Below are 144179 nucleotides of genomic sequence, written 5' to 3' on the forward strand. Positions count from 1 at the left end.
TGGTTCAGTACCTTATCTATCCATCTTTCCATGACCATGCCTGGGACCTCCAACAACAGATTTTAGGGAGATTTTCTGTCATGAGGAACAAAATGACAGCAGCACCAGCAAAAGCCAACCAACTCACTCATTCAAACTCTCTCACTGGGCATTTTGATAAAATTACAAAATCTGTCCCAGGAATTAAGAAGAGTTTGGCTTGGCTTTGCTTAAAGAAAACTGCATTCATCTTTTGCTTTAGCTTTTATGAGACTGTCTGCAAAACACCAAAGAACCAAGTGACAACCCTGCCTTGCCAACCAACAGCAGCAGACCAAGCCACCTTCACTTACTCCCTAAAAGATGGATTTTGCTTTGGCATCTTGAAGAAACCTGTCAAACTCCAAACACCTCTCACTCATTCTCCAAAACCTCATCCTTGCCATTTTACAAAGCCTGTCCCAAAACTCAATGAGCTTGAGCTTAGCCATGGCTGTTTTCACGTTCCACTCGTCATTTTGAACCAACAGCTAGCCAACATAACCAGCTGCATATAGCATTCTAAAACCTTACCTTGCTAATCCTTTTGCATTTCAAACTTCCTGTCAAACACCACAGACCAAACCCTTGCCCCTATTTCTCTCATCTGTCCAAACTTCCAAAAGAGACCTGAGCCTAGCCTTGCTTTGCTTTTTCCTCCATCATTCATCATTTTGAACTCTGTTGGCAGCCACTTGATAGCAAAAAACCAGAAATCCTTCATCCTAAAAAACTTTCATTTTTGTGCAAAAGTCTGTCCCAAAACCAAAAGAACTTAAGCATGGCATTTTGTTGTTTCCACATCCATCCATCATTGTTAAGCAAGTAGCAGCCAACACACAGTAGAAAAGCCTTGATTCTCTCATTTCTCTCAAGCCTCACTTTTGGCCATTTTTCCAAAAAAAGGCTGTCTAAGACTTCCAATGAGTTTGGCCATGGATTTGTTTCACCAACACAGCAGATATCATGATCATTTTCTGTCATGATTAAACATTAATAGCAGACACAAACCACCCTCATTCATCTTCTAAAAACTCATGCTTGGCATTTACAAAAACCTGTTCAGAAAACTCCAAGGAGACTAAACCTGGCTTTGCTTGAAACTACACCCAAACATCATGTTGAAACACAACTAGCAGCAAAAAACACATAGCAACACAGAAATCCCTCATTCTAAAAAAACTGCATCTTTCACATTTTTTCAAAAAAACCTGTCCAACACTTCCTAAAAGAACAAAACTTGGCCTTGCATAAAACATCATCAAAACAACCTTGTGAACACATTACAACCATTTCCCTCCAACTGGAAGGAGTTTTTCACGACTGTTTTCACCAAGCACTCATCATGACAGTTCATGGTCTGAGCCTTGCCAAGCTTCCTTGAGCTAAGTCCTTTGCCTCAGTCATCATTGGGGAGGTTCTAAAGCATCTGTTTCAGCCATTGGACACCAACGAACCACTGTACCACGACTGTCTTCAAAACTAGGTGAGTTTTCAACTTCAACCTTTTCCAAAACCCTGATATGCATCTTGTAGACCTCCTTGCCATGAGCAGTTTAGACTTTGAATCAAAGAAAATGATTTGTTATTTTGCAAGTTATGTTGAGTTGAATTTTCACATCTAAACTTGTTTTTGCTTATGCCTTTTTGTTTAATTTGATTTGATGAAAATGGTTGTTGGTTTGTTGTTGTATATGATGAGATGATCATGTTGATAGGTTGTTTGTCTATTTTGGTTAACAAATGCTCTTGCTGTTTTTTTGAAATGATGAAGGAATGTTGTTGCTACAGTAAAACCCTAGAATTTGCAATGCCCAGAACTTCATTCTCTCATGCGCATGGCTTTACTATTCCAAACCCCTCACAGCCAATCAGCTCATTTCATTTCCTGGACCAAAACACGGTCGTTTTGATTAGTGGACGGCTTATTTACAAAAATGCCATTCGTGGCATGTGACACATTGAAACAAGTTATTTCTTTTCCAATTATTTCACTTTGATTCATCCATCTTACAAAAATCACAAATGCTGCAATTTTAATCCAATTTGAATGGGATTTTTTGTGTTGTGTTCATCATGACCTCTACTTTTTTATCATTATTTTTTCAGAATTTTTGGATGAGTGGTTTTTAAATGTTGCTAGGGTTTGTGACATGTGACCAAATTTTGTACACTTTGCCAAATCAATTGTGAAATGATGATACTTTATCCAATGGCTCTCAAATTTATTGTGCTTAAAATAGACACACTCATGGTGATTTTGGTGTAGATTTTGTGAATTTATCATTTGTGGTTTGTGAGATATGATTTTTTGAATTAGGGTGTGACAATTTGTGTCACACCATTGATGTCCAACTTCATGATTTTCATTGCTATGCTTCTTGACCTCCAAATGGATTGAAATTTTGCATGAGCCTACTCTTGTATGTCTATTTGACTTGTGAATTTTCTTGGATTTATTTGAACTATTTTCCATTTGTTTGAGATTTTTCCTCCCTGCCTAGTCAAATGTTGACTTTGTGTGACACATGTTCCCATTTCATTTGTGAAATTCTCATACTTTATTGGATGGACATGAAATTTTGCATGAGATAACTAGACATCCTCATCTTTGCCATGGTTTTGATCCCATTCATTTATCATACACCATTCTTGACTTATGATTTTTCTAAGTTGATGCATGATTGGTTGACTTCATTGAGCATGTGCAAATTTGCTTTGACTTTCTGATTTTTATTGACTGCCTTCCACTTGTCCAAATGGGATGAAATTTGACATGCTTACCATGCCATGAGTTAGGTTTGATCATGATTTATTTGATGATTTTTGGAAAATGTTTAGATTGTTTTTGATGCAAGTCTTGCTGTTGACTTCTATGAGTTTCTGTTTGCCATGTTTTGACCTAAATGGTTCATGAAATGATGATGATGATTGATATGAATGTGAACCCAATTGGTTTTGTTTCCTAATTGTTTGAACATGATTTTGGATACTTACCCCTTGCTGTTTTGACTTTCTTAATCTCTTTTGACCCTAGGCTTGCCCTAGTGGTCCTGTTACTCACCTTTGAGCTTGTGTTTTCAGGTTGACCATCAAATGGCCATTAAGACCAATTCATTTGACTGAGCTTGCTTAAATATCATGACTAACTTGTGTATTTTGTAGGTGGCTTGGCTCACATGCCTTAAGCCTTGTGCCTTGCACATCCATATGCCTCTAATGGACTGTTGGTGTCTGTTTCTGTTTATTTTGTTTGAAGTTGCATACTAACATCTGCTTGACTGTTTCAGGTGCTTTAGTTGCTTTTAGTTCCTTGTGAACTTTTGCTTTGCTTCGCTTGTATAAGCAATTTGCATTGAGGTATGTCTCTTTGTCTTCATGTAGTCTGGAAGACCTGGCCTGTTACTTGGCCAGGCAACTGTCTGAAGTCCTCCTTAAGAGGCAATGTTTGTGACTGTTTACTTTTGTCCTTGCATAGAGTCAAAGACCTCCTAAGTGAAGAGGCAATTGGTGGAAGGTAGGGATATGCAATCTATCCCCCACTATTCAGTGTGTCATTTGCTTTGCTCACACCACTGTGTTGATGCATTGCAGATACAAACCCAAGATCTTGTACAATTGTACAGTTGAGTCAGTTCTAGATGTGTAGAAGGGTTCCCACTTTCTGAACCCACACATTCTTGTCTTGAGCTCTCCCAGGCCAGGGATAAGAGCTGTGAGGTCTCATCCTCACTTCATCCTTTCATCTGCTTCACCTTAGCCCCTCAATGGCAAGGTTAAGAGCACATTCACCCCATTCTAGAGGTTTGTTTGTCGAGGTTGATACGACCCCTTGACTAAAACCTAACCCTTGTTTGAGCCACTTGTTTGTGTATAGCGTGTGCTATCTGTGCTTGTAGGATTGTTTGACTTGCTTCCTGTGCAAGTTAGGATAGTTTGACTTGCTTCCTGTGCAAGTTAGGATTTGTTTGACTTGCTTCCTGTGCAAGTTAGGATTAGTTTAGACTTGCTTCCTGTGCAAGTTGGGTTTTGCTTGGTTTGCTTCCTGTGCAAGTTAAGTGTGTGTGGCTTGCTTCCTGTGTGAGCCATACTTAGGATGGGTTGGCCCTTGTGCCATTTAGCTAGAAACCTTAACTTAGGGATGATTTGCATGATAACATCTAGGCTCGAGTCGTAGTCTCCCTAGTTGTGTCTCCCTCTGTTATCTGGTTAGGCTAAGTCCTTTATCCCTGCGTAGGGGAACTACATCGCCCTGATCTTCACACCAGATGAAGTATGTAGGCAGGAGATTGAGCTGATCTCTCCGGGCGCCCTTTTTCTTTTTTGTGTGTGTTGTTTGACAGTTGCTAGGCTCGAGTGCCTGACTCCTTAGCAATTTGTTGTCTGTCTGTTTGAGTGTGTGCTTGACAGTTATAGGCTGAGTCCCCGACTCCCTATTAACTTATTGTGTTGTTGTGTGCTTGGAAGCTGATGTAAGTCCATTGAGTGGCATTTGGGTTCCAGTGTGCGTGTGTTTAGGTTCGGATGCTGATGTAAGTCCAGTGATTGGCATTCGGGCTCCACGTTTGCCTTTGCCTGTGTTTGTTTGCGTGCGTGTCAGCCGAGCTACGAATGCTCTGATTCTTCTCTCGTCCGAGAAGATACGTATGCATAGGATGCGACATCCTAGCGAGCATGTGTCGTTTCCCCAGTCCGAACTACTTCGACTCTGATGTCTATGCCTGATAGACTAAGTAGGCCCAGGATGCGACATCCTGCCGAGTTCAGTTTCCGTCAGTTTCTTTTGTCTCTTTCAGCCAGTGTGTGTGTGTGTTTGAGCAGTGTTTTAGCAACCATTTTTCCTTCCTATTGTGCGTGGATCCCGTAGAGTACTACGGATGCGTAGGGGTGCTAATACCTTCCCTTCGCATAACCGACTCCCGAACCCATCCTCTTTGGTCGCGAGACCATGTCTTTTTCCAGGTTTACTTCGAGCGTTTCCTTTCCCTCTTTTGGGATAAATAACGCACGGTGGCGGCTCTGTTGTTCTTCTTTTCCCGCCGGTTTTTCGCGCGATGCGACAGCTGGCGACTCTGCTGGGGAATATAGAGAAGTTGACCTGTGCTGGTCCATCTTCCCTAAGCGATTCTCTCCTAGCGCTCTCTAGGTTAGGGTTTGGTTGCTTTACGCTGTGTTTATTTATTGCATTCATTATTTACTGTTTGCATTCATTGTCTATTGTTTGCATTTATGTTTGTAATTATGTTTGCATTCATATTCATCTGTTCACCTGGCTGTCTGTTGTTTCTCTGTTTGGGGGTGGGAGTTACTCGAGGTAAAAGGCCCAATACCCAGGCTATGAGTGAAATCTAGGAAACCTAGGAATAGAGTGATTCATGGGAAGCGGGTGGTATGGCGCCACTTAGCGGAACATTGATATCACGAGCAGTTCAGACCCTGGTGGGATACTGTCGTTACATACTTCAGGTGTGTATATGATGGTATTCTGCGAAAGGTTATTTATGCTGCGTTTCTCTTCGGCTTTACCCTGGCCTAGACTACACCCGTGAGTGGGGAAGGGTTCATCATTACAGGTACAGTTGCTGATTGGTTGGTGTTTTGTTGGCGACTCTTGGTACTGATGGTGACTGTGAATTATGGGGCATTTATTTCTGGGACGCCAGGGTTCTGTCCGTGGTTTATCAGCGGGTTCCGTTTATTTCGGATCCCCGGGCTGAGCTGAGAGTACTTGTTCAGAGGACCCGTTTGTCACCCGTTCAGTGGTTGTTCCTGTAAAGATAAGTGATATAATCTCCGGTTCCGTTTATTTCGGAACCCCCCCAAGTTGGATTTATGGTGACTTGATCCCACAGATATAACTGGTTCAGAGAAGCAGAGGGTCTACAGTTGACTTGGTGGCACAAAGGCCTGCATTCATGCATTTGCATCATATCATCTCGCATTCATCTGCATTCAACTCATGTCTGTCCGTACTCAGGGTCCATTATTTTTAAATTAAAAACCCCGGTTGAGAGACATCCAGATGTCAAAATGTTGTTGATGAAATTTTATCTGTCTCGATGAAACCAGAAAAAAAGAGGACTGAATATTCCTGGTACGGACAAACATTGCATGTGTGAGTCATACTAACCCATTTGCTGTTTTGTAGGTTTCAGTATTCAACCGGTACGCATAGCTCGTCTGTTCAGATAACCTGCTGGGGGTCAACAAATCCAAGCTGATGGATCTTCCCAACGCCAACATCCTTGAGCTGAAAGAGATGATGAGGGAGTTGTTCAGTGTTGTGCAAGGGCTTGCCCTGGGACAGAAAGCCATGTCTGAAAGATTGGAAAGGATCGAGAAATGGCTGATAGTGGAGAAAGTTCAGGAGAAGGCTCCGTCCTCCGAAGTGAACAAACCTTCCGGTACTGTAGCAGAGAAACCCTCCGATAGTGGTCCATTCAAGAAGAAGGTTGAGCCAGTTGGTGTGCCCGCAAAGAAAGAACGTGGTAAAGATCGTTATCACCCTTACGCTGCCACTGTAACCACTTCTGTCAGTAATCCACCTGCTCAACAGCAACAACTGCCACCTCAACAGAAGACACCAGGAGCTAAGAGCCAGGTGAAGAAGAAGAATGAGGATCGTCAGTTTGAGGAACCACCCGTGACTTACGCCCATCTTTTCCAAAGGTTGATGGATCTTGCTTTAGTTCGGCCGAGGATTTTGATTCCTATAGAACAGCAGCGGAGGCCTGCCAACTATGATGAGAGTGCCAAGTGCGAGTTTCACTCTGGGGCACCCGGACACAGCATTGAAGGTTGCAGAGCTTTTAAGCATATCGTCCAAGATCTGGTGGACTCCAAGGCTATTAGCTTGGCCCAGATAATGAATGAGGATGTCGACCCCGCACTCAGGCAGAGACCAGCAAAAGTCAAGATGGTGAAGAAGGCCAAGAAAGGAGTAGAAATGATTGAAGAGGGTCAGCTAAAAGGTCCAAAGGCTATGTTTCCAAAACTTCTGCTACAGGATGGAGCCTTACCTGCTGCTGATAATACTTGTGCAACTGTCACTACAGAGGAGTGTATGTTGATAAAGGACCCGACCCAGAGGATGAAGAAGGTAGAAGTGGATAATGTAAGACGCAAAGCACCCAGTCTGACAGTTGAAACCATCCAGGTAGAGAATGCCCTTGCTGCTGAGAAAAAGAAGAAGCTGTCCATTTCTTCTTATAAACAAGCTCTGGAGGTGGTAAAGAACCAAGAGGCCCAAGGCTGGGGAAGGATCATTGACATCGTGGCAAAAGCAGACATGTTTGGAGTCGGTTATCATCCGGATTTAGAGTCGTCTAGACCAGACAGAGGATGTTGTCCACTGTACGCCTTCGTCAGTGCAGGAATGTTGGATCCCGGTCATGCCCGTTCAGTGGTTGAAGATGTTGACAGCGACCGCGAACTCGAGTTGTGGATAGAGTCGTGCGTGCCAGGCGATTGGAAGGCCTCCAAAAGCATCACTGTCACTCATTCTGAAGAATAGTATTTCTGTTTTTCAATTTTTGTTTGCATGAAAGCCATACGTTTTGCCCGAAACGTAATGGTCCATTGTAAGGGCCATCTCATGTGTTTCATTATGCAACATTTTGCATCAGTAATGAATGGATGTTTTTGTAGTTAAAAACGGTGTTCCCTGTTTTTCATTTAATTTTGCAATTTAAAAAAGAAAAAAAAAACAAATAAAAATGGCAACGTTTTTTCATTCTCTCTCCTTTTAATTTTGTCTCATTCCAAAGTGATTACTCTCCTGATCTCACCGATAACGATTTGGTTACGCCTCTGTATGACTTCGACAATTCGACCTATCATGCCAGAGAAAAAAGGCGAAGAAGATGGTGTTTTGTTGGAATTAGCCAGGTCATTGAAACAAGAGGAGAAGGTGATTCAACCACACGAGGAGCGATTCAAGATTGTTACTCCAAGCTCCGCCGAGGTTAGAAAGCAAAAGCTGAGGCCGACAAAGGATGAGAAAGAGAGAAGGTGTGAATAGACTATCAAGATGCGAGCAGAGCTAATCAGAAAGATGCATTCCCGGTACATCACGATGAGGTATTGGTTGATTATATGGCTCAGGTCTCAGTGTTTATCTTCATGGATGGCTTCTTGGCCAAGACCAGATTGAATTGTTTCCAGATGATATGAAGTAAACCAGATCCATCACACAAGGGGCACCTTCTTGTTCTAAGTTGATGTCGTTCCGTCACATGAGGCCGGTGCCACGTATCAGAGGTCTACGGTGATTTTGTTTCATGATATGATTCATCGTGAAAGCAAATGCCATGTTGATGACATGATGGCAAAGTCCCAAGCAGAACAGGGGCATCCGGTAGACTTGGGGCAAGTTGTTTAACCGTTTGAGATAACTCATACTTTCGAGTCTGAATCAGTGCACTTATGGAGTGTCATTCATCAAGCTACCAAGGATTGTTGTGAGCAAATCAGAGGAATCGAGGTCGATCCTGCTAAACAAAAAAAAAAAAAAAAAAAAAAAAAAAAAAAAGGGGTAAGTTGTAGGAACCTCTGATTCTGATACCTCAGTAAAAGAAATAACTGTTAATCCGGTACTTGATAATCCTCGAGGGGTCTGCGAGGTGCGTATTGAGTCAGCATGACTAGTCTTGTCGAAAAGAGTATGCAATTTACCTAAGCAAAAAGTTTATCGACTGTGAAACAATACACTCACTGTTCGAAAAAACTTGATGTACTTTGGCATAGGCTGCTCGCCGACTGAGACAGTATATGCTGATTCATACCACTTTGTGAATGTCCATAATGGATCTGATCAGATGTGTGTTTGAGAAGCTAGTAACAATCCATGGAAGGTTATCAACCAAGGAGGTTTGAGGTCCCTGATGAAGACATCTCAAGGTACTCAAATCGAAAGATTGAGAGTGACCGATCCCGGAGGAGGGGCCTGACCCTGAATCCGAACGGATTCCGATGTCTGAGGGGGAAGAGATGAGGTGAATAAGTTAGTACTTCCCGGATCCCAGTTGGTTGCACCAACAATGGTGGCTGAACATAAAGTCTGTATCCTGGATATTGAACCTAGGGATGTGCATCTACCTGGGACAGTGTCTTCCTCACGGATGTATGAGAAACCAGAGAAGGCTAAATGGATAAAGACTCAGAATGACACGTTGAGTCCAACCGAGGGAAGGGCTGACAGTTACTTGTCCTGGGACAGTTGTACCCAGTGAACGAAGCATGTTGTTAACCAAGAAGTGTGACCTCGCGCGTACCACGTGGAAGAATTGGTTGAAAAGGATCCTTCCTCCTCAAGACGATTGTGGGGCAGATGGATAAAGCAGTTATGAGTGTCTCATTCGTGGTCAAGACGATTTTCCTCTGACAGAACCTTGTTAATGACGACCACGGACGACGACGATTTTCCATTCCCTGTGAATGCGGACGCAGTTAGAAAATACTTCGTGAAAGAAACCCGCTGGACAAAAAAAAAAGAGAATAAAGAGTCCAGGCAAAAAATGGACATCCCGGCGAACCAAGAAAAAGAGAAAGGTTCGGGCAAAAGTTAGGGATAAAAATAAAAGAAAAGAACTGTACACCCGGCAAGTTGAAAACCCGCAAGGGCGACTTGGGCAAAAAAGGGTATCCCGATGGACTGAAACCCGAAAGGGCGGTCCAGGCAAAAGAGGGAATGAAACGAACAACTGCGTCCAGCATGATCATTTGTGCTCATGTTGACTTGGATAATCTCCGACAGAGACCGATTGGAAGCGTCTTGTTCAGAAGACAGAAGGTCCGGAAAGTCTTAAGGACATATGGGGTGTAACTGAGTTGGAACCCGATGAGATCGCAGTTTCACGTTGCCATTAGGATAGATTTTTCGTTTATGTGCAATCACCTCTTTCCAGGGTTTGCTTCCTGTGTGTTGCTCAATTGTGAGCCATCTTTTATTCCAGTCAAATAAAGCGTGTGTTCGATCAAGTAAATTTTGTTTTCGTGTCATTACTGTTTTGATTACGAAAACATCTATTCGTTTTGATAAGAATATTTGCCTTTTGAAACATAGAGGTCCCTTCTGATGCATGCTTGTGAGATTGAAATCTGGAAATCTTACTTGGAAGTCTGAGTGACCTAAGTGTTGAAATATCAGAACACCTGGGGCATACCTGGGGCACGTTTTTATCTGACGATCTCTTGTGCAGGTGCTGTTAGACATCTTCATTCACTTGCCAGTGGTAATATGAACCTTTTTGACAAAGAGATCCCCTCAGAGTCCAACCAGGGGCAAGGGATAGATGAATCGTGAAAAGACGGTGAAGGATTACGACCACGATCCTGGAAGGTTAATCAAGAAGACTCTTCAAAGTCTGATGATTGGAAAGTATGTATGAATCCCAAGAGTTCAACCTCCGTGAAGTACGGACGGGTTGGGAATACAAGATGATGGAGCAGAAAAGTCCAGAAGAGTCTGGGAGTTCTTAAAAGTGGAAAGTCAACACTATGGGTGGATGATGGATACCAGTGTCCGACGAGTTGACCGACATCCGTGTCAAACAGGCTGTATCTCCCCAGAGGATTAAGAGTGTGATCTCCCTGGCAGATTCGAGATCTTTGTCTCCTCAGCAAGCCTAAAGGTTATCACGTCCCCAGCAGGGGCAGGGGCAGATTGTTTCTCAGGGTGGAGGACGTCTCCCCAGCCCAAGCCAGTATTGAAGCTATCAGAGTTATTTCCCCTGCAGAGATACCTATGGACAGCACCTTCTTTCCCCAGCAGATCTGAGGATTGTTTATCCCCAGCAGGGATATGCTTGCAAATTTCCCCAGTTGAGAATCCCCGCTGAGCGCCTGGCAGTTATTTTCCCCGGGAGCACCCCAGTGGAGTTTATCAGTAGACTGTTGGTGTGTTCCCCAACAATTGGTTTCGTGATGCTATTATCTCCAGTATGGCCGTAAGTGCTTATCCCAAGCAGGTTTGTGGGAATTCATCTCCAGTATGACATGACGTGTCATCATCCTCAACAGAGTTGTTACTCTCACCACTATGGTTTTTCTCTCCAGCAGAATGGTGTGGTTTTTTCCTCAGCAAGTTCCCCGAGTGGAGCGGGTCTCATGAAATACTTCTCCAGCAGCGATTCTCCTACATATGGATTGGTTGGGTCGTCCCTAGTGGAGTAGTACTTATTTCTCCAGCAGAGTTCATCCTACCAGTGGATTGGACGGGTTTCTGTAGTAGACTGATATCTGCATCCCCAGCTGAGTTGATTCTACCTATGGATCGCGTAGGTTATCCCTAGCGGAGTAACAGACATTCTCCCAAGCAGGGTTTATCCTATCTGAAGGTTGGTTGAGTCTTTCTCCCAGTGAAGCCGTTGTACCATTCCCCAAGCAGAGTTCTCCGCAGAATATTTCCCCAAGAGGAGTCTCCCCACGGAGTCAGAGTATCTGGTCATTTTGGCTCCCTAGCCAGGGTTCATTTGCATTTTGCATGTAGTAATCATTGCATCTTCAAAAATCGCGTAGCATTTCCATTCCTAAATGGAGCATTACGCCATAGAAAAATTCAAACATATGCATTCATGTGTTCGAAACCCCATCAAACCGTATTCCCTGCAGAGACGGATTTTTGTTCAACCTGTACAAACGCATCGGCTACAGTTACTCCAGTCAACATTTGGTGTTTATAATCCCCACAGAGGTTTATTTCCTCACCTGTTGGTGACAGAAAGTTTGTTTCTCCCCAGTGAGACCCCCTGCAAGTGTTCAGCCTGGCCCTGTCATCTTGAGAATGTCAGTATACCCTGTCAGCACCCGTGTCTGGTATTCTTTGGTGTCGGTAAACACCATCTTTCGGTGATTCCCAGTCAAGCGTAAGTGTCTGGTTTTTCTTTGATGTCTGTAAACATCATCTTTCGATGTTCGTAACATCGTTATTCCTTCCCTAGTGGAGATTACTCCTCTCCGTTGGTGTCGATAAACGTTGAGTTTTTCCCGATCATCCGTTGATGATTTGGTTGTGTTCATTATCTCCATTACTCCTCTCCGTTGGTGTCGATAAACGTCGAGTTTTTCCTAGTTATCCGGTGATGTCTAGTTGTACCCTCCCCATGTGGACTTACCTCTCCGTTGGTTTCGATAAACGACGAGTTTTTCCCAGTCGTCCGTCGACGTCTGGTTGTGTTTCTCTTATTCCCATTCATCTGTAAATGTCTGGTCGATCTTTTTGGTGTCTGTAAACATCATCTTTCGATGTCTGTAAACGTCGAGTATTCCCATTCATTTGTAAATGTCTGGTCGATCTTTTTGGTGTCTGTAAACATCATCTTTCGATGTCTGTAAACGTCGAGTATTCCCATTCATCTGTAAATGTCTGGTCGATCTTTTTGGTGTCTGTAAACATCATCTTTCGATGTCTGTAAACGTCGAGTATTCCCATTCATCTGTAAATGTCTGGTCGATCCTTTTGGTGTCTGTAAACATCATCTTTCGATGTCTGTAAACGTCGAGTTTTCTCCCATTCATCCGTTGATGTCTGGTCGAGTCCCCCCAGTCATTCATTAATGTCTGGTTACCTCTCCGTTGGTTTCGATAAACGTCGAGTTTTTCCTGGTCGTCCCCAGTTGGTTACCTCTCCGTTGGTTTCGATAAACGTCGAGTTTTTCCTGGTCGTCCCCAGTTGGTTACCTCTCCGTTGGTCTTGGTAAACGTTGAGTTTTTCCCATTTCGTCCGTTGGCGTATGGTTGTATCTCTTCCAGTCATTCATTAATGTTTGGTTACCTCTCCGTTGGTCCCGATAAACGTCGAGTTTTTCCTAGTTGTCCGTTGGCATCTAGTTGTGATTTCTTTTCCCATTCACCGTCGTTGTGATGTCTGGATGTAGCCGTACCCTTTGAAAACAAAACCAAAAACAAAATACCCAGTAATAAATATCAAATCCCAGTGGACGTTTCCATTGGTGGATCCCTGTATTGTGCAAATTCTACGGTTCTTGGTATTCAATCCCTGTTTACCCTGAAAGTCTGACAGCCGTAGCTCTCATCCATTCGGGTTCCCAGCTGATTGAATAGGGGCAGCTGTAGCACCTCAAATTTGCACCTATCATTATACATACATTTTCATGTTAGGTCATGGCATATCATGGTCCATTGCATAGCATTGCATTGTCCCTCAGTTGCCTCAAGAGCAAGCAATCAAGAATTAGGTCAAACTAATCTCCTGATCAGTCAACCAAGCAAGCAAAGGAATTTCTCATTGAACCAAGGCCTTGGGGTTTGTCCAACAAGTTCACATGACTTGGAGGTCTATTTGAAGTGTTCAAGGCAAGGGTTGAGGGCTCAGAGGTCAGCAGTTCATATATAGACAGTCAAAAACCCTAGAAAAGTCAACTGTCAGTCAAAGCAGTGGATGGTGGTCATTCTTGTGGAATTTGGGCACCATGGTCAATAATCAAGAGTTCATACAACTTGGGACATCATTTGAAGTCAAGTTCTCAAGGAATTAGGGTTTGGAAGTCGTCAGTCAATGCACAATCAGGCAGAAACCCTAAAAGTCAACTGTTGGTCAACTGTCCATTTAATCAGTGATTGGATGATTGGAATTGGTTTGTGAGAGTTCATTCATGTCCAAATAGTCGTCATATATCATGCCAAACACCATCATGGAAGAATTTGAAGCCAGATCAGAAATTTCCCAAAACGGAAACTGGGCCTGTAACTGAAACCTGCCATAAATGGAAAGTTTTGATCCTCAAACTTACATCATGATACAAGCCTCAAATGAATTTTTGCCCAACATGAAAGTTGAAGATCTTGTTCTCCCATTTCCAAAAAGTCCTAGAACTCTCAATTCCCATGTATGGTTGGCGAGTTATGATCGAATCGATTTCAGAAAATCTTGAACTTCAAAGGGCCATATCTCCCAAACCGTTTGGCCAATTTTGGTGGGGTTTTTTCCTACAAGTCACATTTGATCCCCTCTTTCCAAAAATATAAATTTCATGAGCCAAAACTTCACCAATCAAAATGGCATATTTTGACCTTTTTCATTTAAATGAAAGTTTGACCAAGAGTTGACTTTTTGATTTAAACATTTTTTCAACATTTGGCCAATTGTAACAGCTCATAAATGTCATTTAGAATGTGTTCGCAAAGTCAAAATATGCAGTACATGAAGCCATTGCTTGGTTGCTTGAATTGTAAGAAAGGTACAAATTCACCATACTAGTCCTTGCATCCACCATGCCTTGCCTTGTACTTCAAAAGGACAGCATTATGCAGCATTTTTTTCTGTCACTATGAACACATTTTGCAGCCATAACCAACAGAAAAGTCATTGCCTTATTTGCTTGGATTTTGCAAGGAAAGGACATTGTCACCATGCTACCACATCTTGCAACCTTGCTTTGTACTGTCCAAGAGCAGACTTTTATCCACCATTTTTTCTGTCAAGGACAAGGGCAGCAGCCACAAGCCCACATATTGCTGACAGAACTTGATGCATTTTCAAAAAGATGATCTCACTTGCCTTGCCACAGAAGCAACTCCTAAAACAGCAGGTTGGTGGTGGATTTTTCTGTCATGAGAGGACAGTAGCAGCAGACCAACCAATTCCAACTGTTGCGAAAACTGATTTGCTTGGCATTTTGTCAAGTTGGCAAGTGTTGTTTAAAAAACCACCAGCAACACAAAACAAGAGGACTTTTTTGGATCATTTTGTTCGGTCACTTTTTGAAACAATAATCAACATCCATTCTCTCTCTTGGCATTGGAAAATTCTGTCCAAAAGGCAACTTCTAACAGCAGCCAAGTTCATCAAACCTTTCATCATTTGCCAAACCTTACCAAAAAAAACCTTGCCAAACAAAAAGGAAATGTCCAATAGTATGGCCTAGTTTGGGAATACCTTAATATCATTTTCCTGTGATCACAAAACCAGCAAAAGCCAAAAGACTTCACTCAACCAAACTGCTCATCCTTGGCCATTTTGACCAAAAGCTGTCAAAAAAAAACTTCAAAAAAAAGAAACAGACCCTGCTATTGGCATTGCACTTTTCTGTCAAACTCAAAAGAGCTGGCTTGGTTCAGTACCTTATCTATCCATCTTTCCATGACCATGCCTGGGACCTCCAACAACAGATTTTAGGGAGATTTTCTGTCATGAGGAACAAAATGACAGCAGCACCAGCAAAAGCCAACCAACTCACTCATTCAAACTCTCTCACTGGGCATTTTGATAAAATTACAAAATCTGTCCCAGGAATTAAGAAGAGTTTGGCTTGGCTTTGCTTAAAGAAAACTGCATTCATCTTTTGCTTTAGCTTTTATGAGACTGTCTGCAAAACACCAAAGAACCAAGTGACAACCCTGCCTTGCCAACCAACAGCAGCAGACCAAGCCACCTTCACTTACTCCCTAAAAGATGGATTTTGCTTTGGCATCTTGAAGAAACCTGTCAAACTCCAAACACCTCTCACTCATTCTCCAAAACCTCATCCTTGCCATTTTACAAAGCCTGTCCCAAAACTCAATGAGCTTGAGCTTAGCCATGGCTGTTTTCACGTTCCACTCGTCATTTTGAACCAACAGCTAGCCAACATAACCAGCTGCATATAGCATTCTAAAACCTTACCTTGCTAATCCTTTTGCATTTCAAACTTCCTGTCAAACACCACAGACCAAACCCTTGCCCCTATTTCTCTCATCTGTCCAAACTTCCAAAAGAGACCTGAGCCTAGCCTTGCTTTGCTTTTTCCTCCATCATTCATCATTTTGAACTCTGTTGGCAGCCACTTGATAGCAAAAAACCAGAAATCCTTCATCCTAAAAAACTTTCATTTTTGTGCAAAAGTCTGTCCCAAAACCAAAAGAACTTAAGCATGGCATTTTGTTGTTTCCACATCCATCCATCATTGTTAAGCAAGTAGCAGCCAACACACAGTAGAAAAGCCTTGATTCTCTCATTTCTCTCAAGCCTCACTTTTGGCCATTTTTCCAAAAAAGGCTGTCTAAGACTTCCAATGAGTTTGGCCATGGATTTGTTTCACCAACACAGCAGATATCATGATCATTTTCTGTCATGATTAAACATTAATAGCAGACACAAACCACCCTCATTCATCTTCTAAAAACTCATGCTTGGCATTTACAAAAACCTGTTCAGAAAACTCCAAGGAGACTAAACCTGGCTTTGCTTGAAACTACACCCAAACATCATGTTGAAACACAACTAGCAGCAAAAAACACATAGCAACACAGAAATCCCTCATTCTAAAAAAACTGCATCTTTCACATTTTTTCAAAAAACCTGTCCAACACTTCCTAAAAGAACAAAACTTGGCCTTGCATAAAACATCATCAAAACAACCTTGTGAACACATTACAACCATTTCCCTCCAACTGGAAGGAGTTTTTCACGACTGTTTTCACCAAGCACTCATCATGACAGTTCATGGTCTGAGCCTTGCCAAGCTTCCTTGAGCTAAGTCCTTTGCCTCAGTCATCATTGGGGAGGTTCTAAAGCATCTGTTTCAGCCATTGGACACCAACGAACCACTGTACCACGACTGTCTTCAAAACTAGGTGAGTTTTCAACTTCAACCTTTTCCAAAACCCTGATATGCATCTTGTAGACCTCCTTGCCATGAGCAGTTTAGACTTTGAATCAAAGAAAATGATTTGTTATTTTGCAAGTTATGTTGAGTTGAATTTTCACATCTAAACTTGTTTTTGCTTATGCCTTTTTGTTTAATTTGATTTGATGAAAATGGTTGTTGGTTTGTTGTTGTATATGATGAGATGATCATGTTGATAGGTTGTTTGTCTATTTTGGTTAACAAATGCTCTTGCTGTTTTTTTGAAATGATGAAGGAATGTTGTTGCTACAGTAAAACCCTAGAATTTGCAATGCCCAGAACTTCATTCTCTCATGCGCATGGCTTTACTATTCCAAACCCCTCACAGCCAATCAGCTCATTTCATTTCCTGGACCAAAACACGGTCGTTTTGATTAGTGGACGGCTTATTTACAAAATGCCATTCGTGGCATGTGACACATTGAAACAAGTTATTTCTTTTCCAATTATTTCACTTTGATTCATCCATCTTACAAAAATCACAAATGCTGCAATTTTAATCCAATTTGAATGGGATTTTTTGTGTTGTGTTCATCATGACCTCTACTTTTTTATCATTATTTTTTCAGAATTTTTGGATGAGTGGTTTTTAAATGTTGCTAGGGTTTGTGACATGTGACCAAATTTTGTACACTTTGCCAAATCAATTGTGAAATGATGATACTTTATCCAATGGCTCTCAAATTTATTGTGCTTAAAATAGACACACTCATGGTGATTTTGGTGTAGATTTTGTGAATTTATCATTTGTGGTTTGTGAGATATGATTTTTTGAATTAGGGTGTGACAATTTGTGTCACACCATTGATGTCCAACTTCATGATTTTCATTGCTATGCTTCTTGACCTCCAAATGGATTGAAATTTTGCATGAGCCTACTCTTGTATGTCTATTTGACTTGTGAATTTTCTTGGATTTATTTGAACTATTTTCCATTTGTTTGAGATTTTTCCTCCCTGCCTAGTCAAATGTTGACTTTGTGTGACACATGTTCCCATTTCATTTGTGAAATTCTCATACTTTATTGGATGGACATGAAATTTTGCATGAGATAACTAGACATCCTCATCTTTGCCATGGTTTTGATCCCATTCATTTATCATACACCATTCTTGACTTATGATTTTTCTAAGTTGATGCATGATTGGTTGACTTCATTGAGCATGTGCAAATTTGCTTTGACTTTCTGATTTTTATTGACTGCCTTCCACTTGTCCAAATGGGATGAAATTTGACATGCTTACCATGCCATGAGTTAGGTTTGATCATGATTTATTTGATGATTTTGGAAAATGTTTAGATTGTTTTTGATGCAAGTCTTGCTGTTGACTTCTATGAGTTTCTGTTTGCCATGTTTTGACCTAAATGGTTCATGAAATGATGATGATGATTGATATGAATGTGAACCCAATTGGTTTTGTTTCCTAATTGTTTGAACATGATTTTGGATACTTACCCCTTGCTGTTTTGACTTTCTTAATCTCTTTTGACCCTAGGCTTGCCCTAGTGGTCCTGTTACTCACCTTTGAGCTTGTGTTTTCAGGTTGACCATCAAATGGCCATTAAGACCAATTCATTTGACTGAGCTTGCTTAAATATCATGACTAACTTGTGTATTTTGTAGGTGGCTTGGCTCACATGCCTTAAGCCTTGTGCCTTGCACATCCATATGCCTCTAATGGACTGTTGGTGTCTGTTTCTGTTTATTTTGTTTGAAGTTGCATACTAACATCTGCTTGACTGTTTCAGGTGCTTTAGTTGCTTTTAGTTCCTTGTGAACTTTTGCTTTGCTTCGCTTGTATAAGCAATTTGCATTGAGGTATGTCTCTTTGTCTTCATGTAGTCTGGAAGACCTGGCCTGTTACTTGGCCAGGCAACTGTCTGAAGTCCTCCTTAAGAGGCAATGTTTGTGACTGTTTACTTTTGTCCTTGCATAGAGTCAAAGACCTCCTAAGTGAAGAGGCAATTGGTGGAAGGTAGGGATATGCAATCTATCCCCCACTATTCAGTGTGTCATTTGCTTTGCTCACACCACTGTGTTGATGCATTGCAGATACAAACCCAAGATCTTGTACAATTGTACAGTTGAGTCAGTTCTAGATGTGTAGAAGGGTTCCCACTTTCTGAACCCACACATTCTTGTCTTGAGCTCTCCCAGGCCAGGGATAAGAGCTGTGAGGTCTCATCCTCACTTCATCCTTTCATCTGCTTCACCTTAGCCCCTCAATGGCAAGGTTAAGAGCACATTCACCCCATTCCAGAGGTTTGTTTGTCGAGGTTGATACGACCCTTGACTAAAACCTAACCCTTGTTTGAGCCACTTGTTTGTGTATAGCGTGTGCTATCTGTGCTTGTAGGATTGTTTGACTTGCTTCCTGTGCAAGTTAGGATAGTTTGACTTGCTTCCTGTGCAAGTTAGGATTTGTTTGACTTGCTTCCTGTGCAAGTTAGGATTAGTTTAGACTTGCTTCCTGTGCAAGTTGGGTTTTGCTTGGTTTGCTTCCTGTGCAAGTTAAGTGTGTGTGGCTTGCTTCCTGTGTGAGCCATACTTAGGATGGGTTGGCCCTTGTGCCATTTAGCTAGAAACCTTAACTTAGGGATGATTTGCATGATAACATCTAGGCTCGAGTCGTAGTCTCCCTAGTTGTGTCTCCCTCTGTTATCTGGTTAGGCTAAGTCCTTTATCCCTGCGTAGGGGAACTACATCGCCCTGATCTTCACACCAGATGAAGTATGTAGGCAGGAGATTGAGCTGATCTCTCCGGGCGCCCTTTTTCTTTTTTGTGTGTGTGTGTTTGACAGTTGCTAGGCTCGAGTGCCTGACTCCTTAGCAATTTGTTGTCTGTCTGTTTGAGTGTGTGCTTGACAGTTATAGGCTGAGTCCCCGACTCCCTATTAACTTATTGTGTTGTTGTGTGCTTGGAAGCTGATGTAAGTCCATCGAGTGGCATTTGGGTTCCAGTGTGCGTGTGTTTAGGTTCGGATGCTGATGTAAGTCCAGTGATTGGCATTCGGGCTCCACGTTTGCCTTTGCCTGTGTTTGTTTGCGTGCGTGTCAGCCGAGCTACGAATGCTCTGATTCTTCTCTCGTCCGAGAAGATACGTATGCATAGGATGCGACATCCTAGCGAGCATGTGTCGTTTCCCCAGTCCGAACTACTTCGACTCTGATGTCTATGCCTGATAGACTAAGTAGGCCCAGGATGCGACATCCTGCCGAGTTCAGTTTCCGTCAGTTTCTTTTGTCTCTTTCAGCCAGTGTGTGTGTGTGTTTGAGCAGTGTTTTAGCAACCATTTTTCCTTCCTATTGTGCGTGGATCCCGTAGAGTACTACGGATGCGTAGGGGTGCTAATACCTTCCCTTCGCATAACCGACTCCCGAACCCATCCTCTTTGGTCGCGAGACCATGTCTTTTTCCAGGTTTACTTCGAGCGTTTCCTTTCCCTCTTTTGGGATAAATAACGCACGGTGGCGGCTCTGTTGTTCTTCTTTTCCCGCCGGTTTTTCGCGCGATGCGACATGTAACATCGAAGATGAGACGTACTATTCGTTTGAGTTGATGTTTGGAGTTTATTTTCTTTCAGTATGAGTCGTGCACATAATTTAGACTGTTTTAAGTCTTGGAGAGATAGAAGAACAACATCACAATCGACTTACCCCCTTATACTCACAAATATTGAAAAGTCTTGACAAACACCTAACTCACCTGATACAACTATGAAAAGGGTGATCATCAAGTCGTTATAGCACTGATTTTGAATTCATCAAGTCGAATTATTACATAAAAAGTTATATTATTTTATTTATGACGATTATAACCTATTAAAGGTTTGTAAAACTAAAACCTCGAATATTCCATGGCAACCCGTGACTCATATAGGTTTCTTACTAACATACCAAAAACAAAATTTTCGATAGTACAATTGAAATGTCTGATACATTTTTTTTTGTGTATTTTTGAAAATTCTCGTATTTATACCGGAAATTTAAAATTTTCTGGTGAAAAATATCATAAGTTTGAAAATTTCTAGTAAAAAATAACGGAAATTTCAAAAAATCTGATAAGAAACTAGAAATTTCAAAAAAAATGGCATTTCCTGAAAAATCTTAAACCCATACGAAAACTGTCAAAATTTTCACAAAATTAAAAATTTTCGATAATTTTGTAAAAAAAAAATTTAATTTTCAAAATTTCCATTATAGATTGAAAAAATTCCGATAAAAATCTGTAAATTTTTAAAATTTTCAAAATTCATCTAAAAGATTATAATTATAAAATTGCTCTAATTTGGGATTTAGGGTTTAGGATGACAAGTTAAATTCTTCTATTTTTAACCTTTTATCATGCTAAGTAAATGTCTTAAAAAGTAAGTTACTCTTTCACCCTTATATGTTCTTCCAAACCATTATGAAAAGTTTTAAATATTCTTTGTATTTTACATCAATATTAAATTAAAACCACTGAAAGATACAATATCCATGGCTTCGGCGTCTACCAATAAGTTCATACTTCAGATATTTCAAGTATTAAAGCCTTTGAAGAATCAAACGGAGCCTAACCCTTCCAATTACCACTCCTTCATCGATGTTGCAGACAACCTTGCAGAATCAAACAGAGCCTCCCATTTTCCTTCCAACTGAGATGTGCATTTTCGGACAATTTTTGGAAAAAATATATCGGGTGTCTCACTTGCACCATCATTATTAGTATGATTTTAAGTGCATTCAGAGATACATAAACATTTTTATGTTGAGTTGTGAGAGGCACTATAATGGTGGAAAGGGTAACCTTCTAAAAGAATTATAGTTCAAATAGGTTCATCACTTATATTCTATGTAGCACGACACCTCTAAAAAAAAGTTGTGTATGTGTTCGTGTCGGTATTAGACGCTTGTACCAACATTTAAGATTACATACAATTTATTTATTTTTCCAAATTATTAACGATGTGAACATGTTAATGTCAGAGTTAAATTTAGAATCTTTATGCTTCATAACTTATATTTTATAAGGCTTAAGGCTTTGAGAGGTCGACTCATATGGAATAGCTCATAAGATTGGGTTTTCTTGTTGTACAAAGGAATTCACATTTAGGCATTTGAAATATTATTGATAGTCCAATCAAGACTAAATGGTTTAAATTAAAATTTAATATTTTAAATTATAAAACAAAAATTAAAATTTGTATTTTGTGAAATAGTTGGATCTTTGATCAACTCTCACCATTGCTCCCTCAGACAACATGGAATCCAATTTCTATTATGACAATTCTTTAGTTATGATGCTAGTATGCTACATCAACAAAATTGGTTGGAGAAGAAATTTTAAAAATTGTAAAAAGAATAATCAAAAACATAGTTTTAGTTTTAGAAATAGAAGGATGGACCGTTAAAGAATAGAATAAACGGCAACGTCAGATTGTAGTGTTTTATGCATCAGACTCCTCTGTTTGAGTGGCATAAACAGTTCTGAACCACCGTGACAAATTAATTAAGAACAGTGTGTACACAAAGTAGCAAGTGAGAGTCCAAGTAACTAGCCCCTACACATAGAAATAGAATAGAATTCATTACAATTTGTTTTACAACCTTGCAAGTTTTACACTTAAGATTATGTTGTGTTCAGCATGTTGTAGTACGTAATTGTGTAGGACGTAATTCATTTTCTCAACTTATTATCTGCGTCGATGTGTCAGTGTCATGTCTATGTTATATGTTAGTGTCGTGGTTCACAAGTCATAACTCTTGAACACTTATTACTGGTGAAAGTGTTTGTAACATGAATTACCTGGCCAAAGATTTCAATATTGGCTTGAGGATAGTACCAAAGGTGAAGGAACCTGAAAGAAGAAGACATCAATAGGTATACAAATTTAACAGGGAGAGGAAAGAATAATGCTTTACTTCATTAAGGGTATCTCAGCTAGTGGACAAGCAACTCCAACAAGGCATGCTAGGGTGAAGCCTGGCTGTGTTCTATCCAACAAAAACCATAGAAACTCTGCAGCAGCAAACAATATGTAGGCCTCAGTGTTGTCTGCTATTCCCGCTTTGTATAGTTCAGCACTTGATTCTATGAACAGCGCCACTAATCTAAGACGAGAAAATCATATGATTATCATGATAAGTGTTTATGTATAAGTTATATCTATATTGCAGTGAGTACTTACATCAGGGAGGCAATTGTTTTTGTTAAACTTCCCTCTTGAACCTTGTTTAGGACCTTCTCGTCTAGGTAGAGTTGAAGCAAACCAATCGAGCAGTAAAACAACCCCAACAATGGAGGAACCTATCAATATCAGGATAAGACAGATAAAACTGCATAAATTATCCAGAAGAACACATCCAAACGCTTAAATTTAGATGGTTTTTGCGGATCATATTTCCAGAAATAATTTCTGTATAATATGAACAAGGGTGCATTGTAATTGGACAAGAAACTGAAGTTGAAACCTACCCAGATATTGGTATGAAGTGGACCAATGTCAATAGACCCGGACTTGTACACGACAAGATCGACTCTTGAATGGAGTCCATCGAGCAGTGGACCAAATAAGAAGCCAGAACCAAAAAGCGAAAGTGATACGCTAGGCCATGAAGTTCTTACGCTAGGTTGGCTCTGCTGTTTGACAGCACGGTGAGGCTTAAGCAGATCATGTTTGCGTAATCTGTGGTGAAGAAGATAAGTGTGAGTTTGAGTATGGAGAGAATAAGCCTGAAGAGGTGAAGGGGAAACAGATGAAAGAAGGTTTTGCATATTACTCCTTCTGTATGAGCATTGAATTAAACGAAGAAGAAAATGATTGGTTTTTGAGACATGAGCGCGTTTGTATGATTAATTCAATTTTATCAAAAACCTGTTCAACTTCGTCCACAGAGTGTGTTGGATGAGTTGGACTCTACAGTATAAGAAGGGATGATAGGCACAACTAGTGGTCCAACACAGCTGAGGCTTTCTAATACACCACAGCTCTTGAATTTTAATCTTGGGTTAATACTAACTTATTGATTAAAAGATTGTCTCTTTACACCACCTCTTTTCATTCAAACTATGTTGTTGATTAATAATTTTGAAAATTCTATAAAAATTTGTATTTGTCAAGGAACTTTATTAAATTAACAACTCAATATTATTAACCTCAATCCACTTTTACATATGTTCAGCTAATCTTGCTTTGTCTATTTTTCACAATTTTGATTCAACATTTCTTCAAAAAACTGCGTTGTGCATAAATAATTTCGCATAACCATTGTGCTAAAATTATGTGACAGGAAAAGATATGAGCTTTATCAACTAAGTTCATCAATTAGTTATTCCAAACTTCATTTATTGTAATCCCCATTAATCTATTACAACTTCCACGATTCAAAATGAACACCTTCGTTAATCTTGGATGGTTAAGAAGAAAAAAATCCAACTTGAATTTCTCAATTTACCCATATACGCTTGAATTTACTGATAAATCCTCATGTTTTAGGGACGTATTGCGAAATTCTCTTATATTTCTATTGATCATGCATGATATGAGGAACAAAATGAATGTTGTGTTTTTTTTTGCAAGTTTAATTTTTCATTCCCATATAATATTCCCCTAGGCTTGTCAATTGTTCCGTCAACTTCTCCATACAAACCAATTTCTACATCCTTATATAATCGCTTTGAGATTTGAGGTATTTTGACAGATAACGTAAACATCCACAAACTTCTGGAATATTCACAACTCCTAAACCCAATTACATTCAAATCCTAATAAGCTTGGTTAGTCACTAGCACCTGGCGACCGGTATTTGTTGAAGATATGAACCTCATTGCTCCATTTAGCACTAAACATTTAAAAAAAACTAGCAATAATTTTCTAAACTAAAGGAACCACAATCATAATTGCTAGGAGTTTTTTGAGTTAACTGCTGCTTACCACAAGATGCATTATTCCTATCAAAAGAGCACTAGAAATCTTAAAATTCATTCCGGTTGCCACCTAAAGGAAAGCATGCAAAACTCATTCAGTGACTACAGTGGACTAACAAAGCAACACAATAACGTTGAACAAAAGATCTGCGGTGAATTCTAACTCTTACTAGGGATCTACAGATCTGAGGCCTTTATTTTCTCTTTCTTTTTGATTGGGCTGTTGATGAAGCTTTTTTACGTTGTCCTGACGCCTTTACAAGTACCATTTCCAAGATTATAAAAAACAACTTATGTGCTCTGGCATTGGTCTAAATTCTATAAGCATGTAGGAATAAAGAGAGGATACTTAAAAATAAAATTAACTAACAGATATGTGTACCTTGCTCTTTTGATCCCTTTTACCAGTTCTTGCCCCTGAAACCAGTTAATTACACGCATGCATTTAATGATACGTAGATGACATTTCAAAAATGAGAAAATCACATAGCAGGTGAAAGCAAAACTAATCTGTTATTACCCCCAGAGTCTGTTTTACCAGGAATCCAATCCAGATCTTCTTCACGATGCAAATGCTGTCAGTAGTTTAAGAATCACAAACTTAGGTTTTGAGAAAAATAATAGAATATGCTTAGACAATCACTAGCCTAAAACATTGAAAACAGTTAAAGCATCAAAGTAAAAAATAATATCCAAAATATTCTAACCGTCAATGTTCCGTGTGAACCATCACGAAAAGATGAACCGTTGGCCGCCTCATTCTGCAGCTGAAGGCGACGGATCTACAGCATAGGTATGGGGTCACACGCCCCCACTAAAATTTCAGCCAACATATGTATTGTTTTATAAATTTCAAAAGCTTAGGAATTTGAACTAAATTCCTTTAAAAAAGCATAGGTGGAAATTTCAACATACCTGACCTATTAGATTCGTGAAAGTTACTATGTCATTTCTTAGTTTAAGATACTCAAAACAAACAGTTATTGATGGAACCCTTGGTGTCGGATTGACCTGCAACCATAGTCCAAAGAAATTAAAATTATTATCTGGTGGCGCGTGTAGTTTGCTAGGATGATTGGATTACATTCATTGACGGAAAAAGCAGCTCAACTTGGTCAGTAAAATATATTCTTCTATTTCATTATAAGTGTCTTATTTGGTCATGCATAATCTCTTTCAAAACAAATAATAGTACACAAATAGTTTCTTTATTATATCTCTAACACTGGCTTCCACAATAATAGGATAATTTGACTATATGCCTAAATATTATTCTTAATCAACCTATTAAGCGACACTACTTGAGCTAAGGCAAACCAAGTCAAGCTCTAAGAGAGGAACCATAAGAGCTTTTTGAAAGTTTAGGTTAATCATAACCTCACTCTCAACAAAAGAACAAATTAACCAAGTGGTTGGCATGTGAGGTTTATGAGGCTAAGGACAAATTGTTAAGAGAACCCGAGTTTAATTCCTGACTAAAACAATCTTTGGTCAGGCTTTACATATCTTCTAGCTAAACTTCGGATAACTAGGGTCTATTTCCCCTAAGAACTGGAAGGTTATTAAAAACAAATACAAAACATAAATAAAAAAACTCCAAATTAATAGTTGAACAAAAACATTGAAAAGTCTCAGACATCTTGAAATGAAGAATGCAAGGGCAATATGTCATTAATATTGATCAAGGGCTACTACATGACAACACTAGGGAGAAATGAAATATATGAATTGCATTAAAGAGGAGAAAAGACAAACCCCAAGTCTCCGAAAAGCTTGTTGGAGGCTAGTCTGATACTCAACTGATAAGTGTTTGCTCATCATGTAAGCAAGTGCGTCGGTTCTTAAATAGACATGAGTCTGAAATATATCGCACTATCAGATTATGTTTTGACCAATAGACAATTAGGTATTAACATATTCTTGAAAATTGTGGTTCACAATGGAAAAGAAAAAGTTATTTCAGATATTCAATGTAAGCCTCTAGCCCTCTACAACCAAATTTTCATAAACTTGATCAAGAAAATCCTTGTTATTCTACACTTCTTGATTCTGTTCTTTGTTTTTTGGTTCTGGGGAACAGGTGGATTGGAGGTGGGGAAGGTGTTAACAAGTGTCAACAGAAAAGAGACATGATAAATAATTGGTAACCTTATTTTTAACTTACCGAGCCAAGATTATCTCTCGTTATTGTGGAAGGCAATACTGCCGATCGGCGTTGCATATTTGATAGAGATACAGTTTCATTGGGGCTGGCCCTCTCTGTAACATCTGCACTAGAATTTGAAGCAGCAACCGACTTAGACTCTCCGGCAACCTAAAAAAAGAAACAAAATCAAATATCAGATATCACTAATCACTTGCACAAGTTCATCCAAAGTTTGGGTGTAAACATTTTATATATTCAACAAACTTTGTTGCCCCAATTGATCCAATGAAACTATCATAAAACCCATTCTTAGTGAATATATAGGCATTAATTTACATGAGTAAACAGTTCTAACTAAAAGTAGGAAGAAGAACAAAATGATTGTTTGTGAGCAAATTCATAACAGAATGATGAACAAAACATTGTCCTTAAAAGAGTTTGAATTGATATTTATATCAATGGTTTGAAAAAAGGATTTTGAAGAATTTTGCCCCAAAACTCTAATAGCAGACACAATAGCGTTTGAGGCTGTAATTAGCGGACTCAACAACCGCTATTACTGACAGTGGCTTGCAGGCCTAAAGCATCGCACTGAACCCTATCCACACTATGCTAGAGCAGCGGCGCTATTGACAGCATAATATTATCACTATTTTCATTAAAAAAAAATTCTCCTCTTCCTCTCCACCTGTAATTGTAAGTTTCATACAAAAACAACAGTTAAAATTACCTTTATGCGTAATCCAGAAATTCTTTTTGCTTCAGCAAGTACCTGCATATAAAACAGTAGTGAATACCTATAATTATCTCATTTCCTCTGAATGTATATTTATAACAGACATAAATATTACTGGTTTGAAGGGGGAAAAAAACCTCTTCATCTCTACGCTCTTGTCGTTTTGTTTGAGAGAGGATTAGAGACAGAGCTCGTTTCCGCTTGATCTCCTGTGAAACGTTATATGGTTCCTACACTAAGGAGGAAGAATAAGCAACTAAACCCACATTACAACATCCTAATGCTGGAAAGAATTAATTTTACGAAACAGTGTGCTCAAAAAAACAAATGAGAGTTTGCTTGAGAACAGTGCCTTGTTCAAAAAGTTACCACACCTTAACAAGTGGATCCACAGCACCATCCCTAGAAGATGGATTCCTAGCAATTAGTATAGCCCGAGATACTACATGGTGAGGAAAATATGTCATTTTCTCATGTAGTCTCTAATTAGTCAAACTAGGAATGAAAGGAAATGAAAACTGAATGCAGCATATATGGTTTGGTGAAAATAATATCCATACCACTATAATATCGATCCTTTAATTCTTCAACAGTTCGAGATGAAGGAAACCTATCAGCTATAACAATAAATTTGAGATTAAACCTATCACACAAGTCAAACAGTTGATCTGTTTCCTCCTTGGTCCAGTTCTACATAAATATAATTCATGGAAGAGAGAAACACATTAAACAATCCATAACGGAGAGATGTAAGAACGGTCAAATGTCTAGCAAATTCCAACTCTTAAAATAACACAGAATTACACAGCTATGCTTTCAAACAGGAAGTACAATTAAGTGTACAAAAGATGCAGATGCTACGTGACGGTTAGGTTCAGATATACAGATCCTTTCAAATAGATCATAAAATCTATCATTTATTTACAGCTAACTTAGTCACTAGAAAAATATAAAAGATTTACCAACCAGCAATTGAACAACTTTTAGGTTATATACACAAAAAAGGCCTTTCAATATACATACTAACAATGAAGGTCGTTGAAGACACAGCAACAACAGCAACCTTAACATGATACATCACACAGAATTCAGTTCTTTGTAGCATTTAAAATTGCAAAAACTGTTGTTTGAGCAAACTCAAATGTGAAGGTCAACACAATTTTAGACATGAAATCTAGACATGATACCTACAGGATTTGCCAAATATTTCTCATACTCCTCATCTGTGTATCTTGTTATGTCAACAGACTGCATCATAGCATGCAAACAAACATTAAGTCCTGAAGTATAAGATATTTACTAGAGTCAATAGAGAAAAATACAGAGCAGACATCATGAAGCTAAAGACTGAACCAGCATTTACCATGTTATACTTGGCAAAAGAATAGTCCCCTGATGGTGGAACACCATTTACAACTTTAACCTGTTGCAACAAAAGCGGCTGTCATTATCAAATTGGGAATCAAATCATGAATTGGAAAGCCTATTTTCCAATTAATGAATCAAATCATGAATAGGAAAGCATATTTCTTCATTTCCTTTTTTACACAACTAGTTATTTTATGTTTCTCAATAATAATCACTAGTCACTAGAAACCAAACTAAATATTTGAGGTGTGGTTCACCTCCAATTAAACAGGCCACCCTGACTAGTGGGGCCTGAGTGTCCTTACCAAATGGAGGGTTGCCATTTTAGGATCATTGACATGCCCCGGCAATACTATCATTATGCTGCCATACAAGTCCATCCTCTCAAAGGCACGTGATGACACATCTAATCGTTTTTGTTCAAAACATGTTTTCATTAGGATTTTGGCAAAAACCCACTTATCAACATTCTGATTCCCATGCCACGTTGATTCTTTAGCTCTCTCCCATTCCCTCAATATCCGCATCATCGAAAATGCAGCAGAGTTGAGGTTCTCATGAATCTGGCATATAATTCTGGCAACAAAGGGAACACTTCATGCAATCTGTTTGGCTGCAGTGTAAGGATGTGTATTGGAACGAGTTCTTTACTATCATGGAAAGACACGACAATATTTCGATAAGATAACATAAATTTGGCTGAAACTGACAGATGGACTTACCCAATGGCTAAGCTGAAGATCATCTTTACGAGCAGAATGTTTGAAAGGAAGCCATTGCCAAGTGACCTGAATGAGAAAAAACTAAAATGTGTGATGATACTGTTATGAAACAAATATCATAAAAACTTAAGGTGTTGCGCAAAAACACAGAACTGTTTTATATCTAACACACCTCATACAAGAGCCATTTGATCATGAGCCTAGACAATGTCCAGACCCACCCAACATATTGCTGAAATTCAGCTTTTCTTGTTTGGAATAATGGGATCAATAAGGATCAAACTCTAGAAAACTTGGTTAGATAAAATTCAATGTCATATCAATGATTAACTGTCTTAAATTCTTAGGCAAGGGTAGTTAAAATCAAGATATTATGCAAAATCGGGAATGGGAAGTAAATATAAAATAGCATTAGAAAGACAAAGAAAACCTTAAATCACTTGAAACACTTGTGTAAGTTTAAATTCATAAGCAAAGCTCCCAACTAAACGAATTAAAACCTTAAATCACACTTCAAAATACTTATATAAAGAACTGGGAAATAGTAGATAATACAATTCAACACGCATGAATGGGGATCGCTATAAAGCACTCGACATCGACACTGACAAGTTGATACCAACAATAATCTGAAAAAATAAATAAATTAAACAAAATCACAAGTACAAAGTTACGGACACACATTTTTTCAGAGGTGTCATGCTACACCATGCATAAACTCCTCAATCTAAAAGAAATGAACCAAACTCGTAAACTTTTCAACCCTAATTTCGATCAAAACCAATAACACCATCATGCTGCATAACTATTCACACTAATCACAGCACTAACAAACAACTTAAAGAAATTTACAAAGAAAAAAAAACAGAACCTTTTTATCTGATGGAGGCTTTATTTTCCAATCAACCGCAGGCATAAGAGGTGCCAATCCACCCTTAATATCATTATCCTAATAAATTCAAGAACGCAAGAAAATTGAAAAACGTTACATTGGTTAAACCCTAAGGTGCAGAAAAACAAATGGAAAATGCTTTTTTGAAAAACAAAACAGTGCCTTCTGAGGAATGCTATTCGGTTTTCTCGGAGACTCGTTATGAGGAAGAGAGTTCTGCTCCATAGGGTTTCTTTATTCAACTCAAATCAAAGATTTCGCAAGCACTCGATGCTTTGTTCTTGAAATCGAGCGCCAAAATTTTGAACCGGGAAAAAACAACGAACTACAGTTAATACAGCTCTTGCGTGCCTTTAAGTATAATAATATATATATATATATATATATATATATATATATATATATATATATATTATATATATATATATATATATATATATATATATATATATATATATAAAATAAATTGTTGTTTAAATTCTATATTAATTGTTATATAAAATTAAAACTAAAATTTGAAATTTATATTAATTGTGATATCGGTATAACAATAACTAGAATTTAAACTCTATAAAAACACAATTTAAAATATAAAATTTCTAAAAATAAAATATATCAATTCAAAAGATTCACCTTACATCGTAAGGTAACAAGAAAAAGTTCCCTAATTTACTGTGATAACTTAAGATTTATCAACAATATTTATTTTGTGTAATTTAAGTTTTCAATTGTGACCTCAATATAGCTTTAAAAAGACCAATACGAACTAAATTGATACATGCATAACAAGAGCATCTAGTTCAATAAGAATTTAAATATCTTTCACAAATAATCCACCTAACATATCTTATCGGTTAAGTTGACAATTTTTTCAATATACATGGACTTCATAATCAAATGCACAGGAAAGACTTTACAAGTGAAATCTGGCAAATGGCAAGTGAATTTCCTGAGTTATGCAGGCAACCACTTGATATTTATAGTTAATAGAATTGATGATTGAAAACTTGTACCTCCTGTGTTGTTTCATATGGAAAACTCTTTTCTGCACTATTTGGTGCTTTCATGGTTGGTATTATTATGCCAAAAGACGGTCCTTGACATGCTTAGTTCTTGTAGCTCATGAAGCGAAGACAAGACAGAGCATTGCTCTATTTTTACATTTTTTTTAACCAGGATTTTTGCAATGTATTTGCCATAGATTAGCTGCAATTTTAGTCAACTATTAACTACATTTTTTTTTGGATTTATGAACAATATTGACTTTAGCTATGTGGTATGTCATGTCAATATCTTGTCACGCTGGCACAGTCATGTGTATGTCCAATTACAAAAAAAACTTTCATATGACAATGTCACGTCAGCTTCTGTTAATGACCGGTTAGTAGGAGAGACCAAAAGAGTGGATGAAAAATATTACGAGAACCATTTTTTGCAGAAAAAAAATAGAGGGACTAAATGTGAAATTGACCATATTTAGAGGGACCAAAAATTTATTTAACCCTTTAAAATATATATGTGTTTTGATTGAGAATACATATAGTTAATTGATTATCAATGTAAAATTAGTTTAAACTTATAGTGCATATCATATTTCTTCTTAAATTAACAAATTAATATGTATTTGAACATTTTTTCCTTAATTGTAACTTTGGTGTTTCTATTTTTAATTTTTTTAAAGTTTCGGTCTCTTCATTTTAAGTGCATGATCTGCCCTAGTTTGCTTCCCCTCTAATATCTTCTGACGAGTTAGTTTACTTGGACCCTCCTCAACATCAGATGTCATGTAAGGATGTGACACTCTGAAATATCACTGGAAATGGTCGTATGCACAACTCCATTTGTTATGAGCTACGCTACCTCGTGCTTCGGCCAATACCAAATTATTAAGGAAATCATCATACATGGCATGTACATCTCTATGGGACATGGCAGGAGGTGCAAACACAAAGGGTTCTCTTATAAGAACCTGCATATACCCTCACTAGCGCGTGACTCTCTCATGCTTATGTGGATACATCAGACATGACCCACAAGTCAATCATCCAAATTAGAAGCCTATGTCATCCAAGGGACGCGTCTGACGATGAAGGTTGTATGGATGGAATCGTATATCATCTTGTACATTGCGGTCAAGATACACTCTAAAGGACTCAGTTAACTGATTCCATCTGAGTGGGATGAATGCATAAGCATGTTGCATATCCTCAATATAGTCATCAATATATGACCAGTCGAAGATGCATGGGAAGTGTTGGAGGATCCATGTTTGAAAATGATACATACGAATTATTAGTAATGGTGTAGCACAAATGTTAAATAGTTGATAAACTAGAAAGGATACAAATATATTATCATCAATAATGTGCAGCTAGCTGTCATATGTCTGGTCTTCCAAAGACAACCTTTAGCTAACTTGGAGTACAGGTAAACCAAACAAGCAACCCCGCAGTTTTACTCATGAATATGCTTAAGTCATTGAAGTATTTGAGGTAAATCAAATCCACGTAATAGACATTCTTGTCCATAAATATGGACGTGCCAACCAAGTACAATAGGTATGTCCTCAATGCATATGCTCTATGTTGCATAATCAGATAATCGTCATTATCAGCATGATCTTCCGTAGTCAGATGGTGTGCATACAACCTCTATATGAATCCAAATCTAGAAATGACACCATCCAATGTCTTATATCTCCTTCAGGATATCATCTAGAACAACTCCTAAATACTCAACCATCGTGTCCAATGCATCATCTCTGGTAATCCTAGAGTGGTATAATAATCTTCCTCTGATCGGAAGAAGCACTAGGCATGACACATGGTCGTGCCGCGAAAAATACAGAGTCGCCACCGAACTTTGTTTATTCTAAAGGAAGAGGAAAATATCGATAAAATCCTTAAAATAAAATAAAAATGGTCGTCACAACCGAGAGCAGATTCGAGAGACGATTATGCATCCATCACATCCGGTATACTCAATGGGAACCGTTTTGATTGTTCTTTGCATGGATGAATGTTACTACCTAAAGGTTACTTGCAAATGGTAAAAGGGAAAAATAAGTTTATAAATTAATATGCTCAACAAGAATTCGAACCCTCGTGCCTACGTATTCTCATAGTGCAATGAGAAAATCAGAGCTCCACAGTTCATGGTAGAGAATACGGATTTGTTGGTTGTTTTGAATGAACAATGTTAATGTTCGTATTCTAGCATTAAAGTTACTTGTATGCTCGCGCATGAGAGAATTAAGCATTTGTTTTTTTGCAATAGAATGAATGCGCTTGGATCGTATTCTAGCAGTTAAACATTGCTTGTATGCTCGCACATGGGAGGCTTAAGCATTGTTTGTATTGCGGTAGAACGGAAATAACATGTCCTTTATGAAAAGGTTGAATGTCCTAAGGTGGAAAATTGAATTTGATTGGTTGTGATTGATTTTAAAGTGGGAGATAAGTATTAGACCACAAGCTAAGTACATATGACAATCCAAGTACTCAGGAGCTGAAAGGACAAGTGCATCCTTACCTCTCTCTTTCATCCTAAAAAGTTTTTGTTTATGAAATTTGTAAGGCGAGTTTAATCGTTGGTACTTAGAGGGAGACAAGAATCTAACCATAAGCTAAGTACGACCGACAATCAGAATACTCGGGAGTCGAAAGAACAAGTGCATCATGACCTGTCTTTTTCATCCTAAGAGAACTGAATTAAACTCGTTTATTGTTAAGTATTTTTCAATGGAGGACAAGTATCAGATCATAAGTTAGGCACGACCGACAACCCAAGTACTTGAGAAATGGTGTGGACAAGTACGTAAACCTCATCCTTTTTCATCCGGTTTATTGTACAAATGTTTTGAAAATGACTTGACGTTGGATCAAGTGTTTGAGGTTGAATAAAACAAAATGTGTGAATTAAATGAAATAGGTACTTGACGCTGGATCAAGCATTCACGTTGTATTCAATTAAGTTTTATTTGGAAAACACTTGATGTTGAATTAAATTTATTGTTGTTCTTTTGAAAAGGGTTATTTTTAGATCGCTTTTGGTTATTTCCAAGTTAATAGATGAGCGAGGAAAGCGATAAAATGGGAAGCAATAAAATTGTTACATGTTCATGGGAGTAGGTTATATTTTTTCTAAATGGGGAATAATCATACACCATATAAAATTAATCCATAGTGGCAAAATCACAACCATAATTCTTGCATGCAATCAAGAGTAAATAGTTTAATTTCTAATGAGTTCTAATTGAAAAATTAAAGATTTAAACTCTAAACTAAATTCAATTAAAATCTAAAGTAGAAAATTATCCTAATTAAACTAATCCTTGTTTAATACGTATTTTTTGTGAATTAACATGACATTGAAATTAAGCATGTTGGAACCTAACTTCTAATGAATTTTGATGAATAATTAAAGAAACTCCTACAATTAAATTCAAATAAATTTTAAAAGAGAATATTCTAATTAACCATGATACATGGATTTACTATGAATTTACATGAATTAAAATGTGCATGTTCATGAATTAAAAACATGGCAAAAATTGACAAAAGAATGATAATAAACAAGAGTTAAAAGATTAGCAATTAAATCTGCAGGGGTGCATAAACCAGCGGATGTGCAGCCTGGAAACAGAGGCTTCAGGCCTAACAAATAAGGCTTAAACACAAGGTGTTGTTGTTGGGTTCAACAAAGGGTGGCCTAAGAAAACATGGGTGCAAACTTCAAAATAGTGGGCTTAATGGAACTAAGCCCAACCGAATTTGGCAAGGAAGAGAAGAAAAATCCATTATCAATAATTCATCTCTTCTACACATCATGTTTATGTTAATGTCAAAAGCACCACCATCGGAGCTTTACTCCACCGCGCTGGAGTCGACAGAGTTGGCCGAAATCATAAAATATCGCCACTAATCTACTCCTCTCAAACTCCTTTATCCTAATCTCTCATCAATTTTTTCTAAAGATTAACCAATTATTTAAATTTAAGCAAGAAAACTATGAAACCTAACCATGAAAACTGAAATTAAATGGAGGATGAGAAGAATCAAGCCACCAAACCTTGGGGCTTTGATTCTCCAATGCATGAGCTACATTGTGGTATCAAAAATTCAGCAAACAAAAAGAAATAAAAAATTACCAACCTGCAAAACGGAGGATTGTCTTGGAATTTGTTAAAATCATAAGATGAAGAAGATGAAGAAAACCAGAGGTATGCTACTGTGAACCTTTAATCTTCTATTTCTGATGTGAACTTCTCCTCTTTAAGAATTAGCTCTGAAAAACTATGAACTAAATTGTTGTTGTTGGTGTTGATTATATGAGTGTGAGAGTTGTGTAAAATGTAGGAGGTTCAACTTAAATGGTAACTAACTTCAAGGTGAAACTTGCTCCAATGGTGATAGAGCTTTAATGTGGGGAGAGGAATTGGAGAAGATGAATTGAGAGATTCAAAACTGAAATTGTAATTAGTGATTTTCTGCAGAAAATGATTAGCTAGTGATTGTTGATGAATGAACCTCTCTAGATTGATGAGAGTGATGAGTTTATATAGATGAATTTCCAAACTGTTTTGGTCAGATTTTTCGGGCAGCGGCAGTTAGAAGTTTGGACATTTGTTAGTGTTAAATGATTCAATGAAGAAGTTAGTTATGAGAATTAACAGAGTTAGATTTTCTGTTAGATTATTAGTTGGAGTTATTATTGAAGTGTTTAGGGGTTGTTATGGAATTTTAGCTTGGCTTTATGTTAGGATTGGAATGAATTTGTGTAGTTCAAGTTTTGATGAATGTTAGTGTGTTCAAAATGTTTGGTTTAAAGCATAAATGTTGTTGTTAGTTGATGCATAATGTCATTGTTATTATGTGTTATTTGAATTAGAACTGGTTTGGCATGTTTGAATGACACTGCAATGCTGGAAATTGACTGACTTTTTACTATTGGTGCAGATGTAAATGGTTCCAAATATGGTGTAACCGGTTACCAATGCGAAATCATGTGTTATGGGTTGTTTTTTTTGCTGATCAAAGTAGGTGTAATCAGTTACCTGATTTTGTGTAACCAGTTACACACTTAAAAATATGTGTAAAATAGGGTTGCAATATACATGTAACTGGTTACCCTGTTGGGACAAGAGTTAGTTGGTTTTTACCTTCCCAACCATTTGGTTTTTCTCCTTAGCATCAAACAAGTGCAACAAAGTGCTTTGATCTGACCTGCTATGGCTTTTTGTTTTATCCATTTTGGGAGATTTTTGAATTTATCATATGGCTCGGTGTAAGACCCTAATTTTTATCCCTAAAATCCCTCATGCCATCTCATTAACTTGGCATTAGCATTGGGATCACACCTTGGTACTCTCCTCACCCATCATTCATTGGGTTTGCATTGGGAGAGATTACCAAGCATATTTGATTGTATCATACTTTTTTTTTCTTTGTTTACTAACTAAAATACCAAAAATATGTCTACTATAGTTTTGTTTTATTTGTAGGTAGTGTGTGTGTCCACCTGTGCCTCATCAATCTCATAACTAAGGTTTGAGACCCTCAAGACAAGGGATCAAGTTAGAAAAGGTCCACATTGATTCTAAGCATCATATATGGATCCCCATGTTCTTCATTTGTTATTTTGATCAAGAATTCACCAAGAGTTTGAAGTTTGTTTGTCAAGGAAGCCCTAATTCATCTGGGTATCTTGTGTGCCTTCCTGTAGCGAGAAATTCATGATCATCAAGCTATTGACAAGCTAGAGATCAATTAACAAGAGTCGCCATCGTGCTTTTATTTTTTTCAAGGGAAAAGGGAAAAAGTACGAACAAAACCCAAATGGTAAGAAGTTTTCAAATAAAAACTAATAAAAGTCAGAGATCACAGGTAAGGGGGTTGGTTACACAAAGGGAAGGTGTTAGCACCCAAAGTGTCCTAGGTACTCCTAGGGAACCCTTTTTGTGTGCATATGTATTTTGTACAAAGTTATGTTTATAAAGAAATAGAATGGGGGGATGAGAAAAGAATTCATTAATTATATTTTTGTGTTTGACAAGACCTTCGGTCTTGTGCCTACGTACCAACATAAGAATGAGGGATTAAAAACTCGTAGTTCATGCTACAAATTTCAAAATGAGTGTGTTGATTTTAACAAAATTTTAGTTTGAAAGGCACAAAGGCCTAAAATGATTTGAATGAGTTAGTTCTTTTTGGTTTTTTTGAAAGTTTAAGTTAAGTATAGTTAATTTTATTTACAAGTTTGATTTAAGAAAAGAAGTTTGAAAATGCAATCGCATAAGGCCAAAGTTTCTATCCTTTTTTTGCAAAAGTGGTCAAAATTTAGAACAAAAATAGTTCACACAAAGAAGTTTTTGAAAATGGAGGGAGAGATTTTGAAATTAAAGAAATGGGGAGAAGATGAAGAGACTACCCTATGTACAAAAATTAAAAGTTTAGAGTTGAAAAGATCTTATCAAATTGGTAGCAATCCAATAGACAAGTATGTCAATAGAAACCCAGAATCCCCTTGGACTTTTTAGGATCAAACAACACACAAATGCATAATTATATTATCTTGAAGAGCAAAAGGCATCTATAGAATGTGGTTGTTCAATAGATGGTATGTTTGGGGCAACCGGAATGTCAAGAGCTTTAGCTACATAAACAAATCCATTTACACTGTCACCCTGCAAGGCAGCATCAATCTCAGCACAAACAGAACAAAAGTTAGTGTTAGTACAATTGTCACATGAATAAATATCATCAAAATCAGATAAAGTTGGAAAATCAGTTGAAAACAAATCAGAATAAGCTTCATCAACAACTTCAGAAACCAACTCTATTTAAAAAACAGAATGCTTTTCCTCGTCAATCTTCTTATTTTTCAGTACTCCTTGTGCGAAAGGGATTGGTGATACATACTTTTTTTCAACCTCAACAATAATAGAATGTTCAGGTTTATTTTCAGGTGTTACACTAACAATGTTTTTATTTTTTTTCTGGGGTTGGTTCTGTAACTTTTTCGATCTCAAGGAAATTGCACTCACATTAGAGCCTTTTAGATTAACTACTGTTTGTGCATGCAGTTGGTTTGATCCTTGAGCTTGTTGCATGACACTCATTGAAGTGGCAAGTTGTCCAATTTGTGTTTGCAAAGTCTGAATACTATAATCTGTTTGCTGTTGAAATTGGAGACTGTTTACAACTATTTGCTTGACAAGTTCCTCTAGTGAAGGTTCAGAAAGTGAAATTGTGGTTACTTGTGGAGGGTTATATGGTGGTGGTGGTGGAAGGGGTAACATCAATTGTTTCACTAAAGAGGTAAGTTCATTAATTCTGGTTTCTAGAGCTTTGTTGGAAGAAGAAACCTTAATCTCATTCACGCCTTTTGCTTGGACCACAAAATTATCCCTTGTTATATACTATTGGGAGTTAAGTGACATCTTCTCAATCAAGGATTTGGCAGCAACTGGAGTCTTATCAACAAGTGCTCCACCACTAGCAGCATCTAAAATGTTTCTTTCTATTGGTAGCAATCGCTAATAAAAGTATTGTATTAGTAATTGTTCAGAAATCTGGTGGTGAGGACAACTCGACACTAACTGCTTGAATCTCTCCCAATATTCATCCAATGATTCCATGTCAACCTATCTAATACCACATATTTCTTTTCTGATTGAAGAAACTCTTGAAGTAGGGAAAATCTTTCTAAGAAGATTTTCTTCATATTATTCCAACTTGTAATAGAATTTGCCTCAAGATAATATAACCAATCTTTTGCAACACCTTGTAGTGAGAATGGAAATGCTCTAAGATTAACATGATCTTCAGTAATTCCTTGAGGCCTCAATGATGTAGAACACATAGTCTAAAATTATTTTAGATGCCTATGCGGATCCTCACCTGCAAAATCATTAAATCTTGGCAACAAGTGTATTAAACCATATTTCAATTCGAAAGGTACAACAACAACAGGAAATTCAATATATAAAGCATTATAATTAACATCAGGGGCAACAGGTTCTCTGAGGATTCTTTGGTCAACCATGTTAAACTCAATAGAAAAGAAAAAAAAATCAACAAACAATGAGAAAACACAACTAGTTCAGCAATACAACAACAAATAGAAAAATATTGACAATGTCCCAATTAAGTAAAAACAATTGAAATACGAAAAAAACGATTATAATAAAATATAAAAAATAAAAAAACACGAAAATTAATCTAATAACGTCAACTAAAAATTTTGAGAATTTTTGCGGAATTTTCGGAAACTATCAAAACAGAAAATAAATCATAAAAAATAGAAAAATAGGGATTTCGATTTTTTAGGGTGGCGTCCAGTATTTAGTTTCTAAATAGAGGCTTTTGATCCTTGATTTTTTCCTAATAAATCGACAAATAATCAGAATAATCTGAGACGATTTTCTTAAAAATAGATTTTTTTCCTAAACCGCAAAAAGACTTGTACGCAAAAAAGTTAGGGCAAAAAAAATGCTAAAACATAACACATAAACCTATAATAATGATTAGACTATAATAATGGTTAAGATCTACAAGAGTCTCCGGCAACGACGCCAATTTGATCCGCTGTCGCACACGGGTCAAAAACGAGTTTAAAAGTGTAGTAAAATGGAAGCGACACTCGAATATCGTATCACAAGGACTCTTGAATGTTATAACCAAACGAATAGAAAGAAGAGGTTTTTAAGGTTCAAAACTTAAATTGAAGATGATTAAAGGTAAAGGCAAAATTGATAAATAAGCTAATCTATTGTATCGATTTCCGACTTATCATTGATTCTTATAATTTCAATTCCCTAGCGGATTCAATCCCATTCGATTACAATACCCACTGACAAGCACAAATTGGTATTGTATGATGTATGTTCCTAATTTCCGAATTAAGCAAACGGATTTAAGAAGACGTGAATTAAGCAAACATGACTTAATCAAATACGATAACGAAAAAGCTACGCTAACGTGATTATAGTTAAGGATCATACAAATAATCAAATTTAATCAACTTTATCCTATAAGAAACAATCGAATTAAGCAAACGAAAGTAATCGAATTAAGCAAACGAGTTTATAGGAAGAATTGAAAAGAGATTGAAATTAAACTGAAATTAATAAAAACCTCAAAGTGGCATTCGAATACAACAAATTAGCTCTTTGGGAATTAGCTCTCCATGGAATCTTCTAAGCAATATTGTATCATCAAAATTCAGAATTAGATTCATGTAGCAGTGAAATATCTAATATAATAAAAGGGAAATACGGGCCCTTATGGGATCCGACCTGAAAATTATAAAAACCGGCCCAAGCTAACAATTTTAATTAAGTCTGGGACTTTAACGAATTACTCGACCATTCTTCATTACGAATATGCTTTTGACTTCAACATGAAACTTGTAGTTCTTTCTCTTAGATTTCCGACTTATATTATAACGTGTCAATCCGAGTCATATAGCCCAAGTTATGGTCTGAATAGTGACAAGGTATCAAATAATTTTTATGCTGAAAATAAAGTACGAAAATAAAATAAAGTCAAAAATAAACTTAAATATAAAAACACATTAAAATAGTAAAAATAATAGAATAAATTATAGAAATGCTTAAGTATAATTATAGAAGAATGTGCATCAAAATGCACTGATCAAGGGGATTCTGTTTTTGATAAAGTAAAGAATCGGGGACTCGTGACAGGTGAGGCGATGGTGGGTCTGGGCATTTATGACAATTTTCGAGTTCGGGATTTATTGTGTGGCTTTTGAGCAATTTTTGACGTCAGTGACCTTTTGGTAACCTTAGGGTCACTTTTGAGTAATTTGAGTTAAATTATCAGCCCCTAGAGTCCAATAGAGTCACCTTCTATGAAGAGCTTCTCTCTGCACTTTTGAGCAGTTTTGATTACTCTAGGGTAAACTTGAGAGTTGAGAGACGTTGTTGAGCTGTTTTTGAAATTTTTGAGAACTCTATTGAGTTATAAATAATATAATAAAATGTTGAGACTTTCTGAGTAAATTTGATGAGTTTAAAGTTGTTGTGTAATAACATGATTTTACTCCTTTGAGGTGAATAATAATTATTTTAAAATTATATTTTGGAAATTAGTAATTCGGTGAGATTACAGTGAGGCATGTGATTGACAATATTTTGGTTCAAGAGTGGAATCATATTTTGATGATGATGTTTTGATGATGATATTTTGATGACGACTTGTGATGGTCGTTTGAGTTGCATGTTTGCTTTTATACATTATCATGCATGCATATATTTTGGAGTTAGGTAGGACTTCGGTCCAGTGATGTCTAGGTTTCTTAGAGGAACCATGACGGTCTCATGTCCAGAGAAGGACACAGTTCAAGAGGAACCAGAGACATGTGCAATATGTAACATACCTCTGACCCCAAAAACCCAATAACACGTGCATATTGATGAAGGAGTTAGTGGCATTAGTATTTGCTTAATAAATTAAAATGTGATTGTGATTTGTATGAATAGAATACTCGTGATTGTTGTTGTTTACCATCATGCTGTTGATTTTCACCATTAACATTTGTAAGGTGTATTCTCACTCCTTTCTTGTTTGTTTTGTTTGTTTTGTGCAATTGTTGTACAAATACTCAGCAGAAGTATTTACTTGGAAGTTGGAAGATAGCATTGGAGCTTATATTCGTTTATTTTTATATTTGTCACTTTTTAATTGTTTATATGCTCTGATATGTAACATCGGAGATGAGGCGTACTATTCGTTTGAGTTGATGTTTGGAGTTTATTTTCTTTCAGTAAGAGTCGTGCACATAATTTAGACTGTTTTGAGTCTTGGAGAGATAGAAGAACAACATCACGATCGACTTACCCCCATATACTCACAAATATTGAAAAGCCTTGACAAACATCTAATTCACCAGATACAACTACGAAAAGGGTGATCATCAAGTCGTTATAGCACTAATTTTGAATTCATCAAGTCGAATTATTACATAAAAAATTATATTATTTTATTTATGACTATTATAACCTATTAAAGGTTTGTAAAACTAAAACCTCGAATATTCCATGGCAACCACTGACTCATATAAGTTTCTTACTAACATACCTGATAACACGAAATTATATCACATTTTAAGACTTAATTTAATTAGATTATATTATCATTTACTTTAATTTATCCCATTTTATCAGATATTATGCAGTATTTCTTTTCTATTTTACATCAGGTACCCATTTTGAAGCAAAAGTGAAAAAGGGGAGAAAAGAGGTGTAAAAAGCAATAAAAAGGAAACAAATGACCAAATGCCAAAGCCCAGCCCAAAGCGCACAAGTCATCAACGCTGTGCCTGTGACGGACGTCACAGGGTGCGTGACGAGCGTCACGCAAAACAGACTTGTGACGGACGTCACACATAGCGTGACGAGCGTCACACAACTCCACTACCTTTTTGGCGCAAGTATCGCCCTCAGAAAGACTTGAAGAATAACGTTAAGGAGTTGGTCTCCTATATGCACGCCGTGGATATAGCCACGCTGAAGAATGGGAGAAACGGAATGCAGTTACCAAGGCTATTATAAATAGCCATCTCACAAACCAAAAGAAGACACAGTTTTTGCACGCTCAGTTTTGCGGAAGCTCTGCCAAATTTACTTTTCACGCCTTTGCCTATTTTTCTTCCTTTCCAGCATCGTTCACTTTATTTTATTTTATTTTTGCAAGCTTTATTTTCTTTTTTTTCCCTTGCAATTTATTTTCCCCCGTTCTTAGCTTTTAGATATTTTTCGCGTAGTAGTTTCTACACCGGAAACTACTGTGCAACTTTATACCGGATTTAACCTTACGTTATATTCGAGTTTTTATTTCCTTGATTTAATTTACTGTTTAATTGAAGAATCGAAGAACAAATCCTACCGGCTTGTGGTGGAGTGTTCAAGACCATTGTATTACGCATTCAGGTTCTTTAACTGTTATTTAAATTTTTATGTTTTATCCTATTGTTTATTCATATTGCCTGCCTGGAATGAGTCTGTTTATGCATGATATAAATTCTTATTTATTTAGCATGTCTGGCTAATTTGCCTAGGTATCGGTATGTAAAGTAAGCAGAATAAGGGGTCAAGACTAAGTCGGTCTATTCAAACTTAAAATTAGAATCAATCTTTTTATGGTCTTAACCTACAGGTTTAACAACAAGATTTTTTACAAAAGTAAAAGACATAAAGAAGTTGAAACCAACAGAGCGAGAGTTTGAGGTTTTAACTGGACAGTGTAAGTTAGTCATTAAGTCTATCTCAGGGCGAGAGCAAGTTTTAGAATTAATTAAATTCTGACCTTTTTCCAAAAAGTATTTTTAAAGATTGAATGTGAGGACGAGAGTTAAGCATTTAGATTTAATTGTATAACCTAAGTCAACAGAGCGAGAGTTTGAGATAAGGGTGTTTAAAACGGTCAGTATTTTCTTAAAAGGAGTTTCTGCAACTTTATTGTTTTCAAAATATGATTTTTGACTTAATTATAAGTGACAGCTACATTAATATAAGATCATGGTTTCTTCAACAGAGCGAGAGTTTGAGATAAAACCTTTAACCAATAGAGTTAATCGAAACGATTTATTTTAAAACCGAGTGACCGACAAGGAATTGATTCCCTAGTTTTGACGAACTACATACCGATATCCGTTTTATTGATATTTAATCTAGATATTAGTTTAGTTTTTAGTTTTTCCCCAAACAATCAAACATTTTCACCTTAGATTTACGTAGTAACTTTAGATAACGGTACATCGATTCATAAGTCCCTGTGGGATCGATATCTTTTAAAACTACGCGATAGAACTGTGCACTTGCAGTTTGTATCCCATTCTCGACTCACCCAGTCGAGCGATCATGTTTTTGGCGCCGTTGCCGGGGATTTTATTTAATCGATATCGTAACTCTTCCGTTACGCTGTAGAGACTAAGGTTTTTTTTTTCCTTCTATTCTTTCTTTCGCCGATTTGTATGCCACGCACTCGCTCTCAAGGCGAACCGCTCTATTTACGAATCAACGATATCGAACTATATCTCCGAGTCTTACGACGAATTCGGGAATATCGTGCTGAAAACAATCTCCCTCCTATAAACCTTCCTGATATCAAAAACATTTTTCCTTCTTTAACCGAGATGGCAGAACCAGCTCGTGCTCTTAGAGATTACGCCGCTCCATCGCAAGATGAACCGCATTCAAGTATTGCTCCGCCCGCAATCGAAGCAAACAACTTTGAACTTAAACCTTCGCTGTTGCAGGCTGTGCAACAGAACCAATTCTCTGGAAATCTTACCGAAGATCCAAACCTTCATTTATCCGTATTTGTTCAATATGCTGATACTGTTAAAGCTAATGGTGTCACTTCAGAGGCAATTCGACTTCGTCTTTTTCCTTTCTCATTAAGAGATAGCGCTAGAAGATGGCTTCAATCTCTCCCTTCCAACTCAGTCACCACATGGAACGAGTTGAAGAAAGTTTTTCTTGCCCGATATTTTCCGCCAAGCAAAACAGCTATGTTAAGAGCCCAGATAAACGGATTTAAACAGAAAGACAACGAGTCTCTTTTCGAAGCATGGGAAAGATACAAAGACATGATGAGACTTTGCCCACACCATGGTTTGGAAGACTGGTTAGTAATTCACACATTTTATAATGGTCTCTTATACAATACAAGGTTAACAATAGACGCCGCTGCAGGTGGTGCACTAATGAACAAACCTTATGCTGATGCTTACCAGCTTATCGAGAGCATGGCCCAAAACCACTATCAGTGGGGAACCGAACGAACAACAGTGGAAAAACCTCAACCGAAAACTGGCATGTACGAGATAAGTAACCTTGATCACGTTAATGCAAAAGTGGATGCTTTGGTCCAGAAAATTGAAAGTTTAAACGTATCACCACCAACCGCCGTGGTTGCTATAACTCAGAATTGCGAGGTCTGTGGAATCCAAGGCCACACTCCTGCGGAATGTCAACTCTTGACTGGAATCCAAACAGAGCAGGTAAACTATGCTCAAGGAAGCCCCTATTCGAATACCTATAACCCAAATTGGAAGAACCATCCAAACTTTTCATATAAGAGTAATAATGCTTTATACGCACCCGGACAGTCTCCGAATCAAACCCCATCTATACCTCCGGGATATCAGAAACCAAATCCTAACAATAATACCCCTAGAAAATCCAACTTGGAAATCATGATGGAAAACTTTATAGCTTCCCAACAACAAACCAATAAAGATTTCTTAAACCAGAACATACACACTGGCGAACAACTTAAACAACTCGCAAGCAAAGTAGATGCCTTGGCTACCCATAACAAAATGCTGGAAACACAAATATCTCAAGTAGCTCAACAACAAGCACCTACTGCTGCACCAACTGGTACATTCCCTGGACAGCCCCAACCTAATCCGAGAAGCCAAGCTCATGCAATTATATTAAGAAGTGGAACGGAAGTGGAAGGACCGTCTGATCCAAGGATAGAAAACCAAAACCCTAAGAAATCTAATGAGGAAAGTGAACCTAAGGAAAAGGAAGAGAGTAATAAGGATACCCTAGAAAAGAAGGAACCTTATGTACCTCCACCACCTTACAAACCACCTATACCTTACCCTCAAAGGCTTGTTAAAACCAAAGATGTAGGCCAATTTAGAAAATTTGTCGATCTCCTTAAACAATTAAACGTTACAATTCCATTTACCGAAGCTATTACGCAGATGCCCTCATATGCTAAATTCTTAAAAGAAATTCTTTCTAATAAAAGGAAACTTGAGGATAGCGAAACTGTTACACTCCCTGCCGAATGTAGCGCTATAATCCAAAACATGCCTCCTAAACTCAAGGATCCAGGTAGCTTCTCTATACCCTGTCACATAGGAAAATTTGTCATCGACAAAGCCTTATGCGATTTAGGAGCCGGAATTAGCGTTATGCCTTTATCCATATGTAAGAGACTGGAAATGGGAGAATTAAGACCGACCAAGATGTCTGTACAACTAGCGGATCGTTCCATCAAATATCCTGTAGGAATCCTTGAAAACGTTCCCGTACGCATAGGTCAGTTTTACATTCCCACTGACTTCACAATTATGGACATTAGAGAAGATGATACTACACCTATTATACTAGGAAGACCATTCTTAGCAATTGCCGGTGCAATCATAGACGTAAAACGAGGAAGACTCACCTTCGAAGTAGGTGAAGAGAAAATTGAATTCATTCTTTCCCAATTCTTGAAAGCACCTGCAATAGAAGATACATGTTACTTCATGGATATCATCGATGAATGCATAAAAGAAGCAGAGTCAGGAGAAGACAAATCATCAGACTATCTTTTAGAAGACAAATCATCAGACTATCTTTTAGAAGACAAATCTAAACAATGCTTAGCAATAACACCAGATCCTACGCAGTGTCTTAACAAACCAACCCCTGATTTGAAAACACTTCCCAAAAATCTGAGATATGAATTCCTAGACTTAGAACTTGAACGACCTGTGATAGTCAATGCAGATCTAGGAAGACTCGAAACAGAAAAACTCCTACATATCTTAAGAAAATATCCAACCGCACTAGGATACCACATAACCGATCTTAAAGGAATAAGCCCTTCTATTTGTATGCACCGCATCATGTTAGAAGAAGACGGTAAAACCTCTAGGGAACACCAGAGAAGACTAAATCCGATCCTAAGTGAGGTAGTAAAGAAAGAAATAACCAAGTTATTAGAAGCAGGTATTATATATCCTATATCTGATAGCAAATGGGTTAGTCCTGTACACGTTGTACCAAAGAAAGGAGGCATAACCGTTATTGAAAACGAAAAAGGAGAAACTATAACTAAACGAATCGAATCGGGATGGAGAATGTGCATTGATTATAGGAAACTAAACAAAGCAACCCGAAAAGATCATTTCCCTTTACCATTCATTGACCAAATGTTAGAACGATTAGCTAAACATTCACATTTCTGTTATTTAGACGGTTATTCAGGCTTCTTTCAAATACCAATTCACCCTGATGACCAAGAAAAGACAACATTCACATGCCCTTTTGGTACCTTCGCGTATAGACGAATGCCGTTTGGTCTGTGCAATGCCCCTGCAACTTTTCAAAGATGCATGATGGCGATTTTCGCCGACTTTCTCGAAAACATCATGGAAGTATTCATGGATGACTTTTCTGTATACGGACAAAGTTTCGAAGAATGCCTTGAAAACCTGGAAAGAGTTCTTGAACGATGTGTAAAAGTAAACTTAGTACTTAATTGGGAAAAGTGCCATTTTATGGTACAAGAAGGCATTGTTTTAGGACACATCATCTCGAACAGAGGAATTGAAGTAGACAAAGCCAAAATAGAGGTAATCGAAAATCTTCAACCCCCAAGAACCGTGAGAGAAGTACGAAGCTTTTTAGGACACGCCGGTTTTTACCGACGATTCATCAAAGACTTCTCTAAGATAACTAAACCCTTAACCGGACTATTAATGAAAGATGCTGAATTCATATTCGACGACAACTGTTTAAAAGCATTTCAAACTCTCAAACAAGCATTGATCTCCGCACCCATAATGCAGACACCAGACTGGAATGAACCATTCGAAATAATGTGCGATGCCAGTGATTATGCTGTAGGTGCTGTTTTAGGACAAAGAAAGGATAAAAAGCTCCATGTTATATATTACGCAAGCAGAACCCTGGATGAAGCACAGATGAATTATGCCACAACCGAGAAAGAACTCCTAGCAGTGGTATTTGCGCTAGATAAATTTCGTTCTTACTTGGTAGGAGCCAAAATAATAGTTTACACTGATCACGCTGCTATCAGGTACCTTCTAACAAAAAAAGATGCTAAACCTAGACTCCTAAGATGGATCTTGTTACTACAAGAATTCGACTTAGAAATCAAGGACAAGAAAGGAACTGAGAACGTAGTAGCAGACCACCTCTCTAGACTTGAGAACCTTGAACCAGAAAGAACATCCATTAATGATGATTTCTCGTATGACAAACTCATAGCTACTTTGGAAGAGAACAACTCCGACATGCAAGTAGAAACCACCTTAGCTATATCTGTCATACCATGGTACGCTGATCTAGTCAATTATTTAGCTGCCGGAATAGTTCCATCTACTTTATCTTACCAGCAGAAGAAAAGATTCTTCCACGACATAAAACACTATTACTGGGATGATCCCTTACTTTTCAAAAGAGGTCCCGATGGTATTTTCCGTCGATGTGTACCCGAAGAAGAGGTAGAAAATATAATCCAACACTGTCACTCTGCGCCTTATGGTGGACACACAAGTACATCCAAGACCTGCGCTAAAATCCTACAAGCTGGCTTTTATTGGCCAACTATATGGAAGGACGTACATGCGGCTATTAAGGAGTGTGACAGATGTCAACGCACGGGAAACATATCTAGACGTGACGAGATGCCACAAAAAGGTATTTTGGAAGTAGAGATTTTTGACGTATGGGGAATAGACTTCATGGGACCATTTCCATCCTCCTTCGGAAACAAATACATACTCGTGGCGGTTGACTACGTATCAAAGTGGATCGAAGCTATAGCTTCCCCAACTAATGACACCCGAGTAGTAACTAGACTCTTTAAAAATATAATATTTCCGAGATTTGGCATCCCAAGGATAGTAGTCAGTGATGGTGGATCGCACTTTATATCCAAGGTACTCGAAAAACTACTACTTAAATATGGAGTGAGACATAGGATAGCAACACCTTACCACCCTCAAACCAGTGGACAAGTGGAAGTATCTAACAGAGAAATCAAGCAAATACTAGAAAAAACGGTCGCCACTTCAAGGAAAGATTGGTCATTGAAATTACCAGAAGCTTTATGGGCATACCGAACTGCTTATAAAACTCCCATAGGGACGACCCCATTTAAGCTCATTTATGGAAAATCCTGTCACCTCCCGGTAGAATTAGAACACAAAGCCTATTGGGCTATTAGAAATTTAAATTTGAATTATAAAGCCGCCGGTGAAAAGAGAATCCTTGACATAAACGAATTAGAGGAACTCAGAAGAGACGCCTATGAAAATGCCAAAATCTATAAAGAAAGAACAAAACAATGGCATGATAAGCGTATATCAAGGAAAATCTTCAAGCAAGGCGACGCAGTACTCTTATTTAACTCCAGACTAAAATTATTCCCGGGAAAACTACGATCCAGATGGTCAGGACCTTTCCATATCACTAAAATCTTTCCCAGTGGAGCGGTAGAAATAAAAGGACAATCTACAGAACCGTTCACCGTAAACGGGCAACGTCTGAAACATTATCACTATGCGGAAACCAACGAGGATTCGCAAATTCTACACTTAGACGAAACGCCCCCAGGACTCATAGACAATATTTAACAATTTCTTTGTCGAGCTTGCGACATTTAAACAAAGCGCTTAGTGGGAGACAACCCACAAATTAATCTGCTATTTTATTATTCTATTATTATTATCATTTCTCTATTTTTCTCTTAATTATTCTTTTAATTTCTATTTAGTATTCATTATTGATTTATTCAAAAAGAAAAAAAATATATCTATATATAATAATAATAATTCTTTTCTTCTTTCGGCATTTGGCCAAATCCTGACTTAAACTCATGTTTTCTTTTCTCTAGTTAACACTAACCAGATGGGACATTTTGACCGTATGGGTATCAAGTTCAGAGGAATGGCTCAGAAACGAAGGTTTGAAGAACTAGCCACTAGAGAGATGCTACCTAGTTTATATGCTGATGATTGGGCTATGACTGCCCTTGGACTGAGACAGAGTGTCCTGTTTTTGCTGAATCAGATAGGATGGGAGACCTCCCCTATCCTGAGACCTTTCACCACCTACCGGAGGCTCACACTAGAATTCCTTAGTTCATTAATCTATCTACCTAGCCATGGAAAAGGAATTACCAGAGGTTTTATCCAGTTCAGAATGTTCAATATGGAGTACCAATTTAATATTAGAGACTTCACCAACCTGTTGGGTTTTCCTACCTCCTTTGATACATTCACTATAAGCCAGGAAGAACTTTTTGAATATAGAGAGCTTGAACACTTTTGGGGTAAGCTGACTGGAAATGATGAGCCCGAAGAACATGAGTTTCTCTCTGGAAACATACATAACCCGGCTTTTCGCTATTTCCATAAGATCCTGACCCACACTTTATTTGGGAAGAAGCCAAATAGTACTTCAGTTTCACGTGATGAACTCTTCATCATATTTTGTGCTTCCCAGAACCGTCCAGTAAACGGTGCTACTTTTATGTTAGCTAATTTGGACCACCTTATCCAGGATGAGAGAGCACCCATTAGAATAGGCGGCCTGATAACTATGATAGGTAATGCTATTGGATTACGTCAGCCTATGCTTGACCTGAACCCTTTTTGTGGCATTACCACTATGAGTATACCTTTCCTCTTCAACACTATGTTTATAGCAAACATAGGGTCTGATGAGTTTGAGCTTGTTATTGATAACCAGGTTCTCTGCCTATTCACCCTGCCCGATCCTAGGACTAGTGTTCATAACCAAAGGAACTGGCTCTATAACCTGAATGAAACCCCAACTCCTGATGGATCCACTGAATCCATCCAGGATTATGAGATTTGTGATGACTATGAGCACTATGTTGACCATATCTCTCTTGCTGAATCTGACCCTCAGACTCCATCCGGCTACCATGATATTGATCCTCCTCCTCAGCCTGTCCTGACCGAAGAATCAGCCATGCCTGATCTCCGACATCATATGCCAGGAACAGATATTAAAACCGTCATTGAAGCTTTGATGTCAGAACAAAACGCCCTCAGGGAAGATTTCCACAGCTTGAGACTTGCAGTCCTAGAACACATGAGCAGCACGGCAAGTCAGTTACGTATGTTACGGCATCATGTTAACTCTTTTACTCCTCCGGCCAGAGATCCGAAGATAGATGGAATTTAAGTATTTTTTCCTTTCTAAGTTATTTAGTTTTAGGCTAGATTTTTTTCATTAATGTTGTTTGAATTCATGATTATTTCTATTTCATTTCATTATTTTCCCTTCCTGTAATACATTATGATCTCCTTTTTATTGAAGCTGTTTAGTTAATTTTATTATGCAAATGCCTGTTACGTTCTACTGTTGTTACTTATTATTATTATACAAAGCAAGTAACATGCCCAGTGCATTAAAATTGCAGACTAAAAATAACCATAAGCTAAATAAAACATTAAAATACGCTACCAAAGTGATTCTGTGAAGCGCTACTAAGCCTTTCCAAAAAGGAAGTGTGACGAGCGTCACACCACCCATAACGGACGGCACACTTAGTGCCTGTTACGAGCGTCACAGCCTTGTGACGAGCGTAACGCCTCTCAGACATGTGAACGTTAGGGAGCCGTTGGAGACGAACGTTACACCCCTACCTTTTTACATTCCCCATTCATTTTTCATTTACCACACTTAATTACTTTTCAACCACTTTTTCTTTCTACCTTCCAATCCTTCTCCTATAAATACCCTCCAAAACTTCCTTCATTCACCACAAAACAACTCTCTCATATCAAATACATTTCTTTTTTCTTTCCAAATCACTCATTCAAAAATTCATCACAATGGCGGGAAATCAAAATTTCGGAGATATCATCTTCCGATCCGGAGATGACAACTATCAGCAGGAGCAATTCGAGCGCTTCCAACAGCGAGGCGTCGCTTCCACCAGGTACCCCGATTTAACTTGTTTACAACAATTGGGCTTACTCCAAGGTATCGAGTGGATGCTCCGTAGAGCCGATTTAACCTTCCTTTGCACCCATAACCAACCCACCTATCCTTCCCTAACCTTAGAATTCCTAAGTTCTTACGACTACACCACTCCCGCCGGTGAAGGTGAATTTCTAACCGGTACAGCAACCTTCCGTATGTTTAACACCGAGTACTCTCTAACCCAACGCCAATTGAGTGCCATGCTACAATTTCCCACAGAAGGTCTGCTGCATGCCAGAATCCCTCCAACCTCAAACTGGAACACAGTTCTAGTTTTCGACCTTTTTAAGAAAATTTCCGGTATAAATACCTACAACTGGGAAGAACTCCTTCTCTCCCACATCCATAACCCCACCATCCGTTATTTTCTCCGTATCCTGCAAAACACACTCTTTGGAAGACCAAACAACAGTAAGGTCAACTCAAAAGAACTCTTTTTCCTCCAGTGCGTTTTCGAATCGGATACTAAGGTAAACGCCGCCTCTTTTCTCTTTCATCATATCCGCACCTTATGTGCTAGAGGCCGGCAACCATTCATAATTGGTGGATTAATAACCTCCATAGCACTTGGCCTGAACCTAGGGGATAAACTCCAAACTTTAGAATCCCTACCACCCCTGTCTATGGATATCAGCTATTGTCGCTCCAGCCGCCTGATTAAAAACAGAGTAGGCGGAGGATACTATCTTATGGTGAACAACCAAGCAGTCCCAAGTGTTGTGCTACCCAATACCACCCTAACCGATGTCACAAACCCGAACCGCCACCTCTACGATCTTAGCGCTCCTGAAACCACCGAGCCTTCACAAACAAACCAGCAAACAGATGAGTTTGCAGAAATGGAACAAGGTGATCATCCGCCAACACAACAATCAGTCCCGCTAAACCCTTCCAGTAATGCAGCCGACCCATCCTCCCAACGTCGTCGACGACGAAGGCCTGCGACCAACGATGACATTATGGATGCTATCGATGGAATGCAGGCACAGAATACAGAGATGATGCAGATGATGCGTCAAATGCAACAGCAACATGATGCTCGGAATGCCATAACCGACCAGCGGTTTACTGAGTTGTTTAGCAGATTCGACAGCTTAGACATACGTCAAAGATCACCAGGACCAAGAACCAGAGGTGGAAGGCAGCCTTAGTTGTTATTTTCTTTTTCCTTTCCATCTTGTATTTCTTTCCCTTAAAACATTGAGGACAATGTTTAGTTTAAGTATGGGGGGGAAACATTATTCTTTCCATTCTCATCTTTGTTTCAAGTATGTACTCCCCCTTTTCATTGTTATTTCCCTATAAAAAAAAAAATATATATATATTTTTTAAGTTAAGTCCTGAATGTGAAAAATTTTCTATTATCTATTTCCCTCAATTTTCTTGAGCCATAACAAAAAATTTTAACACACCCAATAAGTATAAAGGTTGCTTACTTTATAAAATTTGAGTGAAATCAAAACAAAATCATTACCATAACAACGCTCTGAGAACCTCAATATGTTAGATCAGGATAAGTACCTATTATACCGAACTCCTTGAACTTTTAGTTCTATGGTAACCCCAAGTAGTTTATACAGAAGTCAGCACCATCTTAATAGCAAACTACGTGGAGAGCCGATGAATATAAGTGAATGATACCCAAAGTAACCTGAGATACATAAATATATCAAGAAATGCACTAATCAAATTAGGTGATCCTTACCGGATCATTTAATCTAAAGGTTGCAGATCATGTAAAAGCACAATACGAAAGATCCATTATGAATTGGTTCAGTAGGAATCTGGTACTGAACTTGGTAGGGCGGACTACTGTTCGATCCCCCGCAATTTGCAATGGACTGAATAATGAAGTTATCCGACTTATGTACCAGAACTTCTAGCTAAATGCGGATCATAATCACTAACCGGTTACTCCACTATGTGCGCGAAAAGATAAAGGGCTTAATGTGATTTCGCTAGAATGAAAACGGGTAAAATAAGACTAAAGGAACCAGGATAGCTATCATAGGGCACTTGAACTGATTGGCATAAGGTAGGGTTATCTAAGTTGTAAAGGTAGTTGTTGATGTCAAGATTAAACTCAAGTCCTCCTAAACAAAAATCCATTGGCAACCTAGTACGAATTGATGTGCGCTTTAAAATTCCATCAGGCTAAAACTTTTAACAAGTTCTATACTGAATTTTGCTTGAGGACAAGCAAAGATTTAAGTATGGGGGAGTTTGATAACACGAAATTATATCACATTTTAAGACTTAATTTAATTAGATTATATTATCATTTACTTTAATTTATCCCATTTTATCAGATATTATGCAGTATTTCTTTTCTATTTTACATCAGGTACCCATTTTGAAGCAAAAGTGAAAAAGGGGAGAAAAGAGGTGTAAAAAGCAATAAAAAGGAAACAAATGACCAAATGCCAAAGCCCAGCCCAAAGCGCACAAGTCATCAACGCTGTGCCTGTGACGGACGTCACAGGGTGCGTGACGAGCGTCACGCAAAACAGACTTGTGACGGACGTCACACATAGCGTGACGAGCGTCACACAACTCCACTACCTTTTTGGCGCAAGTATCGCCCTCAGAAAGACTTGAAGAATAACGTTAAGGAGTTGGTCTCCTATATGCACGCCGTGGATATAGCCACGCTGAAGAATGGGAGAAACGGAATGCAGTTACCAAGGCTATTATAAATAGCCATCTCACAAACCAAAAGAAGACACAGTTTTTGCACGCTCAGTTTTGCGGAAGCTCTGCCAAATTTACTTTTCACGCCTTTGCCTATTTTTCTTCCTTTCCAGCATCGTTCACTTTATTTTATTTTATTTTTGCAAGCTTTATTTTCTTTTTTTTTCCCTTGCAATTTATTTTCCCCCGTTCTTAGCTTTTAGATATTTTTCGCGTAGTAGTTTCTACACCGGAAACTACTGTGCAACTTTATACCGGATTTAACCTTACGTTATATTCGAGTTTTTATTTCCTTGATTTAATTTACTGTTTAATTGAAGAATCGAAGAACAAATCCTACCGGCTTGTGGTGGAGTGTTCAAGACCATTGTATTACGCATTCAGGTTCTTTAACTGTTATTTAAATTTTTATGTTTTATCCTATTGTTTATTCATATTGCCTGCCTGGAATGAGTCTGTTTATGCATGATATAAATTCTTATTTATTTAGCATGTCTGGCTAATTTGCCTAGGTATCGGTATGTAAAGTAAGCAGAATAAGGGGTCAAGACTAAGTCGGTCTATTCAAACTTAAAATTAGAATCAATCTTTTTATGGTCTTAACCTACAGGTTTAACAACAAGATTTTTTACAAAAGTAAAAGACATAAAGAAGTTGAAACCAACAGAGCGAGAGTTTGAGGTTTTAACTGGACAGTGTAAGTTAGTCATTAAGTCTATCTCAGGGCGAGAGCAAGTTTTAGAATTAATTAAATTCTGACCTTTTTCCAAAAAGTATTTTTAAAGATTGAATGTGAGGACGAGAGTTAAGCATTTAGATTTAATTGTATAACCTAAGTCAACAGAGCGAGAGTTTGAGATAAGGGTGTTTAAAACGGTCAGTATTTTCTTAAAAGGAGTTTCTGCAACTTTATTGTTTTCAAAATATGATTTTTGACTTAATTATAAGTGACAGCTACATTAATATAAGATCATGGTTTCTTCAACAGAGCGAGAGTTTGAGATAAAACCTTTAACCAATAGAGTTAATCGAAACGATTTATTTTAAAACCGAGTGACCGACAAGGAATTGATTCCCTAGTTTTGACGAACTACATACCGATATCCGTTTTATTGATATTTAATCTAGATATTAGTTTAGTTTTTAGTTTTTCCCCAAACAATCAAACATTTTCACCTTAGATTTACGTAGTAACTTTAGATAACGGTACATCGATTCATAAGTCCCTGTGGGATCGATATCTTTTAAAACTACGCGATAGAACTGTGCACTTGCAGTTTGTATCCCATTCTCGACTCACCCAGTCGAGCGATCAATACCAAAAACAAAATTTTCGATAATACAATTGAAATGTCCGATACATTTCTTTTTTGTGTATTTTTGAAAATTCTCGTACTTATACCGGAAATTTAAAATTTTCTGGTGAAAAATATCATAAATTTGAAAAATTCTAGTAAAAAATAACGGAAATTTCAAAAAATCCGATAAAAAACTGGAAATTTCAAAAAAATTGGCATTTCCCGGAAAAATCTTAAACCCATACGAAAATTGTCAAAATTTTCGAGAAAAAACAAAAACTTTCACAAATTTAAAAAATTTCGATAATTTTGCAAAAAAAAAAATTAATTTTCAAAATTTCCATTATAGATTGAAAATTTCCGATTAAAAACTGTAAATTTTTAAAATTTTTGAAATTCATCCAAAAATATAACTATAAAATTGCTCTAATTTGGGATTTCAAGTATAAGTAGGGTGACAAGTTAAATTCTTCTATTTTTAAGGCAGCGTGCTTCATATATGATATTTTTAACTACCTTTTATCATGCTAAGTAAATGTCTTCCAAACCATTATGAAAAGTTTTAAATATTCTTTGTATTTTACATCAATATTAAATTAAAACCACTGAAAGATACAATATCCATGTGGCTTCGGCGTCTACCAATAAGTTCATACATCAAATATTTCAAGTATTAAAGCCTTTGCAGAATCAAACGGAGCCTAACCCTTCCAATTACCACTCCTTCATCGAAGTTGCAGACAACCTTGCAGAATCAAACAGAGCCTCCCCTTTTCCTTCCAACTGAGATGTGCATTTTCGGACAATTTTTGGAAAAAATATATCTGGTGTCTCACTTGCACCATCATTATTAATATGATTTTAAATGCATTCAGAGATACATAAACATTTTTATGTTGAGTTGTGAGAGACACTATAACGGTGGAAAGGGTAACCTTCTAAAAGAATTATAGTTCAAATAGGTTCATGACTTACATTCTATGTAGCACCGATACCTCTAAAATAAGTTGTGTATGTGTTCGTGTCGGTATCAGACACTTATACCGACATTTAAGATTCCATACAATTTATTTATTTTTCTAAATTATTAACGATGTCAACGTGCTAATGTCAGAGTCAAATTTACAGTGTCTGTGCTTCATAACTTATATTTTATAAGGCTTAAGGGCTTTGAGAGGTCGACTCATATGGAATAGCTCATAAGATTGAGTTTTCTTGTTGTACAAAGGAATTCACATTTAGGCATTTGAAATATTATTGATCGTCCAATCAAGACTAAATGGTTTAAATTAAAATTTAATATTTAAAATTATAAAACAAAAATTAAAATTTGTATTTTGTGAAATAGTTGGATCTTTGATCAACTCTCACCATTGCTCCCTCAGACAACCTGGAATCCAATTCCTATTATGACAATTCTTTAGTTATGATGCTAGTATGCTACATCAACAAAATTGGTTGGAGAAGAAATTTTAAAAATTGTAAAAAGAATAATCAAAAACATAGTTTTAGTTTTAGAAATAGAAGGATGGACCGTTAAAGAATAGAATAAACGGCAACGTCAGATTGTAGTGTTTTATGCATCAGACTCCTCTGTTTGAGTGGCATAAACAGTTCTGAACCACCGTGACAAATTAATTAAGAACAGTGTGTACACAAAGTAGCAAGTGAGAGTCCAAGTAACTAGCCCCTACACATAGAAATAGAATAGAATTCATTACAATTTGTTTTACAACCTTGCAAGTTTTACACTTAAGATTATGTTGTGTTCAGCATGTTGTAGTACGTAATTGTGTAGGACGTAATTCATTTTCTCAACTTATTATCTGCGTCGATGTGTCAGTGTCATGTCTATGTTATATGTTAGTGTCGTGGTTCACAAGTCATAACTCTTGAACACTTATTACTGGTGAAAGTGTTTGTAACATGAATTACCTGGCCAAAGATTTCAATATTGGCTTGAGGATAGTACCAAAGGTGAAGGAACCTGAAAGAAGAAGACATCAATAGGTATACAAATTTAACAGGGAGAGGAAAGAATAATGCTTTACTTCATTAAGGGTATCTCAGCTAGTGGACAAGCAACTCCAACAAGGCATGCTAGGGTGAAGCCTGGCTGTGTTCTATCCAACAAAAACCATAGAAACTCTGCAGCAGCAAACAATATGTAGGCCTCAGTGTTGTCTGCTATTCCCGCTTTGTATAGTTCAGCACTTGATTCTATGAACAGCGCCACTAATCTAAGACGAGAAAATCATATGATTATCATGATAAGTGTTTATGTATAAGTTATATCTATATTGCAGTGAGTACTTACATCAGGGAGGCAATTGTTTTTGTTAAACTTCCCTCTTGAACCTTGTTTAGGACCTTCTCGTCTAGGTAGAGTTGAAGCAAACCAATCGAGCAGTAAAACAACCCCAACAATGGAGGAACCTATCAATATCAGGATAAGACAGATAAAACTGCATAAATTATCCAGAAGAACACATCCAAACGCTTAAATTTAGATGGTTTTTGCGGATCATATTTCCAGAAATAATTTCTGTATAATATGAACAAGGGTGCATTGTAATTGGACAAGAAACTGAAGTTGAAACCTACCCAGATATTGGTATGAAGTGGACCAATGTCAATAGACCCGGACTTGTACACGACAAGATCGACTCTTGAATGGAGTCCATCGAGCAGTGGACCAAATAAGAAGCCAGAACCAAAAAGCGAAAGTGATACGCTAGGCCATGAAGTTCTTACGCTAGGTTGGCTCTGCTGTTTGACAGCACGGTGAGGCTTAAGCAGATCATGTTTGCGTAATCTGTGGTGAAGAAGATAAGTGTGAGTTTGAGTATGGAGAGAATAAGCCTGAAGAGGTGAAGGGGAAACAGATGAAAGAAGGTTTTGCATATTACTCCTTCTGTATGAGCATTGAATTAAACGAAGAAGAAAATGATTGGTTTTTGAGACATGAGCGCGTTTGTATGATTAATTCAATTTTATCAAAAACCTGTTCAACTTCGTCCACAGAGTGTGTTGGATGAGTTGGACTCTACAGTATAAGAAGGGATGATAGGCACAACTAGTGGTCCAACACAGCTGAGGCTTTCTAATACACCACAGCTCTTGAATTTTAATCTTGGGTTAATACTAACTTATTGATTAAAAGATTGTCTCTTTACACCACCTCTTTTCATTCAAACTATGTTGTTGATTAATAATTTTGAAAATTCTATAAAAAATTTGTATTTGTCAAGGAACTTTATTAAATTAACAACTCAATATTATTAACCTCAATCCACTTTTACATATGTTCAGCTAATCTTGCTTTGTCTATTTTTCACAATTTTGATTCAACATTTCTTCAAAAAACTGCGTTGTGCATAAATAATTTCGCATAACCATTGTGCTAAAATTATGTGACAGGAAAAGATATGAGCTTTATCAACTAAGTTCATCAATTAGTTATTCCAAACTTCATTTATTGTAATCCCCATTAATCTATTACAACTTCCACGATTCAAAATGAACACCTTCGTTAATCTTGGATGGTTAAGAAGAAAAAAAATCCAACTTGAATTTCTCAATTTACCCATATACGCTTGAATTTACTGATAAATCCTCATGTTTTAGGGACGTATTGCGAAATTCTCTTATATTTCTATTGATCATGCATGATATGAGGAACAAAATGAATGTTGTTTTTTTTTTGCAAGTTTAATTTTTCATTCCCATATAATATTCCCCTAGGCTTGTCAATTGTTCCGTCAACTTCTCCATACAAACCAATTTCTACATCCTTATATAATCGCTTTGAGATTTGAGGTATTTTGACAGATAACGTAAACATCCACAAACTTCTGGAATATTCACAACTCCTAAACCCAATTACATTCAAATCCTAATAAGCTTGGTTAGTCACTAGCACCTGGCGACCGGTATTTGTTGAAGATATGAACCTCATTGCTCCATTTAGCACTAAACATTTAAAAAAAACTAGCAATAATTTTCTAAACTAAAGGAACCACAATCATAATTGCTAGGAGTTTTTTGAGTTAACTGCTGCTTACCACAAGATGCATTATTCCTATCAAAAGAGCACTAGAAATCTTAAAATTCATTCCGGTTGCCACCTAAAGGAAAGCATGCAAAACTCATTCAGTGACTACAGTGGACTAACAAAGCAACACAATAACGTTGAACAAAAGATCTGCGGTGAATTCTAACTCTTACTAGGGATCTACAGATCTGAGGCCTTTATTTTCTCTTTCTTTTTGATTGGGCTGTTGATGAAACTTTTTTAAAACTTTTTTCTTAGTTTTAGGTTTGAAACAGCTTTTAAATATAGATCAATAAAAAATAGGTGAAACACACTTTACTTTAAAAAGTAAATAAATATTTCACTCTTTTGACATAAAATAAGAAAACGAATAATGCACTTGGTCCCAAAAAATAACATAGGCCCAAAAAACCCAAGCCCTAGCAGTTATCAGCTATATATTGTGAAGTTTCATCTCAGACTCATTCGTTGCAGAGAACAAATCGCGCCGTCGCAATGGGAAGAAGTAAGTTCTAATCTCCTTTCAATTTTTCCTTTCAATTAGGCTATGTTCATTCAATTCTCTGTTCCTATTTGATGTTTTTAGCTTGAACTCTTTTTTCAATTGTTTCTGATAATTGATGATTAGGTTTATGTCAAAATTTTCTAATATGATTCACTTGTGAAAATTAGGTCATGCCGAAATTTGATTTTATTTTCTTTACTGGTTTGATTTTTATTGTAATTGTTCGTTTTTGATGAATTGAGATTCATTAGGAATCGATGATTATATAAGAACGAATGGTTTGTTTTGGATCTGGTTAACCCCTATCAAGTTAATTTTTAGCCAAATGTTTTTTTATTTTATGAATCATGTAATTTAATGCGGATTTCAGGTATTTTCCTATGATTTAGGGTTTATCATTTGGTTTTATTTAGGGTTGTGAGGTTGGTTATTGGTTTGATTTTTGTAGTGATTTAAGTTTGATTATTTGCGTGATGTGATTTTAATTTTGTTTGGTGTTGAGTATAGGACCTGCAAGGTGTTACCGTCAAATTAAAAACAAGCCATACCCTAAGTCACGATTCTGTCGTGGTGTTCCTGATCCCAAGATCAGGATCTACGATGTTGGCATGAAGAAGAAGGGTGTCGACGAGTTTCCTTTCTGTGTCCATCTTGTCAGCTGGGAGAAGGAGAATGTTTCAAGTGAGGCTCTTGAAGCTGCTCGTATTGCTTGCAACAAGTACATGACAAAGTTTGCTGGAAAGGATGCTTTCCACTTGAGAGTCAGGGTTCACCCATTCCATGTTCTTAGGATTAACAAGATGCTTTCCTGTGCTGGAGCTGATAGGCTTCAGACTGGTATGCGAGGTGCTTTTGGAAAGCCACAGGGTGTTTGTGCTAGGGTGGCTATTGGACAGGTGCTTCTCTCTGTTCGCTGCAAGGATAGCAACGGCCAAAATGCTCAGGAGGCTCTTCGTCGTGCTAAGTTTAAGTTCCCTGGTCGTCAAAAGATCATTGTCAGTAGGAAGTGGTAAGTATTTGTTCTATTGGTAGCTGCATAGTTACTCATCCTTATTATCTCATATTTGAATACTAATTTATAAATTCTTTGTTCAGGGGATTCACCAAGATTGATCGAAATGATTATTTGAAGTTGAAGTCAGAGAACAGGATTCTGAATGATGGTGTCAATGCTAAGGTAATATGAAGCCCCGTGTGAATTCAGTGTGCCCATATATTTTGGTCTTGCTTAGAACATATTTTTCTATTGATTTATTTATATAGGAATGTAATGTTTGTAGCTTTTGAATATTAACTGTTATGACCAAGTTATAGTGGCCTTTCGACTTATAATTTATCTGTTTGGCTTTGCAGCTTCTTGGGTGCCATGGACCTTTGGCTAACCGTCAACCTGGAAGAGCCTTTATTAATGCTAGCTGCAACGCTTAGATGCTTTTCTCTAATTTGTAAATATTAGAGTTTGGATAATTTTGGTTTTGCAAGAACAAGTTTGAATTTTGTTGTTTTGTCTGCATTTTATTATATTGTTGAACTTAGATATATTTATATCTGTTTTGAAGACAATCTGAATTGGTGTTAAATGTTTCTTCATTTCCTTTTTTACACAACTAGTAATTTTATGTTTATCAATAATAATCACTAGTCACTAGAAACCAAACTAAATATTTGAGGTGTGGTTCACCTCCAACTAAACAGGCCACCCTGACTAGTGGGGCCTGAGTGTCCTTATCAAATGGAGGGTTGCCATTTTAGGATCATTGACATGCCCCGGAAATACTATCATTATGCTGCCATGCAAGTCCATCCTCTCAAAGGCATGTGATGACACATCTAATCGTTTTTGTTCATAACATGTTTTCATTAGGATTTTGGCAAAAACCCACTTATCAACATTTTGATTCCCATGCCACGTTGACTCTTTAGCTCTCTCCCATTCCCTCAATATTTGCATCATCGAAAATGCAGCAGAGTTGAGGTTCTCATGAATCTGGCATATAATTCTGGCAACAAAGGGAACACTTCATGCAATCTGTTTGGCTGCAGTAAGGATGTGTATTGGAACGAGTTCTTTACTATCATGGAAAGACACAACAATATTTCGATGCTCTAAGATAACATAAATTTCGCTGAAACTGACAGATGGACTTACCCAATGGCTAAGCTGAAGATCATCTTTACGAGCAGAATGTTTGAAAGGAAGCCATTGCCAAGTGACCTGAATGAGAAAAAACTAAAATGTGTGAAGATACTGTTATGAAACAAATATCATAAAAACTTAAGGTGTTGCGCAAAAACACAGAACTGTTTTATATCTAACACACCTCATACAAGAGCCATTTGATCATGAGCCTAGACAATGTCCAGACCCACCCAACATATTGCTGAAATTCAGCTTTTCTTGTTTGGAATAATGGGATCAATAAGGATCAAACTCTAGAAAACTTGGTTAGATAAAATCCAATGTCATATCAATGATTAACCGTCTTAAAATCTTAGGCAAGGGTAGTTAAAATCAAGATATTATGCAAAATCGGGAATGGGAAGTAAATATAAAATAGCATACAAAAGACAAAGAAAACCTTAAATCACTTGAAACACTTGTGTAAGTTTAAATTCATAAGCAAAGCTCCCAACTAAACGAATTAAAACCTTAAATCACACTTCAAAATACTTATATAAAGAACTGGAAAATAGTAGATAATACAATTCAACACGCATGAATGGGGATCGCTATAAAGCACTCGACATCGACACTGACAAGTTGATACCAACAATAATCTGAAAAAATAAATAAATTAAACAAAATCACAAGTACAAAGTTACGGACACACATTTTTTCAGAGGTGTCATGCTACACCATGCATAAACTCCTCAATCTAAAAGAAATGAACCAAACTCGTAAACTTTTCAACCCTAATTTCGATCAAAACCAATAACACCATCATGCTGCATAACTATTCACACTAATCACAGCACTAACAAACAACTTAAAGAAATTTACAAAGAAAAAAAAACAGAACCTTTTTATCTGATGGAGGCTTTATTTTCCAATCAACCGCAGGCATAAGAGGTGCCAATCCACCCTTAATATCATTATCCTAATAAATTCAAGAACGCAAGAAAATTGAAAAACGTTACATTGGTTAAACCCTAAGGTGCAGAAAAACAAATGGAAAATGCTTTTTTGAAAAACAAAACAGTGCCTTCTGAGGAATGCTATTCGGTTTTCTCGGAGACTCGTTATGAGGAAGAGAGTTCTGCTCCATAGGGTTTCTTTATTCAACTCAAATCAAAGATTTCGCAAGCACTCGATGCTTTGTTCTTGAAATCGAGCGCCAAAATTTTGCTTGAGAACAGTGTGCTCAATAAAACAAAAGAGAGTTTGCTTGAGAACAGTGCCTTGTTCAAAAAGTTACCACACCTTAACAAGTGGATCCACAGCACCATCCCTAGAAGATGGATTCCTAGCAATTAGTATAGCCCGAGATACTACATGGTGAGGAAAATATGTCATTTTCTCATGTAGTCTCTAATTAGTCAAACTAGGAATGAAAGGAAATGAAAACTGAATGCAGCATATATGGTTTGGTGAAAATAATATCCATACCACTATAATATCAATCCTTTAATTCTTCAACAGTTCGAGATGAAGGAAACCTATCAGCTATAACAATGAATTTGAGATTAAACCTATCACACAAGTCAAACAGTTGATCTGTTTCCTCCTTGGTCCAGTTCTACATAAATATAATTCATGGAACAGAGAAACACATTAAACAATCCATAACAGAAAGATGTAAGAACGGTTAAATGTGTAGCAAATTCCAACTCTTAAAATAACACAGAGTTACACAGCTATGCTTTCAAATAGGAAGTACAATTAAGTGTACAAAAGATGCAGATGCTACGTGACGGTTAGGTTCAGATATACAGATCCTTTCAAATAGATCATAAAATCTATCATTTATTTACAGCTAACATAGTCACTAGAAAAATATAAAAGATTTACCAACCAGCAATTGAACAACTTTTAGGTTATATACACAAAAAAGGCCTTTCAATATACATACTAACAATAAAGGTCGTTGAAGACACAGCAACAACAGCAACCTTAACATGATACATCACGCAGAATTCAGTTCTTTGTAGCATTTAAAATTGCAAAAACTGTTGTTTGAGCAAACTCAAATGTGAAGGTCAACACAATTTTAGACATGCAATCTAGACATGATACCTACAGGATTTGCCAAATATTTCTCATACTCCTCATCTGTGTATCTTGTTATGTCAACAGACTGCATCATAGCATGCAAACAAACATTAAGTTATGAAGTATAAGATATTTACTAGAGTCAATAGAGAAAAATACAGAGCAGACATCATGAAGCTAAAGACTGAACCAGCATTTACCATGTTATACTTGGCAAAAGAATAGTCCCCTGATGGTGGAACACCATTTACAACTTTAACCTGTTGCAACAAAAGCGGCTGTCATTATCAAATTGGGAATCAAATCATGAATTGGAAAGCCTATTTTCCAATTAATGAATCAAATCATGAATAGGAAATCCTATTTCTTCATTTCCTTTTTTACACAGATAACATAAATTTCGCTGAAACTGACAGATGGACTTACCCAATGGCTAAGCTGAAGATCATCTTTACGAGCAGAATGTTTGAAAGGAAGCCATTGCCAAGTAACCTGAATGAGAAAAAACTAAAATGTGTGATGATCGCTATAAAGCACTCGACATCACACATTTTTTCAGAGTTGTTGTGCTACACCATGCATAAACTCCTCAATCTAAAAGAAATGAACCAAACTTGTAAACTTTTCAACCCTAATTTCGATCAAAACCAATAACACCATCATGCTGCATAACTATTCACACTAATCACAGCACTAACAAACAACTTAAAGAAATTTACAAAGAAAAAGAAACAGAACCTTTTTATCTGATGGAGGCTTTATTTTCCAATCAACCGCAGGCATAAGAGGTGCCAATCCACCATTAACTTCATTAACCTAATAAATTCAAGAACGCAAGAAAATTAAAAAACGTTACATTGGTTAAACCCTAAGGTGCAGAAAAACAAATGGAAAATGCTTTTTTGAAAAACTAAACAGTACCTTCTGAGGAATGCTATTCGGTTTTCTCAGAGACTCGTTATGAGGAAGAGAGTTCTGCTCCATAGGGTTTCTTTATTCAACTCAAATCAAAGAATTCGCAATCACTCGATGCTTTGTTCTTGAAATCGAGCGCCAAAATTTTGAACCGGGAAAAAACAACGAATTACAGTTAATACAGCTCTTGCGTGCCTCTAAGTATAATAATATATATATATATAATAAATTGTTGTTTAAATTCTATATTAATTGTGATATAAAATTAAAACTAAAATTTGAAATTTATATTAATTGTGATATTGGTATAACAATAACTAGAATTTAAACTCTATAAAAACACAATTTAAAATATAAAATTTTTAAAAATAAAATATATCAATTCAAAAGATCCACCTTACGATGATAACTTAAGATTTATCAACAATATTTATTTTGTGTAATTTAAGTTTTCAATTGTGACCTCAATATAGCTTTAAAAAGACCAATACGAACTAAGTTGATACATGCATAACAAGAGCATCTAGTTCAATAAGAATTTAAATATTTTTCACAAATAATCCACCCAACATATCTTATCGGTTAAGTTGACAATTTTTTCAATATACATGGACTTCATAATCAAATGCACAGGAAAGACTCTACAAGTGAAATCTGGCAAATGGCAAGTGAATTTCCTGAGTTATGCAAGCAACCACTTGATATTTATAGTTAATTGATGATTGAAAACTTGTACCTCCTGTGTTGTTTCAAATGGAAAACTCTTTTCTGCACTATTTGGTGCTTTTATGGTTGGTATTATTATGCCAAAAGACATTCCTTTTGCTTTATGACATGCTTAGTTCTTGTAGGTCATGAAGCGAAGACAGAGCATTGCTCTATTTTTACATTTTTTTAACCAGGATTTTTGCAATGTATTTGCCATAGATTAGCTGCGATTTTAGTCAACGATTAACTACAATTTTTTCTAGATTTATGAACAATGATGACTTTAGCCATGTGGTATGTCATGTCAATATCTTGTCACACAGTCATGTGTATGTCCATTCACAAAAATTTTTTTTATATAATAATGTTACGTCAGCTTCTGTTAATGACCGTTAGTAGGAGAGACCAAAAGAGTTGATGAAAAATATTACGAGAAACAATTTTTGGAGAAAAAAAATAGAGGGACTAAATGTGAAATTGACCATATTTAGAGGGACGAAAAATTTATTTAACCCTTTAAAATATATGCATGTTTTGATTGAGAATACATATAATTAATTGATTATCAATGTAAAATTATTTTAAACTTATAGTGCATATCATATTTCTTCTTAAATTAACAAATTAATATGTATTTGAACATTTTTTCCTCAATTGTAACTTTGGTGTTTCTATTTTTATTTTATTTTTAAGTTTTGGTCTCTTCGTTTTAAGTGCATGATCTGCCCTAGTTTGCTTCCCCTCTAATATCTTCTGACGAGTTGGTTTAGTTGGATCCTCCTCAGCATCAGATGTCATGTAAGGACGTGACACTCTAAAATATCACTGGAAGTGGTCGTATGCACAACTCCATTTGTTATGAGCTACGCTACCTCGTGCTTCGGCCAATACCAAATTATTAAGGAAATCATCATACATGGCATGTACATCTCTATGGGACATGGCAGGAGGTGCAAACACAAAGGGTTCTCTTATAAGAACCTGCATATACCCTCACTAGCGCATGACTCTCTCATGCTTATGTGGATACATCAGACATGACCCACAAGTCAATCATCCAAAGTAGAAGCCTATGTCATCCAAGGGACGCGTCTGACGATGAAGGTTGTATGGATGGAATCGTATATCATCTTGTACAATGCGGTCAAGATACACTCTAAAGGGCTCGATTAACTGATTCCATCTGAGTGGGACGAATGCATAAGCATGTTTCATATCCTCAATATAGTCATCAATATATGACCAGTCGAAGATGCATGGGAAGTGTTGGAGGATCCATGTTTGAAAATGATACATATGAATTATTAGTAATGGTGTAGCACAAATGTTAAATAGTTGATAAACTAGAAAGGATACAAATATATTATCATCAATAATGTGCAGCTAGCTGTCATATGTCTGGTCTTCCAAAGACAACCTTTAGCTAACTTGGAGTACAGGTAAACCAAACAAGCAACCCCGCAGTTTTACTCATGAATATGCTCAAGTCATTGAAGTATTTGAGGTAAATCAAATCCACGTAATAGACATTCTTGTCCATAAATATGGACGTGCCAACCAAGTACAATAGGTATGTCCTCAATGCATATGCTCTATGTTGCATAATCTGATAATCGTCATTATCAACATGATCTTCCGTAGTCAGATGGTGTGCATACAACCTCTATATGAATCCAAATCTAGAAATGACACCATCAAATGTCTTATATCTCCTTCAGGATATCATCTAGCACAACTCCTAAATACTCAACCATCGTGTCTAATGCATCATCTCTGGTAATCATAGAGTGGTATAATAATCTTCCTCTGATCGGAAGAAGCACTAGGCATGACACATGGTCGTGCCGCGAAAAATACCGAGTCGCCACCGAACTTTGTTTATTCTAAAGGAAGGAGAAAATATCGATAAAATCCTTAAAATAAAATAAAAATGGTCGTCGCAACCGAGAGCGGATTCGAGAGACGATTATGCAGGGGGGGGTATTAACATCAATCACATCCGTTGTACTCAATGAGAACCATTTTGATTGTTCTTTGCATGGATGAGTGTTACTACCTAAAGGTTACTTGCAAATGGTAAAAGGGAAAAATAAGCTTATAAATTAGTGTGCTTGACAAGAATTCGAACCCTCGTACCTACTTATTCTCATAGTGCAATGAGAAAATCAGAGCTCCGCAGTTCATGGTAGAGAATACGGATTTGTTGGTTGTTTTGAATGAACAATGTTAATGTTTGTATTCTAGCATTAAAGTTGCTTGTATGCTCGCGCATGAGAGACTTAAGCATTTGTTTGTTTGCGATAGAATGAATGCGCTTGGATCGTATTCTAGCAGTTAAACATTGCTTGTATGCTCGTACATGGGAGGCTTAAGCATTGTTTGTATTGCGGTAGAACGGAAATAACATGTCATTTATGAAAAGGTTGAATGCCCTAAGGCGGAAAATTGAATTTGATTGGTTGTGATTGATTTTAGAGTGGGAGATAAGTATTAGACCACACCTAAGTACGGATGGCAATCCAAGTACTCGAGAGCTGAAAGGACAAGTGCATCCTTACCTCTCTCTTTCATCCCAAAAAGTTTTTGTTTATGAAATTTGTGAGGCGAGTTTAATCGTTGGTACTTAGAGGGAGACAAGCATCTAACCATAAGCTAAGTACGACCGACAATCAGAATACTCGGGAGCCAAAAGGACAAGTGCATCATGACCTGTCTTTTTCACCCTAAGAGAACTGAATTAAACTCGTTTATTTTCAAGTGTTTTTCAATGGAGGACAAGTATCAAACCATAAGCTAGGCACGACCGACAACCCAAGTACTTGAGAAATGGTGTGGACAAGTACGTAAACCTCATCCTTTTTCATCCGGTTTATTGTACAGATGTTTTGAAAATGACTTGACGTTGGATCAAGTGTTTGAGGTTGAATAAAACAAAATGTGTGAATTAAATGAAATAGGTACTTGACGCTAGATCAATCACTCACGTTGTATTCAATTAAGTTTTATTTGGAAAACACTTGACGTTGAATTAAGTTTATTGTTGTTCTTTTGAAAAGGGTTATTTTTAGATCGTTTTTGGTTATTTCCAAGTTAACAGATGAGCGAGGAAAGCGATAAAATGGGAAGCAATAAAATTGTTACATGTTCATGGGAGTAGGATAAATTTTTTCTAAATGGAGGATAATCATACACCATATAAAATTAAATTAATGAGCACATAAGAATCATCCATAGTGGCAAAATCACAACCATAATTCTTGCATGCAATTAAGAGTAAATAATTTAATTTCTAATGAGTTCTAATTGAAAAATTAAAGATTTAAACTCTAAACTAAATTCAATTAAAATCTAAAGTAGAAATTTATCCTAATTAAATTAATACTTGTTTAATATGTATTTTTTGTGAATTAACATGACATTGAAATTAAGCATGTTGGAACCTAACTTCTAATGAATTTTGATGAATAATTAAAGAAACTCCTACAATTAAATTCAAATAAATTTTAAAAGAGAAATATTCTAATTAACCATGATACATGGATTTACTATGAATTTACATGAATTAAAATGTGCATGTTCATGAATTAAAAACATAGCAAAAATTGACAAAAGAATGATAATAAACAAGAATTAAAAGATTAGCAATTAAATCTGTAGGGGTGCATAAAACAGCGGATGTGCAGCCTGGAAACAGAGGCTTCGGGCCTAACAAATAAGGCTTAAATGCAAGGTATTATTGTTGGGTTCAACAAAGGGTGGCCTAAGCAAAACATGGGTGCAAACTTCAAAATAGTGGGCTTAATGGAACTAAGCCCAACCGAATTTGGGAAGGAAGAGAAGAAAAATTCAGCATCAATAATTCATCTCTTCTACACATCATGTTTATGTTAATGTCAAAAGCACCACCATCGGAGCTTTACTCCACCGCGCCGGAGTTGACGGAGTTGGCCGAAATCAAGAAATATCGACACTAATCTACTCCTCTCAAACTCCTTTATCCTAATCTCTCATCAATTTTTTTTCCAAAGATTAACCAATTATTTAAATTTAAGCAAGAAAACTATGAAACCTAACCATGAAAACTGAAATTAAATGGAGGGCGAGAAGAATCAAGCCATCAAACCTTGGGGCTTTGATTCTCCAATGCATGAGCTACATTGTGGTATCAAAAATTCAGCAAACAAAAAGAAATAAAAACTTACCAACCTGCAAAACGGAGGATTGTCTTGGAATTTGTTAAAATCATAAGATGAAGAAGATGAAGAAAACCAGAGGTATGCTACTGTGGACCTTTAATCTTCTATTTCTGATGTGAACTTCTCCTCTTTAAGAATTAGCTCTGAAAAACTATGAACTAAATTTTTGTTGTTGATGTTGATTATATGAGTGTGAGAGTTGTGTAAAATGTAGGAGGTTCAACTCAAATGTAATTCGGTGAGATAAGAGTGAGGCATGTGATTGACAATATTTTGGTTCAAGAGTGGAATCATATTTTGATGATGATGTTTTGATGACGATTTGTGATGGTCGTTTGAGTTGCATGTTTGCTTTTATACATTATCATGCATGCATATATTTTGGAGTTAGGTAGAACTTCGGTCTAGTGATGTCTAGGTTTCTTAGAGGAACCGTGACGGTCTCATGTCCAGAGAAGGACACGGTTCAAGAGGAACCAGAGACATGTGCAATATGTAACATACCTTTGACCCAAAAAACCCGGTAACATGTGCATATTGATGAAGGAGCTAGTGGCATTAGCATTTGCTTAATAAATTAAAATGTGATTGTGTTTTGTATGAATAAAATAATCGTGATTGTTGTTGTTTACCATCATGCTCTTGATTTTCACCATTAACATTTGTAAGGTGTATTCTCACTCCTTTCTTGTTTGTTTTATTTGTTTTGTCCAATTGTTGTACAGATACTCAGCAGGAGTATTTGCTTGGAAGTTGGAAGATAGCATTGGAGCTTATATTCGTTTATTTTTATATTTATCGCTTTTTAATTGTTTATATGCTCTGATATGTAACATCGAAGATGAGGCGTACTATTCGTTTGAGTTGATGTTTGGAGTTTATTTTCTTTCAGTATGAGTCATGCACATAATTTAGACTGTTTTGAGTCTTGGAGAGATAGAAGAACAACATCACAATCGACTTACCCCCTTATACTCACAAATATTGAAAAGTCTTGACAAACACCTAACTCGCCTGATACAACTACGAAAAGGGTGATCATCAAGTCGTTATAGCACTGATTTTGAATTCATCAAGTCGAATTATTACATAAAAAGTTATATTATTTTATTTATGACTATTATAACCTATTAAAGGTTTGTAAAACTAAATCCTCGAATATTCCATGGCAACCCGTGACTCATATAGGTTTCTTACTAACATACCAAAAACAAATTTTTCGATAGTACAATTGAAATGTCCGATACATTTTTTTTGTGTGTATTTTTGAAAATTCTCGTATTTATACCGGAAATTTAAATTTTTTGGTGAAAAATATCACAAATTTGAAAATTTCTAGTAAAAAATAACGGAAATTTCAAAAAATCTGACAAAAAAATTGGCATTTCCCTGAAAAATCTTAAACCCATACAAAAATTGTCAAAATTTTCGAGAAAAAACAAAAACTTTCATAAAATTAAAAATTTTCGATAATTTTGAGAAAATAAATTTCATTTTCAAAATTTCCATTATAGATTGAAAATTTCCGATAAAAATTTGTAAATTTTTAAAATTTTCAAAATTCATCTAAAGATTATAATTATAAAATTGCTCTAATTTGGGATTTAGGGTTTAGGGTGATGACAAGTTAAATTCTTTTATTTTTAACCTTTTATCATGCTAAGTAAATGTCTTAAAAAGTAAGTTACTCTTTCACCCTTATATGTTCTTCCAAACCATTAAAGCCTTTGAAGAATTAAACGAAGCCTAATGTTAGAAAACTACGCCGAATTTCCTCTTAGTCAGATTCGTAAAAACAATAATATGCGGAAGCATAAAAACACACACACAATTGATAACGGAGTTCGGCCAAGTATGCCTACGTCTCCGGGCTGCTGCAGACCTTTTACTGAAAAGAGAAAAATACACTGTGTTTACAAACACTCAAAAGTTTCTCTCACCCACAACCCAATTACACCCAAGAGTTTCTCTCACAGAAATTTTTCTCACACTAGAAAATTTCTCTAACTCTCAAATTACAATTTTTCTGTCAAATGCAAATGCATTCATTGTCTTGAGAAAAAATTAAATTTTCCTACAACTTCAATGGGTATTTATAGGATTCATGTGGTCAAATTCAAAGTTACTATTCTTTTGGTCAAATTCAAAGTTACTATTCTCTTGGTCAAACTTCAAAGTTACTATTCTCTTGGTCAAAATTCAAAGTTACTATTCTTTTGTTGACTACCATTGAAAAATAGAGGGTGGAATAGTATGGCTAGAAATGTAGGCCTGTGGATCTAACAATCTCCCACTTGAAGACTGACTTCAGTCGGTCTTCACCTCTCGATCATGCAGCAGCCTCTCTTGCATATTATTCTAGCAGGCCAACTGAAGTTGAGCACAACTTCAGTTTGTCAATGGTCACCACCTTTGTCAACATGTCTGCTGGATTCTTGCTTCCTAAGATCTTCCTCAATGTTAGTACCTCATCCTCAATCAGAGATCTGATGAAGTGATAACGGAGATCAATGTGCTTCGTTCGAGAGTGAAATGCTGAATTCTTTGCCAGATGTATTGCACTCTGACTATCACTGTGCAAGACATTATCCTCTTGGATGAAACCCAACTCTGTTAACAATCCCTGAAGCCATATCAATTCTTTGCTAGCTTCTGTTACTACGACATATTCAGCCTCTGTAGTGGATAGAGCAACAATCTTTTGTATCCGCGACATCCAACTAACAGCACTAGTACCAACAGTAAATATGTAACCAGTCGTGCTTCTTCGGTGATCAACTTCACCTGCAAAGTCTGCATCTACGTACCCTTGTACTTTTAACTTACCTTTACTAAAGCACAAACACTTCTCCTTAGTGCCTCGTAGATATCTCAAAATCCATTTCACAGCTTCCCAATGAGCTTTACCTGGATTTGACATAAACCTGCTTACAACTCCCACTGCATGGCCAATGTCTGGCCTCGTGCAGACCATCGCGTACATCAAACTTCCTATGGTTGAAGCATATGGAATCTTAGCCATTAATTCCTTATCTTCCTCTGTCTTAGGGGACTGATCCTTTGATAGACGAAAATGACTAGCCAAAGGTGTGCTAACCGGTTTGGCGTTGTCCATGTTGAATCTCTGCAAAACACGGTTGATGTACTCTGTCTGAGATAACTGCAAGGTTCCCTTTTGCTTATCTCTCGTGATTTGCATTCCAAGGATCTTCTTCGCTGGACCTAAATCTTTCATGTCAAATTCTTTTGACAATTGTTTCTTCAAATTTCTGATCTCGGTCATATCTGGACCTGCTACTAACATATCATCGACATAAAGTAGCAAAATGATATAACTGGAGTTATATCTCTTGAAGAAACAACAGTGGTCAGCATTGCATTTCTTGAAACCTTCCTTGTGCATGAAGCTCTCAAACTTCATATACCACTGCCTTGGAGCTTGCTTTAGGCCATACAAGCTCTTCTTTAATTTGCACACCATATTCTTTTTCTCTGAAAAACCTTCTGGTTGGTGCATATAGATCTCCTCATCTAGGTCTCCGTGAAGAAATGCAGTCTTCACGTCCAACTGCTCCAAGTAGAGCTCTTCATTGGCAACAATACTTAACACAGACCTGATAGTATTGAGCTTCACAACTGGTGCGAAAATCTCGGTGTAATCGACTCCTTCCTTTTGCTGGAATCCTTTTACAACAAGTCGAGCTTTATATCTTTTAGAGCCATCATGCTCCTGCTTCACTCGATACACCCATTTATTGTGAAGTGCCTTCTTTCCCATAGGTAACTCTTCTAGTTCCCATGTTTGATTTGAGATCAAAGACTTCATCTCGTCTTTCATGGCAAGCTCCCACTTGTTCGCATCTACTGTCTGACATGCTTCTTCATAGTCTTCAGGTTCTCCTCCATCTGTCAACAACATGTAGCTCATGTATTTCCTGTTAGGTACAGGAACTCGAGAAGACCTCCTTAACTCCGGAGTTGGAGTAGAATGCTCTGTTCTGTCAGACTGCTGCACATTGCCTGGTTCAGTTGATTCTTCTGGCTGAGGACTATCAACTGTGGGTCTTTCAAGGACATCGTCCACATCTGCATAAACTGGCCCACTTGGTTCTGAGTTGATGGCACCTGTATCATGTTTGTCCTTGTACATTACCCTCTCATTGAAGATCACATCTCTACTGCGGATCATCTTTCTGTTCTCGTCATCCCAAAGACGGTAACCAAACTCATCTTCACCGTAACCAATGAAAGTACACTTCTTTGATTTGGGATCAAGCTTGTTCCGGCCTTGATCGCTGATGTGTACATATGCTGTACAACCGAAAATTCTAAGATGTGAGAGTTTTACCTCTTTTCCGCTCCATACCTCTTCTGGTAGTCTATGTTCCAATGGCACTGATGGACCTCGGTTGATCAAGTAAGCTGCTGTGTTGACTGTTTCTGCCCAGAAATGCTTTGGAAGACCTGATTGCACACGCATGCTTCTGGCTCTTTCAGTCAATGTTCGGTTCATGCGCTCAGCTATACCATTGTGTTGAGGCGTACCTGGCACGGTCCTCTCTATTCTGATCCCATGCCCATAGCAAAACTTCTTGAATCTGGTGTCTTCATATTCACCAGCATTGTCGGTTCTGAGCTTTTTGATCTTCAACCCTGTCTCATTCTCCACCATGGCTTTCCATATCTTGAAAGCTTCAAATACTTCAGATTTATGTTTCAGAAAGTATACCCATACCTTTCTGGAGTGGTCGTCAATAAAAGTCACAAAGTATCGTTTTCCACCAATGGATGAGACTGTCGTTGGACCCCAAACATCAGAGTGAACGAGCTCGAGTCTCTCCTTCTTTGGCTTCCTTCCGTTTGTCTGAAAGCTAACTCTCTTCTGCTTTCCAAATATACAGTCTTCACACATGTCAATTTCTACTGACTGAAGACCTGGAAGTTTGCCCTTCGAGTGCATTACCTTCATCCCTTTCTCACTCATATGGCCAAGTCTCTGGTGCCATAGGTTGGGATTTCCACTTGCTGCCACCGAAATAAGATGACATTCTCCTGCCGTCTTGTAAAGAGTACCACTCTTTTTACCGCGAGCTATCGTCATTGCACCCTTTGAAATTTTCCACTGATCTCCGTGGAAGATTGTTGTGTAGCCGTCACTGGCCAACTGGCCTACTGAGATTAAGTTCTTTGTCAGGTCGGGGATATGTCTGACATTCTTCAGCTCCCAAACAGACCCGTTCAACATGATCTTCACTACACCTTTTCCTACAATCTCGCAAGATTGTTCATTACCAAGGTAAACTTTACCAAGGTTTCCAGGGACATAATTCTCGAAGAGTTCTTTCTGCGAAGTTGCGTGAAAGGATGCTCCAGAGTCTAACACCCACGACTCTTCCTTGTTCTCCAAAGAGCATATTAATGCATCACCTCCTCTTGAGGTTGAAGCAACGTTTGCCTCATCTTTCGCCTCATGTCTCTCTGGTGCACTCCTGCACTGGTTTTTATAGTGTCCCGTCTTCCCACAATTCCAACACTCAATAGTCTTTGAGTTGTTAGAACTATGATGATTTCTGGACTTGGATCGCCTTTCTTTTGATTTTCCGCGTCCACTTCCTTTGGTTGAACTCCTTCCTCTTGACTCTGTATGCAATACTGAAGAGGTTGATGATTCACCCGACTCTCTCCGTCGGATCTCCTCACTGAGAACCAAATCACGAACATCATCAAATTTTAACTTGTTGCTTCCCGATGAGCTACTCACAGCTGTGACAGTAGCATTCCAACTTTCTGGTAGGGAAGACAAGAGTATCAAAGCCCGTACTTCATCATCAAAGTCGATTCCAACTGAACTCAACTGGGTTGTGACTGTGCTGAGTTCATTTAGATGTTGCGCCGTTGATGCACCTTCTGCCATCCGTAAGTTGAACAACCGCCTCATCAAATGAACTTTGTTTGAGGCCGATGGCTTTTCGTACATGTTAGAAAGGGCCTTCATAAGACCAGCCGTAGTCTTTTCTTTGGCAATGTTGAAGGCAACATTACGAGATAACGTCAATCGAATGACTCCAAGAGCCTTTCTATCAAGAAGTTTCCAGTCATCTTCTTTCATATCTGCTGGTTTACTCGTGAGAGGTTGATGCATGCTTTTCTGATACAAATAATCCTCTATTTGCATCTTCCAAAAGCTGAAGTCCGCACCGTCGAACTTTTCGATTTTCACTTTTCCTTCGTCTGCCGCCATAGTTCCTACTCGAACCTGACTCCTCTAGATCGCCTATGATAATTTATGCAAACCACCGAAAAAATTGGTAATGCTGACCAATTTTCACTATTCACGAAAAACACTAATCACAAAGTTACTACTCACATGAATAGTACTTTCCCCCAAAACAACTATTCGGCCGAACCAACCAGCTCTGATGCCAGTTGTTAGAAAACTACGCCGAATTTCCTCTTAGTCAGATTCGTAAAAACAATAATATGCGGAAGCATAAAAACACACACACAATTGATAACGGAGTTCGGCCAAGTATGCCTACGTCTCCGGGCTGCTGCAGACCTTTTACTGAAAAGAGAAAAATACACTGTGTTTACAAACAATCAAAAGTTTATCTCACCCACAACCCAATTACACCCAAGAGTTTCTCTCACAGAAATTTTTCTCACACTAGAAAATTTCTCTAACTCTCAAATTACAATTTTTCTGTCAAATGCAAATGCATTCATTGTCTTGAGAAAAAATTAAATTTTCCTACAACTTCAATGAGTATTTATAGGATTCATGTGGTCAAATTCAAAGTTACTATTCTTTTGGTCAAATTCAAAGTTACTATTCTCTTGGTCAAACTTCAAAGTTACTATTCTCTTGGTCAAAATTCAAAGTTACTATTCTTTTGTTGACTACCATTGAAAAATAGAGGGTGGAATAGTATGGCTAGAAATGTAGGCCTGTGGATCTAACACCTAACCCTTCCAATTACCACTCCAACTGAGATGTGCATTTTCATCGAAGTTGCAGACAACCTTGCAGAGTCAAACAGAGCCTCCCCTTTTCCTTCCAACTGAGATGTGCATTTTCGGACAATTTTTGGAAAAAATATATCGGGTGTCTCACTTGCACCATCATTATTAATATGATTTTAAATGCATTCAGAGATACATAAACATTTTTATGTTGAGTTGTGAGAGATACTATAACGGTGGAAAGGGTAACCTTCTAAAAGAATTATAGTTCAAATAGGTTCATGACTTATATTCTATGTAGCACCGATACCTCTAAAAAAAGTTGTGTATGTGTTCGTGTCGGTATCAGACACTTGTACCGACATTTAAGATTCCATACAATTTATTTATTTTTCTAAATTATTAACGATGTCAACATGCTAATGTCAGAGTCATATTTACAGTGTCTCTGTGCTTCATAACTTATATTTTGGAGTTCACATTTAGGCATTTGAAATATTATTGATCGTCCAATCAAGATTAAATAGTTTAAATTCAAATTTAATATTTTAAATTATAAAACAAAAATTAAAATTTGTATTTTGTGAAATAGTTGGATCTTTGATCAACTCTCACCATTGCTCCCTCAGACAACCTGGAATCCAATTCCTATTATGACAATTCTTTAGTTATGATGCTAGTATGCTACATCAACAAAATTGGTTGGAGAAGAAATTTTAAAAATCGTAAAAAGGATAATCAAAAACATAGTTTTAGTTTTAGAAATAGAAGGATGGACCGTTAAAGAATAGAATAAACGGCAACGTCAGATTGTAGTGTTTTATGCATCAGACTCCTCTGTTTGAGTGGCATAAACAGTTCTGAACCACCGTGACAAATTAATTAAGAACAGTGTGTACACAAAGTAGCAAGTGAGAGTCCAAGTAACTAGCCCCTACACATAGAAATAGAATAGAATTCATTACAATTTGTTTTACAACCTTGCAAGTTTTACACTTAAGATTATGTTGTGTTCAGCATGTTGTAGTACGTAATTGTGTAGGACGTAATTCATTTTCTCAACTTATTATCTGCGTCGATGTGTCAGTGTCATGTCTATGTTATATGTTAGTGTCGTGGTTCACAAGTCATAACTCTTGAACACTTATTACTGGTGAAAGTGTTTGTAACATGAATTACCTGGCCAAAGATTTCAATATTGGCTTGAGGATAGTACCAAAGGTGAAGGAACCTGAAAGAAGAAGACATCAATAGGTATACAAATTTAACAGGGAGAGGAAAGAATAATGCTTTACTTCATTAAGGGTATCTCAGCTAGTGGACAAGCAACTCCAACAAGGCATGCTAGGGTGAAGCCTGGCTGTGTTCTATCCAACAAAAACCATAGAAACTCTGCAGCAGCAAACAATATGTAGGCCTCAGTGTTGTCTGCTATTCCCGCTTTGTATAGTTCAGCACTTGATTCTATGAACAGCGCCACTAATCTAAGACGAGAAAATCATATGATTATCATGATAAGTGTTTATGTATAAGTTATATCTATATTGCAGTGAGTACTTACATCAGGGAGGCAATTGTTTTTGTTAAACTTCCCTCTTGAACCTTGTTTAGGACCTTCTCGTCTAGGTAGAGTTGAAGCAAACCAATCGAGCAGTAAAACAACCCCAACAATGGAGGAACCTATCAATATCAGGATAAGACAGATAAAACTGCATAAATTATCCAGAAGAACACATCCAAACGCTCAAATTTAGATGGTTTTTGCGGATCATATTTCCAGAAATAATTTCTGTATAATATGAACAAGGGTGCATTGTAATTGTACAAGAAACTGAAGTTGAAACCTACCCAGATATTGGTATGAAGTGGACCAATGTCAATAGACCCGGACTTGTACACGACAAGATCGACTCTTGAATGGAGTCCATCGAACAGTGGACCAAATAAGAAGCCAGAACAAAAAAGCGAAAGTGATACACTAGGCCATGAAGTTCGTACGCTAGGTTGGCTCTGCTGTTTGACAGCACGGTGAGGCTTAAGCAGATCATGTTTGCGTAATCTGTGGTGAAGAAGATAAGTGTGAGTTTTAATCTTGGGTTAATACTAACTTATTGATTAAAAGATTGTCTCTTTACACCACCTCTTTTCATTCAAACTATGTTGTTGATTAATAATTTTGAAAATTCTATAATAAATTTGGAGATGTCAAGGAACTTTATTAAATTAACAACTCAATATTATTAACCTCAATCCACTTTTACATATGTTCAGCTAATCTTGCTTTGTCTATTTTTCACAATTTTGATTCAATATTTCTTCAAAAAACTGCGTTGTGCATAAATAATTTCGCATAACCATTGTGCTAAAATTATGTGACAGGAAAAGATATGAGCTTTATCAACTAAGTTCATCAGTTAGTTATTCCAAACTTCATTTATTGTAATCCCCCATTAATCTATTACAGCTTCCACGATTCAAAATGAACAGCTTCGTTAATCTTGGATGGTTAAGAAAAAATCCATCCTTTTAATGATTAATTGAATTTCTCAATTTACCCATATACGCTTGAATTTACTGATAAATCCTCGTGTTTTAGGGGCGTATTGCGAAATTCTCTTATATCTTTCTATTGATCATGCATGATATGAGGAACAAAATGAATGTTGTTTTTCTTTTGCAAGTTAAATTTTTCATTCCCATATAATATTCCCCTAGGCTTGTCAATTGTTCCGTCAACTTCTCCATACAAACCAATTTCTACATCCTTATATAATCGCTTTGAGATTTGAGGTATTTTGACAGATAACGTAAACATCCACAAACTTCTGGAATATTCACAACTCCTAAACCCAATTACATTCAAATCCTAATAAGCTTGGTTAGTCACTAGCACCTGGCGACCGGTATTTGTTGAAGATATGAACCTCATTGCTCCATTTAGCACTAAACATTTAAAAAAAACTAGCAATAATTTTCTAAACTAAAGGAACCACAATCATAATTGCTAGGAGTTTTTTGAGTTAACTGCTGCTTACCACAAGATGCATTATTCCTATCAAAAGAGCACTAGAAATCTTAAAATTCATTCCGGTTGCCACCTAAAGGAAAGCATGCAAAACTCATTCAGTGACTACAGTGGACTAACAAAGCAACACAATAACGTTGAACAAAAGATCTGCGGTGAATTTAAACTCTTACTAGGGATCTACAGATCTGAGGCCTTTATTTTCTCTTTCTTTTTGATTGGGCTGTTGATGAAGCTTTTTTACGTTGTCCTGACGCCTTTACAAGTACCATTTCCAAGATTATAAAAAACAACTTATGTGCTCTGGCATTGGTCTAAATTCTATAAGCATGTAGGAATAAAGAGAGGATACTTAAAAATAAAATTAACTAACAGATATGTGTACCTTGCTCTTTTGATCCTTTTTACCAGTTGTTGCCCCTGAAACCAGTTAATTACACGCATGCATTTAATGATATGTAGATGACATTTCAAAAATGAGAAAATCACATAGCAGGTGAAAGCAAAACTAATCTGTTATTACCCCCAGAGTCTGTTTTACCAGGAATCCAATCCAGATCTTCTTCACGATGCAAATGCTGTCAGTAGTTTAAGAATCACAAACTCAGGTTTTGAGAAAAATAATAGAATATGCTTAGACAATCACTAGCCTAAAACATTGAAAACAGTTAAAGCATCAAAGTAAAAAATAATATCCAAAATATTCTAACCGTCAATGTTCCGTGTGAACCATCACGAAAAGATGAACCGTTGGCCGCCTCATTCTGCAGCTGAAGGCGACGGATCTACAGCATAGGTATGGGGTCACACGCCCCCACTAAAATTTCAGCCAACATATGTATTGCTTTATAAATTTCAAAAGCTTAGGAATTTGAACTAAATTCCTTTAGAAAAGCATAGGTGGAAATTTCAACATACCTGACCTATTAGATTCGTGAAAGTTACTATGTCATTTCTTAGTTTAAGATACTCAAAACAAACAGTTATTGATGGAACCCTTGGTGTCGGATTGACCTGCAACCATAGTCCAAAGAAATTAAAATTATTATCTGGTGGCGCGTGTAGTTTGCTAGGATGATTGGACTACATTCATTGACGGAAAAAGCAGCTCAACTTGGTCAGTAAAATATATTCTTCTATCTCATTATAAGTGTCTTATTTGGTCATGCATAATCTCTTTCAAAACAAATAATAGTACACAAATAGTTTCTTTATTATATCTCTAACACTGGCTTCCACAATAATAGGATAATTTGACTATATGCCTAAATATTATTCTTAATCAACCTATTAAGCGACACTACTTGAGCTAAGGCAAACCAAGTCAAGCTCTACGAGAGGAACCATAAGAGCTTTTTGAAAGTTTAGGTTAATCATAACCTCACTCTCAACAAAAGAACAAATTAACCAAGTGGTTGGCATGTGAGGTTTATGAGTTTAATTCCTGACTAAAACAATCTTTGGTCAGGCTTTACATATCTTCTAGCTAAACTTCGGATAACTAGGGTCTATTTCCCCTAAGAACCGGAAGGTTATTAAAAACAAATACAAAACATAAATAAAAAAACTCCAAATTAATAGTTGAACAAAAACTTTGAAAAGTCTCAGACATCTTGAAATGAAGAATGCAAGGGCAATATGTCATTAATATTGATCAAGGGCTACTACATGACAACACTAGGGAGAAATGAAATATATGAATTGCATTAAAGAGGAGAAAAGACAAACCCCAAGTCTCCGAAAAGCTTGTTGGAGGCTAGTCTGATACTCAACTGATAAGTGTTTGTTCATCATGTAAGCAAGTGCGTCGGTTCTTAAATAGACATGAATCTGAAATATATCGCACTATCAGATTATGTTTTGACCAATAGACAATTAGGTATTAACATATTCTTGAAAATTGTGGTTCACAATGGAAAAGAAAAAGTTATTTCAGATATTCAATGTAAGCCTCTAGCCCTCTACAACCAAATTTTCATAAACTTGATCAAGAAAATCCTTGTTATTCTACATTTCTTGATTCTGTTCTTTGTTTTTTGGTTCTGGGGAACAGGTGGATTGGAGGTGGGGAAGGTGTTATCAAGTGTCAACAGAAAAGAGACATGATAAATAATTGGTAACCTTATTTTTAACTTACCGAGCCAAGATTATCTCCCGTTATTGTGGAAGGCAATACTGCCGATCCGCGTTGCATATTTGATGGGGATACAGTTTCATTGGGGCTGGCCCTCTCTGTAACATCTGCACTAGAAATTGAAGCAGCAACCGACTTAGACTCTCCGGCAACCTAAAAAAAGAAACAAAATCAAATATCAGATATCACTAATCACTAGCACAAGTTCATCCAAAGTTTGGGTGTAAACATTTTATATATTCAACAAACTTTGTTGCCCCAATTGATCCAATGAAACTATCATAAAACCCATTCTTAGTGAATATATAGGCATTAATTTACATGAGTAAACAGTTCTAACTAAAAGTAGGAAGAAGAACAAAATGATTGTTTGTGAGCAAATTCATAACAGAATGATGAACAAAACATTGTCCTTAAAAGAGTTTGAATTGATATTTATATCAATGGTTTGAAAAAAGGATTTTGAAGAATTTTGCCCCAAAACTCTAATAGCAGACACAATAGCGTTTGAGGCTGTAATTAGCGGACTCAACAACCGCTATTACTGACAGTGGCTTGCAGGCCTAAAGCATCGCACTGAACCCTATCCACACTATGCTAGAGCAGCGGCGCTATTGACAGCATAAACATTATCACTATTTTCATTAAAAAAAATTCTCCTCTTCCTCTCCACCTGTAATTGTAAGTTTCATACAAAAACAACAGTTAAAATTACCTTTATGCGTAATTCAGAAATTCTTTTTGCTTCAGCAAGTACCTGCATATAAAACAGTAGTGAATACCTATAATTATCTCATTTCCTCTGAATGTACATTTATAACAGACATAAATATTACTGGTTTAAAGGGAAAAAAAAACCTCTTCATCTATACGCTCTTGTCGTTTTGTTTGCGAGAGGATTAGAGACAGAGCTCGTTTCCGCTTGATCTCCTGTGAAACGTTATAAGGTTCCTACACTAAGGAGGAAGAATAAGCAACTAAACCCACATTACAACATCCTAATGCTGGAAAGAATTAATTTTACGAAACAGTGTGCTCAAAAAAACAAAAGAGAGTCTGCTTGAGAATAGTGCCTTGTTCAAAAAGTTACCACACCTTAACAAGTGGATCCACAGCACCATCCCTAGAAGATGGATTCCTAGCAATTAGTATAGCCCGAGATACTACATGGCAAGGAAAATATGTCATTTTCTCATGTAGTCTCTAATTAGTCAAACTAGGAATAAAAGGAAATGAAAACTGAATGCAGCATATATGGTTTGGGGAAAATAATATCCATACCACTATAATATCGATCCTTTAATTCTTCAACAGTTCGAGATGAAGGAAACCTATCAGCTATAACAATGAATTTGAGATTAAACCTATCACACAAGTCAAACAGTTGATCTGTTTCCTCCTTGGTCCAGTTCTACATAAATATAATTCATGGAACAGAGAAACACATTAAACAATCCATAACGGAGAGATGTAAGAACGGTCAAATGTGTAGCAAATTCCAACTCTTAAAATAACACAGAATTACACAGCTATGCTTTCAAATAGGAAGTACACTTAAGTGTACAAAAGATGCAGATGCTACGTGACGGTTAGGTTCAGATATACAAATCCTTTCAAATAGATCATAAAATCTATCATTTATTTACAGCTAACTTAGTCACTAGAAAAATATAAAAGATTTACCAACCAGCAACTGAACAACTTTTAGGTTATATACACAAAAAAGGCCTTTCAATATACATACTAACAATAAAGGTCGTTGAAGACACAGCAACAGCAGCAACCTTAACATGATACATCACGCAGAATTCAGTTCTTTGTAGCATTTAAAATTGCAAAAACTGTTGTTTGAGCAAACTCAAATGTGAAGGTCAACACAATTTTAGACATGCAATCTAGACATGATACCTACAGGATTTGCCAAATATTTCTCATACTCCTCATCTGTGTATCTTGTTATGTCAACAGACTGCATCATAGCATGCAAACAAACATTAAGTCATGAAGTATAAGATATTTACTAGAGTCAATAGAGAAAAATACAGAGCAGACATCATGAAGCTAAAGACTGAACCAGCATTTACCATGTTATACTTGGCAAAAGAATAGTCCCCTGATGGTGGAACACCATTTACAACTTTAACCTGTTGCAACAAAAGCGGCTGTCATTATCAAATTGGGAAACAAATCATGAATTGGAAAGCCTATTTTCCAATTAATGAATCAAATCATGAATAGGAAATCCTATTTCTTCATTTCCTTTTTTACACAACTAGTTATTTTATGTTTCTCAATAATAATCACTAGTCACTAGAAACCAAACTAAATATTTGAGGTGTGGTTCACCTCCAATTAAACAGGCCACCCTGACTAGTGGGGCCTGAGTGTCCTTACCAAATGGAGGGTTGCCATTTTAGGATCATTGACATGCCCCGGAAATACTATCATTATGCTGCCATGCAAGTCCATCCTCTCAAAGGCATGTGATGACACATCTAATCGTTTTTGTTCATAACATGTTTTCATTAGGATTTTGGCAAAAACCCACTTATCAACATTTTGATTCCCATGCCACGTTGACTCTTTAGCTCTCTCCCATTCCCTCAATATTTGCATCATCGAAAATGCAGCAGAGTTGAGGTTCTCATGAATCTGGCATATAATTCTGGCAACAAAGGGAACACTTCATGCAATCTGTTTGGCTGCAGTAAGGATGTGTATTGGAACGAGTTCTTTACTATCATGGAAAGACACAACAATATTTCGATGCTCTAAGATAACATAAATTTCGCTGAAACTGACAGATGGACTTACCCAATGGCTAAGCTGAAGATCATCTTTACGAGCAGAATGTTTGAAAGGAAGCCATTGCCAAGTGACCTGAATGAGAAAAAACTAAAATGTGTGAAGATACTGTTATGAAACAAATATCATAAAAACTTAAGGTGTTGCGCAAAAACACAGAACTGTTTTATATCTAACACACCTCATACAAGAGCCATTTGATCATGAGCCTAGACAATGTCCAGACCCACCCAACATATTGCTGAAATTCAGCTTTTCTTGTTTGGAATAATGGGATCAATAAGGATCAAACTCTAGAAAACTTGGTTAGATAAAATCCAATGTCATATCAATGATTAACGGTCTTAAAATCTTAGACAAGGGTAGTTAAAATCAAGATATTATGCAAAATCGGGAATGGGAAGTAAATATAAAATAGCATTAGAAAGACAAAGAAAACCTTAAATCACTTGAAACACTTGTGTAAGTTTAAATTCATAAGCAAAGCTCCCAACTAAACGAATTAAAACCTTAAATCACACTTCAAAATACTTATATAAAGAACTGGAAAATAGTAGATAATACAATTCAACACGCATGAATACACTGACAAGTTGATACCAACAATAATTTGAAAAAATAAATAAATTAAACAAAATCATAAGTATGAAGTTATGGACACACATTTTTTCAGAGGTGTCAGTGCTACACCGTGCATAAACTCCTCAATCTAAAAGAAATGAACCAAACTCGTACACTTTTCAACCCTAATTTCGATCAAAACGAATAACACCATCATGCTGCATAACTATTCACACTAATCACAGCACTAACAAACAACTTAAAGAAATTTACAAAGAAAAAAATAACAGAACCTTTTTATCTGATGGAGGCTTTATTTTCCAATCAACCGCAGGCATAAGAGGTGCCAATCCACCCTTAATTTCATTAACCTAATAAATTCAAGAACGCAAGAAAATTAAAAAAAGTTACATTGGTTAAACCCTAAGGTGCAGAAAAACAAATGGAAAATGCTTTTTTGAAAAACTAAACAGTACCTTCTGAGGAATGCTATTCGGTTTTCTCAGAGACTCGTTATGAGGAAGAGAGTTCTGCTCCATAGGGTTTCTTTATTCAACTCAAATCAAAGAATTCGCAATCACTCGATGCTTTGTTCTTGAAATCGAGCGCCAAAATTTTGAACCGGGAAAAAACAACGAATTACAGTTAATACAGCTCTTGCGTGCCTTTAAGTATAATAATATATATATAATAAATTGTTGTTTAAATTCTATATTAATTGTGATATAAAATTAAAACTAAAATTTGAAATTTGTATTAATTGTGATATCGGTATAACAATAACTAGAATTTAAACTCTATAAAAACACAATTTAAAATATAAAATTTCTAAAAATAAAATATATCAATTTTCAATAAGAATTTAAATATCTTTCACAAATAATCCACCCAACATATCTTATCGGTTAAGTTGACAATTTTTTCAATATACATGGACTTCATAATCAAATGCACAGGAAAGACTTTACAAGTGAAATCTGGCAAATGGCAAGTGAATTTCCTGAGTTATGCAGGCAACCACTTGATATTTATAGTTAATAGAATTGATGATTGAAAACTTGTACCTCCTGTGTTGTTTCAAATGGAAAACTCTTTTCTGCACTATTTGGTGCTTTTATGGTTGGTATTATTATGACAAAAGACGGTCCTTTTGCTTTATGACATGCTTAGTTCTTGTAGGTCATGAAGCCAAGACAGAGCATTGCTTTATTTTTACATTTTTTTAACCAGGAGTTTTTGCAATGTATTTGCCATAGATTAGCTGCGATTTTAGTCAACGATTAACTACAATTTTTTCTAGATTTATGAACAATGATGACTTTAGCCATGTGGTATGTCATGTCAATATCTTGTCACACAGTCATGTGTATGTCCATTCACAAAAAAAAAAATTATATGATAATGTTACGTCAGCTTCTGTTAATGACCGTTAGTAGGAGAGACCAAAAGAGTTGATGAAAAATATTACGAGAAACAATTTTTGGAGAAAAAAAATAGAGGGACTAAATGTGAAATTGACCATATTTAGAGGGACGAAAAATTTATTTAACCCTTTAAAATATATGCATGTTTTGATTGAGAATACATATAATTAATTGATTATCAATGTAAAATTATTTTAAACTTATAGTGCATATCATATTTCTTCTTAAATTAACAAATTAATATGTATTTGAACATTTTTTCCTCAATTGTAACTTTGGTGTTTCTATTTTTATTTTATTTTTAAGTTTTGGTCTCTTCGTTTTAAGTGCATGATCTGCCCTAGTTTGCTTCCCCTCTAATATCTTCTGACGAGTTGGTTTAGTTGGATCCTCCTCAGCATCAGATGTCATGTAAGGACGTGACACTCTGAAATATCACTAGAAGTGGTCGTATGCACAACTCCATTTGTTATGAGTTACGCTACCTCGTGCTTCGGCCAATACCAAATTATTAAGGAAATCATCATACATGGCATGTACATCTCTATGGGACATGGCAGGAGGTGCAAACACAAAGGGTTCTCTTATAAGAACCTGCATATACCCTCACTAGCGCATGACTCTCTCATGCTTATGTGGATACATCAGACATGACCCACAAGTCAATCATCCAAAATAGAAGCCTATGTCATCCAAGGGACGCGTCTGACGATGAAGGTTGTATGGATGGAATCGTATATCATCTTGTACAATGCGGTCAAGATACACTCTAAAGGGCTCGGTTAACTGATTTCATCTGAGTGGGACGAATGCATAAGCATGTTGCATATCCTCAATATAGTCATCAATATATGACCAGTCGAAGATGCATGGGAAGTGTTGGAGGATCCATGTTTGAAAATGATACATATGAATTATTAGTAATGGTGTAGCACAAATGTTAAATAGTTGATAAACTAGAAAGGATACAAATATATTATCATCAACAATGTGCAACTAGCTGTCATATGTCTGGTCTTCCAAAGACAACCTTTAGCTAACTTGGAGTACAGGTAAACCAAACAAGCAACCCCCGCAGTTGTACTCATGAATATGCTCAAGTCATTGAAGTATTTGAGGTAAATCAAATCCACGTAATAGACATTCTTGTCCACAAATATGGACGTGCCAACCAAGTACAATAAGTATGTCCTCAATGCATATGCTCTATGTTGCATAATCTGATAATCGTCATTATCAGCATGATCTTCCGTAGTCAGATGGTGTGCATACAACCTCTATATGAATCCAAATCTAGAAATGACACCATCCAATGTCTTATATCTCCTTCAGGATATCATCTAGCACAACTCCTAAATACTCAACCATTGTGTCCAATGCATCATCTCTAGTAATCCTAGAGTGGTATAATAATCTTCCTCTGATCGGAAGAAGCACTAGGCATGACACATGGTCGTGCCGCGAAAAATACAGAGTCGCCACCGAACTTTGTTTATTCTAAAGAAATGGGAAAATATCGATAAAATCCTTAAAATAAAATAAAAATGGTCGTCGCAATCGAGAGACGATTATGCAATGGGGGGTGTGTATCAACCCAATTTTAGTATTTATTTCGTATATTATTATTATTATTATTATTATTATATTTTATTTTATTTATTTAGAGTGTTAATTAATTAATTGGTTGTTAGGTAGTATAATAATTGATTATATTAATTAATTTGGTGTGTTAATTAATTATTTAGTTGATATGAGATATAATGAATAATTGAATTAATTAACTTGGTGTGCATATTGAGTTGGTTTAATTTATTTGAATTAAATAGAGATATTATAATACTAGGTCTTATTGGGCCTAATAATGAAATTAGAGGTATCATTCTTTAAGCTCAAATATAATACTAGGATATAAGAGGTGAGGAGAGTGAGAAGTAGGATTCATTTGATCATTTGACGGCAACAGAGAAAGAAAAGAGGAAAAGTAAGGAGAAGTGGGGAAGAACAAGAGAGAAGCTAAGGTTTCCAGAAAATTGAAGAGGTAAGGGGGAGAATCCTTATTATTATGGGTTAGTATGATTAGACCAATGGGTAGAAATATGTTTACGATGAAATCCCTGAATTTCATGGTTTTGGCATTGTTAGGTTTTGATGAGTATTCTTGATTTGTGGTGATTTAGTTGTGTTAAAACTGAAAATTAACTTTATATACTTAGAGTATTGTATGAGTTATAATTTTCTGAGCGTTTTGCTTTTTACGGAATCGAAATCGGAGGTCCGAAAGTCCTCCAACGATGAAAAATGCAGAAAATTTTGCATTCTGTTTTGTGTTAACCGGTTACCCTCCGAGCGTTAACCGGTTACTTGCTTAAAAATCTGCATAGGAAATTGATTCTGTTTTGTGTTAACCGGTTACCCTCCGAGCGTTAACCGGTTACTTGCTAAAAAACCGCCCAGAAGTTGATTCTGTTTTTGTGTTAACTGGTTACCCACCAGGCGTTAACCGGTTACTTGCTGTTGAAAAATGAAAATTTGAGATTTTAAAAGTTGTATTCATTTGAAATGAAATCTAGTGTGCGTATTGGATAATTAACCTATATTTGTGAATGATATATTGTTATGAATGTGTATATGTACCATTGGTGGATAATTCATAGAGTTGAATTATGGTGATATGTGGAATGTTAAGATGGTAGAGATGATCTTAATTGCATATGTGTTGGTATTTGTACATTCATTCATGGCATGGCCGGCTTCATGGTGGAAGCGGTGAAACTATGGATTCACATGGTAATAGACGTTGATCCTTGAATGGAAATAGGCGTAGCAGACGTTGATCCTTAATTGGAGATAGACGTAGTGGCTTTGATCTTGTCCGGATCGGAAGTGTGGCTTAGATTCTAGATATTGAATCGGAAAGCGGTGAAACATTGGGTTCACATTGCGGTACCACATGCATAGAGTCACATGTCTTGCATTGAGTCACATTAGAGTTATGTGATAATTGAATGTTTGCATTGATGTGATTGTGAGGTGTGTATGAGATATAGTAATTGAATTTGGTGATGTTTGGATACATAATTTGGCAAAATATGTGATTATGTGATAATTGTAGTTATGTGTATAATTGGGAATACAATATTGGATTGTAATATTATACTCCCTGAGTTTTATGTGTGCTTGAAACATGTGGAATAAATGTTGGTTAATATTATTGAAATGGTTATACAAGGTGTGATGAATTCCGTTCATTGTTGATTTAATCATTGTGCCTTATTATACTTCTTCATAATGATTTGAATTCTCACCCTTTTGTTTGAATGTTGTTTTACATGGCATCGTGCAGATACTCCAGAGTAGTATTGCGGAAGTAAGTGGACGGTAACTCACTCGAGATTAGCTGGAGAGTTCCGGTGCTTTGTTTTAGAGACTAAGTAGTGAGTCAATGCTCTGGTCATGTAACACGGGGTAGATTGGTAGTATTGAACTCATATCTGATTTGGATACGTATTATGTTATTACTTGTGAACATGTTTATTTGAAAATTGTGAGAGATGATCATGGTATGGGACATGGATCATTCTATGAAATACATGAGTATTCATTATTTTCTGCTGCGAACGCATATTCTTGAATATTCATGATAAGTGAAATGTGTTATTTTAAATGACCAGGGGTATTGTATATTGATGATGGATGATGTTGGTTTTTGAAAGCTCTTAGTTTTTGAAAACGTCGATGTGACGCCCTTTTGTTTATATGCGTGCTTATTTACTCTGATTATATGTTAAGTATTTTGGGGTAGAAAAAGGGGTGTTACAGGGGGTATTAACATCCATCACATCCGTTGTACTCAATATGAACCATTTTGATTGTTCTTTGCATGGATGAGTGTTACTACCTAAAGGTTACTTGCAAATGGTAAAAGGGAAAAATAAGTTTATAAATTAGTGTGCTCGACAAGAATTCGAACCATCGTGCCTACGTATTCTCATAGTGCAATGAGAAAATCAGAGCTCCGTAGTTCATGGTAGAGAATACGGATTTGTTGATTGTTTTGAATGAACAATGTTAATGTTCGTATTCTAGCTTAAAGTTGCTTGTATGCTCGCGCATGAGAGACTTAAGCATTTGTTTGTTTGCGATAGAATGAATGCGCTTGGATCGTATTCTAGCAGTTAAACATTGCTTGTATGCTCGTACATGGGAGGCTTAAGCATTGTTTGTATTGCGGTAGAACGGAAATAACATGTCATTTATGAAAAGGTTGAATGCCCTAAGACGGAAAATTGAATTTGATTGGTTGTGATTGATTTTAGAGTGGGAGATAAGTATTAGACCACAAGCTAAGTACGGATGGCAATCCAAGTACTCGGGAGCTGAAAGGACAAGTGCATCCTTACCTTTCTCTTTCATCCCAAAAAGTTTTTGTTTATGAAATTTATGAGGCGAGTTTAATCGTTGGTACTTAGAGGGAGACAAGCATCTAACCATAAGCTAAGTACGACCGACAATCAGAATACTCGGGAGCCGAAAGGACAAGTGCATCATGACCTGTCTTTTTCACCCTAAGAGAACTGAATTAAACTCGTTTATTGTTAAGTGTTTTTCAATGGAGGACAAATATCAGACCATAAGATAGGCATGACCGACAACCCAAGTACTTGAGAAATGGTGTGGACAAGTACGTAAACCTCATCCTTTTTCATCCGGTTTATTGTACAAATGTTTTGAAAATGACTTGACGTTGGATCAAGTGTTTGAGGTTGAATAAAACAAAATCTGTGAATTAAATGAAATAGGTACTTGACGCTGGATCAAGCACTCACATTGTATTCAATTATGTTTTATTTGGAAAACACTTGATGTTGAATTAAGTTTATTGTTGTTCTTTTGAAAAGGGTTATTTTTAGATCGCTTTTGGTTATTTTCAAGTTAACAGATGAGCGAGGAAAGCGATAAAATGGGAAGCAACAAAATTGTTACATGTTCATGGGAGTAGGGTACATTTTTTCTAAATGGGGGATAATCATACACCATATAAAATTAAATTAATGAGCACATAAGAATCATCCATTGTGGCAAAATCACAACCATAATTCTTGCATGCAATCAAGAGTAAATAATTTAATTTCTAATGAGTTCTAATTGAAAAATTAAAGATTTAAACTCTAAACTAAATTCAATTAAAATCTAAAGTAGGAATTTATCCTAATTAAACTAATCCTTGTTTAATATGTATTTTTTTTTGTGAATTAACATGACATTGAAATTAAACATGTTGGAACCTAACTTCTAATGAATTTTGATGAATAATTAAAGAAACTCCTACAATTAAATTTAAATAAATTTTAAAAGAGAAATATTCTAATTAACCATGATACATGGATTTACTATGAATTTACATGAATTAAAATGTGCATGTTCATGAATTAAAAACATAGCAAAAATTGACAAAAGAATGATAATAAACAAGAATTAAAAGATTAGCAATTAAATCTGCAGGGGTGCATAAACCAGCGGATGTGCAGCATGGAAACAAAGGCTTCGGGCCTAACAAATAAGGCTTAAACACAAGGTGTTGTTGTTGGGTTCAACAAAGGGTGGCCTAAGCAAAACATGGGTGCAAACTTCAAAATAGTGGGCTTCATGGAACTAAGCCCAACCGAATTTGGCAAGGAAGAGAAGAAAAATTCAGCATCAATAATTCATCTCTTTTCACATCATGTTTATGTTAATGTCAAAAGCACCACCATCGGAGCTTTACTCCACCGCGCCGGAGTTGGCCGAAATCAAGAAATATCGCCACCTATCTACTCCTCTCAAACTCCTTATCCTAATCTCTCATCAATTTTTTCCAAAGATTAACCAATTATTTAAATTTAAGCAAGAAAACTATGAAACCTAACCATGAAAACTGAAATTAAATGGAGGATGAGAAGAATCAAGCCACCAAACCTTGGGGCTTTGATTCTCCAATGCATGAGCTACATTGTGGTATAAAAAATTCAGCAAACAAAAAGAAATAAAAACTTACCAACCTGCAAAACGGAGGATTGTCTTGGAATTTTTTAAAATCATAAGATGAAGAAGATGAAGAAAACCAGAGGTATGTTACTGTGAACCTTTAATCTTCTATTTCTGATGTGAACTTCTCCTCTTCAAGAATTAGCTTTGAAAAACTATGAACTAAATTGTTGTTGTTGATGTTGATTATATGAGTGTGAGAGTTGTGTAAAATGTAGGAGGTTCAACTCAAATGGTAACTAACTTCAAGGTGAAACTTGCTCCAATGGTGATGGAGCTTTAATGTGGGGAGAGGAATTGGAGAAGATGAATTGAGAGAATCAAAACTGAATTTGTAATTAGTGATTTTCTGCAGAAAATGATTAGCTAGGGATTGTTTATGAATGAACCTCTCTAGATTGATGAGAGTGGTGAGTTTATATAGATGAATTTCCAAACTGTTTTGGTCAGATTTTTTGGGCAGCGACAGTTAAAAGTTTGGACATCTGTTAGTGTTAAATGATTCAATGAAGAAGTTAGTTATGAGAATTAACAGAGTTAGATTTTCTGTTAGATTATTAGTTGGAGTTATTATTGAAGTGTTTAGGGGTTGTTATGGAATTTTAGCTTGGCTTTATGTTAGGATTGGAATGAATTTGTGTAGTTCAAGTTTTGATGAATGTTAGTGTGTTCAAAATGTTTGGTTCAAAGCATAAATGTTGTTGTTAGTTGATGCATAATGTCATTGTTCTTATTTGTTATTTGAATTGAAACTGGTTTGGCATGTTTGAATGACACTGCAATGCTGGAAATTGACTGATTTTTTACTATTGGTGCAGATGTAAATGGTTCCAGATATGGTGTAACTAGTGCGAAATCATGTGTTATGGGTTTTTTTTTTGCTGATCAAAGCAGGTGTAACCAGTTACCTGATTTTGTGTAACCGGTTAGACACTTAAAAATATGTGTAAAATGGGGTTGCAATATACATGTAACCGGTTACCCTGTTGGGACAAGAGTTAGTTGGTTTTGACCTTCCCAGCCATCTGGTTTTTCTCCTTAGCATCAAACAAGTGCAACAAAGTGCTTTGATCTGACCTGCTATGGCTTTTTGTTTTATCCATTTTGGGAAATTTTTGAATTTTTCACATGGCTCGGTGTAAGACCCTAATTTTTACCCCTAAGATCCCTCATGCCATCTCATTAACATGACATTAGCATTGGGATCACACCTTGGTACTCTCCTCACCCATCATTCATTGGGTTTGCATTGGGAGAGATTACCAAGTATATTTGATTGTATCATACTTTATTTTTTTCTTTGTTTACTAACTAAAATACCAAAAATATGTCTACTATAGTTTTGTTTTATTTGTAGGTAGTGTGTGTGTCCACTTGTGTCTCATCAATATCACAACTAAGGTTTGAGACCCTCAAAGCAAGGGATCAAGTTAGAAAAGGTCCACATTGGTTATAAGCATCATATATGGATCCCCATGTTCTTCATTTGTTATTTTGATCAAGAATTCACCAAGAGTTTGAAGCTTGTTTGTCAAGGAAGCCCTAATTCATCTGGGTATCTTGTGTGCCTTCCTCAATAAGTTTCTTTAATAATTGGTCAAAAATATCAAGGGATACTCCATTGTACATCATCTTAAGCATATATGATTCTCCATGATCCCCAAAGAGCAAAAGAACTTCAAGTTTGCAAGTTGGTTCAAGGAGGTTGACCAGAAAAGTCAACTAGTCAAATCTAGGGTTCCCTAGACTCTATCTCCTACAATATTCATCATATGAAAATGATTACAAGAGAAACGTTACTCTTTATTACATTACAAACAACTTTCATGTTGGCATCAAGAGCTAATTTTTCTTGGAAAGTCATTTTTTATGGTGAAATATTATAGGTTATTTTGATTGTGCCCTAGATAGAAGGTCAACTTCCAAGAACCATAACTTACTCAATTTTTATGATATGAATATCATACAAGTTTAATTATTAATTTCAAGATGTCCTCTCCAACTTTTCCTCTTTGATAAAGGTCAAATTCCACTTGAAAGGGAATGTACTAAGAGGAAACATTATAGGTCTATTTGGGTCCTTACCATTGAACAAGCAATTTTCCTCAACTTCTAAAATCCATAACTACATCATCCTAGCTCCAAATGGTGTCAAATTTCTGACCAAATTGAAGATTATTGAAAGTGATACAGCTTTTAAGAAGGAAACAAAGTCATTTGAAGCTCATATCAAAAGTTATTCAAGGTGGAAAAATGGGTCATTTGACTTTTAACTTCGAAAATTTTCAAGTATGTTTGATTCCTCCAACTTAAACACCAAAATTGATCATGATCCAAACTTCAAATGGAAAAAGTTAGAACATCAAAGTTATTCCCCTTGATGATAGATTTCCAAAGAGTCCAATATCATTGCATTTGGATCAAAATTGAGGGACTTTCGTATGGTTACTTTGGATGGCCCTATTTGGAAACATTTGAACTCATTTGCTACACACCTTTGCATGCTTCCATGTAATGACTTCAACAACATTTATACATGAATTGGAAGTGGATTGCATCATTGTTTAGGCCTAATTACATGCCCATTCACCCATGCATAACATTGTTATTTTTGGCCAAATTTTGAATTGGTGTAGAAATGAATTCAAGAGCCTATATATACATGTCCATTGCCTCAGCATTGGAGGACCCTTGCCTAAGCTCTGCCCTGCAATTCCCCTATCCTCCATTGAAAGAACAACCTTGAAGGTTTCATTGAAATAAATTTTTAGTTCATTTTATGTTTTTGAGCTAGAACTCCAAGGGTTCACATCCATTTTTGTTCTAATCATCTCCTACAAGCCAGAGCAAGCAAAGCCAAGAAGAATTGCATCGAGATCAAGCCAAATCACTGCAACCCGAAGGTGATTTTTCCAGACTTTCAAGTCTTCGATTCTCTCTTATTTCTCTATAGTTTTGCTTGATTTTTGGTTGGTTGAAGTCCTACCAATGTAGGCAACAAGATTGGGTTGCTTTGAGGTTGAATTGAAGTAACTCAGTTATGGAACCTTACTTTTCAATTCCATATATCTTTCTATATAGTGAGAATTGGAGAAAACGGAGGTCAAATTCGATATTTTGACATTTTCTCTTCAAAATAGTGTATGGTTGTTTCATTTTTATGATCATTTTGGTTGGACCAGTCCGATGAGGGTGACCGGAGAAGATGACCGGAGCTAGGGCTCCGGTGGTGCGCTTGCAGGGTTCAGACCATCTGATCCTTGGTCCATGTTCTAATCATATCCCTCCATTCTCATTACCATGTGTACATACGCGTTGACCTTGGTTTTTGGATTTAACTAATTTTCTATTTTAATTTTTTAAAATACCATTTTCTTGTTAAATTCATATTAATTTCAATTTTAATCCAAAAGAATGGGACTTTCACCAAAATTTCTTAAATAATCTCCTCTTCCATTTTTTGAATTAAAATCATTTTTTGGATTGAATTTGATATTTTTTGTGAGTTTAATGATTTTTGACTTGGTTTTAATTGATTTTAAATACTTCTAACTTTTCAAAAATTCCAAAACAAAATTGTCTAAGGTCGTTTGACCTTGTTTGACCTAGGATAAATCCCCTGGCCATTTATTTGGTGATTTGGACGGATTTGAGGTTTTTCCCCTTTTTAATTGTATTTTTATTCATTTTTTAAATTGATTTTAATTTGATTAATTGCTTTAAAATTATGTTAAGCTATTTGATTGACCTTGTGTTGTTTCATCTTCTGTTTGGCCTTGATCTTGGTTGATTTGAGCTCCAATTTGATCAATACTATTGGATTTAGGGGGTTGATGAAGTGTAAACTTTATCCCTCAAGATAAATGGATAGTATTGATCAGATGAAGTTCCTCCCTTGATCAATTTGGGATTCTATTTCACTTCACCTTCTCATCTTCATCTCTCTTCCTCCATATTCCCTCCATGGCCAATGACTTCTCATAGGATAAAAATGCTAGTTGATTCATCAATGACCTTGCGTCAGATGAATCAATATGAGCTTTATTGAGATAGGTTCATCCCATCTTATTTTTGTGTGTGAAATTCTAGTTAACAGACTTTCGATGTCACACGGGATGCTATGACATCCAATTCTGCGCAGACAAGAATTATGCAGAACTTAAAAATAAAGTGCAGTAAATAACACAAGGAATTGTTTACCCAGTTCGGTGTCACACACACCTACGTCTGGGGGCTACCAAGCCATGGAGGAAATCCACTATTAGCAGTATTAATTCAGACCTTAAACCAACGGTTTAATCCTATCACTTAATACCTACCCAATGCAATTTCAATCTTACACTAAGATCAGAGTTCCTACTCACTCCCCCTCAATCACCTCAGTGATTACAACCTTTAATTAAGTTTAAAGATAATCGTGAAGTCACACTTCAAACAACTCTTGATTGTGCTTAACAGCTTTAATCAAGATACACAACACTCACGCTTAAAAGCTTAGAGTGACACAACACTTACAACTCAATGAACAGCCTAGTCCAATGCAATCATCTAGGTGATAATTGCTTGGCTCACAAGATACACCTAATACAAGACACACAAAAATACAACAGTGAAGTATGATGGAACAATAAAATCTTCACGCCTAAAAATCCCTGAGTTCTGAATGAAGGATTGCCATCCTTTTACATTGCAGCACTTGGGCCTTGTACTTGTATTTCCTAAAATTAAGGTCAAGCAAGTTAACCTAATTTCCACATCTTAGGGTACTAACAAATAGGCTATTTGTTAGGTTCATTAATTTTAGCTCAGTTGTTAATTTCCTGGATTTTAGCTCAGCTGTTGGATTCCTGAAAAATAGCCTGAGAAAAATACTGAAACAAAAAAACTAACCATCCTACAGTTTAGCATATGCTGTCAGGAATGAATGTCACAACATTCAGTTTGACGTCCAGAACATAGACCATATGCTAAGTCTGTTATTTTTCTGAAAACAGACTGTACAAAATGTTGTACTGTAAAAGACCAACCAGTCTATACTTCAGTATCAACTTACAGTAATAAATGTCAAAGCATCCAATTTGACATTTACAGAATGGGCCTTATGCCAGGTCTGTTATCCTCCTGAAGAACAGACTGAGATACATACTGAACTGTAGCAGAAAACCAACCTGCCTATTATTCAGTATATGCTGTCAATAATGAATGTCATAACATCCAGTTTGACATTCAGACAGTAGGCCTTATTCCAGGTCTGTTATTCCCTTGATAAACAGACTAAAATTCAATACTAAGTTATAGCAGACAACCAACTGTTCTATACCTTAGTATCTGCTGTCAGGGATGAATATCATAACATCTAGTTTGACATTCAGTAAATCCTGTATTAGCTAAACCTGCAGCATACTACTCAAGTATGTCAAGACATCAGAGTACAGTTAGATGTTCTAACACACAATGCAGCCAATCAAACATCTCCAAAGCATGTCATGACATCAGTCAAGACATAAGAGTCCAGCTAGTGTTTTAACATAAAATGCAGCCAATCAAACATCTACAAACTCCCCCTTTGGCAAATTTTTGGCTAAAACAACTTGGCATCACAACAGAGTTCACAGCAGCGGAAAACACACATCTAGCAGGGAAATTAACCTAGCTAATACACTCAGAGCAACAGCAAACTCACCACAGATAGAAGTTAAATAAAAACTTCACATATCAGCACACATACAGAAGTTAAATAAAAACTTCTAACAGCAGCACACATACAGATAACACACTCACACTCATAGCAGTGGAACATCAAGCTGCAGCACAACCTCTGAATTAGAGGATCTTCAATATCTGTTTAATCACATAGCAAATAATCTGTTGTCCTGGGGCACCACAGGTGTTACAGGTGTTACTCCCCCTTTTTGTCAAAAATGTTGCCAAAGCAACACTTTAAATTAAAGACTAAAATAAAACAGAATTACACAGAAATGACAGAAATACAGGAGATGATTTAATCATCTGACTTAGAGTCAGCCTCATCATCAGTGCCATCATCAGAACTGGCATCCTCTTCACCCTCTGCACTTTGCCTTGCAGCTCCTTCTGTAGCATCAGCAGATTCACCTAGCACACCACCATCAGACATCTCCAATTTTATAATCAACTTTTCCAAAGTGAGCTTCCTTGCCTCTAGCTCTTTGCAAGTCTCTCTGAGTATGGCAATGACAGCAGCTTTATCTGGTTGATTGCCAACACTTGATGTCTCTCCTGTTGTCATGGCAATGTCAGGGACATGCTTACCCAGGAACAGTTTATAATTGAAGGCCAACGGACTCTCTCTTCTTTTCACAAAGGCATTCTCTGTCAATATGTTTGGAAATTGATTCAACACAGTGCCACATATGAGGGAAGGAAAGGCTATAGGCCCCTTCACACTGAAACTCCCAGCATGTTTCATGGTTTGATCAAAAATGTAGGTTCCACAGTCAAACTTTGCTTTGGTTCCAACAGCATAGATGAACTTTCCAAGCATCACAGCCACAGTGGATTTGTGATTGGTGGGTACCCAGTTGGCAGCTCCAATTTTGTGTAGCATAGCATACTTAACACTGAGTTTGCTGGCCACCAAATTACCTTTCAGAGGCGACTTTCTGACTTGATTAGCAGTGATGACTTGACAGATTGTGTTGTCAGTCACCTCAAGCTCAGGTTGAGCTACATCAGGTCTTCCCAAATACATGTTGATTACTGAGGGAGAGAAGTTCACACACTTGCCTCACACATATACTTTTCTGAATTCCCTAGACTTTCCATTTGCACATTCCTCAGACACATTGAGAATGAACTCCTTTACTAAAGTCTCATAGCACTTTGAGAGCCGAGTCACAGTTTTCATTAGCCCTGCCTCTTGAATAAGGTCTACAATCTCCTTATACTCCAGGACATTCTGAGCCAGTTCCCTCTCCAAGGCCAGCCTCTTGTGATAGACATACTTCCACCTGTTCACACTAGAAGCAAAATGGAATGAGACGTTGTCAATAGGTACCTCAGGGACACTAGCTGCCAGCTTGCTAGTGGTTGGCTTCTTCTTTGACAGAGATGTTGTGACATCACATGGGACATCTGAATTAGACTCCACAACAACAGACTTGGTCTTCATTTTCTTGGGCACCTCTTTGCTCCAAGATTTCGTAGGCCCATGCCCTTTCCTTTTGAGGGAACTCTCTGTCACCTTTGGATTGGAAGAAGTTGCCACATCAATCTTCCTTTTTGGGGACTGATCGGTCACCATTTTACTTGATTTTCATCATGTTCTCGGCCAAAATTCATCAATGTGGTAACCCTTTATTTTGAGTTTTAGTGTTTGAGTTTTAAGTATTTCATATTTGAGTAGTTTTATGCTTATTTTGCTTTTGGTGTTAATTTAAGTTTTTAGATGCGTTTGATGTCGTTTCCATGGTATTGTGCATGTTTTCAGAAGTAGTTGAAGAGTCGGAAGTGCCAAGGCAACAATGGAAGAGTTAAAGAAAAAAATAAAAAAATAAAATAAAAAATCCCGGAGCCAAACACGGCCCGTGTCTCCTGACACGGCCCGTGCTGCAAGCTCAGCTTCTTCCCATACAAAAACCAGAGAGCCAACACGGCCGGCCGTGTTGCTTGGCACGGCCCGTGTTGGCTGGCGCGCTGAATTTTTCCGATTTCCTATTTTCACTCATGAAGTGATCCCGAAGGGCATTTTTAACTTTTTGGCTTGGCTGTAATGTGTACTGTACTATTTAGACCTAAGAAGAGAAGAAAAGAAGGGGACTACGAAGAAAAGAAAAGAATCAAGGTTTTTGGAGAACGGAGATCATCAAGCGCGGAAGCAATTGAAGATCGAAGCTATCCAATCTCTTGTAATGTTTAACCTTACATTTGTACTTTCTTTGAATATTATGATGAGCTAAACCCCCCGATGCTAGGGGGGTGTCCCTGAATTGATTTTGTAATGAACCTTTTCCTACAATTTTATGAATGTTTATGCTTTTATGAAATCAATTTGTTATAACACGAGTGTAATGCTTGCCGTATTGGAAAATTAGGTATTGAATTGGAGGTAAAGGAGGTCTGACAAATCCCTTTATCACTATGTGTATAATAACATCGCTAATTTCTCTTAGGAATGAGGATCTAATAGTGATGATGGGAAATTCTTGATATTCATACATGGGATTAATATTCTTTTGAATGGCTAAGGAATTGGGATTTAAAATTGAATGTTAATGGTTTCTGGCTAAGGAATTAGGGGAAACTACTCTTGAGAATCATATTGAATCATTCTAACATAGATGTCATAAAATAAGGATTAAGTTTATTTCAGAGCAATTCATACACCCCGGACCTAGCATGCTTAACTTTTCTGCATTCAAAATTCTCTATTTTTCCTTTATATTTTACAGAGCAAATTCACTTTTCACTTACCAACCAAAGGTTCTTTTTTTCAATTGAATCATTACCAACACTGATAGTTCCTACGCAGTCCTCGAGATCGATACTCAGGATAATTCCTTTTCATTACTACATCGGTAAAAATAGTACACTTGCTATTTTCCCGATCAGGGACCTCTGCACCACAGTCGTCTTTTCTCTCATAGTCCTAACCCTTTTGGCTATGCTAGGGACAACTGCGGTCAACAGTTCATTATCAGAAAACTCCTCTAGGTCTACGGTTTCAGCTGCACACTTAGGGTTGTCACTGACATCATGAGTTACACGGACTTCCTCACCCCCACATTGTCTAAGGGTTTGTCAATTTTTGACCCCTCATGAGCATCAGTTTGCTCAGCATCGTCAGAGACATTCTTTCTTAAGACGACTGTGTTTTCTTGACATGCAACATTATCAGGTATGATAGTGTTTAAGGGAACGGAGACCCCAGGAACCTTATGATTACCATATAGTATCCCAGTCACCATAGTTGCAATGGCATTGTGCACATACCTGGAGCCTTCCCTGGTTTGTTCATCAAGTGCGATTGCTGAGGAGAATCCGGAGACCGTTTCTTTAGGTCTTCTTGCATGAGACGTCTTTGCAGCGTCAACCACAGGATCTTCCCGGTTAGGGTTGCAAGACTCAGAGCTGGAGGAATCAGACATGGACGTGTAGGAAGTTGAGTCGGATTGGTGCGACATGATGAATATCTCGGAGGAGAGATGAACAGTTTCTTTGAGAGAAAGTTTGCAAGACTGAAAGTTGAAACGATGGAATAGGAAAAGCTTGTTGCACGAGCAATGTCTATTATTTGTTGACCAATCAAAGTGCACTATCAATTGTTTAATAAGTTGACTTACTAAACAGTAAATAACTAACATCATTAGTTGCTATAATTTCTCAGAAGCGCACATTCCCTCTTTGCCCCTAACTTTGTCAAACTGAGTAGCATCCAATGTCATGACATTCTGAGTGACATTGTACTCAGTCTGCATCTGGTTCATCCATACCAGTGGTGAACACCTGCTACCAGAAGCTAGGTACTTAGCTTCTGCAGTGGACAATGATACACACTTCTGTTTCTCCCTTGCTACTACACCATTTTGATGAGGTCCAATAGGTGAGGATGACTCATGGCTTTCAATCTGACATTTTCCACAGCCTTTTCTTTCATCCATAAGCAGATTTGGGATTCCTCTAATTGCTTCCTTGGATATGATCTTCTTCATTCCTCTTAAATGAAGTTGTCCAAGTCTTCCATGCCACATCTTCACTTCTTGCTCTTCCTTGCCTAAGGGGTACTTTGAGGAGTAGTGTGAGACTTTAGATTCCCATAGATAACAGTTATCTTTGGATCTGGCTCCTCTCATAACTTCCTGATTGCAGCCATTCATCACCACACATCCTTCCTTAGTGAACTGTACATTGAAGCCTTGATCACATAGCTGGCTTATGCTGATGAGATTAGTAGTTAGTCCTTTTACTAACAGCATATTACTCAGTTTTGGAATTCCAGGACACTCCAGCTTACCAACACCCTTGATTTCTCCTTTAGCTCCATCACCAAATGTCACATACCTGGTAGCATGAGGTTGTAGATCCACCAATAAGTTGCTCATCCCAGTCATATGTCTTGAGCATCCACTATCAAAATACCAGTCTTGTCTGGTAGATGCCCTTGGAGATGTGTGAGCTAGTTTAGCAACCCATTGTTGTTTCTCAATGGGGATATTATGCTTAGATGCCTGCTGCTTAGGTCTGACTTGAGGTGTCTGATTAGGATAACCATGCAGCCTATAACAGAAAGGTTTTATGTGACCAAATCTACCACAGTAGTGACATCTCCATCTCTGAAATTTCTTCTTCTGATGATTACTCATCCTGGTTCCCTGATGTTGAGACATCGGTTGTGACTTCTGCTTGAATTTCTGAACTTCAGCCTTTGATCTTTTGAGTTTAGTTGAGGATTTCTTAGCCAAGCCTAAACCAGACATGGTTCCTGACTTCTGTTCCACCTTTAGAATCTCTTCCAAGGTGTCAGTTCCTTTATTCAGCATTCTGATGGATTTAGTCATTTGTTCTAACTTAGATGTCAGCAAAGATATCTCACCATTCAGACCATCTATGACTGTCAGCTGCTTCTGTTTCTCAGCTTCCAGCTCTTTGATGAGTTTCTTCTGCTTTTCTCCTTGGATACACACTTCTGCATTTTTAACACATAGTTCTTTATATGAAGCAATAAGTTCATCAAAGGTAAGTTCATCTCCACTTGAGTCATCATCAGAGGCACAAACACTGGTCAGAGCAGTGACATGTTTAGCAGATTCTCCTTCAGATTCACTCTCAGAATCTCCTTCGGACCAGGTGACAGATAGCCCTTTCTTTTGCATCTTGAGGAAGGTAGGGCATTCAACTTTAATATGACCATAACCTTCACATCCATGGCACTGGATTCCCTTGCCTTGAGTGACCTTTTCTTCATATTTTGACCTTCTACTGATGTCAGATGAAGAGTTCTTGACATTAGGTCTACCCTGTTGATCAACCTTCTTTATGAACTTGTTGAACTGTCTTCCAAGCATAGCTATGGATTCTGAAATGCTTTCATTCCCTCCAATGTTTCCTTCTTCTGAATCCTCTTCAGTATTTGATACAAAAGCTATGCTTTTGTTCTTCTTTTCAGCATCCTCACATAAGCCCATTTCAAAGGTTTGGAGTGAACCAATAAGCTCATCAACCTTCATATGTTGATATCTTGAGCCTCTTCTATGGCTGTGACCTTCATGGCAAATCTCTTTGGCAATGATCTGAGAATCTTTCTTACAAGTTTCTCTTCAACCATTTTCTCACCTAAGCCACCAGACGTGTTGGCAATTTCAAGAATATTCATGTGGAAGTCATGAATAGTCTCATCCTCTTTCATCCTCAGATTTTCAAACTTGGTGGTCAGCATCTGAAGTTTAGACATCCTCACCTTGGAGGTACCTTCATGAGTTATCTTGAGGGTATCCCAAACTTCTTTAGCCAGCTCACAGTGATGCACCAATCTGAAGATGTTCTTACTTATTCCATTGAACAGTGCATTCAAGGCCTTAGAGTTTCCAAGGGCTAAAGCCTCTTGCTCCTTGTCCCACTCTTCTTCTGGAATTTGCATAGTGATTCCATCTTTACATGTCTTCATTGGATATTCCCATCCTTTGTTGACAACTCTCCAGACTTTGCTATCTAGACACCTCAAGAAGGCTATCATACGAGGCTTCCAGTCATCATAGTTAGAACCATCCAGCATGGGTGGTCTATTTGAGTATCCTACATCCTTGTCCATGGTACTAGAAAGTAACTTCCCTAGATCTCACCCAGAAATTAACAGGCAGGGTGCCTGCTCTGATGCCAATTGAAATTCTAGTTAACAGACTTTCGATGTCACACGGGATGCTATGACATCCAATTCTACGCAGACAAGAATTATGCAGAACTTAAAAATAAAGTGCAGTAAATAACACAAGGAATTGTTTACCCAGTTCGGTGTCACACACACCTACGTCTGGGGGCTACCAAGCCAGGGAGGAAATCCACTATTAGTAGTATTAATTCAGACCTTAAACCAACTGTTTAATCCTATCACTTAATACCTACCCAATGCAATTTCAATCTTACACTAAGATCAGAGTTCCTACTCACTCCCCCTCAATCACCTCAGTGATTACAACCTTTAATTAAGTTTAAAGATAATCGTGAAGTCACACTTCAAACAACTCTTGATTGTGCTTAACAGCTTTAATCAAGATACACAACACTCACGCTTAAAAGCTTAGAGTGACACAACACTTACAACTCAATGAACACCCTAGTCCAATGCAATCATCTAGGTGATAATTGCTTGGCTCACAAGATACACCTAATACAAGACACACAAAAATATAGCAGTGAAGTATGATGGAACAATAAAATTTTCACGCCTAAAAATCCCCGAGTTCTGAATGAAGGATTGCCATCCTTTTATATTGCAGCACTTGGGCCTTGTACTTGTATTTCCTAAAATTAAGGTCAAGCAAGTTAACCTAATTTCCACATCTTAGGGTACTAACAAATAGGCTATTTGTTAGGTTCATTAATTGTAGCTCAGTTGTTAGTTTCCTGGATTTTAGCTCAGCTGTTGGATTCCTAAAAAATAGCCTGAGAAAAATACCGAAACAGAAAAACTAACCATCCTACAATTTAGCATATGCTGTCAAGAATGAATGTCACAACATTCAGTTTGACGTCCAGAACATAGACCATATGTTAAGTCTGTTATTTATCTGAAAACAGACTGTACAAAATGTTGTACTATAAAAGACCAACCAGTCTATACTTCAATATCAGCTTATAGTAATAAATGTCAAAGCATCCAATTTGACATTTACAGAATGGGCCTTATGCCAGGTTTGTTATCCTCCTGAAGAACAGACTGAGATACATACTGAACTGTAGCAGAAAACCAACCTGCCTATTATTCAGTATATGCTGTCAATAATGAATGTCATAACATCCAGTTTGACATTCAGACAGTATGCCTTATGCCAGGTCTGTTATTCCCTTGATAAACAGACTGAAATTCAATATTGAGTTATAGCAGACAACCAACTGTTCTATACCTCAGTATCTGCTGTCAGGGATGAATATCATAACATCTAGTTTGACATTCAGTCAATCCTGTATTAGCTAAACCTGCAGCATACTACTCAAGTATGTCATGACATCAGTCAAGACATCAGAGTACAGTTAGATGTTCTAACACACAATGCAGCCAATCAAACATCTCCAAAGCATGTCATGACCTCAGTCAAGACATTAGAGTCCAGCTAGTGTTTTAACATAAAATGCAGCCAATCAAACATCTACAGTGTGTGGTATGCTTTAGGAGCTTGATCTTTATACCTTGTCTCTAACATGCATTAACACTAACATTATTATTGTCCGACCTTAGATAGTTGTGACTTCTACGTAAGTCCAGTTACGATTTCTTAACATAGAGCTAAATTTATCCCAAAGAGAGCATTTAGATTTGAGTTATCTTTGGTCGAGATATAATTCTCCCATTCCATGATATATTGATTATAAGTCTTTCCATTTATTAGGGGTTAGTGGCATACTTGTTGATTGAATCCAAGTTAGAGTCATCCCTCTTAAATGTTGTAAAGCATTCATTATCGATGGATGTTTGGTTGAGTATTCTCTCGTTGATAACAAAAGATCTTTAAGATTTTATTAAAATCAATCCACCCATCTTTGAAATTTTTACCATAAACTACGAGGTTTTGATCCCTCATTTTTATGTTGGTACGTAGGCATAAGACCGAAGGTCTTGTCAAACACAAAATCGTAAATAATTGAATTCTTTTCTCATCCCCATATTATATTTTTTAACAAACATCTTTTCAACTAAAAACACATAGACACAAAAAGGGCTCCCTAGGAGTACTTAGGACACTTTGGGTGCTAATACATTCCCTTTGTGTAACCAACCCCCTTACCTATAATCTCTGACATTTTATTAGTTTTGATTTGAAAACTTCTTATCTTTTTGGGTTTTGTTCATACTTTTCCCCTTTCGTTTGGAAACAATAAAAGCGCGGTGGCGACTCTGGTTTTATTGACATTGAGTTAACCAATAGCTCAATGGTCATGAATTTACCGCTACACTTGGGTTCCCTATTTTGTGACCTCTTTGCACCCAAGTTGACTTCCAAAAATGTATCAATAAGTTATGTAATGTTTTAGGGGTTAAAAGTAATCAGATCAGGTGCATCAAAATGCAAATTCTAACTAGTCTGGTGCATCATGATAAAATCCAACTTTGAACTTAGGCCAAATGAAATTGGCTCATGCATTTTGCATAAAACTTGTGTCAACTACTATTTTCCATGTCCTTGATCAAATGAAAAAGGAACCAGGTCAAAAGGATTTATGTTTTGGAAATGGTAGTGTGGTAAAGTAGGGGTCTTTGCATGATTTTAGTCTTGCTAGGCATTTGGACCATCTTGGCCAATGCAAAAATTGAGGTCCTTGCTCAAAGAATTAGATCTTGGACCTTGAAACAAAGTTTAATAGGGATTCAATTATTACATTTGGCATAAATAATATCTTGAAAATCTTGAAAGGTGAAAGTGTTATGGGTTTTGGACCAAATTGTAGACTATTCTTGCCAAAATATGACCAACCAACATGACCTAGAAATGCCACTTTATGATTTCTTGATTTTTAAGGCATAATGATGGATGTTTGAAGTTCAAATTATCATATCATGATAGGAAATGAGGCTTGGATCCTTGTGGGATGATTTTAAGTCAAGTCCATGGGTGAATTCAAGGCATTGAAGGTTCAAAGTTCATGATCAAACCAAGGACTTGTACCATAAGTGAAATGGGTGTTTGATTGATGAGTTATATTTAAAAATTCTTGAATTAAAGTTGAATAAAGTGTGGTATTATGGGATGTCAAATGAGGCAAGGCATAGAATCAAAAGATGCACAAACTAGGGTTTCTTGGACCACAAGTTTCATTAAGAACCATGGCCAGTCAAATTAGGGTTTTGAGGTACAAGGGATGTATTGAGATATTTCAAAGGGTTATGGTATGAATTTTTTTTAGATATTAGGGGTCTTCAATGGTATGGTTAAGGAAAAAAGTGAATCATAACTTGCACAAGCCATTAAGGATTAAGAACTAGGGTAGATGTCCTTGGGTGACCAGATGAATATTCACATGTCTTCAATGGGGACTCACGATCCAATTAGGAAGTTGGAGAGTGAGTTAGATGTCTTGAGATTTATTCCAAGGTTCAAGGAGGCTTGAGGATGGAAATTAGGGTTAAGTTGCCTTGGGTACACCTCAACATGATCAAAGATCTTAAAGCTTCATGGATGAACCATATGCCTTAAGTTTGTATTTGTGGATCATTGTGGGTGTAAATTCACATGAGATGATGTATGAGGGATGTATGCTTATGAATCAAGGTTATGGATGGTGATATGTGTCGCATTACGCGAAAAATCGGCGAGAAAACGAAACAACAGAGCCGCCACCGTGCGTTATTTATCTCAAAAGAGGGAAAGGAAACGCTCGAAGTAAACCTGGAAAAGACATGGTCTCGCGACCAAAGAGAGATGGGATCGGGAGTCGGTTATGCGAAGGGAAGGTATTAGCACCCCTACGCATCCGTCGTACTCGACGGGATCCACGCACAAAAGGAAGGATAAAGGTTGCTAAAAACTGCTCAGACATCACACAAGGCTGGAAGGAAACACAGAAAGACAAAAGAAACTAACTCGGCAGGATATCGCATCCTGGGCCTACGTAGTCTGTCAGGCACAGACATCAGAGTTGACGTAGTTCTGGACCGGGGAAACGTGCTCGCTAGGATTTTGCATCCTATGCATACATATCTTCTCTGACCGGAGAAGAATCAGAGCACTCGTAGCTCGGATAACGCACGCCAAATAAAACCACACAGGAAACCGACTGCCAATCGCTGGACTTACGTCAGACTCCACACAAACAGGCAAACCTGGAAACAGAATGCCAATCGTTAGACTTACATCAGACTCCAAACCAACAAACACACACAGGAAACCAACTGCCAATCGCTGGACTTATGTCAGACTCCAAACAAAGAAACACACACAGGAAACCAACTGCCAATCGCTGGACTTACGTCGGACTCCAACACACACAAAGGGTTGAAAAAGAAAAAGGGCGCCTGGAGAGATCAGCTCATCTCCTGCCTACGTACCTCATTTGGTATGAGGATCAGGGTGACGTAGTTCCCCTAAATAGGGAAAAAGGACTAGCCTAACCAGATACAAAGGGGAGACACAAACTACTAGGGAGACTATGACTCGAGCCTAGAAGTTATCATGCATACGATCCCTATGTTAAGGTTTCTATCTAACTTGCACAGGAAGCAAGCTATCCTAAACAGCACAGGCAAAGTCATACAATCACAAAAAGCAAGCACACACACTATATGCACACAATGGGCTCATACAAGGTTAGGCTGTGAAACACAAGCCAACTGGAATCGGGTGTAGTTAGCTCTTAACCCTAACATTGAGAGTTAGGGTGAAGCAGATGAAATGGGAAGTGAGGGTAAGACCTCACAGCTCTTATCCCTGGCCTGGGAGAGCTTCAGGCAAATGAAAGTGTGGGAGTTCAGAATGTAGGAACTCTTCTCCACATATGACTGACACAACAAAGATCTTGGGTTAATATCCACAATGCATCAACACATGGTGTGTGAGCAAAGTGAATGACACACTGAATAGCAGGAGATGGATTACACATCTCTTTTATCTGCCAATTGCCTCATAAGAGGACTTTTCCTGCTTGGCGCAAAGATAAACAAACACAAGCATTGCCTCTTAAGGAGGGCTTCAGACAGGTGCCTGCCCACATAACAGGACAGGTCTTCCAGACTACATGAAGTAAGAGAGTTATACCTAGGTGGTAAGCAAACCACAAGCCAAGCAAAAGCAAGTTCAAAAGAACTCAAAGCAACTTAGGTACCTGTGAAAAATCTAAACTAATCAGTACATAGTTCAAATAAACAGGCAGACAATAGTCATCAACAGTCAGACAGATAGACAAAGCATCAGGCAACAATATGCAAGCCATAAGGCACAAATGAATTGACTTCAACCTACAAAACAACACAATGTTAGTTATCATCAATCAATTAATCAATCCAAATGAGTGAACCACTTCAATCATGGCAATGTGCTTCTTAACCTGAAATCCACAATCCAAACAGTGAGTCCAAACCACTAGGTCCAAGCCTAGGGTCATGTAAGACCCCAATTTTGTCCCTAAGATCCCTCATGGCATCATATCATACCATATCATTGCCTCAAGGATCTTTGTGCACCTTTGCTTCCCTCCTAGTGGGTGGGTTATCTTGTGAGTGTGGTTCTTAATCACCAAGCATGTATTGCATTTGTGTATCATTGCTTTTCATCTGTCTATTAACCAAAAGTACAAAAATATTGTCATCTAACCATGTTACTTGCAGATGAAGCCAATTAGGTCAAATCAGTCAAAGTCAGTCATTGAGATAGATGGTGGCCATTCTTGAAGAATTTGGGCACCATGATCATTCATCAATAGTTCATATGAGTTGTGACATCATTTTGAATCAAGATATCAAGTGTTAGGGGCTTGGAATTCATCAGAACATGGTTCAGTCAGCCAAAACCCTAGCAAAGTCAACTGAAGTCAACTGTGGTCAACTGTGCATTTAATCAGTGATTTGATGGTGGGAATTGGTTTGAGAGGCCTCATTCATGTCCATATAAGCCTCATATAACATGTCAAACATCCACAGTGAAGAATTTGAAGTCAGACAACAAATTTCCAAAAAATAGAAAGTTGACCTGTAATTGGAATTTCCCAAAAATGGAAAGTTCTTCTCTTCAAATTTACATCATTATACAAGCTTCAAATGAATTTTTGTCCAACATGAAAGTTGAAGATCGTGTTCTCCCATTTCCAAAACGTCCAAGAACACTCATTTCTCATATGTGGTTGGCAAGTTATGATCAAATCATTCTCAAAAATGTTTGAACTTCAAAGTGGCATATCTTCCAAACCATTTGGCCAAATTGAGTGAGGTTTTTTGCTACAAGTCATATTTGATGTGCTCTATCCAAATCCTTCATCACAATTCACCAAAAATCAACCAATCAAAATGGCCTTTTTCAAGTGGCTTGAATTTAAAATGAGGGAGGTGAAAAAGTGGACTTTCAAATTAACCATTTCCTACACTTTTTACCATTTGCCAATGTTCAGAAATCAAATTTGGAATGTGTTAAATCCCATTTTCATGCATTAACATGCACCCCATGCAACTTGAGTGGTTGTTAGCAAAATACCAAAACACTTCATTTAACCAAATTGTGCTTACCATTCCACTAACAAAACTTAAGGATGTTAAACAGAGTATATATTGGACATTTCTGATTTGGAAAAACCCTAGCCATACTTTGCCAAAACAGATCAAAACTTCATTTTCTCTCAAAACACTCGATTCTTCATCTGAACTTTTTTCTGAAAATCTCAAAGGAACTTGTGCTACTATCCATTGATTTATCATTCACCATCCTTTTGGAAGCTTTAGCAAGTACCTTTTCATCACTGTAGGCAAAGAATCCACACTGTTGCATTGAGCTCTCTTCCATGGCAGCTCGAATTTGGAACTAGAAGCAAGGCAACTGAACTTCCAATACTCATCCATTCATCATCTAGAGCATCAAGAAACTTCTGTTTATACTTTGCACGACCAAAGAACCACCAAATCATCACTGTTCTTCAAGCTAGGTAAAATTTCGAACCTAGCCATTCTTAAAATCATGCTATGCTTTAGAAAGATCTCTCCATGCTGATTGCAATGAAACTTAAATCGTGGAAAATGGATGACTACTGAGAGAGAAACATGAAAGTAAAGTGTGTTTGTCAAATATGTTTTTGCTTATTTCTCTTTTGTTAGCATGAGTTAGCGAAAATGATTGTTAGATTATTGATGTACATGGTTTGCTGATTTGAATGGTGTGTTTGTTTCCCAAATCTGAAAAAAAGTTCATCACGATTGATGAACACGATGAACAGTGGCAAACCCTAATTTCTGTAAAACCCAGAATCGTGTTTTGGCATTTGGAATTTTTGTTTTGCATGTTTGTTACTGTTGCATTGCCATGAAAAGAATTGCTGCATGCCACCTCACTAAGTGAAACGCGGCGTTTCACTTAGTGAGTCCAATATTTACAAAAATGCCACAGCCGGTTTTATTATTCATTTAAATCATTTTCTTTTTCAATATTTATTTCATTTTGTGTGCTAATCTTCAAAATTCATAAGTCACTCATTTTTAATCCAAATTTGATGGGATTTTTTGTGAAATGCTCCTCATGATCTCTAGTTTATTATGGTGATTTTTCCAGATTTTTTGCACGTGTAGATTTTTAAATGTGCTAGGGTTTGTTCATGTGTATCCATTTTGTGTATGCTATGCCAATTTGCTTGTGAAATGATGATACTTAATCCAATGCCTCTGAAATTTTTTGTGCTTAAACTAGACATGTTCATGGTGATTTTGGTGTAGAGTTTGTGAATTTATCATTGCTGGTTGATGAGATATGATTTTTTGAATAGAGGTGTGACAATTTGTGTCACACAATTCATGTCCAACTTCATGATTTTAATTACCATGCTTATTGAACTCAAATTGGTCTGGACTTTTGCATGAATGTACTTGTGGATGTTAAGAATACATGTGATTTTTATGGAATTATTGATGGCATTTCCTATTTGATTGGAATTTTCTCCCCTGTCTGGTCATTTGTTGACTTTTTATGACACATGTTTGTATTTGATTTGTGAAATTCTAATGCTTAATTGGATGGACTTGAAATTTGACATGTGAATTGTAGACATCTTAAAGTTTGTCATGGTTTTAGTCCCATTCATTTATCATGTGTTGTCACTGTTTTATGATTAATTGAAGTTGGTGCATGTTTTGATGCTTTGTTTGAGTTTGCTTGAACTTGCTTTGACTTTCTGATTTTCATTGACCTACTTCCCTTGATCCAAATGAGCTGAATTTTGGTATGCTTATCATGTTATGGATGATGTTTGATCATGAATTATTTGAGATTTTTTTGAAATGTTTGTGACTGGTTTTGAGTGGAGTCTTTCTGTTGACTTCTTTGAGGTTCTATATGACATGCCTTGACCTAATTTGTTTGTGAAAATGATAATGATGAATGATATGAATGTGAAACCACTTGGGTTTGTTTCTTAATTGTTTGAACTTGATTTTGGATAGCTTTCACTTGCTGTTTTGGGATTTCTTATCTCTTTTTGACCCTAGGCTTGTCCTAGTGGTCTTGTTTCTCATGTTTAAGCTTGCTTTTCAGGTTAAGAAGCAAACGCCTTAAGGAGACTTATGCAAGTTAATTGAGTTTGATTGATTATCATGAACTAACTTGTTTGTTTTGTAGGATGTTTAGCTCATATGCTTTGAGCTTTGTGCATTGCACATTTGACTGATTCTGTTGGTCCTTATCTTATATTGGTTTTGAATTTGAGTTGTATACTGATTTTACTTGATTGATTTCAGGTACCATTAGTTGCTATTAGTTCTTTGAGAACTTGCATTGCTTTGCTTGATAGCATTTGCATTGAGGTAGAATCCTTTTCCTTCATGTAGTCTGGAAGACCTGGCCTGTTACTTGGCCAAGCAACTGTCTGAAGTCCTCCTTAAGAGGCGATGTTTGTGTTTGTTTACTTTTGTCCCAAGCAGGAAAAGTCCTTTAAATAAGGCAATTGGTAGAATCCAAGAGATATGTAACCTATCTCCTACTATTCTGTGAGTCACTCACCTTGCTCACACCACATGTGTTGATGCATAGTGAGTAAAAACCCAAGATCTATCGAGTCTAACTTGTGGAGAGAGTTCTATCTTTCTGAACTCCCACACCTTCTGATATTCAAAGCTCTCCCTGACCAGGGATAAGAGCATGAGGCACACCCCTCATATCCTTTCATCTGCTTCACCTTGGCTCTCAATGTCAAGGTTAAGAGCACCATTAACCCTATTCCAGTTGGCTTCAATGCCCACCCTTTGTATGAGCCTAATTGTTTGGTTATAGTGTGTGCTGAATGACTTCATTTGATTGATTGCTTATTTCATATGCATATGTCTGCTTGCATGCTTTGTGCATTTATCATCATTAATTGCTCATTAGTGCATGATCATTTCATTTGTCTTTGTGACATATCTTTGTTGTTTACCCATTGAGGACAATTGTAAGACCATTCATTGGCCATTGTTCCTATGATATGGAAGTGAGTATAAGACCATTTCATTGGCCACTCATCTTCTCTTTGCTTGATGCATTTGTTTGTTGTATGTGAGGATACAATTGTAAGTCCGTGTAATTTGGCATTTGTTTTCCTATGATCATATGTTGGAGGTTAGAGTAAGCCCAGATAGATTGGCATCTGACATCCAAATGTTTACTTTGTTTTTTGTTGGAGATTGGTATAAGCCCAGATAGATTGGCATCCGGTATCCACTTTTTATTTCTTTGTTGAGGAGATTGGTATAAGTCCATAGAGTGGCCTCTGATATCCAGTTTCGTTTTAGGAGATTGGTATAAGTCCAGTGATTGGCATCCGGTATCCGCTTTTGTTGACTTTCCTCTTTTGCTTTGCTTGTTTTGCTCATTGCCTATTCCAAAAGACACACTTGAATCATCTTCTATATGATCTCAAGAGGTGAACTTTCTAGGAAGTTTTACACTCCATCTTCATCCATTCATCCATTTTGTCCTAAACCTTTTCACATGTTGCTTTTAAAACTTGAGATAAATATTGTGCAAACATCTTCATGCTTTTAAATTAAAAAACCTGGACCCCAAGTCCTTGACTTTTTCAAACTCCATTTTCATAATACTTCTTTTGAATCAATCTTAATCATACTTTGACCCTCCCTTTGTGAATAATCCTAATCAATTAACTTCACCCATTCAATTATTTTGTGGCTTTGTCCATTCTTGTTAAGTTTACATACATTAGCCATAGGTTTGATTTATCCTAGTTGGTTGATGTTAATCTCGCCTATTTGTCCTTAGTTGATTGAATTGTAAGTCTTCCTTGCTTATTATAGGGTTAACCCCTCACTAGCAAGTTGAAGCTTTTCTCACATGGTGGACTTGTTGATTGTATAAGGTTGAGTTTTCTCCCGTGGATAACGTAAGACCTTAGGGCTTGTGTTTAAAATTGAATTCACTAACTTTTAGAAATCTTTTAGCCGAACTACGGCATTTTGATCCTTACCTTTGATGGAAGGTACGTAGGCAACGGGTTCATCCGTTCGAACACAAAAACAATAAAAATTGTATATTCTTTTCTCATCATCCCAATCATGTTTGCACAATGAATATTTCATAACAAATAACAATTTTATACAACAAGTGTGAAAAGGGCTCCCTAGGAGTACCTAGGACGTGATGGGTGCCTAACACCTTCCCATTGCGTAATTTACCCCTTACCCAGATTCTCTGATCTTTTCATTAGTTTTCTACGCGTAAAACTTCTTAGGCTTTTGTTCGCTTTTTAGCCAGTCCTTTGGATAAATAAAAGTGCGGTGGCGACTCGAATTCATTGTATGCTTTGCTTATGGTTTAATCAATAAATCATATAGCGACGAATACACCGCTACAGAAAAGTGGCGACTCTGCTGGGGATAAATATCCTTGGTGGTATTGCCTACTTTTCACCCTTGTTGTGTGATATATTATTATTTGTTATATGACATATTTTTGTACCATTTGGGATGACTGTATTGATTGTAATGTTTGAATTGCTTGATATACAATTGCTGTCTGCTTTGGTGATCTGTGAGATGAGTTTTATACCCGAACTCGAGTGCACTCTAGGATAGGAGAATGGCATAGTCTTGTTGACTGGTGTGGAGTATTCCTTAGCCAGTTGACTTGCGAGTCCATTCACTTGGTGGAGGTCATGTTGGATTAATAATGTCACACAAGTTATTTGTGGTTAGGCATTATTCTTTCAATCATGTGCCGCAGAAGCCAAGGACCTTAGTTTACCAAACCCATCTTGGCCTATATTTTTAGGAACGTAGTGCGGAGGTCGTTCAGATGTAAGTTCTGATGCGATTGTCACGCGATACTACACTCATAAGAGTTTCTCTTGAGAATATTTTTGGAATACGAGTATTCGTTCCTCCGATAATATTCGAAAGATGGAACGATGATTATGGGAACCTCTGGTAGAACATGTCTGGCAGGTTTTAACCCTAGTACACTCCCTTTGGGTGGTTCTTAACCGAGACTCTATGCTCGTGACTCTCAACAAACCCGTGATTCGTGGTTGAGTCGTTCAGACAACCTTAATATCAATGGAACCTGGGCGTTGATCAGGTATAAAACCTAAATCCCCCAAAACGGATGGTTGATATTAACGATGTTCGAGCCGGTTCATGTACCGTTAATATCAATGGAACTTGGGTGTCGATAAGGTGAAAACCTAAATCCACCAAAATGGATGATTGATATTAGGGATACAATGAGCTTTCCCATGACCTTTGTTTGGTGTGAGTTGTTTGATCCTTGAGTGTGATTGTTGCATTCATGCATTCATCTGCACTTCATGTCATCAGAAAAAGAAAATTTTCAAGGAACTTAAAAGGGTTTATTTGCAAAATTTTCAGACATGGAAAGACCAAAAAGGCATACGAAGAAGTACAGCTTTAAACAGCCCGATGTAAAAGAGTTAAGGAATCTGACATCTTATGTATTAGATCCCTTGGGTTTCAAAGCTCGCTATGGGAAGCTTCTGCCTCTGCTGACTATTCAGGTTGACGAAGGGCTGATGAGTACTCTGGCTCAGTTTTATGATCCGCTGTATCATTGCTTCTCTTTTCCGGACTTCCAGTTGTTGCCTACTTTGGAGGAGTATTCTCATCTTATTGGGATCCCGATTCTGGATCAAGTGTCGTTCAGTGGCCTAGAGAGTATTCCGACCGCTCGAGAGATTGCGAGCTTATTGCACATAGATGAAGATTTGATTAGGACTAATCTGACTACCAAAGGCGAAATTCAGGGTTTTCCTTCTGAGTTCCTCGTTGCTCAAGCTACCTTTTATGGGAAGGCCAGGAGTGAGGATGCCTTTGAGGCTTTGTTTGTGCTGCTCATCTAGGGATTAGTGTTATTTCCCAACTTCGACAGGTTCGTGGACATGAACGCCATTAGGATCTTCTCAGTTCTTAATCCCGTTCCGACTTTGTTGGGCGATGCCTATGTCTCTTTGCATCTGAGGAACGCAAAGGGTGGAGGAGTTATTGTCTGCTGTCTACCTTTGCTATACAAGTGGTTTATTTCGCACTTGCCGCAGACAGTTGCTTTCAAGGAGAACAAGGGATGTCTACGGTGGTCTCAGAGACTTATGTCTCTCACCAATGATGATATCACTTGGTATGATCGCGTGTATGATACCGTCCAGATCATTGACTATTGTGGTGAATTCCCTAATGTGCCTCTTCTTGGCACATGCGGTGGGATCAACTACAATCCTATTCTCGCACGACGTCAGCTTGGGTTCCCCCTAAAGGATAAACCCCATAACATTCTGTTAGAAGGTGTGTTCTTTCAGGAGGGTAAAGATCCCCAAGGCCTGAAAGCCAGATTTGTCCGTGCTTGGCGCAGTATTCACAAGAAGAGTAGGAATGAGTTGGGTCCAAAGAACTGCATTGCTTTGGAGCCATACACCTCTTGGGTCAGACAGAGAGCTGCCGTGTACTTGATGCCGTATGATCATCCGAGACCTACACCGTTGGATGTGGCTGGGCCTTTAACCCTCCCTACCCAACGTGTATAGGAGTTGAGAGAAGAAGACCTTTCACGTGCTTGGATCCGTGAAAGAGAAGAATTGCTTCAGCAACTTAAGGAGAAGGACGCTATGATTGAGTTCCTCGAGCATCGAGTGATCGACGATCCGAACGACACTTGGACCTCTCTGCTTCCTCAGTCTTCCAAATTCTGGAAGAGGAGGTATGATCGACTTGCAAAGGAGAAAGCAGACATGGAAGCGGCCTATGAGAGAGAGATCAAGAAGCTGTGTACTTCTCGTCTTCCAGCATCCCGAGCTTCTAGGGATCCATAGGATGTTTATTTCCCTTTTCTCTTTGTAATGAAAAAAAATGTTGTACTTCTTTGTCTCGATATATTGAATGAAATATTTTCCGCGAGAAATTAAAATGCTTTAACTATTCAAAATATTGCAAATAATACCCTAAGGGTTCCTTGAAAATAAATAAAGCATCTGCACAAGCATTTCATGCATCATTTTTGCATAAGCAGGTACCCTTTTTTTCTGGTCTTCTTGTCCTAACTCTTTGTTCTTCATTTATTTTGAAGACAAGCTGACTCACCGGTATTATACTCGAGTCAATTCTGCAAGAGTCATGGAGCAGCTAGAACAAGAGAACCGAGAACTGAAAGAAGAGGTCGCCAGACTTGGCGCTTTGATGGAGCAACTCCTCGCTGCTCAAAATCAACCTTCTCCACCTCCTGCAACACCTCCCCAGAGGACGGTTATTTCAGAGGTCTCCACTTCGACTGTGCCAGTCAGTGCTCATGTGCCCAATGCTATGCCAGCCGGGTTCCCTTGGGGAATGCCTCCAGGTTTTATGCCTGATCGGCCTGCTCCAACTTTTGCTCACATGCCGGCATCTAGCCCAGTCCCTGTCGCCGCTCCTCCTGTCGTGCATACCATGCCAAGGGTAGACGACACCATCTATCACTCTGACCCATCTGAGGGCCCGGACGTTTATGAAAAGATGGACGCCATGAACGACCAATTCCTCGAGCTGAGAAAGGAATTGAAGACTCTTCGAGGCAAAGATTTGTTCGGCAAGTCTGCTGCCGAGTTGTGCCTTGTTCCCGGTGTGAAGATACCGATTAAATTCAAAGTACCTGACTTTGAAAAGTATAAAGGGAACACCTGTCCACTCGCTCACCTGGTCATGTACGCCAGGAAGATGTCTACCCAGACGGATAATGACCAGCTGTTGATTCATTATTTCCAAGACAGCCTATCCGGTGCCGCGCTCAGATGGTACATGAGCTTGGACAGTGCCAATATCAGATCCTTCAACGACCTTGGCGAAGCTTTCGTCAAGCAATATAAGTACAACGTCGATATGGCGCCTGACCGAGATCAACTCAGGTCCATGTCGCAGAAGGACAAGGAAACGTTCAAGGAGTACGCCCAGAGGTGGCGAGAGCTGGCAGCTCAGATTACTCCACCGCTGGAGGAGAAGGAAATGACCAAGATCTTTTTGAAGACTCTTGGCTCATTCTATTATGAGCGGATGGTAGCAAGCGCTCCCTCTGATTTCACCGAGATGGTGAACATGGGGATGCGTCTCGAAGAAGGTGTCCGTGAAGGACGATTGGCGAAGGATGAGAGCTCTTCCTCTAAACGATATGGAGCGTTTAAGAGGAAAGATGGGGAAGCACATGCTGTGCAATCCCATCCCACGCATAGAAGACCCTCTGCTCAGAGGAAGCCAGCACGTCGTGCCGGTCATCAGCACCAGGTGGCTCATATAGCACCTGTATTCAAAGACAATGCTCAGCAACATCAGCAATATCAGCATCAGCAGCAATATCAACAACCTCAGTATCAGCAACAACCTCGTCCACAGCAACAGGCTTACCAGCCTCGTGGAAGTACAACCAATCAAGCTAACGTGAATTATGATAGGAAGAAGATCAGCTTCGATCCAATTCCTATGACATATGCAGAGCTTTATCCTTCCTTGTTGGAAAGGAAATTGGTTTCTCCCAGGGATCCTCCTGCCATTCCTGCAAATCCACAATGGTGGTACAAACCAGATCAGCACTGTGTTTACCATTCCGGTGCTCCGGGTCACAACATCGAGAATTGCTACCCACTCAAGACTAAGGTTCAAGACCTTATAAGATGTGGAATCTTGAGTTTTGAAGATTCGGGCCCGAATGTCACCAAGAACCCATTGCCTGCGCATGGGAAATCGGTTAATATGGTTCAGGAATGCCTTGGGAAGTACAAGGTCAGATATGTAAGCCACATTAGGCAGTCGTTGGTTGAATTACACCGTTTGCTGTGTCAGTACAGCTACTTGGAGCATAACCACGACAAGTGCCGCGTCTGCTCGGTTAACCGCTTGGGTTGCGATCAAGTACGCCAAGAACTTCAAGAGCTGTTGAATGAGGGTACCATTGAGATTCTGCAGAATCGCAATGTTGATAGAGACGAGCCTGAAGTGAATGTGATTTCACTAGTGTTCAAGCTGCCTGAGCCTGTTGTTATTCGTTACAATAGCAGCAAGCCGAAGGCTTCCCCTTCTCTGGTCATTAAACCTGCAGGCCCTGTGCCTTACTCTTCAGACAGAGCCGTACCCTTCAGATACAATCCTGTCGCTGTGCAAGATGGGGTAGAAGTGCCTTTGCCTTCAACCTCTGTGACCAACGTCGCTGACGTAAGTGGGTTGACCCGAAGTGGTCGTGTGTTTTCTGCGCCTCCTAAGGCTGTTGCTTCTGATACCGTTGAGCGTCCGGTTGGGACCGCTGTGAATGTTCAGAATCAGGCACGTGATGTTGCCAAACCATCCTCCTCTGTACAAAAAACTCCCGTTTCTTCAGTTGGCCCGAGTGGCATTGTAGATGAAGAATCTGATGAGATGCTGAGGCTCATCAGAAAGAGTGAGTACAACGTTGTAGACCAGCTTCTACAAACGCCATCCAAGATTTCCATTCTTTCTCTGCTGCTGAATTCAGAACCCCATAGGGAGGCTCTGCAGAAAGTCTTGGATCTGGCGTATGTTGATCACGACGTCACCATTGAGCAATTTGATAGTATTGTTGCAAACATTACCGCTTGCAACACTTTGAGCTTTTGTGACGCTGATCTCCCTGAGGAGGGAAGAGACCACAACATGGCTTTACATATCTCCATGAATTGCAAATCTGATGCAATGTCCAATGTGCTGGTGGACACTGGATCTTCTCTAAATGTATTGCCAAAGACCACCCTCTCCAGATTGTCATATCAAGGTCCTCCTATGAGGCAAAGTGGGGTTGTTGTGAAAGCATTCGATGGGTCGCGTAAGACCGTGATTGGGGAAGTTGATCTCCCAATCAAAATTGGACCAAGTGATTTCCAGGTTACCTTCCAGGTAATGGATATCCACCCATCTTATAGCTGTCTCTTAGGCAGACCATGGATTCACGAGGCTGGCGCCGTGACATCCACCCTACACCAGAAGCTGAAATTTGTGAAAAATAAGAAATTGGTTGTAGTAGGGGGAGAAAAGGCTCTCCTGGTTAGCCATTTGTCTTCTTTCTCGTACATTGACGCTGAGGATGAAGTTGGAACGCCATTCCAAGCTTTATCTATTGATGAACCAATCGAGAAGAAGTCTCCTTCATTCACTTCCTACTGTGATGCAAAGCTGGCCATTGAATGTGGTGCAGTTGCTGGATTAGGGAAGGTGATTGAACTTGAAGACAATAGATCCCGGGCTGGCATTGGATACTGTTCTGGGGCATGTAATGAGCAAGGTTTGTTCACAAGTGGAGGATTCATCCATGGTGATCAACCTGAGGAGGAAGCTGCTGCTATCTTGGAAGAGGATGCAGAAGATGTGAACAACTTCGTTATTCCTGGTGGTGTCTGCCACAATTGGGTCGCTGTAGATGTTCCTACAGTCATCCATAGATCAGAGTAATTGTTCACTTTGTTTAAAACCCTTCTCCCATGCCAAAAGGAGAAGTGATGACATTGTTGGCAAAACATATATACAATGATGTTTTCATTCAATTAATGCATTGTTAAACATTTGTTTTTCCTTTTGTTTTCACTTTTTGCTTTTTTGCATGAAATCAGTGATCACAAAAAAACCCATAAAAAACAAGAATAAAAAACAATCCTTTTCATCTGCATAATGGTTTGCTTGTTTAAATGCTAAAATTTTTTCATTAACCAAAATCATTATGCAGGTTGATCCTAAAACCCATTGAACATAATGATCCAACGCCATCTCCCAATTTTGAATTCCCTGTATTTGAGGCAGAGGAAGATGACGTTGAGGGGATTCCTGATGAGATTACCCGTCTCCTTGAGCACGAAGAGAAGATCATTCATCCGCATCTCGAAGACTTGGAAACAGTCAACTTGGGGTCTGAGGATTGTGTTCGCCTGGTGAAGATTGGGGCACTTCTTGAAGGGTCTGTTAAGGAAGATTTGATCAGCTTGCTACGAGAATATTCAGATATCTTTGCTTGGTCCTATGAAGATATGCCGGGTTTAGATACAGATATTGTGCAACATTTCCTGCCTTTAAAGCCTGAGTGCGTGCCTGTGAAGCAGAAGCTCAGAAGAACTCATCCAGATATGGCAGTGAAGATCAAAGAGGAAGTTCAGAAGCAAATTGATGCGGGGTTTCTGGTGACTTCTACATATCCTCAGTGGGTGGCCAATATTGTGCCTGTTCCTAAGAAGGATGGAAAAGTCCGTATGTGCGTTGATTATAGAGATTTGAATAAAGCTAGCCCAAAAGACGATTTTCCTCTACCACACATTGACATGTTGGTAGACAATACAGCTAAATTCAAAGTCTTTTCTTTTATGGACGGATTTTCCGGATATAATCAAATCAAGATGGCACCCGAAGATATGGAGAAGACAACATTCATCACACCTTGGGGAACATTCTGTTATCGAGTGATGCCCTTTGGTTTGAAGAACGCCGGAGCCACGTATCAACGAGCTATGACTACCTTGTTTCATGATATGATGCACAAGGAGATAGAGGTCTATGTTGATGATATGATTGCTAAGTCCCGAACGGAAGTTGAGCATATTGAGCATTTGTTGAAGCTTTTTCAGCGTTTGAGGAAGTTTAAACTTCGCCTGAATCCGAACAAATGTACATTTGGAGTCCGTTCCGGCAAGTTGTTGGGTTTTGTGGTAAGTGAAAGAGGTATTGAGGTTGATCCTGCAAAGGTCAAAGCAATACAAGAGATGCCTGCACCCAAAACTGAGAAGCAAGTCCGAGGTTTTCTTGGCCGCTTGAATTACATTTCCAGATTTATATCCCACATGACTGCCACATGTGCGCCGATATTCAAGCTCCTCCGGAAAGATCAGTCTCATGATTGGACCGAGGATTGCCAGAAAGCTTTCGACAGTATCAAAGAATATCTGTCTGAACCTCCGATATTGTCTCCGCCTGTGGAAGGAAGACCTCTGATTATGTATTTGACAGTTCTTGAAGACTCGATGGGTTGTGTACTCGGTCAACAAGATGAATCAGGGAAGAAGGAATTTGCTATATACTACCTCAGTAAGAAGTTTACTGATTGTGAGTCTCGGTACTCTATGCTTGAGAAGACGTGCTGTGCTTTGGCTTGGGCTGCTAAGCGTTTGCGCCAGTACATGATAAATCATACAACTTGGTTGATATCCAGAATGGATCCGATTAAGTATATCTTCGAGAAGCCTGCTTTAACTGGGAGGATTGCCCGTTGGCAGATGTTGTTGTCTGAGTATGATATTGAGTATCGAGCTCAGAAAGCTATCAAAGGTAGTATCTTGGCTGACCATTTAGCGCACCAGCCGATCGAAGATCATCAGTCTGTTCAGTATGACTTCCCTGATGAGGAAATTCTGTATTTGAAGATGAAAGATTGCGATGAGCCTACACTTGATGAAGGTCCGGAACCTGGTTCCAGATGGACGATGGTGTTTGATGGCGCTGTTAATCAATATGGAAATGGAATTGGGGCAGTGATCATTACTCCTCAAGGTTCACACATTCCGTTTACAGCAAGGCTAACTTTCAAATGCACGAATAATATGGCGGAGTATGAAGCCTGTATTATGGGACTTGAAGAATGCATTGATTTGAGAATCAAGTATCTTGATGTGTATGGTGATTCGGCCCTGGTTGTTAATCAGATCAAGGGAGAATGGGAGACGAATCAACCTGGTCTTATCCCATATAGAGATTATGCAAGGAGGATTTCAACATTCTTCACAGAAGTTGAATTTTATCACATTCCTCGAGAGGATAATCGGATGGCAGATGCTCTTGCTACGCTTGCTTCCATGATTGTGGTCAGATGGTGGAATGATGTCCCCAATATTACTGTGATGCGCTTGGACAGACCAGCTCACATATTTGCAATCGAAGAAGTGAAAGATGACAAGCCTTGGTATTTTGATATCAAGAATTTCCTCCAGAACCAGGTCTACCCGCCTGGGGCATCTGTGAAAGATAGGAAAACTTTGAGAAGGTTGTCAGGCAGTTTCTACCTCAGTGGTGAAGTGCTGTATAAGAGAAATTTTGATATGGTTTTGCTCAGATGCGTGGATAGACACGAAGCAAACCTGTTGATGACTGAGGTCCATGAGGGTTCATTTGGTACTCATTCCAATGGACATGCCATGGCTAAGAAGATGTTGAGAGCAGGCTACTATTGGCTGACAATGGAGTCTGACTGTTGCAAGTATGTGAAGAAATGTCACAAGTGTCAAATTTATGCGGATAAGATTCATATTCCTCCGACACTTCTGAATGTGATTTCATCACCATGGCCTTTCTCTATGTGGGGAATCGACATGATCGGCATGATTGAGCCGAAAGCGTCCAACGGACACCGGTTTATCTCGTAGCAATTGATTACTTCACCAAATGGGTTGAAGCCGCTTCGTACGCGAATGTAACCAGGCAGGTGGTTGTGAAGTTTATCAAGAACCAGCTGATTTGCCGTTATGGTGTGCCAGAGAGGATCATTACTGATAATGGATCTAATCTGAATAACAAGATGATGGATGAGTTGTGCGCTGAATTCAAGATTGCACACCATAATTCCTCTCCCTACAGACCTAAGATGAATGGGGCTGTTGAAGCTGCTAATAAGAATATCAAGAAGATTATCCAGAAGATGACTGTCACGTACAAAGATTGGCATGAGATGCTGCCATTTGCTTTGCATGGATATCGTACGTCTGTACGCACTTCAACAGGGGCAACCCCTTTCTCTCTTGTTTATGGCATGGAAGCTGTTCTCCCAGTAGAGGTGGAGATCCCATCAATGAGAGTCTTGATGGAAGCCAAGTTGACTGATGCTGAATGGATGCAGAGTCGTTATGACCAATTGAGTTTAATTGAAGAGAAGCGATTAACTGCCATGTGTCATCGTCAGTTATATCAGTAGAGAATGAAGAAAGCATTCGATAAGAAGGTCAAGCCTCGTGTGTTCCGAGAAGGTGACCTTGTGCTCAAGAAAGTCTTGTCTTTCGCGCCCGATTCCAGGGGCAAGTGGACTCCAAACTACGAGGGTCCATATGTTGTTAAGAGAGCCTTTTCAGGCGGAGCTTTGATGCTTACAACAATGGATGGGGAGGATTTCACTTGTCCTGTGAACTCAGATGCAGTCAAGAAATACTTTGCCTAAAAAAAAAGTATATGCAAATGAAAAACAGAATGGCTCGCTAAGTTGAAAACCCGAAAGGGCGGCTTAGGCAAAAATGAGCGTCTCGGTGGAGAACCCGCAAGGGTAATCCAGGCAAAAATTAGAGACTTGAAAAGAAAAAGGAATATTTGCATCCCGCTAGATTGAGTACCTCACCCTGGGGCAATCTAGGCAAAAATTAGGGATTTGGCAAGTAACTGCATCCTGACAAGACTTTCTGTTCCAGCTGTCATTTCGTCAGAGGATTCTCGATTCGTCGTCAAACTGAAGCTTCGAATACATCGAGATTCAAATTGGTAGAGAAAGGATCATTATGTTCAATGTAGCCCTCTTCCAATATATATCACTGATTTCAAATTTGTACAAATCCATGGAGTCTTGCCATTTGCAGGCTACCATTCCATCAAATGAATTTGAGCTTTTTATCCAATTATTTGCACTCTTATTTATTTCAATTCAACAAATGTTTTGCATGTTTTAATTGGTAAAATATCATTGTTTTTAAACCAATCAAATTTTTCAAAAAAATTGTTGTTTTAAACAAAGTGAATATTCACAAGGTTGAAAGGATACTCAAGAATATCTCAGTGCTCTCCCAAGGGTGGCATGATCTCCAACAGGTAAGACATTTGGTTCATATTCCTGGTTTGGTAGTATCTTCTTTCTTCAGATCTTGTGATGGGGTTGTTCCCCAGCATAGTTGCAAACAGAGTGTTGTTGAAGACTCAGTTTTCTCCAGCAGCAGTTTTCCCCAGTAGAGTTGCTTATGCAGTTGGATTCTACTTGGATGATGTTGTTCTCCTTCAAAGGGTTGTTCCCCGGAGTTGTTTGGAGTTGCAGAACTCTTTGTTCCTCAATTGATGCTGAGATCCCCTGCGGATCTTCGAGATTTTCTCTTGTTCCCCAACAGATTCGTCTTGGTGGCTGTTTTGCCCGTTGTGACTTTCTGTACCCTGGTTGGGTTGTTTGCTGATCCATCACTCAGAGATTTGGTGTTCCCTGATATCTCTAATCCTCTGCTTTCCCAGCAGTACCCGCAGATCTATGCTTTATAGCATGTAGATCTCCGCAGATTGGCTTTCCAGTTGGTTTTTCCCTGGAAGTATAATACCGGGCGTTTGATTCCTGGACCTGTTTGTGTTAGATATGCCTGTTTTGTCAGCATTCATCAAACATAAATCACGCATATTCATGCATATCCATAAACATTCAGATATTCATGTTGCATTTTTTGCCATATATCTTTCGTTTGTCGTTTCCTGCTATGGATACAGATCCCTAATAGATCTCCCCTAGCAGATGTCGGGTGTTAAATCTCTCCATATAGAGTCAGCACCATAAGCAGAAAGTGTCTGTTATCTTTCCTTCTGCAGTTCCCCACTGAGATATATCCTCGTGGATGACGGTTTCTTCCGTTTCCTCCCAACATATATATTGGGATGGATTTTCCTATTTGAGTTACGTTCTCATTAGGACGTGTCTTGATTCAGTCTGTCTTTTCGGATTATTCCCGGATTGGCTGTTTGTCAACTGTCTTGTGCTTCCCAGTGGGTTGTTCCCCAGCGGAGTTTTTCGGGCCTCTACCCTTATACCGGTAGTTGTAAGTCCTATTTTTCCTTGCCCTTTTGTTGGAATTGGTGATTATATACCTTTATTCCGCGGCAAGAGTTTTGATTTTCTACCTAGCAATCGGTAGTTATAAATCCTATTTTTCCTGCTCTCCAGCAGTTCGTGGTTTGTTATGAGCCCTATTTTTGGTTTCCCGTGCGGATTTGTGATTTGTTCTATCCCCACGCAGAGTTGTTGGTCTTCTACCCAGTATTCGGTAGATGTAAACCCTAATTCATGGTTATCCCACCAGAGTATGGCTATTACCCCGTATTCGGTAGTTGTAAGTCCTATCTCTTTTCCCCTTACAGGATAACCTTTGTGGTTCGTCCTGATTATAAGTGGATTCCTGTTGTAGTGGTTTTATCCCTAACAGAGTTGGTGTCTCCCTGTGGTGATTTCTATCCCCAGTTGAGTTTGTGGTCTTCTACCCCGTATTTGGTAGTTGTAAATCCCAAGTGTTGATGTTTCTCCCCACCGGAGTTTGTGCCTTGTGGTACAGTTGGATAATTGCCGGATGCTTGCAATTTATCCCCAGCGGGTCTCCTTTCATTTACCCTTGTGTTGGTAATGTTGTTGTTCCCTTTGATTGGTCATCATTATATACCTAGTTTGGTATCCCGATACCTTTCTTTTCGGTTGATTTATCCGTTATTAACCCCGTAACCAGTTGTGGATAATCTTCCATGCGAGTATGTTATTCACGGTCTGCCGGTAATGAATAACATATCTCATGCACTCTTCAGTCAAAGCCTTTTGTGTTTCCCTGGTCGAGTAAGTTTCGTACTCCCTTTGCGGAATCGAATATTCTTTGGATAATTGCCGGATGCTTGCAATTTATCCCTTTGAGTTGTCTTTCGTTTACCCGGATGCTTGGTATCGATTGTCTCTTTTTTTTGGTTAGTCACCTATTATATACTTTGGTATCTCTGGTGTCTTTTCCTTTCGAGTATATTATTCACGGTCTGCCGGTAATGAATAATGTGTCTCATACGCTCTTTAGTTGGAATCCTTTGTTGATTTTCCCCAGCTGAGCAAGATTCGTATTCTTTGTAGAATCGAATATCCATCCTTTAACCAGTTTGTGTTTCGGATGATGAGTGTTTTGGCATATATACCAATCCACGTTTTCGGTAGATCACCTATTATATGCTTCGGTATCTCTGGTGTTTCTTACCATGCGAGTTTATTATCTACGTTCTGACGGTAATAGATAATATATCTCATGCGAGTTTTCTTATCCACGGTCTGCCGGTAATGGATATTATATCTCATGCACTCTTTGGGTTTGTGTCCCCAGTTGAGTAAGGTTCGTTTTCCCGTTGTGGATTCGAATGTCCATCCTGTAAGTCGATTTGCTTTTTCAAGCCCTCCTTTCGGATGATGAGTGTTTTGGCATATATACCAATTCACGCTTTGGTCGGTCACCTATTATATACCTCGGTATCCCTGGTGTTCCTTCCTTTCTACTCCCTATTATGACCTCGGTCCCCTGTGGAGTCAGATTTTCCTGAGTTTATGTACCTTTTCAGGTCTTTCTCAGATGTTTGGTTGATTGATATCTCTCACCCTTATACCGGTCTTAGATATTCATTCTTCCTGAGTTTGTTACCCTTATACCGGTAACATCTCATTCTTTGGTCCTTCCTCAGTGGAGTTTCCTATTGCTTCTTCCCAGGAGTCAGCTTGGGTCTCTCCAATGGATGTTTTCCTTTTGGAATTTTCTCTTCCCCAGTGTGAGTCCTTCACTCCCCAGTTAGGTCTCCAGTCTGATTTCTGTTATTACCCTAATCAGAGTCGTGTCTTGTTCACGCTGTGTCAGTTTTGTTTTTCCCCAACTTGAAGTCGTGTCCTGCTCACGCATTCTTTTTCTTTTAATATCCCCAACAAGAGTCTTGTTAGAGTCTCTGTTCCTGGTGAGTGTATTACTCCGATGGATCGTCTTTTCTTCTGTGTGAACTGTATTCCCCACAGAGTTTGTGTCTTTTGCATACATACATTTGCATCATGAGGTCTCTTAGGGACCAAAATTTGTCTCATTACTGTTATTTAAGCCTATTCTACCGCGTCGAGATGAAGATTTCTAAACTTCACTTCTCCGGCTAGAATGACCTTAAATAGGGGCATCTGTAAGACCCCAATTTTGTCCCTAAGATCCCTCATGGCATCATATCATACCATATCATTGCCTCAAGGATCTTTGTGCACCTTTGCTTCCCTCCTAGTGGGTGGGTTATCTTGTGAGTGTGGTTCTTGATCACCAAGCATGTATTGCATTTGTGTATCATTGCTTTTCATCTGTCTATTAACCAAAAGTACAAAAATATTGTCATCTAACCATGTTACTTGCAGATGAAGCCAATTAGGTCAAATCAGTCAAAGTCAGTCATTGAGATAGATGGTGGCCATTATTGAAGAATTTGGGCACCATGATCATTCATCAATAGTTCATATGAGTTGTGACATAATTTTGAATCAAGATATCAAGTGTTAGGGGCTTGGAATTCATCAGAACATGGTTCAGTCAGCCAAAACCCTAGCAAAGTCAACTGAAGTCAACTGTGGTCAACTGTGCATTTAATCAGTGATTTGATGGTGGGAATTGGTTTGAGAGGCCTCATTCATGTCCATATAAGCCTCATATAACATGTCAAACATCCACAGTGAAGAATTTGAAGTCAGACAACAAATTTCCAAAAAATAGAAAGTTGACCTGTAATTGGAATTTGCCAAAAATGGAAAGTTCTTCTCTTCAAATTTACATCATCATACAAGCTTCAAATGAATTTTTGTCCAACATGAAAGTTGAATATCTTGTTCTCCCATTTCCAAAAAGTCCAAGAACACTCATTTCTCATGTGTGGTTGGCAAGTTATGATCAAATCATTCTCAAAATTTTTTGAACTTCAAAGTGGCATATCTTCCAAACCATTTGGCCAAATTGAGTGAGGTTTTTTGCTACAAGTCATATTTGATGTGCTCTATCCAAATCCTTCATCACAATTCACCAAAAATCAACCAATCAAAATGACCTTTTTCAAGTGGCTTGAATTTAAAATGAGGGAGGTGAAAAAGTGGACTTTCAAATTAACCATTTCCTACACTTTTTACCATTTGCCAATGTTCAGAAATCAAATTTGGAATGTGTTAAAGCCCATTTTCGTGCATTAACATGCACCCCATGCAACTTGAGTGGTTGTTAGCAAAATACCAAAACACTTCATTTAACCAAATTGTGCTTACCATTCCACTAACAAAACTTAAGGATGTTAAACAGAGTATATATTGGACATTTCTGATTTGGAAAAACCCTAGCCACACTTTGCCAAAACAGATCAAAACTTCATTTTCTCTCAAAACACTCGATTCTTCATCTGAACTTTTTTCTGAAAATCTCAAAGGAACTTGTGCTACTATCCATTGATTCATCATTCACCATCCTTTTGGAAGCTTTATCAAGTACCTTTTCATCACTGTAGGCAAAGAATCCACACTGTTGCATTGAGCTCTCTTCCATGGCAGCTCGAATTTGGAACTAGAAGCAAGGCAACTGAACTTCCAATACTCATCCATTCATCATCTGGAGCATCAAGAAACTTCTGTTTATACTTTGCACGACCAAAGAACCACCAAATCATCACTGTTCTTCAAGCTAGGTAAAATTTCGAACCTAGCCATTCTTTTAAAATCATGCTATGCTTTAGAAAGATCTCTCCATGCTGATTGCAATGAAACTTAAATCGTGGAAAATGGTTGACTATTGAGAGAGAAACATGAAAGTAAAGTGTGTTTGTCAAATATGTTTTTGCTTATTTCTCTTTTGTTAGCATGAGTTAGCGAAAATGATTGTTAGATTATTGATGTACATGGTTTGCTGATTTGAATGGTGTGTTTGTTTCCCAAATCTGAAAAAAAAGTTCATCACGATTGATGAACACGATGAACAGTGGCAAACCCTAATTTCTGTAAAACCCAGAATCGTGTTTTGGCATTTGGAATTTTTGTTTTGCATGTTTGTTACTGTTGCATTGCCATGAAAAGAATTGCTGCATGCCACCTCACTAAGTGAAACGCGGCGTTTCACTTAGTGAGTCCAATATTTACAAAAATGCCACAGCCGGTTTTATTATTCATTTAAATCATTTTCTTTTTCAATATTTATTTCATTTTGTGTGCTAATCTTCAAAAATTCATAAGTCACTCATTTTTAATCCAAATTTGATGGGATTTTTTGTGAAATGCTCCTCATGATCTCTAGTTTATTATGGTGATTTTTCCAGATTTTTTGCACGTGTAGATTTTTAAATGTGCTAGGGTTTGTTCATGTGTATCCATTTTGTGTATGCTATGCCAATTTGCTTGTGAAATGATGATACTTAATCCAATGCCTATGAAATTTTTTGTGCTTAAACTAGACATGTTCATGGTGATTTTGGTGTAGAGTTTGTGAATTTATCATTGCTGGTTGATGAGATATGATTTTTTGAATAGAGGTGTGACAATTTGTGTCACACAATTCATGTCCAACTTCATGATTTTAATTACCATGCTTATTGAACTCAAATTGGTCTGGACTTTTGCATGAATGTACTTGTGGATGTTGAGAATACATGTGATTTTTATGGAATTATTGATGGAATTTCCTATTTGATTGGAATTTTCTCCCCTGTCTGGTCATTTGTTGACTTTTTGTGACACATGTTTGTATTTGATTTGTGAAATTCTAATGCTTAATTGGATGGACTTGAAATTTGACATGTGAATTGTAGACATCTTAAAGTTTGTCATGGTTTTAGTCCCATTCATTTATCATGTGTTGTCACTGTTTTATGATTAATTGAAGTTGGTGCATGTTTTGATGCTTTGTTTGAGTTTGCTTGAACTTGCTTTGACTTTCTGATTTTCATTGACCTACTTCCCTTGATCCAAATGAGCTGAAATTTGGTATGCTTATCATGTTATGGATGATGTTTGATCATGAATTATTTGAGATTTTTTTGAAATGTTTGTGACTGGTTTTGAGTGGAGTCTTTCTGTTGACTTCTTTGAGGTTCTATATGACATGCCTTGACCTAATTTGTTTGTGAAAATGATAATGATGAATGATATGAATGTGAAACCACTTGGGTTTGTTTCTTAATTGTTTGAACTTGATTTTGGATAGCTTTCACTTGCTGTTTTGGGATTTCTTATCTCTTTTTGACCCTAGGCTTGTCCTAGTGGTCTTGTTTCTCATGTTTAAGTTTGCTTTTCAGGTTAAGAAGCAAATGCCTTAAGGAGACTTATGCAAGTTAATTGAGTTTGATTGATTATCATGAACTAACTTGTTTGTTTTGTAGGATGTTTAGCTCATATGCTTTGAGCTTTGTGCATTGCACATTTGACTGATTCTGTTGGTCCTTATCTTATATTGGTTTTGAATTTGAGTTGTATACTGATTTTACTTGATTGATTTCAGGTACCATTAGTTGCTATTAGTTCTTTGAGAACTTGCATTACTTTGCTTGATAGCATTTGCATTGAGGTAGAATCCTTTTCCTTCATGTAGTCTGGAAGACCTGGCCTGTTACTTGGCCAAGCAACTGTCTGAAGTCCTCCTTAAGAGGCGATGTTTGTGTTTGTTTACTTTTGTCCCAAGCAGGAAAAGTCCTTTAAATAAGGCAATTGGTAGAATCCAAGAGATATGTAACCTATCTCCTACTATTCTGTGAGTCACTCACCTTGCTCACACCACATGTGTTGATGCATAGTGAGTAAAAACCCAAGATCTATCGAGTCTAACTTGTGGAGAGAGTTCCATCTTTCTGAACTCCCACACCTTCTGATATTCAAAGCTCTCCCTGACCAGGGATAAGAGCATGAGGCACAACCCTCATATCCTTTCATCTGCTTCACCTTGGCTCTCAATGTCAAGGTTAAGAGCACCATTAACCCTATTCCAGTTGGCTTCAATGCCCACCCTTTGTATGAGCCTAATTGTTTGGTTATAGTGTGTGCTGAATGACTTCATTTGATTGATTGCTTATTTCATATGCATATGTCTGCTTGCATGCTTTGTGCATTTATCATCATTAATTGCTCATTAGTGCATGATCATTTCATTTGTCTTTGTGACATATCTTTGTTATTTACCCATTGAGGACAATTGTAAGACCATTCATTGGCCATTGTTCCTATGATATGGAAGTGAGTATAAGACCATTTCATTGGCCACTCATCTTCTCTTTGCTTGATGCATTTGTTTGTTGTATGTGAGGATACAATTGTAAGTCCGTGTAATTTGGCATTTGTTTTCCTATGATCATATGTTGGAGGTTAGAGTAAGCCCAGATAGATTGGCATCTGACATCCAAATGTTTGCTTTGTTTTTTGTTGGAGATTGGTATAAGCCCAGATAGATTGGCATCCGGTATCCACTTTTTATTTCTTTGTTGAGGAGATTGGTATAAGTCCATAGAGTGGCCTCTGATATCCAGTTTCGTTTTAGGAGATTGGTATAAGTCCAGTGATTGGCATCCGGTATCCGCTTTTGTTGACTTTCCTCTTTTGCTTTGCTTGTTTTGCTCATTGCCTATTCCAAAAGACACACTTGAATCATCTTCTATATGATCTCAAGAGGTGAACTTTCTAGGAAGTTTTACACTCCATCTTCATCCATTCATCCATTTTGTCCTAAACCTTTTCACATGTTGCTTTTAAAACTTGAGATAAATATTGTGCAAACATCTTCATGCTTTTAAATTAAAAAACCTGGACCCCAAGTCCTTGACTTTTTCAAACTCCATTTTCATAATACTTCTTTTGAATCAATCTTAATCATACTTTGACCCTCCCTTTGTGAATAATCATAATCAATTAACTTCACCCATTCAATTGTTTTGTGGCTTTGTCCATTCTTGTTAAGTTTACATACATTAGCCATAGGTTTGATTTATCCTAGTTGGTTGATGTTAATCTCGCCTATTTGTCCTTAGTTGATTGAATTGTAAGTCTTCCTTGCTTATTATAGGGTTAACCCCTCACTAGCAAGTTGAAGCTTTTCTCACATGGTGGACTTGTTGATTGTATAAGGTTGAGTTTTCTCCCGTGGATAACGTAAGACCTTAGGGCTTGTGTTTAAAATTGAATTCACTAACTTTTGGAAATCTTTTAGCCGAACTACGGCGTTTTGATCCTTACCTTTGATGGAAGGTACGTAGGCAACGGGTTCATCCGTTCGAACACAAAAACAATAAAAATTGTATATTCTTTTCTCATCATCCCAATCATGTTTGCACAATGAATATTTCATAACAAATAACAATTTTATACAACAAGTGTGAAAAGGGCTCCCTAGGAGTACCTAGGACGTGATGGGTGCCTAACACCTTCCCATTGCGTAATTTACCCCTTACCCAGATTCTCTGATCTTTTCATTAGTTTTCTATGCGTAAAACTTCTTAGGCTTTTGTTCGCTTTTTAGCCAGTCCTTTGGATAAATAAAAGTGCGGTGGCGACTCGAATTCATTGTATGCTTTGCTTATGGTTTAATCAATAAATCATATAGCGACGAATACACCGCTACAGGTCAAGAGAGGGTCAAACATTCAAAACAGAACATGAAATTTAACATGAATCATCCTTATCCAATCAAGAACACAACTCAAAAGGTCCCATGTCAATATCATTAACCAAAAGCATTTCATGAACCAAACATGGCAAGGTATGCAAATTGTAACCACATTGTGACATTAGAAGAAATAAATGCACATTAAATCAAAAATGATTCAAATAATCTTGGAAAAATTCATGAGTAAACAGGACATACAGCATGATCATCACACAAAAAATTAGAGGCATTGGACATCATTAGGCATGGCAATCACATAACATGAGTCAAGACAAGCACAACAAGCCCATGTGTGACACAAATTGTCACACCAAGTTAGCATAGGCATAAAACAAAAATGGTAATTGGTAAAAACCTCAAACCAAAGCCAAAACAACACTCAACATGTCTAGAAATAGTATGCAAAAATTCAGAAGCATTGGATAAGAAACAAGCATTTTGTGATCAAATGAAGTTCAAGGAAATTTTAAAGCTCAAATGTGACCAACCAGAATGAAAAATCTCAATTAAATCAGAAATGATTCAAGTAATTCCAACAAAAATCATGAGCAATCACAACATCTGTAGAATGCATCATACAAAAAATCAAGGCACTTGGAGATCATTTGGCATGGCTAACACATCATTCGAATTGAACATCACAAGGTGTGACACAAATTGTCACACCAACTTAGCACATTCATAAAACAGCAATGACAAATGGTAAAAATACCAAATCAACACCAAAATGTTAAGCAATGAGTCTAGTTATAGCATACAAAATTTCAAACTCATTGGATCAAAGATGAGCATTTCAAAAATGATATGGCAAGGCAAGGTCAAGCAAGCATACATGTTCAAACTCCTTAGACAAAATAATTTCCAGGCCAGGCACAATTTGCATTTTAATGATCATAAAAAAACTAGACAAGATAAGGATCATGATGCAAAAAACCTCATAATTTTTGGATAAGTTTTCAATTAGATATGATTTTTTGAAGATGAGAAAAATTGAAATGGAAATGTGAAGCCAAGACATGAAATGATGAAGAAATGATGAAAAACACAAGGCAATGTGGAAAATGCGCTCAGCAGGATTCGAGCCATGGCCAGTTTTAAAATGCCAAGCGCGCGCCTTCAAAACGACATCGTTTTGACCTACAAACCCTAAGTTGGCGCGCATGCACGTGTTTGAAAATCCGCAGGAAACAACATGAACTCGTGGCAAATTTCGCAGGTAATCCTATGCGTTTTGCAAGAAACTTCGCAGGAAAACTGGCAATGTGTATGAACATGATGAACACGATGAAGATCTTCATCCAACATTTTTCCAGAAAAATCAAATGCTCTAGAAATGAAAAATGAGCACATCAATCAACTTATCATGCATCATACAACAAGAATCCATGAATATTTCATCAAGAAACAACATCAAACGCATGGATCGAAGGAAATGAAAATCTACACCAAAACTTCAAATGCACGGATCTTCATGTATATAGCACCAAATCACTCCATTCAAAGCTCAGATTCATCACCAATCTATGAACTATACAATAGGCACAACAATTTGGAGAATTAAAGAGGTCAAAAAACCTACCTCTTGATGAGCAGCAATTGAAATCACGTGTTTCCAAGGCCTTTGATGTTCCAATTCTTCTCCAATATGCTTCTTGTAGTAAAGGATGATGAAATGGAGGCTTGAATGTACACGAATCTTGCTCAATCTCCACTTGCCATGGAAGCTTCACACCTTGAACATGAACAAAACAGGCACGATTTCCCCTGTTTCCACGTGCAAATGTGCTCAATTATAGCTCAGGATCATGAAATGATCCATGGAAAATGCTTGTGTTTGCAGAATTTTGGAGAAAAAAGTGAGAGAGAATTTTGAGAATTTGTGAAAATCTAGATCTAGAATTGGTCCCCCTGAAAAACAGTTATGGTTTAAGGCTTTATAGTCAATGCTAATCATGTTTAGGGAAGGCTTAAGCAAAATGCAAATGAGTTTAAGGACTTTGTGGTGTGAATGCAAAAAATCAATTTTCCACTCCATGCACCTTCATGCACGTGAACAGTGCATGTGCTTGGCTCAAAATGACTTAAAAACATGCCATGCACACTTTGGAAATGATTTGGTATGCTCATGTTACACCAAAATGAGTTTATGCTATTCTTCACAAAAATCTTCATGATTGAACCAATGCCATGCAAATGAGATTTTATTCCAAGTGATGCCATGCTTGGAAAATACATGTTATAAGGATCAATATGCAAAAAGAACCACTCAAATTGGCCTTTTGGTTTGAAAGTTATGCTCATTTGAAGTCTAAACCACACTTTGCCATGATTGAACCATATCTCCTCAACCACACATGAGAAATTCATGATCTTGGACTTTTTGGAAATGGGAGAGAAAGATCCCTCAACTTTCATGTTGGACATAATTTCATTTGAAGCTTTATTGATAATCTAATCTTGAGTTGAAGTTGGTCCAAAACCTTTCCATTTTTGGAAAGTTCAAATTACAGGTCACTTGCTATTTTTGGAAAGTCTTGATCTGACTTCAAATCCTTCAATGTTGATGTTTGAAATGTCAAATGAGACTTGTTTACACATGAATGAGGCATCTCTAACCATTTCCCACCTCCAAATCCATAGTTAAACTGACAGTTGACTTCTGTTGACTTTTGTGGGCCTCAAATGATTTGCTCATGGACTGATGAGTTTTTGAGCCTTCAATTCTTGACCAATCATCTTCAAAATGATCCTTAGGTCACATGAACTCATTGCACCAACCCTAGGGCTTTGTTCTCATGGACAGTGCACTTGTTGCCTTGCATAGTTGAATCTTCTAACCAGTCTTGGCTGATGACATGATGGACTATGCAATGACAATGCAATGCTAATGACCTAAAATGAAAAGTATATACAAATGGGAGGTGCAAATTTGAGGTGCTACAATATGGAGGTAGGGTAAATTTGAGGGTATGATAGTAGGCCAAGCAAGGACGAACGTCGAAGCACTATAAATCTCTGTGTCATCTCTCTAAGTCTACTCTGTCATTTATATTTGTAGTGATTGATTGCTAGGTTTTTCAATTCCTTTGTATTATATTTATTTTTTCTTTATGGCGATTAACTACATAAATCTTAGGTTTGTTGGAATTGGACTACTAGTCAATCTAGTATTGTGATTGATAAATCTAAATATTGAATCAATTGTGTACACTTCTTATGACTACACAGATTGAATCAATCCAATACCAAACATTTCATTATTTATAATCTTGGATATTTGTGAAACGAACTGTATTAGCTTGATCATAATCAATTGTATAATTTTCATTTTGGCTTCAAACCTTCCGCTCATAACTCATTTTTGAAAACACTATGATTTTGGAAAATGGAGGTTGTGTTTTTTAATTTGGGTCTATTCACCCCCCCCCCCCCCTCTAGAACATTTTTCTACTTCCATATTCACACCAAACAATTGGAATCAAGAGTTGGTATTTTGACTGTGTCTAATCAACATCCAAAAGTTAGTGAATATGTTGGAAGATAACGATCCTAAGGGAGCGTATAATAGAGCACTAGTTTTCAAAGGCAAAAATTATACATATTAGAAATCGATGATGTATGTACACTTGTTATCGATTGACAAAAAATTGTGGTGTGCCATCACCGAGGGACCATATAGTCCCAAAGCGATAATGACGTTGTTAAACATCCAAAAGATTGGACTGATGGTGAAACCAAAAAGGCTAAATATGATTTGAAAGCAAGTAACATAATCATTTCAGCGCTAAGTGCTAAAGTGTTCTATTCAATTTCACATTATACGAGTGCTAAAGGTATGTGGGATGCTCTCCAAACTCTCTATGAGGGAACAGAGGATGTTAAGGATTCTAAAATCAAAATGTTTATAGAGGAGTTTAAACTATTTTCTATGGAACTTGGAGAATCTTTGGATTCCATGAAAACTAGATTCCTCCATTTGATCAATAAACTGCGAGACTTAGGTAAAAGCTTTTCCAACAAAGATTGTACTAATAAAATATTGAGATCCATGTGCAGGGAGTGGCAACCAGAAGCCACTGCAATAAACGAAGCAAATGATATTAGTACTTTGGATATTACAAAACTGTTTGGGAAGTTACCCGAGCATGAGAATGATCTGAAATGACTCACCGATAGAGAAGTAAAGTCGAAAAAGAAAGACAATGAAAAAAAAAGAGAAACAAGATCTTTCTTTGAAAGCTTCATCTTCAAAAGTGAAGAAGTCAAGGGAAGAAAGTGACGATTCTGACGAAGAAGTTTCCAAAAAGGAAGAAATGGATTTATTTGTCAGATGATATAATAGATATCTTAAGAGAAACAAGCTCAAGCATACAGATAAAGGTCTAGTGAATTTCAAAAATACCCATCCATTTAAGGATCACAAGAAAGAAGATGATGAGATCACATGCTATGAATATGGTAAATTGGGACACTATAGAACTACATGTCCAAATCTCACCAAACATCATAAAAGCAAAGACATGACTTTCTATAAGACGAAGGGAAAATATTCCAAAGGTCATATAACCTACATCGCATGAGAAGAAGAGGTGGAAATCTGCTTCTCTGATTCCTGTTCGAGTTCAGATGATGAGTGTGCTAACTTTTGCTTGATGGCACGAAAGAAAAGTGTAACTTCAATGGTATATAATTCTGGAGGGAAGGTTTTTAAGAAAAAAAACCCATGTCACTAGGAGAAATAGAACGAGTGTTTCATCTAAAGCTATTTTCCATTATTGTGGAAATAAGGGCCACATTAGGCCTCTTTGTCATGTTAGGAACATTCAGGTATCAATGGTAAAATGACATGGATACCTAAATGCAACTCAACTAACCCTAAAGGACCCTCTAGTTGGAGATCTAAGTTACCTTATTGATTTGTCACAGGAACATCTTACTTCCGCAAAAAGATTGTGGTTTCTAGATAGCGGATGTTCAAGACACATGACAGAAGATGCTTCCATGTTCATTAAGTTCGATGAGAAGGAAAGTGATCACGTCGCCTATGGAGACAATACAAAAAGTAAAATTCTTGGTGAAGGTGTTGTGGGAAATCCCTCCATAATTAACATTAAAAATGTGATGTTAGTGAAAGGGATTAAACATAACTTTCTAAGTATTAGCCAACTATGTAACAAAGGGTATTCAATTTTATTCATTACTCTTAGTTGTATAATTGAGCATAATAATAGTAATGACCTTGTGTTTAAGGGTTCTAGGATTGAAAATGTCTATATGTTTGATCTAGATGATGCCTCAATGCACGGGACTAAGTGTTTAGTATCTAAGAATGAGGAATCTTGGTTATGGAATAGACGCTTAAACCATGTGCATTTTGACTTGCTAAATAAGATAACATCCAAAAATCTAGTAGTTGGTCTTCCAAAAATAAACTTTTCAAAAGATAAATTGTGTGATGTTTGCCAAATGGGAAAGCAACAAGAGTGTCGTTGTTTAAACTGAAGAAGTTTATTTGACATCAAAACCTCTTAAGTTTCTCCATTTATACTTGTTTAGCCCTTCATAGAAAAGAAGTCTATACTTGTTTAAACCTCATCTACGAGTAAAACCTATAGGGTTTACAATCATAGAACTTATTGTGTAGATGAGTGAATTCATGTTTATTTTGTAGGTGGCCTTCCTAGGTTAGATTTTCAAAAAAAATTCAGGTGGTGACAATCATTTATATGGTGATCCCTATCATGTGATACTTGCACCATTTCTATGAATCGCTCCCCATCACATCTCCCATTGGGGAAATGGGTTTAGGAATGAACTTGGAGTGGTAGACGACTTGGAGGATCTACCATTTCCTTGTGTTAAATGGGTTAAATGCTCTAATGGCATTCGAGTGGGCTTGAATGCATCTTTCTCTCAAACCACTATTGTGTTCTGGTTCCTTTGTTGGCCATGTGCTTTATATTTTCTGCCACCATGCCATCTTGCATCTCAGTTTATCTTTTCGGAATTACTTCAATTTTTCTCAAATATAACATCCCTCTCTCACCATGATCTCTTATATCGAGTCAGCCGACTTCTGGACCAAAGACTTGTTTAAGTGCCCAACCTTGAGGCCGTTAAGAAAATCTCCGATGAATATATCTTGGTTTAGATTGAAGACCTTAAAGCTCTCTTAATTATATATCGCCAAATAATCATGCAAGGGCTCATAATAGTCTTGTCCGACATTGAGTAGACTTATTATGGAAACCTTTCTATGCTTGTTGGCAGAGAAATGATGAACCATCTTCCTTAATAGATCATAGTAACTCGACACTAAGAACCTCTAGAGGCTCATTTACCAACTGAGGGCGACCCGCTTCAACATATCGATCATCAACCTACACTTTAGTGAGTCATCCACTCAAATTATAGTCATCTGTGTTTATTACGATTAAGTGCTCTTGGGGACCATTATTATCGTCAAATGACACCAAGGATGGTGATTTGCAATTGTCAGGGATTGAAGCGTCCCAAACCTCAGTTTCCATTGGTTGGGGATCCATGGACTCTTTTTAATTGATCAACTCTAAATCTATGTGTTGTTGTTGTAGGTCATAAACACTCGTTTGTAGTGGCTCATTCTGGTGGCACACAATTTTCAAATTGGCTAGAATCTTTGCTATGACAGCTCAGTCGTTGTTGTTGTTACTGGTGGTAACCTTCTTCATCTTGAGATGGGATCAGACTGTTGTAGGGATCTATTTGTGTGGCACAAGTCAATTTTATCATATATATATATATATATATATATATATATATATATATATATATATATATATGACTTTTTAGTGGTGCTAGTGATTTTTATGGTTCCATGTTCAGATAAATTAGAAAGTTTTGTTAGGCAGGCCATAATCAATGTAAATTTTTTTTTCATCTATACAGCATTGATCAAATACATAATAATGGAAAAATTAGGTCATTATAAGTAACACGATGTATGACTTGAATATAGTGTAAAAAAATAAGGATCGCTGCATCACCGTCTAAATATAATAAAAAATAAGCAAGTGTTATCATATTATTTGGGACTAGCATTCAGACGGGCACTCCCGTGCCCGTCTGCCCGCTTTTTTTAATGCGCACAACAGAGAAAAATAAATATTTCTTTTTCTTTTTATGAGGTTTCTACTGTAGGTCGCATTAAAAATAATATTATTACATTTTGAAAATGGTAAATAAAGATATTCAAAATTATATCGAAACATGCAAAGTAATATTGATACTGTGTAATCAATGACGTTCTTTAAGAGGAATGCCGAACATGAAATCTCTATTCGAAGTATTTTCTTTTTCCCTGCAATTGTTTTCCGTAGTAAAGAAAAAATGTAAGACTCTTAAATTAGATTTTTTTTAGAGAAAAAGATAGTAAAATTAATAGTAAGTAGTGTAATATAGCTTTTGCTTACCTTATAAAGATTCGAATCAATTCTTCGTACATCCCTTTATCAACGCGCTCTTGAGATTTAAAAAACTACAAATACATGACGAAATGTCATATTATAAAAGAAATACATTCAGAAAACTTGACTCGTTTGAATATAATATGGTTTATTGCGACACAAATAATACCTGGAGAATGGAGATACTTTGTTTTAGTCTAGATTTGGTAGAACAAAAATTATGACTTGTTTCTGAATTACCTGGATTTCTGGTAAATAAGGAAAACAATGGACTTAGTAAATATATATGGTTTTATTTACATAAACCACAAATAGCAGTTAAATTCATGCATTCAAAAATAATCTAGAGTAAATATATTCTTAAATGAATTAAATAAAAATCTCTCCATCCTTTGAGATATTATTTCTCTTTTCACCATTTTCCAAAGTTGTGTTTTATCTGTTATCACTGTGGAGCTCCAACCGATGGAGTAAATTTTCAAACGTTTGACCTGTTTCAACGAGGATGATAAAAATGTTACTGAAAGAGTGATGAAAGTGCAAGATTTTTTTTACGTATTACGGAAAAGATAAATACACCTTATTGTCGAGTTTGCCGATGGATGAAATACTTTGTTCATCCTTCCATGTGTTCCATTTATCTTCAAACTCTGTTATCTAAAATTTATTACATAAGAATAGTGAGAATAACTATCACCCCATTTATATCTAACATAAAAGCATAAAATAAATGATTAAGTATAACTTACTTTCATGTCGAAGCAAGTTTCAACAGTCTTTCGTCTCAACTCCTTACATAATTGAAAGATTTCACAGTGTTCTAGTTTGTCTGTATATTAAAGCAAAAGAAAATTATATTTAGTTATTATCTATCTATGATATAAATAATACAATATAAGCTTGGTATGTCGTGTAACCAAAATGGGAATCAACATGTGAGCAATTTTTTCAATGTACTTAATAAATACCTGCGGGTGCAATAAAAGAATTTGTTTGTAGACTACATTTTTTGTGTAGTCACCATCTTCTCCTTTCAATTTTCCTTCCTTGGTTAAAACTCTTGTTGTAGTCTATGAAACACCCCTGGATAAAGCCACATATAACTGTCCATGACTAAAAACATGTCGTGGAAGATATAATCCAACATTTGGAATGGTTTGTCCTTGTGATTTATTTATTGTAATTGCAAAACTTAGTTGCACAGGAAACTGCTTTCTACTAAGGACAAAAGGCAGTCCATCACTT

The 144179-nt window shown here is 37.4% G+C and overlaps 5 protein-coding genes, 1 long non-coding RNA gene and 1 pseudogene across 6 annotated transcripts; 1 reads left to right on the forward strand and 6 right to left on the reverse strand.

Moving 5' to 3' along the window:
• Positions 1-21881: 21881 nt before the first annotated feature.
• LOC127097005 (uncharacterized) lies at positions 21882-23570 on the reverse strand. Its single transcript, XM_051035526.1, has 5 exons — positions 23102-23570; positions 22815-22933; positions 22549-22737; positions 22433-22484; positions 21882-22187 (listed from the first exon to the last, which is right to left on the reverse strand). Exons 1-5 carry the CDS (start codon positions 23399-23401, stop codon positions 22074-22076), a joined length of 774 nt encoding a protein of 257 aa, XP_050891483.1. The 5' UTR covers positions 23402-23570; the 3' UTR covers positions 21882-22073.
• A 658-nt stretch (positions 23571-24228) lies between these two features.
• On the reverse strand, positions 24229-66049 carry LOC127097004 (SWR1-complex protein 4). The gene is made up of 19 exons (XM_051035525.1): positions 65896-66049; positions 65713-65790; positions 65401-65466; positions 65175-65234; positions 65003-65059; positions 64422-64501; positions 27996-28045; positions 27810-27877; positions 27573-27665; positions 27430-27471; positions 26718-26867; positions 26309-26410; positions 25469-25564; positions 25261-25335; positions 25074-25128; positions 24936-24970; positions 24724-24807; positions 24561-24623; positions 24229-24468 (listed from the first exon to the last, which is right to left on the reverse strand). Exons 1-17 carry the CDS (start codon positions 65956-65958, stop codon positions 24748-24750), a joined length of 1230 nt encoding a protein of 409 aa, XP_050891482.1. The 5' UTR covers positions 65959-66049; the 3' UTR covers positions 24229-24468; positions 24561-24623; positions 24724-24747.
• LOC127099076 (uncharacterized) lies at positions 44960-45059 on the reverse strand (annotated as a pseudogene).
• On the reverse strand, positions 57664-59278 carry LOC127097006 (uncharacterized). The gene is made up of 5 exons (XM_051035527.1): positions 58810-59278; positions 58523-58641; positions 58257-58445; positions 58141-58192; positions 57664-57895 (listed from the first exon to the last, which is right to left on the reverse strand). The coding sequence occupies exons 1-5, from the start codon at positions 59107-59109 to the stop codon at positions 57782-57784; spliced, it is 774 nt and encodes a 257-aa protein (XP_050891484.1). The 5' UTR covers positions 59110-59278; the 3' UTR covers positions 57664-57781.
• Positions 59640-60516, reverse strand: LOC127097008 (uncharacterized). The gene is made up of 3 exons (XR_007792897.1): positions 60433-60516; positions 60270-60332; positions 59640-60177 (listed from the first exon to the last, which is right to left on the reverse strand). It is a non-coding gene; the product is annotated as an uncharacterized LOC127097008 (long non-coding RNA).
• On the forward strand, positions 60597-62348 carry LOC127097007 (60S ribosomal protein L10). Its single transcript, XM_051035528.1, has 4 exons — positions 60597-60764; positions 61272-61773; positions 61860-61941; positions 62118-62348. Exons 1-4 carry the CDS (start codon positions 60755-60757, stop codon positions 62190-62192), a joined length of 669 nt encoding a protein of 222 aa, XP_050891485.1. The 5' UTR covers positions 60597-60754; the 3' UTR covers positions 62193-62348.
• A 12442-nt stretch (positions 66050-78491) lies between the features above and the next one.
• On the reverse strand, positions 78492-86820 carry LOC127095601 (SWR1-complex protein 4). The gene is made up of 23 exons (XM_051034272.1): positions 86758-86820; positions 86575-86652; positions 85730-85795; positions 85310-85567; positions 85000-85059; positions 84828-84884; positions 84197-84326; positions 84011-84078; positions 83774-83866; positions 83631-83672; positions 82919-83068; positions 82510-82611; positions 81700-81795; positions 81492-81566; positions 81305-81359; positions 81167-81201; positions 80985-81038; positions 80792-80854; positions 79605-79847; positions 79318-79436; positions 79052-79240; positions 78936-78987; positions 78492-78690 (listed from the first exon to the last, which is right to left on the reverse strand). The coding sequence occupies exons 1-23, from the start codon at positions 86818-86820 to the stop codon at positions 78577-78579; spliced, it is 2262 nt and encodes a 753-aa protein (XP_050890229.1). The 3' UTR covers positions 78492-78576.
• Between the last annotated feature and the right edge of the window lie 57359 nt (positions 86821-144179).

Source organism: Lathyrus oleraceus, chromosome 6, assembly GCF_024323335.1.
Source record: "Lathyrus oleraceus cultivar Zhongwan6 chromosome 6, CAAS_Psat_ZW6_1.0, whole genome shotgun sequence".
Taxonomy (NCBI): domain Eukaryota; kingdom Viridiplantae; phylum Streptophyta; class Magnoliopsida; order Fabales; family Fabaceae; genus Lathyrus; species Lathyrus oleraceus.

What these genes read in the sequence shown, in the direction of transcription:
- LOC127097005 (XM_051035526.1), bottom strand. Translation starts at nt 23,401, where the DNA reads ATGCAAAACCTTCTTTCATCTGTTTCCCCTTCACCTCTTCAGGCTTAT. An exon ending in CACTTCATACCAATATCTGG is followed by an intron (nt 22,934 to 23,101) that starts GTAGGTTTCAAC and finishes TGATATTGATAG; the next exon opens with GTTCCTCCATTGTTGGGGTT. An exon ending in ATATTGAAATCTTTGGCCAG is followed by an intron (nt 22,188 to 22,432) that starts GTAATTCATGTT and finishes TTCTATGTGTAG; the next exon opens with GGGCTAGTTACTTGGACTCT.
- LOC127097006 (XM_051035527.1), bottom strand. Translation starts at nt 59,109, where the DNA reads ATGCAAAACCTTCTTTCATCTGTTTCCCCTTCACCTCTTCAGGCTTAT. An exon ending in CACTTCATACCAATATCTGG is followed by an intron (nt 58,642 to 58,809) that starts GTAGGTTTCAAC and finishes TGATATTGATAG; the next exon opens with GTTCCTCCATTGTTGGGGTT. An exon ending in GCTGAGATACCCTTAATGAA is followed by an intron (nt 58,193 to 58,256) that starts GTAAAGCATTAT and finishes TTCTTCTTTCAG; the next exon opens with GTTCCTTCACCTTTGGTACT.
- LOC127097007 (XM_051035528.1), top strand. An exon ending in ATCATTGTCAGTAGGAAGTG is followed by an intron (nt 61,774 to 61,859) that starts GTAAGTATTTGT and finishes TTCTTTGTTCAG; the next exon opens with GGGATTCACCAAGATTGATC. An exon ending in ATGATGGTGTCAATGCTAAG is followed by an intron (nt 61,942 to 62,117) that starts GTAATATGAAGC and finishes TTGGCTTTGCAG; the next exon opens with CTTCTTGGGTGCCATGGACC.
- LOC127097004 (XM_051035525.1), bottom strand. Translation starts at nt 65,958, where the DNA reads ATGGAGCAGAACTCTCTTCCTCATAACGAGTCTCTGAGAAAACCGAAT. An exon ending in ATCTTCAGCTTAGCCATTGG is followed by an intron (nt 65,235 to 65,400) that starts GTAAGTCCATCT and finishes TTGTTGCAACAG; the next exon opens with GTTAAAGTTGTAAATGGTGT. An exon ending in AAAGGATCGATATTATAGTG is followed by an intron (nt 27,878 to 27,995) that starts GTATGGATATTA and finishes CTCACCATGTAG; the next exon opens with TATCTCGGGCTATACTAATT.
- LOC127095601 (XM_051034272.1), bottom strand. Translation starts at nt 86,820, where the DNA reads ATGGAGCAGAACTCTCTTCCTCATAACGAGTCTCTGAGAAAACCGAAT. An exon ending in CTTTTGCCAAGTATAACATG is followed by an intron (nt 84,885 to 84,999) that starts GTAAATGCTGGT and finishes GCTATGATGCAG; the next exon opens with TCTGTTGACATAACAAGATA. An exon ending in ATATTGAAATCTTTGGCCAG is followed by an intron (nt 78,691 to 78,935) that starts GTAATTCATGTT and finishes TTCTATGTGTAG; the next exon opens with GGGCTAGTTACTTGGACTCT.